The following is a 144179-nucleotide window of genomic DNA, read 5'->3' as shown; positions in this document are numbered from 1 at the left end:
TGATCAACGAGCGTTAAAAAGTTTACTAAGTCATCGTAATGCCTTGGTAAACTGCGAGAATTAAAATGAATAATAGACTTATGGGTATCAGCTGAATTAAGGAGGAGGCTTTTAAAGTGGTCTAGTGAGAAGTGCATGATGATTATCAATATGTGGTGCTCCTTTTACGTGAAGACTGAAAGATCATCAACTCCAGAGATACGGTAGACGTCGCTATCCTTGGTCTCCCTTGCCTTGATACGGCCATTGTCTACCCACACAAACTCCCAGTTTTTTTCTTTTTTCAGAGCCAGTGCTTTGCCAAGAAGACGTTTGTTCTCTGGGGTTAGGTGATCGTTCACGTAGATGGGCTTGTCATTGTCAGCATGGACCTTAAATCCGATGGAGCTCATGGAGATGCGTGCTTTTCTTGCTTTGGAAATAAATTCTGCCTTCTTGACGCGGGAAAAAAATCGTGCTATGATGTTGGTGTTGGTTTTCGCAGGAACTCGATGCGCAACTTCAATGTCAGTGCTAGAAACTGAACAACCTATTTTCGAGCCAATTTCTTCCAGAATTGCGACGCAGCTCTCACCCTGAGTCGAAGGAACTCCCTTAACCTCAACGTTATTTATCCTGGAATATTGCTCCTGTTCAGACAATCGCTGTGATAACTGCTTATTGCAACGAGCAAGTTCCTTATTCTCTTTTGTCAAGTCAGCTTGTTTGATTTTCATTGCCTCGTAGAGTTCATTGAACATAGCAAGGCTGTCTCGCAATTCGGACACTTCTTTTTTCAGCTCTTCGACATCTTTTGCCAATTCTGCATTGGTGGGCATTGTGACAGAGAAAGGACTGGTATGGGCAGCAGTGGTTGCGGCAAAAAAAAGTACACGTGGAAATCAATGAAACTAACTAACCTGCGTGAGGAGTACAGAATGGTCAGGGCTTGTTCACTGCCGCAACCCCGGCTGCCAAATGGTCGATCTTGTGCGGTGTCGATCCTTATGTAGTAGTCGTTCTGGGGGGCGGGAGGGCACGTTGAACGTCGGTGGCGCTGTCGGCTGATTTGGTTATCGGTGAAAGATGTCTTTTCTTGATGCTGTGTCACTGTGATCGTCACACGTGAGTGCTGCAGTGGACGGCTTCTTGAAAGGTGAAACGGACCTGCGTGAGGAGTACAGAATGGTCAGGGCTTGTTCACTGCCGCAACCCCGGCTGCCAAATGGTCGATCTTGTGCGGTGTCGATCCTTATGTAGTAGTCGTTCTGGGGGGCGGGAGGGCACGTTGAACGTCGGTGGCGCTGTCGGCTGATTTGGTTATCGGTGAAAGATGTCTTTTCTTGATGCTGTGTCACTGTGATCGTCACACGTGAGTGCTGCAGTGGACGGCTTCTTGAAAGGTGAAACGGACCTGCGTGAGGAGTACAGAATGGTCAGGGCTTGTTCACTGCCGCAACCCCGGCTGCCAAAATCGAGGAGTCGGAGCGAGGCAGAGAGGGATTCGGAGGCGGCAGAGGAGAAGAGACAGGGACGGAGGGCATTGGAGCGTCGTACGTTGGCGAGCGCCCGTAGTCGTAAGGACCGGAGCCGCGCGTGCGGCACCAGCGGGCCACATGACCAGCGAGACCACAGGCGTAGCATATCGGCCGGTTATCTGGGGTGCGCCACGGATTGATAGGGCGGGGACCGGTGCGAGTCAAAGGATGGTGAGTGCGTGGCAGCGCAGGGGCGAGCTGCTGCTGAGGGTACACGTTGACAGGTGGCGCATAAGTGGGAACAACCGGCTGAGGTCGTGGCCGGATGAGTGCTTCCGCATATGTCAGCGGTGCAGTGACCAGAGGGGCTGGATTAGTGGGCGGCAGGACCTCAGCTACCTGCTCCTGGATGACACGCTGAATTGAAGGCGACAGCGATGGCGAAGGGGCGGGTTGAGAGGTAACCAGCGATAATTGACGAGCCACCTCCTCTCGCACAAACTGCTTGATGTGCTCAAGAAGTGTCGGCTGATCGTGGGCAGGACTGCCTGCTTCCAAGCTCGAAATGGTGGCGTCCGAGCAAGTGGTACGGCGGGTGACATGTCGCTGTTTGCGGAGCTCGTCGTAGCTCTGGCACAAAGACACGACGTCGGAGATGGTTTGGGGGTCTTTAGACACCAACATTTGAAACGCATAGTCCTCAATCCCTTTCAGAATGTGTCGGATTTTGTCAGCCTCGCTCATAGATGGATTGAGCCGCTTACACATATCAACGACGTCCTCGATATAACTTGTGAAGTTCTCGCCGTTCTGTTGGGCACGACTGCGCAACCGTTGTTCAGCACGAAGTTTTCGGACAGCGGGGCGGCCGAAAACGTAAGTCAGGCTGCTTTTTAGAGCCGCCCAGGTAGTAAAATCCGCCTCGTGGTTGCGGAACCATAAGTTGGCGACGTCGGTCAGGTAGAAGATGACGTTCGTGAGCTTAACGACGTCATCCCATTTGTTGTATGCGCTCACGCGTTCGTAGGAGGCGAGCCAATCTTCTACGTCAGTGTCGTCAGGGCCGCTGAAGATCGCCGGGTCGCGCTGACGGACGGCACCAGAACAGAGGAGAGGCTGGGCAGGTTGGACCGAGGTGTCGGACGTCGTGGTAGAGCCTTGTAGCCTGGGCATCGTGGCGTAGATCCACGGGGAGAACCAGCAGCACCTCCACCAAGTGTAATGTGGAAACTCGCACAGTTAGCGTGGACGGGCACAGTCCTTGTCCCAGCGGTGCCGCTCAGCAGGCCAGCGTTCGCAAGCGCAAAAACCCGAACTTCGTCGTCTTCGCCTATCTTCTTCCTCCCCTTCGTTGGCGCTACCTGCTGGGGCATCGAACTCCAACTCTCTTTCTTACACGATATATTTTAAACTCCTTAAATTTTAACTCATCTTTGTGCTTCAGCCAGTCCTCAAACAAAATATTTCTTTGTTTTATCTTACCATACAGCGCGGAGCACATCCATGGCTTTCGAGCCCTTGTATGTTTTTTCCAAAAATACACTGGGAATGCCTTTGAGCAATGCTTTGCATTGGTGATACCTCTCATTTTTTAATTGTACAAATCAAGGGTTGATGTATCTGCATGCGTCCTTTTCTTTTTGCTGAGATATTTTTTTCTGTTTGCTTTGAGTAGCTTTAAAATTCTTTATCCTGGTGAATTCTGCCACATCCTTCAGACGTGTTTTTCACACCGAATGTGCATCTTCCGTTCGTCGCCTAGCTCCGGCTATCAATCCAACATTTGGGTGCATGTGTTTACATATTCATTGAAATAAAGTAAATAAATAAATAAATGAATTAATCTCGAGCACAATGCCTTTCTGAGTATCTTGTAAAAGCACTGAGATGTGCTCAACCTTCAATGTGAACATGCATGGTACAAGACATCTCATTTTTCAAAACATTTCAGTTTTTGTGCAGGTCGCGTACACACCACAGTACACAAACGCGAAACTTTGTTTTCTGATATATGCAGGTATTTTGACCAATATTATTTGTTTTTCATTTGAATCCTAGAAAACCACAAGCGCTTTCCATCTAGCTTCCGCCTGTGAAGATATGACTGCTCCCAAATGCTTTCACGGCATCATGAACAGTGCATATTATGGCTGGTTAATTCACAAATTTAGTTTTCTAACAACTCGAAGAGAATAGGCAGTGCTGTGAAGAGCAATCTATTTTTAATATTCTTGCTGGTAATGGAGTAGAGTGCACGTTTTCAAAAAAAAAAACAGTCCCTGTTGTTTCGTCCCTCAAGCCCTCTTTATAGTAACATGGGTTGTAGGGCAAAGTGCATCACTAAAGAAGGAGGAACAACATAGCGCCCAAACATAGCGCCCAATAATGCATCGTCATGTTTTACTCTGAGGCAGCAGTATCTTTTGAGAAAATTGGGATGACACCTTGGTGATCTAAAATTCGGTTGCATGCCAAGATGCTTAATGTCCAGTCGCCCCAGTCATGTTTGCTTGACGGATTTTAGATTTTTCAAAGATTGCAGCCTTAAGCTGCTCAGATGACGTAATCTGTGTGCTTTCACCCAATTCAAGAACACTTGCGCGGCCCGACCTCATGGCTTCCAATTTCTGTCTGTAAACTGATAAACTTCGACCTTCTGAGACAATAGCCGCTTATTATTTGTTCTCTTGATGCAAAAAAAAAAACTCCTAGCAAGGAGCAACGGCAAAAAATACATCGGCAAAGAAAAACAAACTTTTACAAACCGCCTCCGCACTTTTAAACGTGATATGAATCGGTTACGTATTTAGCCTATACGAACCGGGATATATGCGCTTTCAGTATTCACAAGCGCGGCGACTTAGGCACTTGTGAAACGCAGAAAATCATGGCGAAGTGAGCCTTGGTGAACGATGAAGCTGTGAAAAAGGAGCCATTTTCTGCACAGTGCCATTTCTGGTACTGCGCAGCACAATAGAAAGAGGACTTTGGATACTCTTTGACAGTTATTTGCCTCAATAACTGGTGTAACTTCGTTCATTAAAAGTGTAAGAGGGTTCGGTTTAGGCGTTCTTACGGGAATAGTATTGTACAACCGCCTAAACCTGCAGCGCATTGCAAGTTTGATACGTTCTTCAGAGAATGAAGAATAGATTTGAACTTTATTGTTTGCTCCGAAGCTCCGCATCTATTTTCTTTTTCACTTGGATGATCGCAATCTACGAGAGAAAAACACTGCTTCCCAGTTTTCACGGAAGGACATGATGAAACTCTTAAGAGCTTGAAAGTTATGCGTTGCCGTCAAGTGTTTTCGTGTCCAAGACGCCCCTCACAGAGGAAGAAAATGCAATAGTATGAATGCCATGAACTGCTCGACGTTTCTTTGTAAACTAAGCTGCACACTTTTTTCGATTAGCACGAAAGGCTACTGTGCTCCAAATGTGATGACGATGCGTGAACCTTGGTCAGGGCTCATCAACAAATTTGCAAAAATTGCATAGTCACCTGCTGCGAATTGAGAAATATCGCCGTTCCATGGGCACGCACAAAGTACCGGACCTACTGCTTTGTCACTGAATGTCGAAAAGCTGCCAAGAAGGCGGAAAATTTACAGAGAACAAAGCTTGCAAGCACGCAAAGCCTGGATACGCAGCAGCCAAGAAGACTTTTTGAAGCGGGTCACAGGAGAAACAAGTGCCGGTTTTCGTCTGAATGCCGTTTTCGTGAGCCAAATAGATGTAGTAGTGCGCACAGAGCCAGTTTGGTGAGTGGTGTTGGTTTATTTCGTTTCTTCAGAAGGTCCGTCTCACCTTTCCTCGCGCACTGTCTCATTTTGACCCCCCGGTGGGTGCAAAAAGCAACATCTTGAAATTCATGTTACGATAAACACAGTTCGGTTCCCATTAGATATTGTTTTCATGTCCAATGAGTGCGATGACAGGTCCTTAACAAATGGGTCTCTTTTATTTGTTTAATCATATTCATGGAACTAAAACACGGCAATGCTTTAGAAAGTTGTGTTGCGTTTCGCCCCCCTGTAAATGTCCACCCGTCGGCCGACGCTGGAGAAATTTAGTCAGCATGCTTCTTGATTTTCGAATCGGATTGAAGCCACGCTTTTCCAAGTGCTGGGAAGTTGTTCAGGCAGTTTTTACTTTGTGCACGTTGTTTTTACTTTGTGCATGAATGGTTTCGCTCGAGCCACGCATCAACAAATTGGAGAGAGCATTTCAGGCCCGCCCTAAAGGGGCACTCAGGAGAATTTGAAGTTGGCTTGAAGTTGGCTTGAAATTTGAAATTCCACTCCTCACCACAAAATGATCAGATAGGCTGAAAACAAGGCAGAAAAGAGCAAGAAGCTAAATGCAGGTATCGCCGACACAAGCCAATCTCGCAAATAAAGCAAGCCCGATGAAGAAACAGTCAAAAATCGCACGGATTTCTCGTATCACTCCTGGCGCAGTGGTGCTGCGGTTAAGCAATGTGCCACTGCCCTGCGAAGATTCACCAGGGTGGAAATTTGGGCAAGTCGGTATTGATCCATAACATAAGAGTAGCGCAAAACCAGGACGACGGACACAAGGGGAGAGAACACACACCAACAACACAGGCGTAGCGCCTGTATTGTTGGTGTGTGTTCTCTCCCCTTGTGTCCGTCGTCCCGGTTTTGCGCTACTCTTATGTTATGCCCTGCGATGGCAGGTGCTGTGAGCGGTGGAGCTTGTGCGACCAAGGTTGTTCCTGCCGAGCAATTTCTCTCGACCGATCTACACTTTAACTTATTTAACTGCCATCGGCCACGTTGCACAGTTTGGTCACAATCCCTTGGGCAGATTGTGTTAACTCTACAAGGCTAAGTGACCAAGATGGTCCACGTAGCTTTCTTCTCCGGAAATGTCTCGCTCACAACGCCGACGATGCCGTATTTTCTGCAGATCGTGAGCTCTCCCGCTATCGTGTTAATATGGTTTACTGGAATAAATGAGAGTTTTCAGCCAATAATTGAAAAATCAGAGACAGGTCATGGAATGATTAACACTATGATGACGTCATGCCTGACGCGTAAGCGAGCGTGTTTATGTTCTAAGAGCATTTTAAACGCGCGCTGCTGAACAGGGTCGTATGAAAATAAATAGCATCAGTAGAGTATTATTGATTGACTCGATTAGTGCCTACGCAAGTATACTCTGTATTCTCTGCATCACTGGTTTGGTTAGCGCCTCCGGTTGGAATTCAGTTTCGTGAATCAGCTTTTACTCGAGCACAGAGAACAGAGGGCAATATTTTGTTTGGTGTGTGTTCCTACCCTGATGCGTTTGCACGTTCGTCGGGATGCGGGGAAAACAGTTACACTGCGAAACCGTGCAAACTACGCTAACGGAATGAATGAATGAATGAATGAATGAATGAATGAATGAATGAATGAATGAATGAATGAATGAATGAATGAATGAATGAATGAATGAATGAATGAATGAATGAATGAAAAACTTTATTATACAAGGGTTCTTTCTCGCAGCGTAGGTGGAGCCCTCAGTCCAGGGCCCCAGTGGCCTTTGCAGTCTTGCGAGCCCTGTCGATTAGCTTGAGCTGCTCTTCAGGCTTCGAGCTGGACAGCGCAGCCTCCCACTGCTCCGGCGTTGGTGTGTTGTTTATCGGCACTGCCTGCATTTTCTGACAGGCCCATGTAACGTGGTAAAGCGTAGGGTGTTCACCGCATAGCGGGCATTTGTTGTCATATGTGGAGAAAACAATGTAGAGTAATTGTTTAAATGATATTCACAAGAATCATGATCTAGCTGTAAAGATATTCGAGGTGTTTTAGCGAAGGTGAGCCAGAAGCTTTTAAAGTAGCCTCTATGGGGTATCAAGGCGACTTCTGCAGCACAGTAACACCTGCATTGGCGGACATCCTAGAACAGGTCAATAAAACTACCTATTAAGTCGGTTAGCTAATTTCTGAAAATTACCTTTAGAGAGACCTGGTTGCAATTAGACATTTGTAGTATGTCGTTAGTAATACCCGTATTGGTTTTTTGAATTTAGAATACGCGATCGAGCTCAGCGTGGTAACCCAACGAATCGTGACCATATCGCTCGACCACATTGCAGAGCGAGCGATGCAGGCCGGCCGTAATCACGTTTGGCGCACCGATCCCACTCTACGTACTTTACAGGAGAATCACGGCTTTGGTGCGGCACGGCAGCCTTTCTGGGAGTAAAACCGAGGATGCGACGCCACATCTTCTGGCTACACGTGTCTTTAAGCTCGCACTGCCGATCAGAATGTCAACGTCAAGCATCAAACTGAAGTGTTACCAGCTGCGCACTCTTCAAGCCGTTATAAAAGGAGCGTCGCCGTCCCCTGCTAGCCCGTTGCAGAACGATCCAGGCAGGTCGCAATCACATTCGATGAACTGGTACTCTTTATGATAGAAAATACGGGCTATTGTACTCTCCCTAGCAGCAGTTCACTCCGTCCTAATTGCCTAAGGAGTGGAACGCCTCCTTCGGCAAGCAGTAAAACTGCGAGCGCACTCCCTCTAGGTCCTGAATAGATCCAGGCCTTGTACATCACGATACGTGCAGTGTACACATTGGAGATTGTTGGATTGCATTCATACAGCGTATATGATTTGATTTGATTTCAAGGGATTTTACGTCCAAAATCGACTCAGGGTATGAGGAACGCCGTAGTGGAGGGCTCCAAATAATTTCGACCACCTGCGGTTCCTTAACGGGCACTAACATCGCACAGTACACGAGCCCTTGGAATTTCGCTTTGAAACACCTGTTTCAAAACAGCGCCCTTGCAAGAAAAAGCGATTCGCATAAAGGAGCGATGTTTCTGCTCAAGAAAAAATTGCCGTATATGCTGCTTCTTAATACGGAATTTGTTCGCAGCTGATCAGCTGTTTCAAATTATAGATAGATTGAGGTAAAGATTCAGAGCCAGACATGTACAATTACTGACTTGCTATTTTTCAGCAACAATCGCTACGGACCAAAACTTACAATACCCACGAAGAGTACACGCAATAGGCCCGGAGTCATTTAACTCGCTCTGCAAATTCTGCGGGGAGAAGGCGTACCTGTACCATATGATATAGGCCTGCCAACGAAATCAGGCGGTCATTGTCAATAAACAGCGAACGCAGGAGGCGTGGGAGGCAGCTCGGACGAAACGAGTCAAAAAGAACTCATCGAAAGAGCGCGGACAGCAGCCTACGCCAGTGGGGTTGCGGACTGAGAGCTCCACCCGCCGCTACAACCTCCTAAACGCTTTCATTAAAATACAACCACTACCTCTAATAGTTCTTGAATGTCATGAAGGAAGCTTTGTGCTTGGAGGAATAGATGGATATATGCTCGACTTGCTGCACCAATGGGTGGTTCTCAATCACAAGGTCTATGCAATTATTTCGCCAGGTTGTCACAGCTGTAGGAACAGGATGTTCTCCCGTATGTGGTAAGAAAATTCTTGTTTGTCTTTATATCCACATTAGTCCCCACCCACCCTGCCGCCCTTAAAGAGCTGTGTCGGCAAGCTCTTCGAGCATGTCATTCTCAATCGCCTGCAACCGTTTCTAGAAACAACAGGCTTTCTCTCCAACGTTCAATTCGGCTTCCACCCAAACATCTCGGTGAAAGACGTACTTCTTGCCCTTAGAGTCCCTCTTTTGCGCCAAGCGCCGTACAGCGAGTACGCGAGTCATACTGGTCCTGAATATTCATAAGGCGTTCGACACAATAAGCCATGACCATATCCTCACGACATTAGCCACCACGAGATGCGGCAACCGCATATGGCAATATATTCGGGCCTTCCTTCAGGGACGCACAGCAGAACTCCACCTAGCGGATATTGCCTCCCAGCCTTTCCGCCTGCCTAACCGGGGTACCCCACAAGGTGCGGTTCTGTCACCTTTAATTTTAACATTTGCCCTAGCGCCATTGGCAAAGGCCCTTGCTGCTATCCCATAGCTCCATACAGCCATATACGCAGATGATATTGTCATGTGTGTTATTTTCCACTTAACGTCATCTTCAACGAGCGGGGAGCCGATCGCCGGCAAAGAGGAAGAGGCTCGGTGGGAAATCGCTCGTGAGCCCGGCCGCGACCGCTTGGACTGTACCTGGCGCCTGCTCTTCTGTGGTCTCCAGTGTCCCCACGACCCGCGTCGTTTGAACGACCCGTCCCAATATAACCCTCTGGACAACGGGAGGATCCCTTGGAACAGCCCAAGATATCCTGCAATCTGCCATAGACATCACCACCACTCATTTAGCAAACACAGGTCTCCGTTGGTCTCCAAAGAAATCGGAACTCCTGCAGATGAAGCCCCTCCCCAGTGACCCCCAGATTGAACTGCACATGTACGGGAATCCAGTGCCCATTGTGCCTCGGGTGAAGATTCTCGGCCTTCTCATTAACAACACACTCTATGCAACCGCCACCCTTAAGCTCTTGCAAAGACAGAGCAAACAGGTCGCTGCACTTATCAGGCGGGTGGCAGCACGCAATCATGGGCTGTCTGAACGCGAGACCCTCATATGACGAATGCACTAATCATTAGCGGCATTACATACCACCTCCCATACCACATACTCACTCAGCGGCAAGTACAACAGGCAGACATCCTAATACGCACGGCTGTCACCTCAGCCCTATGTCTTCCACGGACGGTTAGCACGAAATGTTTCCTGTCCACTGGTACCCACAATACAGTGATCGAATTAATAGATGCTCAACGCACCAACCAATTAGTCCGCCTGAGTCGCACAGGAACAGGACAACGCCTACTGCGACAGTTACGTCTCAATCCACCCATTCCCACCCCAACAAGTCTTAACCTTACATGATTTCTCGCGCACTCAAGATCACATATATCAGAGGCCCCTACCGCGCAATATGAGCGCTAGTCTCCATCAGGGTAGGTGGCAGGCACGAGCTAGCTATTACACGAAAACATACAGCAACCGCTCCAATATCCTTTATGTTGACGCGGCAGAAAATTCGAAACAAGGATATTTCACGGCAGTCGCAGCCTATGAAGACGGCAAAGTGGGGGCCGCCGCCACTATACGGACCAATTCGCCTGCAGAAGCGGAAGGAGCCGCCATCGCACTTGCTCTGGCCCACTCCGCCATTGACCAAACGTAACCGAAATTTGCACACATTCCCAGGCCGCGTACCGCCACTACCTAAAGTGCGTGGCGACGCCGGCAACACATCGTATTCTTGCCACAGTCACCTCTCTCGACCGAACGGTTAATCTGTCATGGGTTCCTGGGCATGCCCCGATCCCCGGTAATGAGCGCGTTCAATGCGCTGGCCCGAGAACTCTCCTCCCGGACCCCGGATGATCAGGCACCCAACCCTCTGAAAGAGGCCCCATCAGTCCTCGCTACATATCATCAAATCACAACATTCTACAAACACAGCCGCATGACACTACCGCCACCCCACAGTACCTTGTCGCCCTCATCAAGCGCCACATGGCGACAATTACAGACAGGCTGTTTTATTCCCCGCACCGTCTCTCATGCTTTCACCCCCCCTTTCCTCCTGATTGTACCACCTGTGGCTTGCCCAGATCCACACTTTTCCACTACCTTTGGGAATGTCCTTCCCCAAAGGCAGTCCCCCCATCCCGACGCGGTGGCTCAGTGGCCGGAAGCTCGAATGCCACTGAGCCACCGCGTCGGGATGGGGGGTACTGCCTTTGGGGAAGGAGCGTGACGGACGCAGGATCATGAGCTCCGGCGGAGCGGCGATGGCGGCACTTGCTGGCCGCGGAAACAGGTTAGCTGCCGACACAGATCAGGAATACGAAATTGTTTTGCCTACCTTGCCTACAGGACGTGTTGTTCTTAACACGGTGTTTCTTCACGGAGACGTGAGAGCGAGGCCCTACAGGGTGGAAGATTTTCGGGATGCCCTGGCCAACGCTGGTGCGCTCCCCGACGTCGTGGCATTGGGTGCGTATCAGATTAACCACGTGTGGGCGGTGACGATGAGCACCTCAGAAGCTGCGAAGAAACTTGCTGCCTGCAAACAGCTACAAGTGAAAGGGCGCCGGTGCATTAGTTTCGACCCTGAAGATCAGCAGGTAAAGCTGCGCCTGCATTGGATGCTGCACGGTGTGGCGGACGACGACATCCGGACGGCTTTCGCGGCGTTCGGCAACGTGACGGAGGTGACGCAGGAGCGTTGGCGTGTCCAATTGGCTTGAAGGAGAAAGGCTCGACGATCAGGACCGTGCTACTGAAGTTGGAGCCCGTAATTAAGGTGGATGATTTGCCACACCAGGTCCGAGTAGCCGGTGAGCTGGCCCTCGTTGTTGTCCCTGGGCGACCGATGCAGTGCCTGCGTTGCCACGGCACGGGTCACGTTCGCCGCGACTGCAAGGTGCCCAGGTGTTCCCTGTGCAGGCGCTACGGACACGTGGACGCGGACTGCGTCCGTACCTACGCGTCAGCTACCGGACTCGGAAAGGCAAACGACACTGCGGAACTCATGGACATCGCCGAGGCGGAGGACGCAGACACTGGTACGGACGAGGCGGGCAAGTCGGCTTCCACGCTTGCGACGTCTGGGACTCCCAGTGACGACACCAAAGCGGCCGACGAACCAGAGAGCCAACAGCCGACGGGAGGCTCCCTCGGCGTCTCTAACGAGACGTCAGAGAACGGGGCGTGCCCATCAGAGCCCGTAGTCGTCGAGGGAAAGGACCTGAACGAGGACCACCACGAGAATACCGGCGCCCGCACAACAAGCGTCACGCCCCCCGTTTTCACCCCGGCGAAGCGTCCCTATGACCAGGCCAGCCCCGAAGGGGACAAAGGGGTAGCACCCGGCGTCGAGGAGCCCCTGCAAAGAAGACTCAAGCCCGGCGTTCGTCGTGACGGCCACGCCCAAACCATGCTGCTGACAAACGGTACTCCTCCGCAGGCAAGGTACTACTCGAGAAGACTAATGTTCTTGCGCCGGATGATACCGGCGGCAACAGTGGCATCTAGCTGCGCGCTAGACGTGGAAGGTAAGCACCATACTGTTGGTTCCTTCCTCTTGCGTAAAAATGGCTCCCGCCTCCGCCTTTAGAGTCGCTACATTGAATGTGAGGGGCCTGGCGGCAAGGAAAAAACAAGGTCAGGTGTAGCGACTTATTACGGAGCGCGAGATAGATGCATTGGCCGTGCAGGAGACGAAAGTGGACGGCAACGAAGGAACCGACAGCATGGTGCGACGTTTCACGACTAGATTTTATGCTGCCGTCAGTCAAGCCGTGGGAACATCGGCTGGCTGCGTGCTTTTTGTAAAGAAGATGCCGGGGCTAGAGGTGCAGGCTTATTTTTCGTGTGTGTATGGCCGGCGTCTTGTGGTTGATTTTTGTCTGAACGGCACTGAGTGGCGCATTCTTACCGTGTACGCGCCGAATGTGGTTGAGGAAAGGGTTGCCTTTTTCCAAAGCCTCCAAAAGCGCCTTTGCACGGAGAGGCGGCTCATTGCATTAGGCGACTTCAATTGTGTTCTCAATGCGCGCGATAGGTCAAGCATCCGGGGTTTCGAGACAGGAGCATTGTAGTGTTGATGCGAATGATCGAGAACGGAAACCTTGAGGATGTGGCTGAACGTATTGAGGGAGCGGACAGTGCAGTTCACTCATTTCCAGGGCTCAAGCCATGCACGGCTGGGCCGCATTTACGCATCAGCCGACCTTGCCCCTGATTGCAACCATTATGAAGTTGTGGGAGTCTCCTTCTCAGACCACTGTTTAGTTGAGTGCTGGCTGGGAAGTGTGAACCGACGCAAGGCATTTTCGTGGGAAATGTGGAAGCTAAACAACACGCTTCTTCACGACGAAATCTACTGCAGAGCAGTAAAGGATGAAATAGGGAAAATAAACCCGCGCAAGACCCTGAAGATTTGACAACAGTGGGAGCTAAGTAAATAATCTTTCAAAATCAAAGCAATAGAAAGGGCGACATGTATCCGTTATAAGGAAAAACAAGACGTAGCTGAGCTCAGGGCACTGCTTCAAACGCTGATGAAGCAGGAATGCAAAGAGCCAGGGAAATGGATAGAAGATGTCAGGAAAACAAAACAAAAGATAGAGCTTATGGAAGAACGGCGTTATCGCGGAGCACTAGTGAGGGCAAGGGCGGAAGACACAGCTGCTGGCGAAGCGCCATCGAAACGTGCTCTTGGTTTAGAAAAAGCGCGCGCTGAAAGAAATCACATCGATAAAATAGGATGGGGGGTATCTTATCGGCAGACACTGACCACATCAAAGAAGCCTTTAATGAATACTACCAGAGGCTTTTTTCATCGACTCCTGTAGACGCAGTAGCCTTCACGCATCAGTTTCTTGGTGCAATGGCACGGCTTGACGAAGAAAGCAAAAAGAAAATGGAACTAGCAATAACTCACAGCGAGGTAGAGCACGCGATAGATCAGTTAAACCTAGGAAAATCATCAGGACCAGATGGATTCAGTGCGGCATTTTATAAAGAATTTAAGCACGAAATTGCCCCAGTGCTGTGTAGAATTTTCAATGAAGCCTATGAAATAAACGTTTTGCCTCCGTCTTTTGGGATCTCCCATACAGTGCTCATACCTAAAACGGATGATATAGAGAAATTACAATTGGTTACAGCGTATCGACCCATAGCACTCACTAATGTGGACTACAAAATTTTTATGAAGCTATTGGCGCGAAGACTGCAGACAGTGATATCGGATATTGTTGGACCTCACCAGACATGTGGAATCAAAGGGCGCTCAATTTTTTCCAACATTCACAGAGCGCGCAGTGTGCTTGAAAAATGTGACGACATCAATGCGCGAGTAGTGATGCTTCAGATTGATCTCGAAAAGGCATTTGATTGTGTTTCCCATGAAATTTTGTTTACCGTTCTAGACCATGTGAACGTCGGTTCAGTTATCCGTAAGGGTGTAGCCCTGGCGGATCGAAACTGCACGACAAGACTGATTGTTAACAAGAGTATGGGGGCCCCCATTAGCATGCAGCGTTCCGTGCGTCAGGGATGCCCCTTCAGCCCTCTCTTTTTTTGTATTTACTTCAAAACGCTGTGCATGAAAATCATAGAAAACAATAGTATTAATGGCTTTAGGTTACAAGCAGCGGAAGTTAAGCTGCTGGCCTATGCAGATGACGTTGCAGTATTTACGGTTGATCAGGGGAGGAGAATAAGTGAAGCTGTCGGGTGTGTACGCGCGTTCAGCGAACTCACAGGTAGCGGGGTTAACTGGTCCAAGTGCCTTGGGCTCTGGCATGGATGGTGGCCATCCCACCCGGACCATTTCGCCAACGTACCGTGAGCGACGACCCCGGGCAAGTATTTGGGCGTTCCGCTCGATGCTTATCGCGATAGCGAGGAGTATTGGAAATAGCAACCTAAAGACTCACGTGACCGAGCTGGGAAATGGAAAGGCACCAGCCTTTCAATTTTCGCCAGAGCTACAGTCTGCAATCTCTTTTTATTAGCAAACTCTGGTATGTGATGCAGGTTTTGCATTGCTCGCGTGTGAACGTTCAGAAGCTACACAGAATTTTTGGAGTTTTCATATGGGCGTCCGAGTGGGAACGTTGTAGCAGAACGAACCTGTTCCGGCGGGTAAAAGACGGGGGGCTAGGGCTAGGGCACCTCTTTTTAAGGCAGCTGGTGAACCGTTTTTTGTTTTTTCGCGCCACTCAGACCCGTTCTTGCGCACCGTGTGCCAAGTGAAGCTGCGGCGATTGCTGCCGGAGTTTGTGGTATCCACAGAAGAGCTCTCTGGTGGAACTTTTGGTTACTACAAAGAGATTGTAGCAAGCCTTTGGTTTCTTTCGGCACGTTTTTCAACCGATTATTTGTGGAAAAGTAAAAGGAAAAAGTTGTACAATGATCTTTGTGATATTGTATAAAGATGATCGGCAGGATAACGACGCAGGCTTTTGTTGTAAGCCGCGTCGTCTACGCAGCGCCCTACACACAGGCCTAACGCCTACGCCGACGCTCGGCCGTGAGTGAGTCGCCCACCGTTGTCAAGATGGCTGCCCAAAAAGTACAACGCGGCTACGACCCGGACGCCATGGCCTGGTCCGAGGTTCCTTCAGCTCCAACGCCTGAGAGTCCGGATTCTGCGCCCATCGAGAACCCGAGGCTCTTCAAACTAGTGGAACGCCGCTCCCGCAAGCGGAACGCCGCCTCCAAGAAAGCGGACGCCACGTCGGCAGGCCGCTCAACACGGCACAACGCTGCTGCGCGCGCTGCAGCGCTTCATGGAGGGGCCCAGTATAAGACCGGACCCTCTCGGAAACCAAAGCCACTTCCGCGTCTTCATCCAGAGGACATCGTCATCATTCTGAAGCCCCGGGTGACCGTCGCTCTTAGCGATGTATACCAACATGGCGAGCTGGGAGCAGCGTTCGCGGCCTACCTGGGCGCCAAGGCCGCAGCATCCCTCAGCCTGCTCCCCACATGGGAGCAAAACCTGATCGTCGCAGGAACGAGAGAGCCGCACGTCGAGGACAAGCTTTTGCGGGATTTTCAACTAACATCACCGAAGGGCCAGCTTTCCATGTACGGCCAGTTGAAACTCACTGGAGACGTGTGCCGCGGGGTCATCACCGTGGCCAAGCACGAGACCAGTGAGTTGCTCCAAAAAAAGATCCAGTGGCGTGCTGGATAGCTTGTCGATATCCGCAAGCTTGGCAAATCCGACGTCGCGTCGCTCACCTTCGTGGGAAAAGTGGTGCCGAGATATGTGCATTATAACTCCGAGGTGGCCTCTGTGCGTGCGTACAAGAAAACCATTCCGGCCTGCGTGCGGTACGGCACTGTGGGCCACCGAGCAGACACCTGCCCCTGCCAGGTTGAAAAGTGCGGCCTGTGTGGCCAAACGGCGCTGACCGTCGACGGAGTCAAGGCGCCACATAAATATACTCTGACCTGTGCAGTCTGTGGGCAAGCCCACGCTACCAACTCCCGCGACTGCACGGGAAAGTTCAGGCAGCTCAAGGTGCATGGCCCAAAAGGCTAAACGCCCAGAGGTGCCAAAAAACCAGCGACCTGGCAAGCAGCCAAGTCATTCCAAATCAAGTCCTGGTGGCGGAACGCCGCGTGGTGCTCACGGCACCGACCAGAAGACATCGTCACCTTCTTCACCGTCGGTGAAGCCAGCGCCCGGGAAGAAGACGGCGCCTCCACCGCCCAGCGGCAGAGACATTGGCCACTTCCCGGCCCTCAAGACAATTGGCGCTGCCGACGCCCGGGCATCAGCGCCTCAGCACGACAAACAGGCGAGCAGCTGGGCTGAGATGGCCTCCTCTTCCTCCCATCCCTCACTCTCCCCCGTAACCGTCTCGGCACTCGACGCGGGATACAAAAAAAACAGATAGACGTGCTCCGGGCACAGAATAAGCTTTTGCTCAACAAAATTCAAAATTTACAGTCAAAATTGGCGCCCGCCGCACCGAGCCCGCAGAACTACGACGCAATAGAGAGCGACGCGGAGATCTCGCCTGCCCTGGTGACAGCCATCTCTGCGATGGAGGAGCGCTTAACCTCTAAATTGCGATATCTGATCGAGACCGCCATGGACCAGATCTTGACAAAGGTCAAATCTGCCGTCCTCGCGGTGGTATCAAAACACACCTCGGACAACCCCCGCCTCCTCCGTCAGACGGGGCCCATTAGGGACGTACACTGCTCTTCAAACTTCAACCGTCTGAATATTGATTCTGATAATGAGGACAGCTGCCCCGCTCCTTCCGTCATCACCCCCTTGATGGCGCAAATTGCTGGCAGCCAATCCCTCCTCCTCCCCCCAAGAATTTTAAATCATGGCGAGACACCTTAATCAAATGCGTTCCGCCATCTCCAATTCGGCCATGTCAACTTCAAAACCACAGTGGAACTGTAGAGGCTTTAAGGACCGCACTAAGCGGGCCAATTTCCGCCTCTACCTTGAAACTTTCGAGTCCTTACCAGCCGTGGTTGCCCTCCAAGAGCCAGGCCAGGGCGACACAATTTCAAATTACACGACGTTCCAACAGGATCCCGTGTCTTGTCTTCTCGTTCACAAAGACTACACAGCCAACCTAGTGGATCTCGACCTCCAACTAGAGTAATGGTGACCCTCCTACCAGTCCGCCGCAGGGACCCACCGTTGCGTATACTCAACGTGTACTGCTTTCCCAAACTAAAGCGAGTGACTTTTGCGGACCTCTTTAGCCGCGCGCTAAGAGTAGCGGGCCGCGATCCCCTGCTGATTGTTGGCGACTTTAACGCTCCCAGTCAGCTGTGGGGTTATGGCAAGGAGGAGTCGCGCGGGCGCAAGCTGGCGGAGCTTGCGTCCACGTTGGGCCTCACCCTCCACACAGACCCTGTCCACCCAACCCGGCTAGGAAATTCCGTGACACGGGATACGTGTCCGGACTTAACCTTCACTCGCAACATACGACACGCAGACTGGCTCAACACCGAGGAGACCCTCGGTAGCGACCACTGCATCCTTAACACTGCAATAAGCACACGCCCCCTCAAGCGTCCCAGAACACAAGCCCGTATCCCAGATTGGACGAAATTCAGGCAAAATTTTCACTCACTTGATCACACACCCATTTCCGAGCAAGGCTACCCAGCATGGTCCCAACAGCTTCTGAAACACCTTTTCTCTCATGAAACTCAGATCCAGCTCTCAGAGGCGGTCACGGACGTGGATAACCACCTTCTACACCTCTGGGAAGCCCGTCGCAGCCTCGTCCGCCGTTGGCGACGCCAAAAACATAACAGAAAGCTTAACGCTCGAATTGCCGAGCTTACCCAGAAAGCGGCAGAGTACGCGGCTGAACTCGCCGACTCCAACTGGGTGGATAAATGTAACACGGCCGCGCGACAAATGTCCAGCCGCAACACCTGGCGTCTCTTTAGAGGCCTACTCGACCCAACCCAAACACGAACCGAAACACAAAAACATTTGCAGCGAGCCATTCACGCTTTCCCTGGCAACACAACTCAACTGGCACAGAAACTTGTGGGACCAGTATCTGTGTACAGCCCAAGACCCCCGTGGATCTGCGTACTCTTATGCAGGCAAGGACAACACGGAGCTGGATCAACCTTTCCAGCTCCATGATCTGCGGGCGGCTCTTGCCAAAATGAAACGGGGCACTGCGCCAGGAAGGGATAAGGTCACCGTCAAGCTTTTGACGAACCTGCCCGACTTGGCATACCAGTCCCTCCTCGACAATAGCAATGCAATTTGCCGCAGGGACACCCCCCTGCCAATTGACTGGAAAACGGCTCTGGTCAAATTTATTCCTAAAGCAGGCGAACCAAATGACACAGATAACCTTCGCCCCATCTCTCTCACCTCTTGTGTGGGCAAACTAATGGAGACGATGGTGCGGGATAGGTTGTCTGCATATCTTGAACACAAGCATGTTTTTGCGAGCACCATGTTCGGATTCCGCCCACACAGATCCGCACAGGATGTCCTCCTGCAACTTAATCGAGAAATCCTTGACCCCCTCGAATGCCCCCATAATGACCGGGTAGTACTCGCCTTGGATCTTAAAGGAGCATTTGACAATGTAACACACGAAATCATACTCACTAACCTAAGCCAGACCGACTGTGGTTTCAACACATTCCGATACATAAGCCAATTTTTAATGGATGAGCTATACAACATCCGAATACAAGATACAGAGCACGGTCCCTACCTACACGGCACGCGGGGAACCCCCCAAGGGGCGGTAATTCCCCCGCTGCTCTTCAATCTGGCTATGATGCACCTGCCCGCACAGCTGGAGGGTGTTGCCGGCGTGCAGCACGCCCTGTACGCCGATGACATCACCCTGTGGGCCACGCAGGGTAGCACAGGGGACATTGAAACCAGCCTGCAAACAGCAGCGACGATAGTAGACCGTTACGCCCGTCGCTGCAATCTTCAATGTTCCCCTCAAAAGCCTGAATTTGTGCACCTCCGCCCCTCGCAGAAGTGCACAACTAAAATCTCTCTTTCTCTTGAGAGTGGTCTCATACGCGAAAGTGACAAGATACGGGTACTAGGGCTCTACATCCACAAACACAGGCGGCCAGACACTACATTGGCCAAACTCCGTAAGGTAGGGGACCAGGTGGGCAGCATTTTCCGCCGGGTCTCCAACAAACGCGGGGGGTTACGAAGTAAGGCTGCCTTGCGGCTGGCAAACGCCTTTGCAACCAGTCGAATTCCCTATTCGACTCCTTATCTCCACCTACGGAAACAAGAGGAGGATGCGCTTGAGGTCATCCTTCGCAAAATTATTAAGCGTGCCCTTGACCTCCCCGTCACTACTTCAAACAGCCGGCTTATGGCTCTAAGGGTGGTGAATACTTTCCGGGAGCTCCGGGAGGCACACCTTACAAACCAGTACACGCGCTTGTCGCTAATGGAGTCGGATCGCCGCCTTCTTGCTCGACTCCATCTCCAACAAACCCCTCCAATGGAAGACAGGTTTTGCATCCCAGAACTGTGGAGACGTGCGCTCCACGTGCGGCCTCTTCCAGCAAACATGTCACACGAAGAGCATAATGGTCGGCGCCTTGGACGAGCGGAAGCGCTAGCCCGACATTATGGCAACAAAACAGGTGTATACTACGTGGGCGCATCCGGCCCTCACCATGGGGGATGGTACACGGCCGCGGTAGTTCACAACAGCAACACAGCTAACGGCCTCACCTTCCGAGCCAGCAGTGTAACACAAGCAGAAGAGGTCGCGATTGCTCTGGCGGCCTCGCAATCCGATTCAAAATACATAATCACCGAGGCGCGAGGGGCCTGTCGGAACGTCGAACAAGGCTGCACTCCCTTCCTAGCCTATCGAATCTACCAAAACTGCATACGGGATACGGACCCCGCACACCGTTACCTTATATGGGCCCCTGCTTATCAGGGGTTCGCAGGAAACGAGGCAGCAGATGCAGCCGCCCACGCGCTCTCACACCGGGCTGTTTTCTCCTCCCCATCCGATCAGGAACCCGATTTTAATCCGGCCTATACATTCAAAGATATTACAACATATTATCAAAATTGTCATCGCTTTACCCTAGCCTATGTAAAGGCCTGAAGAAGGCGGATGAGCAGCTCCTTCTCCGCCTTCTCAGCAATACATTGCTGTGCCCGGCAGCGCTAAAACGTTTTGACCCCTCCTTTAGCGGCAGCTGCCCACACTGTAGTGCAGTGTCTTCTGACACCTATCATATGGTGTGGGCCTGCCCCTCCAACCCCGGTATTGACCCTATCCCCAACCCAACCTGGGAGGACTGGGAGGTGACCCTGCTCGGCTGCCACGACTTACAGGCCCAACAAGCCTTAGTTGGGCGCGCCCGGGCGGCGGTAACCGCCAATGGGGTCCCATACTAGGGACCTCCACCTAGTGTTTGTAAGGATCGGTCCCTTACGGGCTGATGCAAACATACCTCCTGTTCATTCTTAATAAATGTTTTCATCACCACCACCCCAGACCTCCGCCTCAAGAAGCGTGATATCAAAAACCTCGATATCATAATCAGAACAACCTACAAGAAGGCCCTGGGCCTCCCTCTTGCGACACCGATGGACCGGCTCTTGGGACTGGTTGTGCACCACACGATAGATGAGCTGAGAGAGGCACACCTTATGGCGCAGGTGGTACGCCTCTCCACAACTCGTACTGGCCGACAAGCCCTGGTTGATTTAAACATCAATTGCCCCCGATAGCTAGACACCAAAACCGACATCCCAGCCTCTTGGAGAGGACAACTCAAGGCAGCTCCACTATCCTTGAATATGCACCCCGATTTTCGCCAGTTGAAACGACAAGCAAGAGTCGAAGCCATGAAAAGACACTACGGCGGGTGCGAGGGCGGGTTCTATGTCGATGCTGCGGATCCCGAGCAAGGCATGACGGCCGTCGCGGTAGTGCACCAAAATAAAACCGTGGACGGACTATTAGTGGCTAGCCAGGACATCCAGGCTGCGGATGAAGTGGCGATTGCTCTAGCTGCAGCACGCACTAGCTCAGCATACATTCTCACAGATTCGCAGACAGCGTATCGTAATTACCTCAGGAGCAGGGTCGCACCGCTCGCATCTGAAATCCTGAAAGATAGCTACATCCGTGGCTACCAGCTCGCACAAAAACACTTAATATGGGTACCAGGTCATCAGGGCATCCAAGGGAACGAGAGCGCACATGCCTCAGCCCGAGCATTTCTCCCCTCGGCACCCAGTACGGTTGCCGTGGAAGCTCCTACCCCACTACTAACGTACTATGACATACTTCAGCACTTAAGATTATCCCGTCGGGGGTACCCTCCGCCGGCTAAGACACTAGATAAAGGGGAGGAACATCACCTCCAAAAGCTACAGACCAACACTTACAGCAACCCACGAAGACTACACGCCATGGACTTGGAGTCATTTGAATCACAATGAAAATTCTGCGGGGGGAAGGCGGGTCTGTGCCATATGGTATGGCCTGCAAACGAAATCAGGCCATCACTGTTAATAACCAGTCAGCGCAGGAGGGGTGGGAGGCAGCTCTGACCAGGTCGGACGAAACGAGTCAAAAACAACCCATCGAAATAGCCCGGACAGCAGCCTACGCCAATGGGTTCCGGACTGAGAGCTCCAACCGCCGCTACTACCTCGTAAACCATTTCATTAAAATAAATTCACCACTACTACGTTACTTCCTAATGCGAAATTTGAGCACAGCACATCAGTTGTTTCAGCTTTCCGATAGGCTGAGGCAAAGAATTCCAGCAAGACGTGTGTACAATTACTGAAAACTTGTTATTTTTCGCCGCGGCGGCTCAGTGATTACGGCGCTCGGCTGCTGACCCGAAAGCCGCGGGTTCGATCCCGGCCGCGGCGGCTGAATTTCGATGAAGGCGAAATTCTAGAGGCTCATGTGCTCTGCGATGTCAGTGCACGTTAAAGAAACCCAGGTTGTCGAAATTTCCGGAGCCCTTCACTACGGTGTCCCTCATAGCCTGAGTTGCTTCGGGACTTTAAACAGCAATAAACCAAACCAACCAATCTTTCCTCAAGAAACACTCCGCTAACAGTTCTTGATTGTAATGGCGGAAGCTTCGTGGTCGGAGAAATAGACGAAAAAAATTCAGGGGGCACTTCGGCTATCTAAAGTGCCTAGGGGCGAAAGCGTTTTCCGCACCACCTTGACTGCCTCTGTGGCACTGGTGACGCAACCACTAGATGACGTCGCACATAATAATTGACAAATGACTGATTAATGGCGAATGACTGATTAATGACTAAATACTAATTAACTGCTAATTAATGACGCTGAAGCGTCGTCTTCAGGAGTGGAACGCGACAGTGGGCTGTAGCACTGCGAGCGAGTCCACGGAACGCCTCCACCCGTTCGGCACAATGGCTTGCCCTTTGAACACAACGCTTTTTGAGGAAAGGAAATGGCGCAGTAATTGTCATCTCAGTGGACACCTGAACCGCACCGTACAGGAAGGGACTGGATTGCAAAACATTTATTGCGTGGAGAGCAGGTTGCAGAGACACGTACTAGATGGCCGTTAGCCGATGGCTAGCAGCGACCTCGTTGGCCCGGTCGATTGCCCGTATTTTCAAGGTGAAAGCCTTTAATGGCTCATACTGCCTTGACCAAGACGTGTTAGCAAATTTGTCCGTGTTTCAGATTGGTTGAAATGGTCGTGACGTGACTGCGCGCGAATTTTGACGGGTGTCCACCGAAATATGTTAGACAGTTACTGGCAATTCCCTTTCCTCAAATACAATGTCCGACTGATGTCCACTGAGATATGTGAGACAGTTACTGCGTAATTTCCTTTCCTCAAATACAATTTCCATTTTCTTCATTACGGCCCCTCTTTCTTCTTTCACTCCACTTCCTCCCTTCCTGTACGGTGCGGTTCGGGTGTCCACCGAGATGATAGAGAATTACAGCGCCATTTCCTTTCCTGAAAAAGCGTTGCCTAAAAAGAGAAACGCATCGCGCCGAACCGGTGGTGGCGTTTCGTGGACTCCCTGGCAGCGCCGCAACACGCTGTCGCGTTCCACTCCTAAAGGCAAACGTTAAGTGTCATTAATAGGCAGCTAATTACTGCACCATGTGAAGTGAACAATCGAGTAGCAGAATGCAGCACTCAGGCTTTCGCCTTTCACGACTTTACCCTCTAAAGTTCCTCGTAATTTTTTGAGTGTTGGGGTTCGAGCTGACCAGCACGGCCTCCCACCGCTCGGGAGAAGGGAGCTGTATCAACTCCGCCGGAGGCGGATCATTTGCGCAGTCCTATATAATGGGGTCGTATGTAGCCCTTTCACCACATTTATGGAACTTTAGGTCGTTGTGGCCAGGGTACATGAGGGCAAGCACTGCCGGATTCAGAAGGGAGCGTGTTTGCAGACGGCGCCAGGTAACTTCCTGCGCTTTTGTTAACGATTTGTGGGGAGAGGTATATGCGCCCCTCTCCTGCCTAAAGTGGTGGGTGATGTCATGAAATGAGATTAACCCGTCCCTTGTAAAATTCGGGTCGGAGGGCGCGCTCACTGCCCGGTCGACGAAACCTCGGGCTTGCGCGTGAGCCGCCTTGTTCCCCGGATTAGACGAGTTGGCCGGGACCCAGATGAATTCAACTTCTCTAATCTGAAGCGGGTGTTTTGAAGGATCTGGAGCGAGGTAGATGTGATACGCCCCTCGTGAAATTGCGAATGGGTGTTTTGGAGCCGCTGAATATTAGGAAGTGGGACTGAAAGAAAGAGAAAAGGGGGCCGTAAGGAAGAAAATGAATATTGTATTTGAAGAAAGTAAATTACACAGAAACTGTATCACATATCTAGGTGGACACCCGCCAGAAGCGTGATACCTCTGATGAGAAGCTGCTGATGATGATGAAGAATCAATATTTATTGGGCAAGAAATAAATCGGTGCAGTACGCAGGCACCAGACGGGGTGGTTCCCTAATTACGGGAACCATATGTTCCTAGCAGCTCCTGGCCCCTGTCCGTTAGTGCAAGCTGAATCGGTAAACAACATTCTGTCGATAAAGATGAGGCATTAAAGGATTTCTACTTAAAATATGCTCGACTTGCTGCACCAATGCCTCCTTCTCAAAAAGGAGGTCTATGCAAGTATTTCGCGAGGTTGACACAGCCGTTGACACAGCCGAGGTTGACACGAGCGAGGGGAACGGGTTGCTGTTTCGCATGAGGGGTAACAAAAGAGCCGCCGCGGTGGCTCAGTGGCTATGGTGCTCGGCTGCTGGCCCCAAAGACGCGGGTTCGATCCCGGCCGCGGCGGCTGAATTTCTTTGGAGGAGAAATTCGAGGCCCGTGTACTGTGCGATGTCAGTGCACGTTAAAGAACCCCAGGTGGTCGAAATTTCCGGAGCCCTCCACTACGGTGTCTCTCATAGCCTTAGTCGCTTTGGGACGTTAAACCCCATAAACCAACCAAACCAACCAACCAAATTGCTGTCTGTTTGTCTTCATATCTACTTTGAAGTACCCAACCACCCTGCCACCCTGGCAGGTGGCTGTTAATGGTAGATCGCGAGAGTTGCCTCAAAGTTGTCAGTGCTAACGCAGACAGCCCACATCTCTTTCTCATAACCCTACATACCTATAAGCGCGATCAGCCGTCCACTGACCCAGCCGCTGCGGTCTTCAATGTTCCCCTCATGGTCAATGGTCCCCTCGTGGGCCGCATGGTCCGACAGGTTTCCAACAAACGCGGGGGGTTACGAAGTAAGGGGTCCTTGCGTCTGGCAAACGCCTTTGTAACTAGTCGAATTCTCTATTCGACTCCTTATCTCCACCTACGGAAACAAGAGGAGGATGCGCTCGAGGTCACCCTTCGCAAAATTATTAAGCGTGCCCTTGACCTCCCCATCACTACTTCAAACAGCCGGCTTATGGCTCTTGGGGTGGTAAATGCTTTCCGGCAGCTCCGGGAGTACACGCGCCTGTCGCTAACGGAGTCGGATCGCCGCCTTCTTGCTCGAGTCCATATCCAACACACCCCTCCAATGGAAGACACGTTTCGCATTCCAGTGCTGTAGAGACGTACCCTCCACGTGCGGCCTCTTCCAGCAAACATGTTACGCGAAGACCATAATGGTCGGCGCCTGGCACGAGCAGAAGCGCTAGCCCGACATAATGCAACAAAACAGGTGCATACTACGTGGACGCCTCCGGTCCTCACCCACGGGGGATGGTACACGGACGCGGTGGTTAACGACACCCACATAGTTAACGGCCTCAACTTCAGAGCCCACAGTGCAACACAAGCAGAAGAGGTCGCGATTGCTCTCGCGGCCTCGCATTGCGATTCAAAATACATAATCACCGACTCGCGAGGGGCCTGTCGGAACGTCGAACTAGGCAGCACTCCCTTCCTAGCTTATCGAATATACCAAAATTGCATACGGGATACGGACCCCGCACACCGTTACCTTATATGGGCCCCTGCTCATCACGGGTTTGCACGAAACGAGGCAGCAGACTCAGCCGCCCGCGCGCTCTCTCACCAGGCCGTTTTCTCCTCCCCACGCGATCAGGAACACGATTTTAATCCGGTGTATACATTCAAAGAAATTACAACCTACTATCAGAACAGTCATCGCCTTTACCCTAGCCCATGTAAAGGCCTCAGGAAGGCGGATGAGCGGCTCCTTCTCCGCCTACTCACCAATGCATTGCTGTGCCCGGCAGCACTAAAACATTTTCACCCCTCTAGCGGAAGCTGCCTGCACTGTAGTGCGGTGTCCTCTGATACCTATCACATGGTGTGGGCCTGCCCATCCAACCCCGCTATTCCCTCCATCCCCAACGCAACCAGAGAGGACTGGGAGGCGACCTTGCTCGCCTGCCACGACTTACAATCCAAACAAGCCTTAGTCGGGCGCGCCCGGGCGGCGGCCACCGCCACTGGGGTGCCATACTAGGGACCTCCACCTAGTGCTTGTAAAGATCGGTCCCTTACGGGCTGACCCAAACATACCTCCTGTACCTTCTAAATAAATGTTTTCACCACCGCCATCAGCCTGGCATGCACCCTGACATGGCGGAAGTAGTATAGCAGTAATGAACTATTGGATGTCAAAGGTTCCACTCCCCGTAGCCATTCGGGAACAGCAAATCTCATGATTAAGCTGATTTTGCAGTTTATTTAATTTGTTCGTGATCTAGGTACCAAGGAATCTGGAGATGTAGCCTCATCGTCAGTGTTTGATAGGAAAGTGAAGATCCAACGAACTACCCAGAACGACAGTGGCTGCTCCCGATTGAATTCTGAGCCAGTTTTGCTAGACTCAGCGATCATTCGGAAATGGTATTGACGTTAACGTTAAAATTCTAATTTTTCGGGTTTCCCACAACATTTAGGACGAGACAGCCCAGCGCTAACATTCAGCCAGGCTTTATTGCGTATTCGGAGAATATGTCTCAATCTGCGTAACAAAATAAGAACGTGCAAAATGAAATGAAACTCACTCATGCCGTTTACACATTAACTCGACGTTACCCCCAGACGGCCTACATACGCATTCATCTCCTGCTCGCTAAATGCTTAAAAGAAACTGAGTTTTAAACTTGCCTAAATCAATTCCCTTCTTTGATATCACCTGCGCTGCGAGGGTTTCACTGGACGGTCTTGCCCTTATCACGTGGCCAACTATTCGCTAGCGAAATCGGCCTCAGGGCCAATTTTGTCAACATGGCACGAGTTTGGCTACACGCATAGCTCGTTGTATTGAGTGTATTGGCGTTCCTTGCTTCTGCCGAAATTCGCACTGTTTGTGGGGGGGGGGGGGGGGGGATCACGTCTTTTGCACTGATTACTTATTTTGAACAGTCTGTAAGGACACCTGCAACTATTACACCGAATTCGTGGTGAGGGACCGGCTGTCGATACTCGAAAAATCACGCTAGCAGACGAACGTCTTTACGGCTGTCAGCGCGGCGGCGTCGAGAGCTGCTCCGTCATCAGTCGGTGTGCGGCAGCTAGTGGAGGAGGATGGCTCCCAAGCGGTGCAGCCGCAACAAACGCAGGCAGTCATTGGCAGTCGAAGTAGCACTACGAAGGCTTTCGCTTAGCGCACTTTAGGCTGCCAAAGTGCCGCCATAGTTTTTTTTTTATGTGCCGTGTTTGTTGCCGCTAACTTCTCGCTACCAGTGAACACCTCGAGTGGACGGCATGCAGCAGAATAATTCGGCATGGAATGTCTGCAACGCGATCACACAAAGATAAAGAGGCTTCCGAAGAGATTCGGCCTTGTCCGTGGATAAAATGTTAAGAGTGCATTTGCTCGAGCTAGACCGACAAAACCTGCGCGTGATCTCATCGTGTCGGTTGCCCCTCTCGGTGTCGTGAGTTTATCTTCCCTAGCGCTAAAGTGGAAATGGTGACCTTTCAGAGAAAGTTGAGAAAGCAGAGTTGGCGGAGCTCAAACAGCCTAGATCATGTGCGTGGGCGCTGTTGTGCTGGCGGCAACATTCTGCTGGCCTCTCTGGAACCCAGTGCCGCGCGCCCGCCGTCGCGCAAAGCAAGCCCAGACTCTCATCTGACAAGTCGCGGCTTGCAGCGTGAATCATCCCGCCTCGTAGGCGCGGGATGAATATTCGTGAGGCGGCGTGCTAGAACATCCCAGGCATGTCGCGACTTTTTTAGAGCGCCTTTTAGAGCACCTGTAGAAAGTTCAAATCTTGGTATTTGAAACTGGGAATTTAATTTGAAAATAAATACGCTCCTCTTAAGAATTATTTGTTTTTATTTCTTTTTACTCCATAAATATGCAGATAACTGGGAAAGAAATCTGTGGCAGAATTCATATAATTTTAATTGGTTGCCATTCGAAAACAAGCTTCGAAGAAATTTCGTAATCATAGATTTACTGTGAACTAAGAGATTACTAGTAAAGGACCGGCCCCCGCAGTGCAGTGGATTAATTTTATGGGCACACCAGGGAGCACGAATGAGCCCGTGAACGGCTTTTGTTGGAAAATGAGGTATTCGACTAAAATGACTTGCAGAAGTTGTCAACTGCGACTAGGGAAGGCATCATAGATTATCTCAATAGAGCCGTAGCCTAGTTTCGGCATCTTTTAATCCGTGCAAACTCAGACAAATATATGTTACGCTCACACTTGTGGCGTAAGGTTACAAATGTTGTGAAGCCTGCTAATATGTTAAGGGAGAAAATGTTAACCGTTTCTTTAAAACTTTGAAAGCTTCCGTATGGTAATTACCACATTTCAATGTATTAACTCCGGCGTACAGGTACATTTTGTCAAAACAGGTCACCAATGCGCCAGGACAGTTAATTATTTCAAGGACCTAATGCACAGAGACACTGAGTGTCTCACTTGAAACAAACGTCACGAGGAAGACATTCAGCAGTTGTCTTTAAACAGACATAACACAGATCGAAAACTAGAGAGCTTTATTTTCTTGAACAGCTCCTCAGTTTTATTCGGGGACAGGGCAAAAAAATTTTTAATATTGAATAAACTCGATGGCCCACCAGAAGGTTTCTTCCCTTAACTTCTAGCCGTACGATAAAACAGCTTTCCGGGCAAACGCTATGAAATCCATGATATCATCGATAGGAAAGGATGTTAGGTTCGCGTCTCTAAAACAACGCTGAAAGAGAAAAGTACGGCACCCGTTAACAGTCGCGTGAACTGTACATTCGGGATTATGAAAGCTTGCGAGTTATGAAGGAACCCTATTCCATGACCTAATCTTTGTGCAATATTTTTTGGGACATATAGGCATAGGAATATTGCAAGATGAAACATTTAAGGACAGATAAAGGCATTTACCTACCTGTTGCATTTAAAAGCAGTCACAGCACATAGAAAATTTCGCTTTCTCCAGAGCTGTTGCTGTTACTTTACGCATGAAAATAAGATACAGTTATTGAATATAATAAGAATTCAGGCAGCGGTTTTTAAACTTCGATTTGTTGGAAGTGCCTCTCGCGTTAGTGTGTCGTTTATGACATCGCCATAGCTGGTGTCGCTGTACTACTGGTGCGGGACTTGAAATTTATCACGGTTATAGACAGCAAATGTACTGAACATGTACAGGTATTCCAGAAACGGCGAAACTAAAACTTTTTTTTCACAATCGAGGTTTGTACTCCATGGTGTCCCAGTGCTGGTCTGGGTGATGCATTCAAATTTTCTTCAGCAATTCGTCCTTCCTTCCCAAGGTGTTTCATTTTAGGTGCATTATCTTGTAATACAAAAATTTGCGCATGATTTATGCTCATAGAGTTCATGTAAACGCTGATGTTCAAAGAGAAAACATCCACCCAGATTAATATACGCTAAATGAGTCTTTTGAGAGACCCTAAGGAGAAATACTTGAAAACTGCAGCTGTTTTATAGTCCTCATTATCATGATCTCACTTTTAAATGAGTGGGAAAACATCCTAGGGGCATTTGATCGGTTGTTAATATCGAAGCACGGGTCTTGACATCATTACTGCCCATGAAATGTACCTTGCCCGCATCAATTTTGACGATATTTGCAGTTTGCTTCAAAGACGCACTCTGAAAGCAATATCACTCGCAATTTTTGTCAGTTCGGCGTGAAATACCGCAAGAGCTCACTGACATTTCTCCTTACCGAAAATTTTGAGGTTCCGGCAGCGAGTTCTTTGCGCAGTCCAAGTTCAGTGTATAACGGGCCATTCTGTTTGAAAAGGAGGGTGAAACTGCATTTGGACAAATGTTTGCTGGCGTGTTGCCACAGGCACCAATAATTAAACCACCGTGGGAGTACGAGAACGCGACATTAGGTAGTGAACGTCTTTGTAAACGACCTTGGATTCAAATTTGTGCAAAAGTTGAAAAGAGCTGTAGTTGTAAAGCTTGAATACTTATTCGCCGACTAAGTAGTGTGCTTCTCAGAACTGAACACCTGTACAAATTTATTCAACTTCAGGGAACATGTTTACCGTTGCTTCAAGCGCCGTTGGCTGCAGCTCCTGGAACTTAGAGACATGGGGATTGCTTCGGCCGTATCGCTTCTTAATCTGCATGTCTGGCAGCATGTAGTGTTTTCTTTTTACTCTCTCATCTGCACGAAGCAGAAAGAGTCTTGTCATTGATGTATTGCCAGTTGCCTAGCGCTTTTCTTAATATTAAGCCGAAAGCCTTTATTGCCTCATCGTTGTCGACAGAAGGTTGTCAGCAGAGGTGTCGCGCTTATTTAGGCAGAGCAGAAAAAAAAATCTTTGTGCACGATGGGATTCGAACCACCATCTTTTCGTTCCTCAGCCGAGCATGCTAATGGCTATCCAACTTCCTGATTTTTTTTCTTTATTGCCTGTCTTTGGCTCATGACATTGCACAACAAAAATACACATAACGCTATATACATACGACACTGTCCTGGTCAGCCAGCACGAGACTGGCTTCGTCAGCTTAAAATTCCCGTAACATACACAACGGCTCTAGTCTTAAGAGCCACTCGGGAGGCTCCGCAGCTGCTTTTTGGATTGCAAGAAACCAGTCCATGCTTTCCCGAAAATAAATTCGGGCCGGTCGTGCGTCTTTGTCACAATGGTAGCCTGCCATTCTGGAGCGCCATATACAGTGGAGGCCCAAGAGCATTATGAGATCAAAAGGTGCCCCATCCTCATTATCAGTGCTTAAATAGCGAATTCCGTGCGCGTCAAGTGGTAGCTCTTTCTTTATGGTCCTTTGTAACACGTCCCAAAAATAAACCCCTTCCCAGCAATGCAAAAAAACATGGTCTATTGTTTCAGGCTATGAAACTTCCTGCCAACGCATATGTAGTTCTAATTGTCTAGGACGCTGCAGCGTGTTTGCAGAAAGGCGCCGAATCAGACGGATGCCTCCCAAACGCCCTCCAGTGTCTCCAGCATTTAAGAATCACTAACAATTGTGTACTTAATTAACATCTTAACCACACATCAGTGACACAAGCAACAACACGGCGCTAAAGGCTTTCGCCTCACTGCGCTTTAGGTCAACAAAGTGCCCGCTGAATATTTTTGCCTTGAGTATGTACTGCTTCCTTTCATTGCGAGGGTACTGAAACTGCTATGAGGTCTAAAAGTTTTTAGGAGTTTAAAATAATACTTTCTAGTATCTAAAAGGATGTGTCAAAGTGAAAGGCTTTATCGGATGAAAGGTTATCGGACTTTTGGAAGTAATATCTGCTCAGTGCACGGCAGCGTTCGCATAAGGATTGGCAACAATCATGTTATATTGCAGCAATTTTAAACTCGCCAGCGCCGCGATGAGGCTGTTTCTTACGGCCTTGCCAGGCCGTGCACGAGCGGATGAATTTGAGGACGAAGCTGTACATGCCGCCCCAGTAGTACCTGAGTCGAATGCGAGTGTACCTCTTGAATACTCTGGCGTGACCGCATTTTGGTTCAGCGTGGCAACGGGTACAGATTTGGGGCGTAGATGGCGTGGAATGACGAGAAGCCATTTACGTCCATCGGGGCTATAGTTACGCCGATACAGCAGGATACGGATGGCAAAGTGGGAAGCTTGGCGACGAAGGCCGCGGGATGCCGGAACCGTTGATGGAGCGGGTAGGAAGTTCAGAAATTAGGCAATCTATTACTCTTTGCGCTGCTCTGAAGGCATGTCGCGGACGGTGAGCAAAGGTACAGTGGCTTCGAGGGCGAAAAGCCTGGCTAGTCGCGGTTGATGGCGGGTAGCGGGACAAGGCATGGACGCCCTGATGCTTGTAGCCTGACTATTTGACAACTTGTATGGTATATTCTTGCAGACGGAGAGTGCATCGAGGCAGTCTGCCAGAGGAATCTTTTAACGAAGAAAGCCGTCAAAGGGCATAGTGATGCATGACCACGTCAAAAGTATGGCCACATATGCTCCGTTTCATACATAGCAGTCAACGCAGCGAAGGCTGCGGTGCCTGTTCGCGCTCCTCATCCGCCTCGTAATGTAGTGCGTCGAAAGTGAAAAGAGTAATGAACTTAAAATTAAAGTAAACGATGGTCGATATTGCAAAATAATAATAAAAGTGATTTATTTTGCAAAAAGATTGCTTTTCTTTTATGTTCTTCAAAACAGAGTGACTTAGTTTTCAGCTTTTTTTCCGGCTCCTCCTGTATCACGTTTTCGCAGCTGGGCCGGCCGGTGATGCCGTCTGCTTTCGTCTTTGGGCTTCTGAGTCTGCAAAAATGGCGCCGCTATCTCCTACTCGCTTGCTTTCTTCGCCCACTGCGGCTTCAAAAACATCTCCTGCTCGCTTATTCTCTACGCTCAAGTCGCCGAAAATTTCGAAAGACTGCAAGCAGGTGATTGTCAACGTTTACTCTAGAGTAAGGAAGCACTTCCCGGAGAAGACTGTGCGTGAAGATCTCGAAACTGTGGACGAGATGACCGGGATGAGCCCTCGGATAGTTGCGAGGTTCAAGAAAGGAAGTCTCTCTACCGGAATAAGATCACCGCAAAAACGACCTAGCAAGGTGACAATATCTAGCTCTCGCAGTGTTAAATATGACAGCTTTACACTCAACACCATCCGACTAAAGTTACATCGTATGTATGCCTGCCTTTTCCCTTCGAAACAAGTAAACAGCGCTGTGTTTTTCAAAGTAGGCATTTGAGTTTCACAGTTTCGAGTTTCTACCTAATAAATCTTTTAAGACAAAAAAATAAAAACCAGCCAAGCCAGGAGTCCAACCTTCGCCCCTTATAAAATGAGCAGACAGGCGCGCGCTTCGTACCACGCAGCCACGACGCGCGGCGGACAGATAAATTTGGCTTGTTTTTTGCAGCGGACAACTTTCGTACCTTTGGCAGCGTTGACGGCAATGTATGAAACGGAGTATAGGTAAGGGAAAAAATCGCAGTTGACCGAAGTGATCGCCAAGAACTCTTTTTCCGTGAAGGATTAGATGGACTCGGCTTTCTTACCGGTAAGGCTAGCTTAAGCAATGAATTCTTGGAATCCAGATTTGCGCTGAGCGAGCGCAGCGCTTAGGCCAGTTTCACTGGTGTCCTTGTGTACTTTGGTTGGGATTTGCCGGTCGAAGTGGAGCAAGATGGGTGCTGCCGTAAGGAGACTGCGAAAAGTGTTGTAGGCATCGTCGCTTGCCGGTGACCAACTCGAGAGATCCACGTTGCTGCCGAGAAGCTGAGCTAAAGGAACAACTCTCGCAGCAAAGTTCCGAATAAAACGCCCACGATAGGAAAGGAGGCCGAGGAAGCCGTGCAGTTCCTGAATGAAAGCAGGTTTGGGAAAGGAAGTTACAAGACGAAGTTTTGCTGTTTCGTGACAGACACCCTTCTTTGGCACAACGTGGCCTAAAATGGTCAAATTGCGAGCAGCAAAGCGACACTTTTTTAAATTGAGCTGCAGGCCGGCGTCCATAACGCAGGTCAATACATGCTTGAGTCGGGACAAACGAGTCTCGAAGTTGGGTGAAAGACCACGACTTTGTCCAGATACCACAGGAACGATCCCCACTTCAGGCCGCTCAAAATAGTGCCCATCATGCGCTCGAAAGTACCGGAGCATTCCACAGGCCGAAAGTCATCATTTTAAATACACACAGGCCGTCAGGAGACACATATATGGTTTTACAGCTATTTGCATTTGCCTTGGGGACCTCTCAGTACCCGGGGCGTACACTTATGAAAGTGTTCCGCTCCCTGTACGCAGTCGAGAGTTTCATCAACACGCGGGAGAGGGTAAACGTCTTTCTGCGTTATCTCATCCAAGGCCGAAACGAATAGAGCCACCTTTATTCTTTACGAGTACCACGGCGGAGGCTCATGGACTGTGAGATGCCTGAATTACGCCGCTCTAAAGCATGGTGCCAACCTGTTCTTGAATAAATAGAAAAGAGGTGAGTGGCAGAGACACGGTATGGGCACTGACGCAAACGGGCATGGCCACTGGTGTCGATTTGGCGGGCGAGAGTCGGCGTGCGGCTCGGAGCGGGTTGGTTTCAATTGCAGTAGGAACGAAATTGACGAAGCATCGCTAGATTTTAAGTGCGTTTAGGGCAGGACGAGTCGCGTCTATGGAGCGAAGAAAAACTTCTGTAGGCGAAGTTTCCAGCGCGGGAACCAGCGGACTGATGGCGCCTATGGCGAGAGTCAACTAATAGTCAGCCTCATCAAGATAGAGAATGAAATGAATGGGCTGGATAGTTCTGAGACAGAGGCAGCAACACACAGTAGAAAAATACGCAGTCGTATTAGTCATGAACAATGCGGTAAGGCCAAAATACTGGATGAGTAGGGCGTAAGGTGGGGCAGGGACTTGGGGCGGAGAAATATGAGCGAAATTGTAAGAAGTACGTTGCCGTCGCGAACAAAGTCACAAGTGATGGGCAGAAGAATAGCAGAGCACGCCGGTAGGTGAATGTCTTCGGCAACGATGGCTTCGTGTGAAGCAGCAGAAGGGGCATCGGCCGACGAAGAATCGCTGAGTGGAAAAAACTCCAGTTCCGCAGAAACACAATCGTTGACGGCGTTATGGCACTACAGGAAGTCCCCCACCAAGGCTATGTCATGAGAGGAGATATGGAAAATGACAAATCGAATTTCCTACAGAACTTCGTGAATAATACCTCAGGCAGTGCAAGCCGCTAACGCATCAATAGGCTGCGCGCTTGCCGTGCGCAGCGAGAATCCACAAAGTAGTGTCACTTTTCTCAAGTAACGAAAAACGTTGTGGCCAGCGCAGAGACTGCAGCACCGATAACAAAACAACTTCGACAAAGACGTCGATCAAGTAGTCGGCAGAGAAATTAGGCCTTTGAAATTTCGGTGGCGGCGCAGTTCTCCCCTCAGGAACTGCGGCATCAAGTTTTCCTCTTGCGAAAGAATGGGGCGCCGGCGCATGGGAGAAAGGGGCGCTGACGCGGGGAAGGTGAGCGCTGGTTCGAAAAAGCGGAGCGATCAGGTGAACGAGGGCGACTCTGCAGCCGCTCGGCTGTCACTGAAGATTTAGTTTGAAGAGACGAGTAGCCGGGAACTCGGGGAGGCAGCAGGGATAACGGCACACGACGATGCAAAACTTGTGCCGCGGGACCAGGCAATCCGCAAGAATAATAAACGAGGCGATTGTCACCTGCACGCCAGGGACTTCCAACTGGTGAAAGCACTCGAAAAAAAGGCCTCGTCACTTCAGGGACGAAAGTCACAGGCGCTTGAGGCGTAGCGTAGCACTAGCTGTAGCTAGGTGACCGCGGCAGTGCAACGGCATCAGCGTAGGTCAATGGGGCAGCGATATTGGCGGGCTGAGTTGGTGGTGCAGCCGACTGGACAGGTGGAACGGTTTCAGCCACACGTTCGGTGATGGCATGGCCTGGAGTGGGGTGGCAGAAGGTAGAGTTGAGTACGAAATTTCTTACGTATGAAGTCTTTGAGCTGTTGCGATAGTGTCGAGCGGGCAGGTGCAGCTGACAGGCTGGCAAGCGCCACGATCGGCTCGGCGGGCTGGCTAGTGAACAGACCCTGCTTTCGCAGCCCGTCGTATCTCTGGCAGAGACTGACAACAGAAACGTGCGGAGAACTCGAGACAGCAGCATCTGAAATGCGTCATTCACGATTCTTTTCCCAATATTGCTTTAAATCTGTCAGCCTCGGACATCTGGGCGTTAACGCGCGAGCACAGGTTGGCCACATCTTGAATGTCGCTCGTAAGGGTCCCGCCTCACTGCTGCGAACATTCGCGCAAGCGTTGCACGGCACTCACCTTTCGGACAGCAGGACGAGCGAACACTTCGGAGAGGTTTTTTTTTTGAAGGTGGCCCACACAGAGAGGTCTGCTTATTGTTGCGGTACCACAGAATCGCAACGCTTGTCAAATAGGAGATGACATTGTTCAATTTCTTAGAGTCGTCCGACTTGTTATACGTACTCACACGTTGGTAGGTTGTGAGCCAGTCTTCGGCATCGTGCTCGTCATTCCCGCTGAAGAGAGCGGGATCCCGCTGGCAGAGCGAACCGGAATATAGGTCTTCCGGCTCCACTCGCACAGCTTTATGTTTGCCGTCTGGGGGCGTACCGGGCATCAGTAACGCGCAGCTGCGAAATTCCTGGGTGGATGGGGACGGCAAGATGAGCCTGCGCCAAATCTAGCAGTGATATATTTGGTTACGCTGAAGACCACGGAAACAGTGGTGAAGCAGCGGCGGTCCGCCGTCAGTCAGGCTGAGCAGGGTCTTGCTGGGAGCGATGGTAATGAGGCAGGGATAATGCCCATCTTCGTTACATATAATCCAGATTTTGCGGGGAAGAATCGTTTTCGAGATGTCACAGCCTCCAGATATTTTTGCTTTCATCTTTTCAGTGTACACATAATTAATCGCCGTCATTAGCCTTGTATATTGCTAACACTGCGAAAGAATCCAAAAATGTTTGCTCAGTCATAAGGATTTGAACATTACGTCCAGCGCTCTCAAATTCGGTCGAGAATAGCCCCACCTAATAGCGACAATGTATTTTTCTGATATTTTTTTCAGAATTACCATTCTTTTTCTAATTTGAGATATGGGTGAAGGTAATCGTATTTGCCTGTTTTGCTTAAGGGGTGTAGCAGGCACTTTCGTTTTCTTGTGAGTATTGCTCAGTAAATATCTTCAACGCGAATGAAAGCACTCAGCAATGAAAGTACGTACCAGGTTTTCCATGTGCCCTTGGATGCAGAAATGTAACTGAAATGCAAAAACGTCCGTTAAAGTCACGCAGAATCGAGGAAATTGGCCGGTAAATAGTGACGAATAATTCATTTTATTATACCAAAAGAAGCTTCAACTTCGTTGAGAAATATAGTCCGGCGCATCTCTTGATGCCGCGTAGCATATTATGTGGTCGATTCGGCCTCTACATTTTGTGTGAATGGGTAGCCGACATTCGATCAAGATTGCTTCACCACAAAGCGTGTAGTTTCTCACCGTGGATATCGAACTATAGTGTGAGTTTATCAATGAAACGCTTAAGTTTCAGCCTGTCGCGAGAAGCGAAGTCACTGTGTGGACACTTTTCTCAGCCGAGAATAGTAGTGCCTTCCTTCTGGTCAGTTCTGGCTTTTTCTTCAACACACCGGCTCGGCACTCTCTAGAAGTGGAAGTCCCTTTTTCACTCGAACATCATTTTTGATGGCCGTGCAGTGCACGTTGGTGCACATGTAATTATTATCACATAATGTGGTTTAAATGTATTGCTACATTCCACCGAAAAATTAGACTTTGCGAACTCCGATGGCCTGTACGTAAAAATGAAAAGGATCATGCCATTTCCTTTCATACTTCTCTGTCTCTCTCACGACCGAGCCCGGTGATGAAATTATGGTCACAGTCATCAGTGGCCGCCGCCTACACTCGTCTCAAACGTTTAGCAAAGCGGTGCGAAATATACGTATAGCACCTGATTTTCGTGTCTTCAGTGTTTCCATATCTATCCTTTCCGTATGAGCCTCCAATAAAATATCAACTGCGTATTTTATTATGAATGTTTGGTAATAGTGCCAAATAATCAGGCACAACAAAAACGTCCAGCATTATGCGCAACGTTCATCACGTTACTCCAAGCCAAAGACGGGTGTTGTGCCTAACTATAGTTTATCAAAATGCGTCTCATGCCCATTGGGGTCTTCAGTTTCGACAGGCACTTTTTCGGTAAGATGAGCACGCATTTTATATGAGCGTCTCAGCGAATTAGGTACGTACGAAGCCCTCAGCTTTTAGAGCAAGCGTCATTGCCCTTTGAGAGATGGGCTTAGACTTCGTGCAGTTATGTTTGAAATCACACGGAGGGCAGCTTTTTAACATCCATAATCGACTCAGGCTATGAGGAACGCTGTTGTGAAGGGCTCCTGAAATTTCGAGTAACTGCGGAACGTGCACGGACATCACACGGTACATCGCCTTCTGGAATTTCGCCTCCATCGGAATTTCACAGCCAAGGACGGCATAAAACCCGAGTTTTTCGTGTCTCTTTCGTAAAGTGTTTCGCAGTCAACGGGCGATTGCATGACGTGTTTCTTCTTCGTTGTGTTCTGCAGGATATGCACCATTTATGCGCGAGTTCATTCCTCTACTACCGTCATTTAAGGCACTTAGGGGTGTCGAAATGGTTGTCTCTATGCCACTAGTTGCGCATATTTAGATGGAGGCCACTGTCAGCCCGTTATTGTCGGGCAGCATGGTGAAAAGCATATCAAATAATAATCATTATCTCTGCATTTTTCACATAGTTTGCATGTCCTGCAGAAGTTCGTTAGTAACATGCTCATATGTAAAGCGTCTTTCACCCTTTTTCAATTTAGGCAGCGCACTTGTTTCATATGGTCCTATTCCAACTAACCCAGTCTAAGGAACTGAACTTCATTTCGAATTTGGGCTTAGCTGTTGTGAATTCTGTCTTTGTCACTCTAAGTAGCGCACGGCTTTGATATGATCATGATCAAGCTCAGCTTTCAGTCCTTTGTGACATGTACCGCTTTTACTCGCGCTTTCAATGCATGTTGAGCTATTCCGATGTTTTTGTACACTGCCTGCTTGGTGTTGTGTGCTTTCCGAAAAGGAACTCACACTAGTCCGGCATCCGTGCCCTTTTGTCAGGTTCTCAGACAAGAGTTCTCGTTTGTACCTTGTCTGTCTGAGGGAAGCTATCATACATTCATTAGGGATAATCTGGATCTGAGCTAGTTGGTTCATAATGCATTTAAAACAGCCCCGACGACGGATACACATAGCAAGCACACGTGACACGAGGCTGACTAACAACTCATCTTTACTGAGACGCACACCACATAAAGTAGGCGAAAAGGGTGAAGAAAAAGGGGGAAGTAAGGGAAATAAAATCGCTGTGCAGTCTCGATGAAACAGGAGTGGTCAACGGCACCGGATAAAAGCAAAGTAACTAAGAAAAATATGTGTGCATGGTCAAAAGCTTAAATTCCAACCAAGGCTAGACGTCGCGCAAAATGCAGCCCTGGTTCAACAAGTTGCCAAAACGGCGAGGCCTGGGGCTTCAAACCGTGTGGTCGGTGAGGGTTTGGACGGTATCGCTCGACAGCGGAGCAGCTCGTCTCATAGTTTGCGCTTCTCTTCTACTGTGAAGGAGTTGAAGCAAAATGAACTGAGGTAGCGCCAATCGGACAGAGGGAAGATTTGTCGCCCTTGACGAAGGGATGTAGGAAAGAAAAGCATTCGATGCCATCCGCAAGAACCTCATTCCTGCTGCTGTGAGGCAAACTAAGCCGACTAAGAGGGATATAGCAAACTGCTCGAACAGAGCCAAGTCAACAATCTGGCCCCTCATCAAAAACGTGGTGCGCAGTCTGTGTTTGTTGCAGCAAAAACGCACAACAGTTCGGTCTCTTTCCGTGCTGTGTGTATCTAAAAGGAGCATTAGGCAAGAGTACGTCTCAATCTTTCTGGCCAAACAGCAGTCGCAAGCGCACTCGCGGAACCCGTTCAAGATCCGCAACTCCGTACCTGCTACAACTCTTCATCAGAAGCATGGTGTACATGTCGTATCCGGTTTCCCAACCGACATCCAGGACATGTTCTACTTCATCGCCCACGCCAGCTTTTACCGGAAGTTTGTGCGCCTGTGAAAGAGCAAGGTGTGATCCCGTTCCAAAACACTTTCGGGATGACGTTGTACATATTCCTTGAATGGCACAGCACCTACTTGAGGGGCACGGTTGTGTGCTTCGAAGATGGTTGCTTCATTCAATAAAGCGGGATTTGCATCGGGTTAAGGGTGGCCCTGAACCTGTGTTACTTGTTTTTGGCTGTGTTCGGGAGGAAGCTGCCGGTCACACTCTGCGACAGGGGAGTGCTCACCTTCTTAAGATATGTGGATGACTTTCTCTTTTTGTGCCACGAGAAAATCACACACGAGTCGAATGACTGCAGAGACATTCTGGAGGCCTTCCGAGCCAGTTCTCTCAACCTTGCTGCCATAACAGAGCTCCCTCAGGAAAGCAGTGTCTGTCTCTTTGTTCTAGTGTGGATGTTTACCGCCAATCACGTCTGCTGGAGTTACGAAGCTCATGCAAGGAATTATTTCTTATCGTAAGACTGCAGGCACTCAGAAATCGTTAAGAGAGCGGTAGCAACTGCTATCCTGTCCTCGGCTCTTCTGGCTTCATGTGAACACCAAATGGGTCAAAGCTTCGCCACTCAGATCACCAGGCTTCAAGAAGCCGGCCTCCCTGCATCCCTCATCTCTACTACCCGCAAGCATTGCTCCAGAGGTACAAAACTAGTTCAAACGGGCTTAGCAACAGTACTTCCACGAGCGTGAGCTCGCGCAAGAGTGTTTTGGTGATTCCCTACACACACGAGTTCTCCCACAAACTCAAGAAAGTAGCCGCAAGAAGTGGAGTGTCTGCTGTTTTTCAGCGCCTAGAAAAGCTGTTTAAATGCGCGCGAATGTGAACAACTCCAGAAAAACGCCCAAGTGTCGCACGCGAGACCAGAAGCTGTAGATGTCAAGTGAGGTTGGTATTGTGTACAAATTCCCCGTGTCGTGTGGAAAAGTGTACATTGGACAAACGGTTTGGTGCTTCAACGAACGCGCAATAGGGCACGCAAGATTTGATAAGAACGCCACGGGGGGACATTTTGTCCACCACTGCAAGCATAACAAGCCCATCTGATTTGCCAGACTGCTGCGTGAGTCTCTCTTCGCGGCCAAAAAGAGCAACCAGTTAACGCACGATGTACTGAAAGCTGTTGCGATCAATGACAACAGGGAATCCTGCGTCAGTACCGCATCCTTAGCCATTACTGAAAAAGACAAAAGCTAGCTTCGAGAGTTTTATATATTTTAGTGCTCCACTTTATGAGAGAAGATATGTATTGTTGCCTCCCCCCCCTTTAGCTGTTTTTATGTTCTTATTTCTTCGCCGGTGTTTAGCCGCACCTCTTCTTACTTTGGTTGTATTCTTTTGTATAACTTCTATCATTTATTCCTGGTTGCCAGTCTACACCTCTCGAGTTGCACACGTTTTCCCTCTTGTTACTTCGCATATTTGCTTCGCCTCTTTTTTGTATTGGCTACGGGTTTCCACAGATTTGTTTTTCTTTTGTTCATTTCTTGTTTTTCACCTTGTTGCCGCCTTACACCTCCCGCTTTTTACATGTGTTTTTCCTAGTTACTTCTTTTTTGCCCGATGACGTGATCACTTCTGTTTCATTGCGACTGCTTAGTGTTTTTAACTTTTCGCGTACCTATTCTCGTCCGCGAAAAAATAAAGAGCAATTGTTAGTGAGCCTGGTGTCACGTCTTTTTGCCGTGTGTGTCCCTCTTTGGCTACTGTTTTAAGCTTATTAGGAATACGTCCTACGCAAGATAGTCCCCTACCTCTGAACATTTCCGCTTATTGATCGACCTGTGCCATCGCTAATTTCAGGCTGTTCCCTTGACCGTTCTATTGGTCTTCTCGGTCGTAATGTTGCGGCTCGTCATTTTATTGCGTTAGCAATACTACTGTAGGTTCCGCCTCGTCGCGTAACCGGGCCGGTAGGGAAGGATGACCTTGAACAGCGTTGCTAAAGCCGCGCTCCGCCAGATAGCAGCGACGCTGAGAAGTTTGCTCTGTTTACGACAGATGGCGCCACTAGGAGGTCGGCTACTTCTGGACTTCGAAGCCGGCGTTAGCTGCATTGGCACGCAGTGTATCGATGGCATTCCAATGACATCGGTTAAGCAATTAGGCTAATTTATAGTGAGACCACATAAATAAATAACACCGAGTAGATAATGGTCGAATTGGGGAATCGAACCAGTGTCTCCGGAGTGGGAGACGAGCACGCTAACCTCTCCGCCATGCCAGCTCGACAGTTCGGAATGAACAAAGGCGCGTCTAGTGAATATGGTGTCTTCGTTCACACCCATCCTCCTCACTTCCGATTAAGGCGAGGTTCAGGTGTCCACCGAGGTATCCACGGATCCTCACGGATCCTCTCACCCCCACAAGAATGGGTAACAGCGTGGGCGCTGACACGTCCCCAGACCTCACCCTGGTGAATAATGCGGGTACAGCTAATTGGTCCAACTCCTTGCTAAACCTAAGCAGTGACCATTACTTACTTGTCACGGAAACTGATGATGGCCTTGCCAAGCGTAAAACGCGCTCCCCGCATATTATCGAATGGGAAGCTTTCCGCGACGCTCGTAACCCGGACGGGAGAAAGGCAGAAATCACAAACATAGAACAATGGGCGGAGGAACTCCGCAGGGATGCTAAAAATGCGACTAAAACGCTCGACGACAACGCGGAACTTGAAGTACTAGACAGCCGCCTTCTTCATATGTGGGACGCCAAAGCTAGTATGGAAAAGCGATTAAAGAGACAAAAGTGGAATCGAAATCTCAGAAGACGCCTAGCGCGCCACAACAAAGAGATTGAGGCATATGCACTTAGACTCTGCGCTCAGAACTGGGAAACAATGTGCGACCAACTTGAGGGCAATATCGGCCTCACCAAAACATGGAACCTCCTTCGGCACCTCCTCGATCCAGAAGGTAGTAAATTAACACAGAGACAAAATTTACAGAAATTAGGTTATAAATTTGAAGGTTCGGAGCAGGAACTCCCCGATGCAATTCGTTCTCAATATATAGGCTCCGCCACCAAAACTTCCTTACCGCGCTCTGAGGGTAAATCCAACAGCGAACTAGACGCCCCTATTCACGAATTCGAGTTTCGAGCAGAAATACTAAAACTGAAAACCAAATCAGCCCCCGGACCCGATGGTGTAACCAACAAAATGCTTAGAAACCTAGATGACAAATCTATAACGGCGCTGACCAATTTCATGCAAGAATGCTGGGAGAAGGGTGAGATTCCCAAACATTGGAAAACCGCTAAGGTAATTTTCATACCTTAGCCAGGGAAACCGCTCAATCTAGAAAATCTAAGGCCTATATCCCTCACATCTTGCGTTGGAAAAGTGATGGAACATGTCATACAAACGCGACTAAACAATTTCATGGACGACAACGACTTATACCCCCATTCGATGATAGGTTTTAGATCGCATTTGTCCACGCAAGATGTCCTGATACAGCTAAAACAAGACATATTAGACACTAAGTCACTGGATGCGAAAGTAATAGTGGGACTTGATCTCACTAAAGCTTTCGATAATGTAAAACACGAGGCGCTACTAGAAAACCTGGCTCTTTTAAACATCGGGGAGCGCACATAAAACTACATTGCCAATTTCATTTCGGGCAGGATAGCGCGCATCCACATTGGTGAAAGTCAGTCTCAAGACATACACTTGGGCAGCATAGGCACCACTCAGGGTTCGGTACTTTCCCCTCTTCTCTTCAACGTGGACATGATACGGCTCCTGAAGAGACTGGAGGGGATAGATGGCTTGAATTTCTGCATGTATGCGGACGACATCACCATGTGGATGACCCGTGGACACGAAGCGCACATCGAAAGTACGCTACAGAAGGCCATAAATGAGGTCGAAAACTGTGTCAGCCGTAGGGGCTTGCAATGCTCGCCTCAGAAGTCTGAACTTCTTTTTTATCGACCTCTGCATCAAAGACAAACTAGAACCATCCCTAACATCAAATTACAAACTCAACGGGCGGAGACTCCTCATGTTGAAAAAATCAGAATTTTAGGAATAATTATACAAAGCAACGGGTATAACGGTGATGCAATAACTAAGATGGAAAACTGCGCGCAACAAACTATGCGGCTCATACAGCGGATTGCCAACAGAAGACACGGCATGAAAGAGCAGAATCTCGTACGGCTGGTACAGGCGTTCGTAGTAAGCCGTATCTCGTATGCTGCACCCTTCCTTGATCTTAAAGTTTCAGAAAAGGAAAAGATAAATGGAATTATCAGGCGATGCACGAAACAAGCTCTAGGATTGCCCATCCGTACATCCACTCACCGCCTCCTACAGCTAGGAATGCATAATACCCTGGAAGAAATTACGGAAGCAGTAAGAACGTCCCAAATCGAACGCTTAGCCGGGACCGCAACCGGCAGGGCCATTCTATAAAAACTCAATCTGAGCCGAGATAACAAAACAACCGCCAAAGCTGACATGCTCGGAAAAATTCCAGACAATGTAGCTGTACCCCCATTACCCAGGAATATGCATCCTATTCATCACTCTGTGCGCCGGGCCAAGCGGGCAGAGGCGCTAGGGAAACGCTTCCGCTCCTACAAAGACGAGGACGTGGTCTACGTGGATGCCGCTGAGTATGGTAAGAACACGATGACCGTCGCGGTCGTCAATAATAAACAGCTCCTCAAAATAAGTGCCTCCATACTCTGGGGTAACCCAGACACTGCAGAGGAAGCTGCCATAGCACTGGCCTGTGTAGGCACAAAAGCGAGATACATCATCAGTGACTCCAAAGTTGCCATACTAAATTTCAGCAGGGGCCGGGTCTCCCCTCTAACGAATACAATTCTAAGCCGTCATGTAATAGACCGGAAAATTACACTAAAGGCTGACCTGAAGACTTGTGCCATAAACTACATATTTTTTCTTTCTATTACTGTCTCATTGCTCGGGTCTTTTAGCAGTGATAACTCCAGATGGAGGTATTGTATATCTCTTCTAACACCTGGACATCTGTATTAAACTACTTGGTTCTTCGCAGACAGCCCGATATTCCATTAGATCTTTGGAATGAATTTTTCCTCCCACTAACCTGGTTTTCAGGCTTGTAATTAGGCAGGCTTAATGTCATTATCTTGTCTCGACATTAATAGGATATTCAATAGCTTCCATATCCAGCTGATTTCCAATCCTAACCTCTAATTACCCTATAACCACTTAGTTAATAGTCACGAAGAATTGGTATCTGTTTGCGATGCGCCCTTTATGGTGATGGTTTTATCAGCTTTTTGACTGATGATCATAGATGCAATATTATCGCTGTAGATATTTTATAGCACTTTTTTTCATGCCTTTTCTACTCGTTGCGCAGTATTCATATACCCGCTGATATTTCGAAACGAAGAAATGCTTTCTTAGAATTTCTGAAGAGTACATACCGCTGCTCGTTGCACTCTGCACATTTTTATCCACGTGATTTTTAGTGCCAATGTGGTTGATTAATGAGAAGATATTCTCAAAGACAGCCTTGCCTCTCGCTGACTGGAGTACAAGGTTTATCTAATAATAATAATATTATAATACTAAATATAGTACAAGCAATAGAAAATAAGCTATTCCATCTATAACTACCTCCCCTAGCGGGCCTGATTTTAGACCAGTGCGGGTGTGAAGCAGACGTTATGCTTTTTGAAAATTTTTAGGATGTGCCTTCTACTGAAATATTAAGATGATTGTCGTTTTCCGAGCAGCCGGTATGGGCAAGGTCCTGGCGAAATGGGATTATTTTTTGGCAAGTTTTCTCAGCACATTTTTCTATAGTCCTTCAACACAACCCCAGCTCGTTTGTCTTTCTGTGCTGCTTTTGGCTTTTGCATTCTTCTAAGAGTACCATCACTTTCTCTTCCCTGACGCCCGAAGCATCAATCTGAAAACCGCAATATCGCTCACGCCATTGTGTTTATTTGGGATGTAATAAGATACACATATTTTTTTCTCTGCTAATTCACGTGCCTTACATAAGTTAACATTTGCATTGTTCTCTATGCTTCTGATTTCAAGCTTCTATGCTTTGCCAACATGGAGTTATGTCTTTGCCGCTTTGAGGCTATATCCATTATCCTTTCTTAAGTGGAGGTGATTTACGGTCATCTGATTGATTATTTGACAGCTATACAAGTTTTACCTAAATGTTTGGGCGCAATTGATTCATGAGGCATCTTTTAATTACATAAGTTCTCTCCTGAGGAAGCTTGTCAGTACCTTGGTTCAGATCCGGCACCTAATTTATAGCTCACTCCGGGAATATACAATTGACGCCGTCATTCTCGGCTTGTTTGTCGAAGCTGTCTTGCTTAATTAAAAAGAAATAGGTGGCTACGTGCTGCCTATGGACCTCGTGTATTCTTGTCTCAGCGCTATGTGACCAGCAAGGTTAGTTTAATTCGAATGTGTTCAACGTTTTTATCTTGTCTTGAGGCTCATCAGCTTTTTCACTCGGTTCCTAATTTCTGTGTAGGCTACTCGGCTATCGTGAAAGTAAACTGAGATTACACGCTGCACGGAATAAAGGCGTGCCATTAAGCCAGAGGATATCACCATCATCAGGTGACACTGTCGTAGCAATTACAGATTTAATTATTGGTGCTAAGGTGTCCCGTATTTGTAGCTAAATTTTATTATCAGTAAGCGCACAGTGCCCAGTATCTGCAGAGAAGCGCAGTGAATCACCGAAACGTATCATATTTGCCCTTGAATCTTCATGAGGCCCCCTTCCACGCACGACCAAAGGAAGGCAGGATTGTTATTAATGGTGACGTAGTAGGTGTATTCTAGCGTCTGTCTAAGACGTAGGCATACCGTGTTTCTTTTAGGCCTTTCACGTGCACGGCGCAAACACTGCAGCAAACGTTATGCAAAGAGAGATAGATGTACGTACCATTAGGCCTGCGATAACAGATGACCCGTTATGAGGAGGAATAGAGTCTCTGCATTCGTTGACGGCTCTGCAGTAAAAGGTAGTGACCTGTGAAAAAATGCATCCGTGAGTGTGAAAATATATCTGACTGAGAGAAAACCTTCAGCGCTTAATGAAGAGTGCTCCAAGTAGGTTATAGTAGAAGGCAGTCTTTCCATGGCCAACAGTGTGTCATCACAGTTTGCGAGGACCTATAGGGAGAAATCAGCTAGAGATTAAACTTTCTGGGCTGGTGCCGTCTTTGGCAAAAGAAACAGGGAATTTGAGTTTGTTTCTTACGATTGCGTTGGAGCACCTGTATCCACATTTATGTTCTGAATCTCTGTACCGTATACAAAACTCTTGTACTCACCTTTCGCGAGCATTGGCCATAAGGGGTGCCACAACGGCTCCTCTATTCGGCTGTGAAGGCAACAATGATGTCTGCCCTTTGCGCGCTTTGGTATGTTGTGTGCACGGCGAGCGTCCACCCAACATTCTTGGTGGCGAGGTGTTAAGGCAGAAGCCTACGGCGCCCGTAGGCTAATTCCCCCCCTACCGTGTCCGTCTGAAGTCGGGAGGGGTTAGGAATGGCGACAGCGGGTCGCGCGCTTCGGACGCTGTCCAAGGCTGCGGGAAAGACCACGACCGCCTTGTCGGGGACCAAGGGGTCGGCGACCGTCTCCCATTGAAGAGTGATGACCTGTCAAGTGGGGGGACAGTAAGGTCGGCGACTTTTGAAACCCCCGAAGCAGTGGACTTAGTGGCGCCTCTAGAGTCGGGCTCTGGCGAGCACTGGGCTCCACCTACTTGTACCTACAACGCCATTGCGGCGGGATTGGTTGAAATTGGGCGAGAGCGGATTCAATAAAGCTCCGCCCAATTATCGAAGGGTTAAAACCCGCTGCGAACAAAGAGCAGGGACTAGCGCGCCGAGTCTCAGTCTCGGCCACTTTTCTGCAGCCCTTTTTTTAACAGCCTTTTTTAAACTGTCTTTTTCTCCAAGTTCTTGTATTCGGTGCCGTCTTCAATAAATCAGCTTTGTCTCAAGAAGTTTGGAGTTGCTGCCCCAACCCGCAACGTGCCGCCGGACGAGCGTACGAAGACGTGAAGTGCTTACGATCAGACCAACCGGCTATTCCGACTGTTTTTTTTAACTGTCCCTTCGTAAAAAACTCGCGCGAATGCTAACTTTTCACAAGATTTACTACCACAATCATCAGCTCAAACGGGATCTTCTATCTGAACCATCCTTCATATCACCTCGCACGGATCATCGCCACAAGGTACGCTTTCTATACTGCCGAAGCAATGCATACTTTAACTCGTTTATACCCAAGACGGCGAGCGATTGGAACCACCTGCCCACCTTGGTTGCCGATATTTCTGACACCTGTTTATTTAAAAATGCAGCGGAAAACTATGTGTTTGATTAGGCTGTTCTGTTACCTAATCTGATTTGTATTTTGTTCAAGCTTATATTTTTTTCTCTCTTTGCTGTATTACATTACATTTTGCATTTACTTTTTGTTTTCATTTCGCTACATTGTCTTTACTTTTTTATCCACTCCCTTCTGTAACGCCCCACTGGGGCCCTGAAGGTGTTGTAATAAATAAATAAATAAACAAATGCAGTTTTCGTGAGCGGCAATGATGGAGTTCGTGCACACAGCGCCAGCTTGGTGAGCAGTGTTGACTTATTTTATTTCTTCTGAAGGGCCATCCCAACTTTCGCCACGCACAGCTTCACTTTGACCTCCAGATGGGTGGAAAATGCGACATTTTGTAATTCATGTTCGCATAAACATAGTTCGGATCCTTATCAGATATTGTTCTCATGTTCAATGAGCGCGATGACAGGTCTGTAACAAATGGGTCTCGTTTATTTGTTTACTGATATTCATGAAAATTAAAACACGGCAATGCTTTAGAAAGTTGTGTTGCATTTCGCCCCCCCTGTAAATGTCCACCCGTAGGCCGACGCTACAGAAATTTAATTAGTCAGCGTGCTTCTTCATTTTCTATTTGGATTGAAGCCACGCTTGTCCAAGTGCTGAGAGGTTGTTCAGGCAGTTTTTACTTTGTACACGTCCCTTAACATGGATGGCTTCTCACGAGCCACGTGTGAAAAAATTGGAGGGAGCATATCAGGCCCGCCCTAAAGAGACACTCAGCCTAAATTGAAGTTGGCTGGTATCGTGAAAATTCCACTCCTAACCAGAAAATGAACACACTTGGTCAAAACAAGGCAGAAAACAGCAAGAACCTAAATGCAGGTATCGCGGACACAAGCCAATCTCGCAAATAATACAAGCCCGATGAAGAAATAGTCAAAAATCGCACGGAGTTCTCGTATAACTCCTGGTGCAGTGGTGCAGCGGTTAAGCGATGCGCCACTGCCCTGCGATGACATATGCTGTGAGCGGATGAGCTCGTGCGACCAAGGTAGCTCCTGTTGAGTAATTTCCCCCATCCAATGAACACTTTAACTTAATTAAATTAATTGCCACCTCCCACGGTGACCAGTTTGGTCACAGTCCCTTGGGGAGACTGTGTTGACCCCACAAGGTTGTGTGACCAAGATGGCCTTGTGTTGACTCCACAAGGTTATGTGACCAAGATGGCCTTGTGTTCACTCCACAAGGTTATGTGACCAAGATGGTCTTGTGTTGAGTCCACAAGGTTATGTGACCAAGATGGCCTTGTGTTGAGTCCACAAGGTTATGCGACTAAGATGGCCTTGTGTGGAGTCCACAAGGTTATGTGACAAGATGGCCTTGTGTTGAGTCCACAAGGTTATGTGACCAAGATGGCCTTGTGTTGAGTCCACAAGGTTATGTGACCAAGATGGCCTTGTGTTGAGTCCACAAGGTTATGTGACCAAGATGGCCTTGTGTTGAGTCCACAAGGTTATGTGACCAAGATGGTCTTGTGTTGAGTCCACAAGGTTATGTGACCAGATAGCCTTGTGTTGAGTCCACAAGGTTATGTGACAATATGGCCTTGTGTTGAGTCTGTTGAAGATTGGCGGGGTCGCAGCGGAGCACCAGATCAAGATGACCAGCATGGCAGGCTACTAGTTCCGAAGAGCCCGTGCCGTGCGTGCGCTCCGAGCACGCGCTGTCCATCTTTATTTTCCTCTATCGCGGGCTGGTAACGCTCATCTCAGCGCCTGCGCTTTATAGCGTCGCCGGGCGGTAGAGGGCCCCCCGCCTAGACAGATCGGCGAAATGTACGCCCCGGCGGGGCAGAGATGGAGTAGCCACGGCGGCAAGCAGGTCTGCAGGTGGGCCGGCAACATCTTAGGGAAGCTCCTGGGGACGTGTCTCGAGGTACGCGGTTTGAGTCGATCGAGAGAGACGACCTCTTCACGACCATCGAGCAGGATTGTCGCAGCTTTGTCGTCCTGTTGAGGACACGGTACGGGCCGTCGTATGAGGGGGTAAGAGGCGCCTTTACAGCGTCTCGCCGGAGAAAAACATGCGTCGAGGAAGCAAGGTCTGGGTGCATGAAGATGATGAGCCTATGAGCGAGGCGGCACCGGACGCAGATGCTGGTGACAGTCCTGTAGGCGTTGAAGGTATTACAGAGGTTGGGACGAGGGAGCCGAAGGTACGAACAAGTCTCCGGAAAGCCGCATAGAGGTACCGAAGACGAGTTCGGCCGCGGAACAGCCAAGGTCACGACGCAGGACGGCACGTAGGCCTAGGAGCACCATAGGGAGGTGGTCTACCCAGTGCTCGCGATCGAGGCGCGCAGTGAGGGCAGCCTTGAGCTGGCGATGGAGCCGCTCGACCATGCCGTTGGCACAGGGATGGTATGATGTGGTGCGGCAGTGTTTAGTGCCGAGTAGCCGGGTGAGCCAAGTGAAAAGGGCGCATTCGAACTGGCGGCCGCGATCCGTGGTAACAATGCAGGGGCAGCCGAAGCGGGAAACCTACGTCGAAACGAAGGCTCTGGCAGTTGTTTCCGCAGTAATGTCCGGAATTGGCACGGCTTCGGGCCAACGGGTGAAGCGGCCGACGATCGTCAGAATATACTTGTAGCCCTGAGAGGGGGAAGTGGTCCAACCAGGTCAATATGAATATGGTCAAAGCGCGATCCAGGCGGCAGGAAAGACTGAGGGGGAGTCTTGATATGGCGTGTCACTTTGGCGGACTGGCAAGCAAGGCACGAGTGGGCCCACTTGCGAACGTCGGTGTTAATGTTCGGTGAGACACCGCCGCTGGGTAACGAGGGAGTGCGTGGCACGAATGCTAGGATGGCAGATGTCGTGAAGGGAATGGAAAATGGCACTACGAAAGGCCTCCGGGATGAACGGTCGCGGTAGAGCCGATGATATGTCGCACTAGAGCGATCCGGGCACAAACGGATGAGGCACGAGCTGCAGACGGAGGGCTCGGGGGTGGTCACGCAGGGCTTGCAGCTCAGGGTCTTCAAGCTGAGCCCGGGCCAGGGAGGGCCAGTCCACAGCAGGTGAAGACACGCCGATGGTGGCAATGCGTGAAAGTGCATCAGCTGCCTCGTTGTCGGTGCCTTTGACATGTCGAATATCGGTTGTGAACTCCGACATGTAGGCCAGCTGACGAACTTCACGGGCGACGTACTTCGAAGAGTTCGTACGGAACACATACACCAGAGGCTTATGGTCCGTGAGAACGTAAAAAGGCTGGCCCTCCCAGAAGTGGCGATAATGCTCGATGGTGGAGTAGATGGCAAGCAGCTCACGGCCAAATACGCTGTAGCGAGTCTCAGCAGGCTGGAGCTTCCGAGAGAAGAAACCCAGTGGGTGCCACTCGGAGTCAATCTTCTGCTGGAGAACCGCACCAATGGCCACGGTGGAAGCATCCACTATCATGCGAGTGGGCGCGGAAGTCCTAGGGTGGATGAGGACGACTGAATCGGCGAGGGCTTCCTTCGCAGCCGTCAAAGCGGCCTCAGCTTCGGGAGACCAAGAAATCGCGGAGGATGAGGACTTGGTAGTGCGGAGAAGGTCAGTCAGGGGGTGAAGAAGCTCGGCGCAGTGTGGGATAAAGCGCCGTGAAAAATTCACTAGGCCCAGGAACTCACGGAGCTTGCGTAGGTTACTGGGTGCTGGGACGTCCTTAACAGCCTGGACGTGAGAAGGCAATGGACGAATTCCCAGCGCCGAGATGTGATGGCCCAAGAACTCGAGCTCAGAAGAGCCGAAAAGACATTTCTGGGCATTGACGACCAAGCCATAATCTTGGAGGCGTTGAAAGAGTTAGCGGAGGTGGCGTTCGTGGTCCTGTGGAGTACAACTCGCGACGAGGATGTCGTCGATGTAGGCAAATACCGCTGGGAGTCCACGCGTCTCTGCATCAATGAATCTTTGGAAAGTTTGAGCTGCGTTGCGTAGCCCAAAAGGCATGCGCACGTGCTCAAACACTCCGAAGGGTGTAGTGATGGCCGTCTTCGGAATATCAGCCGGCTCAAAAGGGATTTGGTGGTATGCCTTGACAAGGTCCACTTTATTAAAGATCTTGCAGCCGTCTAGATGTCCAGTGAAGTCCTGGATGTGTGGAAGGGGATAGCTGTCATGGACTGTGTGAGCGTTGAGTGCCCGGTAGTCGCTGCACGGACGCCAGTCACCAGAGTCTTTCTTGGGCACCAGATGGAGTGGTGATGCCCAAGTGTTGGATGAAGGGCGAATAATACGCAACTGGAGCATGTGGTCGAATACCCGTTTTGCAATAGACAGACGCTCACCAAAGAGTCGGCGCGGTCGAGCTGCGACAGGTGGACCACGCGTGACAATGTGGTGGGTTATACCGTGCTTGGGTGGCTGATGGAGATTACAAGGCCTCGTGACCTCGGGAAAGTCTGTGAGGACTTGGGCGTACGGGCATGACGGAAGCAGAGTTCGGATGCCAGTGGAAGCGACAGCCGATATAACGCCAGTGATGGAAAGGCGCGTCTTGCTGTCGAGGAGACGATGGTGACGCATGCTGACGTCCAGATCAAAATGCGCCAGGAAGTCGGAACCGAGGATGGGTTGATGTACATTGGCGACAATGAAAAACCATCGAAACGTGCGCCGAAGGCCGCTGTCCAGAGTGAGGGATAGGAGACGATACGTTGCGATAGAGGTTGAGTTGGCCGCACGGAGAATAGGTCCATGTGACTTGGAAGCATGGTCTGCCTTGGAGGACGGCAGTACGCTGACTTCCGCACCAGTGTCGACGAGGAAACGCAGGCCAGAAATGCGATCCATGACGAAGAAAAGGCAGCCAGGTTGAAAGGCGAGGTCACACGCCACCGTCAGCGATCTCGCCGGGCGTTTTCCGACCATTTGCATGGGGGAGTGCAGTGACGAGCGTGGTGCTGGAAAGTTCGGTGATACCAGCAGAGACACGGACTCCGAGGACTGGACGATTGCGGACTACTCGGCGAAGACGAACGGCGGCGAGGTGTTGAGGATAAACCGTGCGGGGCATGAGAGGACATCCGAAGGGCATCGATAGAAGCGGCCAGCTGATCGATCCGGGCCTCTAACCATGAAATGACGGAGGTCTTTGGTAGAGAAGAGAGGGTGGCGACGGAAGGAGAAATCGCGCCGTGGACTCGATCAGCGAGCTGGGCGAGGCCGCCAAGGGTCAAGTTGCTCGCAGCAGCCAAGACGAGGCGGGTGGACTGCGGCAAGCGTTGCAGGAAGAGCTGCCTCAACAGTGCGCCGTTCGAGTCTGCGTTGCTTTCACCCAGGAGCTGCCGCATGGTATTGAGTAGCTGGGAGGGGCGGCGGTTTCCAAGCTCTTCGTAGGTGAGCAGCTGCTGGAGGCGCACACTCTCGGACGCGGTGGTGCGGTCCAGAAGGCCCTGCTTTAGATGCTGGTACGGGGTATCGCCCAAGGGTCCAGCGATGATCTCCGCTACCTCATGAGCTACCTCAGGAGGCAGGTTGGAAAGTAAATGACGAAACCGAGATGCCTCTGAGGTGACGTGGTGCAGATGGAAGATGGCTTCCACTTGGGCGAACCAGATCTGCAGACACATGGGCCAGAATGATGGTAGGCGGAGCTGGAGAGCTGCGACGTCCCGTGGGCGCAAGGTAGCGTCAGGCGGAAGGTCGCCTGAGGGCGGTAGGCTGCTGGGGTCGGTCATGTCTTAGGCCGGAGTCGTCACTGTTGAAGATTTGCGGGGTCGCAGCGGAGCACCAGAGTAAGATGACCAGCGTGGCAGGTTTCTAGTTCCGAACAGCCCGTGCCATGCGTGCGCTTTGAGCACGCGCTGTCCATCTTTATTTTCCTCTATCGCGGGCTGGTAACGCTGATCTCAGCGCCTGCGCTTTATAGCCTCGCCGGGTGCTAGAAGTCCACAAGGTTATGTGGCCAAGATGGCCTTGTGTTGAGTCCATAACGTTATGCGACCAAGATGGCCTTGTGTTGACTCCGCAATGTTATGTGGCCAAGATGGCCCACCTAGCTTGGTTCTCCGGAGATTTCTCGGTCACAACACCGACGACGGCGAATTTTCTGCAGAACTTGAGCTCTCCCGCTATCGCGTTAATACGTTTTAGTGGAATGAAAGAGAGTTTTCAGCTAATGATTGAAAAATCACAGCTTGACGGTTCGTGGAATTATTAGCACAATGGTGACATCATGCCCGATACGTCAGCGATCGTGCTAATGTTCTAGGGGTATTTTAAACGCCCGTTGCTATACAGGGTAGTATAGAAAATAGCTTCAGCAGAGTATTACTGATTGAGTCGATTAGTGCTTAAGGAAGTATACTCCGTATACTCTGCATCATTGCTTCGGTTAGCGCCTCCGGTTGGAGTTGTGTTGCCCGAATCAGCTTTCACTCGAGCACGGAGAACAAAGGGCAATATTTTATTTGCTGTGTGTTCCTCCCCTGATGCGTTCGCACGTTCGCAGGGATACGGGCAAGACGGTGACAGTGCGAAACGGTGCAAACTACGCTAACGTAGAAAAAGATGTACAGGAATTGCTTACATTCTCTAGAATCATGATCTGCAAAGATATTCGACGTGTTTTAGCGATGGGGAAACAGAAGCTTTAAAAATAGCCTTTATGGGATATCAAGGCGGTTTCTGCAGCATACCTGCCTTGCTGGATATCACAAAACAGGTAAATAAAACTACCTATTAAGTCGGTTAGCTTACTTCTAGTAAACTTTAAAATTTTTACTTTAGACACCCGGTTGCAATTAGAGGTTTGTAGTATGTCGTTAGTAATACCCGTATTGTTTTTTTAGAATTTAGAATACGTGATCGACCTCAGCGTGGTGACCCAACAAATCTTGGCCATATCTCTCTGCCACATAGCAGAGCGAGCGACCCAGGCAGGCAGTAATCAGGTTCGGTGCATCAATCCTACTGTACGTTTTCTGCGGCACGGCAGCCGTTTTGGAAGTAAAACCGACGAAGCAACGCCACATATTTTGGCTACACGTGTCCTTAAGCTCGTGTTACCGATCAGAACGTCAATGACAAGCATCAAACTGAAGTGTCACCAGCTGCACACGCTTCAAGCCGTTATAAAAGCAGCGTCGCCGTCCCGTTCTAGCCTGTTGGAGAGCGATTCAGGCAACCCGCCATCATTTTCTAAGAACTGGTACTGTCTGTGTTAGACTATACCGGCTATTGTGCTCTCTCTAGCAGGAGTTTACTCGGTACAAATTGTCTAAGGAGTGAAACGCTCCTTCGGCAAGCAATAAAACTGCGAGTGCACTCCCTCTAGGTCCTCAGTGGATCCAGACATTGTACATGAACGATACGTGCATTGTACACATCGGAGATCGTTGCATTGCATTCATACAGCATATATCATTTGACTTCTTTCAAGGGATTTTAGGTCCCAAATCGACTCAGGATATGAGGGACGCCGTAGTGGAGGGCTCCCAATAATTTCGACCACCTGGGGTTCCTTAACGATCGCTGACATCGCTCAGTACACGAACCTTTTGCATTTGGCTTTCATCGAAATGCGACCGCCGAGCGGTTCTGAACAGTGTACCATTCAGCGAAGGCATGCATTTCCGCAGAATGTGTATAAGAAGATTGGAGTATTGGGGTTTAACGTCCCAAAGTGACTAAGGCTATGAGAGACGCCGTAGTGAAGGGCTCCGGAAATTTCGACCACCTGGGGTTCTTTAACGTGCCCTGAAATCGCACAGTACACGGGCCTCTAGAATTTCTCCTCCAAAGAATTCTAGCCGCCGCGGCCGGGATCGAACCCGCGTCTTTTGGGTCAGCAGCCGAGCACCATAGCCACTGAGCCACCGCGGCGGCTTGTATAAGAAGAGACTGTCATGATGACTGTCGTAATTTATCTGAAACATAAGTATATTGCTATGTAAAAACATGCTCTGCCCTCCGGAACCGCCCTTAACATTTTGGAGCACCTGTTTCAAAACAGCCACCTTTCAAGGAAAAGCGGTTCGCATAAACGAGCGTTCTTCTCATAAAGAAAAACAGTACTGTAAGAACCCGTAAACCTTCTCGACCCACCGCGATATATTAGTCTTAGTAGGTCGTATTGCAGCGCTACTGCGATGTTAGTGCTAGACGAGTGCTCAAATGAAGCTAAATATAATTTAAATGTAAAAAATTACACATAAACGACACCAGTTATCTCGTTCGCGTAGTGCGAGTCAATGTACCGTGCACAGCGAAATTGCTTTCGAGTAAAGATTTTCCCTGGCGTGCAGATGGTGCCTTTGCTGCTTCATCGTTCACTGAGCCGCGCAAACTCTAACCGGGCAGCGATCTACGAATCTGAAGAACAGAAGTTCGCGAAGTGTGCGCACTAAACTGCCGCTGAACTCAAATTGAAAGCATACAGGGTGTTTTACGTAACTTCAACCAAGGATTTAAAAAAAAAGTGGCGCCCAGAGGTTGTTGAAACGAAATGCGTCACGCAAAATTTTTAATATTCATTTTAGGGTTGCGTGAGTTTCATTGAGCTCTAGAGGGGGTTAAGAAACAACCGATCCAGTTTTTTTGTAGCAGCATATCTTCTACGTGGTCCTTTTTTTTTTCCAGCATTTAAACAAAGCCCGCGAATTATGAAAAAAAAACACGAGATTGGGATTCTGCGCTACCATATTGTAGCGCTGCCAAGCGCGTCCTGAGTGAACGAAGTGTGCGCGCTCACCGTCTTGAAGGGTGCGGCCGACGCCGCTCTCAGCGTAATCTTCAAAGTGCGTCAGCACATTCGTCCCGAACATGGAAAGCGCGCGCGGGGATCTGCGATAAGTGATAAGCAGGCCACCGGCAGCCAATTCAGACGGAGCTTCTATTGAACCATCGCAGAGGCAAAACAAAAGGAAGGGAAAGAAGTGGGGTCGCGTATTTCAGTGTAGCCTTCGTTTCTTAATTTTTATCATTTTGCAGCCCATCGAACTGAGCGGCGGCCGCTCACTTGGCCATGGTCAGTGGGCGTGTTTGGTTCGTTCAAAACACGGTTGGGAGCGCTGGAATATGGCAGCGCATCAGCGCAGTCACGTGGTTTTTTCATATTTCGCAGGATTTCTTTAAACGCCGGAAAAACGGACCTCGTAGGAGAACGATGCTGAAAAAAACTGGATCGGTTCTTTCTCAACCCCCTCTACAACTAAAGGGAAGGCCATAAGGATGGTTCTAAAGTGAACCGTAGAAAATTTGCATATTTAATCTTAGCTAATGAACTACTTAATTGAAATTTAAAAATACTCTGAGCAGCGCCACATGACGAGAAATAATATGTCGTTGTTTTCGCCCAGCTCCAGTGAGCCACTTTTTTAATTTTTGGTTCATGTTAGGTGAAACGCCCTATATATAAGTATTTAATAGCTATAACACTCGTCCCAAGGTCAGTCGAGAGGTAGCGCGCCCGTCTCGTCGGGGCACCGAAAAGGAAAATCGGCTATAAGCAATTACGTCATAAAATTTAAGACATCAGACTTCTTTGCGTGTGAATAGGTATTAAGGCTGCTTTCAGTAAATTCATTGCTTTTCAATGCTATCTTAAGACACATTCTACCCATATCCACCGCACATTCCAAGCACAAATATCAACTGGTATGCTCACGAGTAACGTACAGACGTAATAAGAGAAAAAGATGCATGGGTTCAAGAATAGAATCTGCAAAAGGAGTAGTGTTATATACAACAATTTCGTATCGCTAGAAACAAACTGGTGGATATGGTAAGGAAGAGAAGAAAATTGATTTACTTATAGAACAGGCTCAAAGATAACCTAAAAAAAATCTGGGATGTCGTTAACAACGTTGAGGGAAACCTTCTTCAACACCATGTTCTTTTCCCAAGCAAACGTTACAGAAAACTGAATTGCATATTTCTTAAATATAGGCTTAAAATTGACCAATCAGGTGCCTTTAGGACTGCGATGTCGTTGCCCCAACAGTAGATCACTGTTTCTGTTTAGGCGAGGTAAATCACTCTGAAATTATCGTTGCAATATCCAGCATAAACGGTGACAAAGCCCCTTGCTATGACGGCATCACTTTTCGAGCTCTGATAGAAAACTTCTGATAGAAAACTTCGACGTTCTTGTCCCTTACACACTTGAACTTTTCAACTATGCTATGAAAGAAGACGCATACCGAGAGGCATTAAGAAGATTCAAAAGTGTATCCGGTCTGCAAAGGAGGAGATAATATTGACATCGGCAATTATAGTCAAATATCGGTTTTGAGCCTTATCAACACAGTTTCTTTAAAGAATAATCTGTTCACATGCAAAAATACTTGCATCACAATAATTTAATTCGCCGTCTCAGTACAGCTTCAAGGCTAATTTGTGAGCATCTTCAGTAGTCATGCAACTACTCCAAAGGATCCAACCTTCATTATGCAACAAAGAAATATCAATAATTTTGTTTCCATACCTGAAGAAAGCATTGTATGCAGCAATGCATCCAATATTATTTGTTTTAAATTAGCGGAATATGGTGTCAGAGCAAGTAGATTAGAGTTCTTTTATAGTTACTTATCAAGCCGAGACAATGTCTCTCTAAAAGCGTTTTCTTCCTGACTATTGGATACCTCAGCATGAGTAACCCAAGGGTCTGTCTAAGGCTCTATTTTACTTTGCCTTTATGTTAATGATCTTTCCTTCCTCTTACATGCACTAGAGGCGGTAATGTACGCTGATGTCATGGCACTCGTTTTTCGTAGAAACACCGTGGAACAGATCATTCAGAGCATAAATAATCAGTGCCTACGCTAATCATCTGTGCTCAAAAGTAAGAAGCTGACATTAAATTCCTTTCAAACTACAATATATAATTTTTGACTGCCTCATAAGTGTCGTAAATCTGTATTATTAAAATGTACTTTGACAAAGTTGAATTAAGGCAGATGCAATCGATCAGGTATCAGAAGTAATGATTGATTGCAAAATGGACTGGAAATTACCAGCATGTGCTCGAAACTTTGCCTAGCCTGCTTTGCGTTGTTGAGGTGTAGAATAATCTTTGATCTCTACATTCTGAAAACAACATATTACTCGCTTTTCACTGTCATTTAACATATTGTTACAGACACAGAACCTTTACTCCAGGTCGGCTCAAGCCAGACGTACCAGGCGTACCAAGCCAGCTCCCAACAGCGTTCTTCGTCTTCCCACTCAGTAAAAATGGCACACAGACAGCGTGCAACCGACCCAACTTCAACCTCTTTTTCACTTGTACTGCTTCGTCTTCGCTCGTCCGTGGCATTTGCCCCCTCCACGGCCGAATCCCGCCGGGTGAGTCATGTTGTGTCCCAAGAGTGGCATGGCTTCAGACGAGCGACTATGAGAGTCAAGTTATCGCGGAATGGCGACAGGTTGCGGTGAAGAGCGCAGTCTGATGTGATGTCACTAGGGAGATTTCGAATAGGGGGCCCCAAGCTTTGGGGGCCCCCTAAGACGTTTAGGGCGTTGAGGTGCGCATGGGCAGAACGCCAGGCCCGCCTTCCGTCATGGGTTAACGTCAGCGGCGAACGATATTTTGCCGAAATAGCGTGCGCCCCAACGCCGCTCTACGTTCAGGCAACATGGCGGCGCCTGTTGAAGCCGCGCCTCTTGCTTCACCACCGATTCGTCGTTGTCGCTACGCTGTGCCCTACGTTCACCGCAAAATAGAGGCGCACGAAGCTTTCGCTTTGTCTGAATATTCCTGAACCACAAGATTTTACTCATAAAACACCCCCGGTTCTCAGATGACTTCCGTCTCCACAGAGCTACTAGGATTAGCGAGTACGCATCGTTCCACGTCAGGAAGCGCGCGAGGTTTGAAACAGGCGTGCATCCCAAAGCTGCTCTGCGTTCAGGCAACATGGCGGCGCCCGTAAAAGCGGGGGCTCTCGCTTCACCACCCGTTCGTTGTCGCCGCTAGTATGTTTATTACGTTCACTGCAAGCGAAAGGCGCGCGACTCTTTAGCTTTGTCTGAACATGCCCGCGTGACAAAATTTTAGCGATAAAATGCGCCAAATTTTCAGATTGCTTGCGTGTTTACAGAGCTGGTAGGCTTAGCGAGTACGCACTGTTTTGTCGCCACCGAGACGACTTGACGTACGTACGAATGGGGTTTCCCGCCTCAGCAAAAACACACATTTTTTAATCTTAAATCGTGCTTCTGCAATAATAACAGTTTGTGATGGAGAAATAAACGCATGTTTTAAAATCTTTTTTTAAGAGTACCTTTTTGGTTTGTCGTAGTGGCGCTGCAATCGATAAACGCAAGCCTGGCCCCGCTCCATAGTGGGACCCCTATTCTAAAACTTACCAAGCCCTCTTATGTAGCGCTGGGGCCCGCTATTTTGTTGTAAAACTCTCTACTAATTCTGGCCCCAACACGTAAGGGCCATCGTAGTAGGCCAGTACCTTTTGGTGCGAGCCGCGGCGCCTGACTGGGCGCCAAAGCCAGATTATATCGGTTATAATGCTTTATAGTGATTATATGCTTTTTTAATGTAGAAATATTTTTCAAGGTAAGAGAATTACAGGTAAAACCTTACCGCTCGGAGCTTTTCGGATGGTACCAACTTTGCAATAGCAAGGATCTCTGCATGGCAGCTCCTCATTCCTCGTCCAAATGCATCTTTTATTTTGAAAAGAAGAGGCCCAATTTCTAGAAAGGAAATAAAAGTTACTGGTGCTAATCCGAATGCTAAAGCTAGTGAGGAGTGCTAACTGGATCCCGAAATATTGAAGCAGCGCTGAGATAATTTATGATGGCTGCTGTGACGGTGTTTGTGAGTTCAAAATGGGCATCAGAGTAGGGAAGGCGCAATAGCAGTACCGCTCTTAGTGCACCCATTAAACAAGTTGGAAGGGCGTCCAAGAACAATGAGAGAAGGTTGGTGCTTATCGATGGGCTCCACAATGTGGAATTCTTGTTTAATATGCCATGACTGCGCCCAGTACTCGTGCGCTGTTCGCGCTTTGCCTTCATCTAAAGGCTGAAATATGACGGATAATATGAAAAGGATGTGTGTTTTTCTTCGGTAAGAATGTTTGTTGGGTCTATTCGTATGCCGCTTCATCTTTTGCATCCTGAACACAACCGAAATTTTTGGTAAGAAAAAGTATGTGAAAACGGGTATTATGGCTTTTAAATTGCACTGCCCACTGGTTTCCACATACATGGGCGTGCTTCACATTGCTATCAATTTGGTGAGTAGTTTTGGAGAGAATGCTTGTTTTGTGATTAGGCATTTAAACGAAATGAATGAGCACACCCGTTTTCTGTATTTGACACTCCTGCCAATAACGTTGACCTTAGGTGCCAGGATGGGACAATAGTTGAAGACTGCCTACACCGGCGAGAGAGAGCGGGTTTTCGGTTGTTTTCTGAAGATTCACTTCCGCGTGTGCGGCGGGGACCGCGCACCCAATTCGATAACGGCAAAGATAGCCCAAGATGTGTATCATTCGCTGACTACACTTTTTACTGCCGTTATTGCGGGCGAGGGCGCTCCCGATGGGATGACGACAAAGGCAGCACCGCGGGGAGCGGGTGCTTGCTTGATGATGGCGATGAACACATTTATTTGGGTCAATAAAACGTTTGACCCCTCCGTGAGGGGCCATCTTCTTGGGAACCTGTAGAAGCTGCCATCAGCTCTGCCCGGTTTACCAGATTGCGCTCGTCATCCAGGTTGGTGGACGTACAGGCGCGGCCAAAAGTAAACGGAGCACGCAACTGTCTTCGAGTATTTTTCACGCGTCAACTAATTGAAATTTTGAGCAGTGGTACGCGCATGCTGGTAGCGGAGGTTGGTGGACTTTCTTGAAGACAAACAACGCTTCTTTGTTACCAATGGAGAAAGCGTGATTGCACTTCGAACGCAATAGCGCGCTCCGTTTACTTATTGCCGCGCCTGTACGTCACCTACATGACATCGAGGATGACTAGCAATAGCACCTAACGTTGAAAGGCACGCCTTTTAACGTCCTCATTTCTGTGCCTGTGGAGAAGAAGAAATACAGTTGCACTGTCCAGTTCGCTTAAGTTTTATCGAGTTATTCCCAGTTATACCACATTGAAAGTCAGTATAATAAGTCTGCTACCAACGAGTCACTCTTTAGTTTTAATGTGGCATCATGTTATAGAATTGATAATTGAATATGCACAATGCAAAGGGTTATGGCCTTATACAAAGCAAAATATAAACTGCAATGGAGATACATGTTGTAATCTTTAAGCAATCCGCTGCTACTATACGGGCAGTGTTTTAAATTAACGGTTCAAAATCGTTAAAAAAAAGAAACGCACAAAGAAAACTTTCGAGCAATCTGGCGATGGTAGCCGCAAAATAAGAAACTTTGCCGCGAATCTTTGTAGCGTTTATTTGTAGTGTTTCTTTGTTCATGCTTCAAGGCTGCCGACACGCCGTTTTATCGCTTCGCTGTCGGCCATGCTTTAAAAAGAGCACGGACGACAGCGGCGAGGATTCTGTTCGACGACCGTCGAGCACGCTTGTTGCTACGCCGCCGCCGAATGATTCAGTTATTTGCGGGCGCAAATCAGCCCGAATAAAGACTTTTGTTTCGAAGACATTCTCGCTGTGTTCCTGTTCGCCGGACTGGAGTCACCACTACGTGACAATATTGAATGCAGTATTACAATATGAAGAAAAAGTGGGCTAAAGTCTAGACGCCTTTAAAAAAGCAGGACTCTCCTAGGCAAAAGGAATATACTTATAGATGTTCAGACTAGGTGCAGTAGTCCGAAATTTTTTTCAATTGGAAGATCAAATGAGTTAAGGGTAATTTGTTAACGTTTACGATATTCGCCACAGGCGCTTCTAAATGAACAGTTCTCGATCGAAGGCATTGAAAAAGGCTAGGTGGTGTGCTTTGAAGAAGGGGCGTTACATGAAAACGCAAGTGAGCCGGCGTCCGAAGTCTGGTGTCAAAGGATGAAGTCCACCTACCTCTTGAGCGTTCATTCTAATCGGGCTGACTCTGTGCCGCAAGCGAGGAATGCTTCAAATCTCGCGTACTATTCGGGCAAAGTGATCGCTTGCTGGTCCTCCAAGCCGCAAGATGTGAATGTGAATGAAGAGAAGACACGGCTGCATCTGTTTGATGCAAGGCCATTTCCACAGACAGCGTTTGCTCATACTAAAGGTTTTATTTACTTTAAGGCTGTTGTGTTCCTCCTACATTTTAAATGAAGAGATTTTCCAGTAGAAACAGTTCGCGCCATCACAACCTATATTCGGCGTAAGCGACATGGTCTTCAAGTGAAAATTACTGGAGGCAAAAAGGCGTCTTGAGAAGAGTTGCCTACGTGTACGTTTCCTTCCCCGCGGCGAGAATACACTTTATAACACCCCCAAATGCGAATAGGATGCTACCCGTCGCGGTGGATCAGTGATTAGGGGCTAGGCTACCGAGCCGGAGTACCCGTGTTCGAACCGGACCGCGGCGGCAGCATTTCGATGGAGGCGAAACGCTAAAGGTTGCCTTGTGCTGTGCGATGTCAGTACACGTTAAAGATCCCCAGGTGGTCAAAGTTATTCCGGAGATCTCCAGTACGGCACCTCTTCCTTCCTTTCTTCTGTCAGTCCCTCCTTCCCGGCAGTTCAGGTGTCCACCGATATATGTGAGACCGAGGGCCTCTTCGATTTACCGCGCTCGGGCAGCTCGATGGCTGCCAGAAAGTTCGCCTCTGACAGGAAAGCGCATCATGGTCACATGGGCTGACGACCACCGGAACCAGGCAGGCGGACATCACGGCGGCAAGCATGTTGCGAATCACGGTGGGCATATGCTCTCCGCAGATTCGCGTTCTCCTGCGTCTAATTGCTACGCACGCGTACGGCAGAATTGGGGTGTTTGAGATCGAAAACAACGATCTGAAGTTACTGAGGGCTGCCGCAGACTGCAGAACAAACAGATGATCGTGCTCGCACCCGTATACATGGGCGACGACAAAACGACCGTGTGCCTTCGGTGCAGAATGTTCTGTGTAAGCTTCGAGAAATCCTCAAATGCAAGCGATGAGCAATCACAATCTAACGTGTTTCAGTCGACACCACATAGCGCGGAAAAACTGCCCGTCCATTGCTCATCAAACAACACGTCGTACTCTCGGATTATCGTGTGTTTATTTTCCACGCAGTAAGTATGACTTGTATGACCGTAGACGATTGGCCCTGCTTGGTTATTGACTCTATGCGATCATAATATGAAGCATTTGTGCTTGCGAGGTGGTGAAAGGATCGAAATACAATCGCGCACACGCTGCGAAACACATAAATAAACAGCGAGACCTACCGCAAAAGGTGCCATTGCAGGTGATACAGACGATAGGCACCGAGTACTAGTCGAAAAAAGCGCCTGCATCGCGCAAAACATCGCATGAAGAACCACGGTCCTTCTAGTCCATATAAAAATGGCCGCGCAAGCTTCCTGCTACCATACCACCACTTCGTCGTCTGCTAGTTGCCCTAGCGCTGCCAGCACAAAATCGTTCTGACGAGTCTGGCTACCCGCTGGAAGCCCGAAATCGCCCAGCCAGAGAAAAATGACGTTTTCTGGGCAGCCACCCGAAGTGCGCGGAGCAGCCAGTGAAAATCGAGCGCCTGGCGCCGCGCTCTGGCAGCCCGCAGGCAGCTCGCAGGCATCCAGAGGCGGATGATCGAAGAGGCCGAGATACTGAACCATTTCATCCCCCCCCCCTATAAATAAACAAAAAATTATGAATAGTCATAATGACATAAATTACGCATTCTTGCATGGTCGGTACTGAGAGCTTAATCAGCCTCGCCGTCTACTTTGGAGTGCTTTCTGCCTCGATCCTTGGTTTGAACTAAAAAGTGACAATGTTTAAGCTTGCTGAGAGAACGAAAACTCTACGCTAGCCTGCGCAAACCTACTGGCCTGTTTATGTACGTGAAAGTTTAACCTTCTTTCACGCTACTGTCCTTCCAATGGCCAACCACAAGAATGTCCTAATACATATAATTGTAAAAGTAAGGGCGCCAAAAACCACACACACACACAAGACAAGAGAACGGGACGGAGCGCCACTCACAACTAGTTTATTTTGCAGAACCCAGATACATATATGCACTTAGCCAGCGCCTGCGCAAGGAGCACAAAATACGTATCAATGAGATAACGAACGCTCTAAAAACGTCTTTTCCGCCTGATACAGAGCAACACATGTGTTCACTGACACACGAACTTCCTTTCTTATTGATATAGAACGCTTGAATCAGTTCTCTGGCTTTGATATTGCTGCTTCTGGCAAGAATCCGCACTGATGAGAAGCATGGCTGACAAGAGCGTGAAGGGCATGATCTGATATGTTTCGGCAAATTTGGGCCCTCTTTATTTTGTTCTACGTTTCGTTCATGTTCCCTAATTCGCTCATTGACGCAGCGCCCTGTTTGTCCTATATAGGAACAACCGCACGACAGGGGTATTTCGTAAACAACCCCTTCGGCACATTTCATGAAAGGTCGCCCATGCTTAGTACCACAGCCTCTTTCTTGTTCTTTTTCTTTTCTTTTCTCGATAAGAGGGCAAATGCTTCCGAGCTTGAGGGGGGCTGAAAAGACGAGCGGGACACTATGCCTGCTCGCAACCTTCTCCAGGTTGTGGGCCAACTCTTGCACGTACGGCACCGCCACTGGTCTCACCTCTTCACGAGGGACCTCTGCCATAGCTCTCACTGCCCTCATCTTCAACTTCTGTAAGAGGCTTTCGGCGACCCCTGTCACGAGCGAACCAGGGTATCCGGCTGAATCCAGCCTAGCCAATTGGTTGTCAAAACTCGGCCGCATCTTGTAAACGCATGACTTCCTAAGCGCGGACTCAAGGCAAAGTGAAGCAATAACTCTTTTTACTAATTTGGAGTGCGAAGAGTCGTATGGCAGAAGCCCTTTTTTTACTCGCGGAGCGTAAGCCCAACACACATGATCCATACAGAACTCAATTTTGATATCTAAAAACTGTAAAAGATTGTCTACCGGCAGTTCATACGTAAAATCTAAGCCATGTCGTCTGAACAAAGATAAAATAGTATGTGTAGCTTCAGCAAAGTTTAAGCTTGCGTCCTTGGTTAAAACAATCAAAAAGTCGTCCACGTATCTAAAAGGTTTAAAAACAATGTTAGCTGGTAAAACCTGATGAAGGACTTGGTCCATTTGTGAAAGAAAAATGTTACATAAAACCGGAGCGACGCACGAACCAATACAAATGCCCTCTTTCTGCAGAAAAAACCGCTGGTCAAATGTTATAAAAGTGGACTCCAGGTAAAACTTTAAAATGGTTAAAAAATCATAAACAGAAATACCGGCAGAGTTCTGAAATGAAATGGGATCATTTCTTTCAATCATTTAGCAGGCGCTGGCTAAGTGTATATATGTATCTGGGTTCTGCAAAATAAACAAGTTGTGAGTGGCGCTCTGTTCCGTTCTCTTGTCTTGTGTGTGTGTGCGGTTTTTGGCGCCTTTACTTTTACTGTGAATTACCAACTAGCCCAGCAAGAAGTTCTCTTAATACATATAAATAATCCTTGCGCAGAGCTATTCTCTATGTGGCTTTGACTCAACGAGGACGCTCGTACATAGAGCTGTGCTACGAAGTAAGTGGCAACTTTCACCAACAGAGACAAGCGATACTGATGCAGGAGGGCTTCCTCATTGTGCAATATGGGAAAATCGCTGCCATATTACAAGATAGTAGTACTTGCTCCGCTACGGAAGAATGTACGGCTGCCTGACTCTGCCTGCTTCTTGATAAAGTCGCCTTTAGGTGCAGGCGCACCAGTAAATCCGCATCAAACGCTGTAATTGAGGAGCGTAGTACTAGGCTAGCCCAGGTTGGCTGGGAGGGTGAAGAAGGAATGCGGAAATTAGCACGAAAGCGATGCGTCGATGGTGTTATTTGAGGCATGACAATACCACTGTCAATTTTTGCACACTAGCTACCGCTTCGACATTGCAAGAAAAATGAGAAGCCGCCTGTCGACACCACCCTAGGATGGGTATTACTACAGGAACGCGAAGAAAGGAACGATAACAATATAATTCAGCATAATAGCTTAAAAGCAGCTAGGGTAGCGGACAGGGCGAAAAAGTAATTTGAAAAGTAGGGTAAAAGTGGTGAGTCGATACTGCTTTTGGTGAGTTTGAGTGATATGAACAATTGCAAAACTGGTTTATGGTTTACTTGGGTTTAGCGTCCCAAAGCGACTCAGGTTGTGAAAGACACCGTAATGGAGGGCCCCGGTAATTCCGACCACCTGGAGTTCTTAAGCGTGTACTGACATCGCACAGTATATGGACCTCTAGAATTTCGCCTCCATCGAAATTTGACTGCCGCGCCCGGGATCGAATACGCGTCTTTCGGATTAGTAGGCGAGCGCCATAACCACTTTTGCAAACCACTTTTGCACTTTTGCCTTTTTTTTTCCAAAACCATTGTCGACATTAGTGCAGTAGCCGTTCCTACGACACTGCAAGAAAAGTAAGCAGTCGTAGCTCAAGGCCACCCTACGATGGACTCAATGTTCGCACACGAAAAGAAAAGAACAGGCAACGATGATAATGAACCGCGGAGCACAACGCCAGCAAACATTGACGGGCAGGGCGACAATAGAATGGGGAGGATAGGACAAACGAGATGAGGCGATACTTTTATTGTTGCGTTTCCACATTATGAAGCATGACAAAGCCGTCTTCAATTTTAATGTAAAAGCTCTCTGGCGACCCTTCAAACAGTGAGCATTCGTTGTGGACACCACATTACCAAGACTTTTACTTCGGGCACGCATATGCTCACCCACTTTTAGCTCCGACCAGCAGAAACCAACGCTAGTTCTTGTTAGCGGGCAGGGCGACAAATGAATTAAGGAGGGTAAGACAAAGGGGTAGAGGCGAAACTTATAGTGGCGCTTTTCTGCATTATGAAGAATGGCGAAATGGTTTTCAACTTTACCTCAACAGCTGTATCTGCTACACTACGAAGGTGTGCGTAGTTGGCCCTCAGCACTGCCTTACAGCTGCTTTTGAGGTATGCACGCGAATGAAACAGCGGAGCATACCGGCAGCTAAAATAGCGGGCGGGTCGATGAAAGTGATGAGGCCCGAAAGCTCTATTTCATACCCTACAAAGGAACGTGTTGTTGGCTATCTACAATACCTTGCAATTGGAGGGGGGATCAAGCTTAGCATAGGCGAGGTGAAAACATCTCCAAAGCTGTGGTAATGGAGCAGTATGTGGTGGTGCGCATTTCGCTTACGCTGCCTTGGTTGTCTTTCGTTGTGCTATGCTCTCAACAGCGATCATTGACTGTCATCTGCACGGAGCCTGTGTTTGAACGTTTGGTGTAATTTTCGGTCTCTAGCTTGAAACGAGCTCCAGTCGCCAGCCTAGGTACAGCATCGAGAGACCCTTCGGAGCATTTTCCGGCATTTTCGGATGGCGCGTCCACAAAATAACACCGAAAATTAGGTTTAGGTTTTTTGGGGTTTAACGTCCAGAAGCAACTCAGGCTATGAGGGACGCCGTAGTGAAGGGCTCCGGAAATTTCGACCACCTGGGGTTCTCTAACGTGCACTGACATCGCACAGTACACGGGTGTCTAGAATTTCGCCTTCATCGAAATTCGGCCGCCGCAGCCGGGTTGATCCCGGCCGCGGCGGCCGACACAATAGGCTGGCTCGCAAGAATCAAGACAGACTGGCAAAATATAACCCGAAAGGTCGCCCTCACTACGAACCCACCCGAGGTGGACAAACATCTCTTACACCTCTGGGACGCCAGACGGGGCCTACTAAAAAGGCGGAAAAGGCAAAAGCATAATAGGCGGCCCAAGCGTAAGATCGCTGAGGTCACCAGACAAACCGAAGAATATGCGACGGAGCTCTCGAGGCGTGACTGGAAACAAAAATGCAACGAACTGCAGGGGACTCTAGGTTGGACCAACACAGGGGCTTGCTAAGGGCTCTCATAGACTCAACCACGACAAATCTCGTAAGTAAATCCCGAAGCTCGTAAGACGACCCAAAGTATCGCGCACCAGTTCCAAGGAACTGACGAGGAAATGCTACAGAACATCAAGCAGCGTTACATCGGCAATGCAACGTACGCCGACCGCAGCTTGGCATACACGGGCGAAGCGAATCCCGCTCTGGACGAACCTCTTATCATAGAAGAAGTCAGACACGCTGTGATGTCCGCCACAAAGAACACAACACCAGGGAAGGATGGCGTCACCAATGCCATGATAAGGAATCTCGATGACAATTCAATCAAAAGATTCACGCAATTCGTCAATAAACACTGGGGACAGGGAACCCTCCCGGACGACTGGCGACATGCGGAAATAGTAATGATTCCGAAGTCCGGAAAGACTCCGAACCTGGAAAATCTTAGACCCATTTCTTTAACATCATGCTTGGGAAAAGTGTACGAGAGAGTTGTGTCTCACAGGTTGCAGAGCCACCTTGAGGACAACAAACTCATGCCGCACACTATGTTTGGATTTTGAAAATACCTATCAACACAAGATGTTTTCCTGCATATCAAGGAGGAGGTGCTTACTACCGTCCCAAAATATGGACAAAACATCTTGCACACTCTCGATCTTAAAACGGCCTTCAACAACGTCAGTCACAGGGCTGTGCTGGAGGGGCTCAGAAAACTGGGTTGCGGGCAGAGAATATTCAACTATGTGAAAGCCTTTCTGACTAACTGAACCGCTACCATTGGAACCGCTACCATTGGAATCAGGCATCAGGACTGGCACCCTCAACACCCCCAAAAAGGAACACCGCAAGGCTCTATGCTATCACCTATGCTTTTTAATATTGCTATGATTGGTTTAGCAAGGGCGCTCGAAGAAATTGAAGGAACCAGGCATGCCATCTACGCAGATGATATCACAATCTGGGTGACAAGAGGATCCTTAGGAGAAAAACAAGACACTTTTCAGCGTGCAGCAGACACGGTCAACGCATACGCCCGACACTGTGGACTTGCATGCTCTCCTGAAAAATCCGAGGTTCTCAGAGTCTACAGAAAAGGGTATGATCTGCAAAACTCCATAGATATCTACATAGGGGAAACGAAGGTTCTGGAAGTATCGAAAGTTAGGATCCTCGGCATGTGGATCCAAAGCAACCGTCGTATTGATCACACGATCATACAGCTAGCAAATACCACATCACAGATCACCAGGATGATTGCAAGAATTTCTAACAGAAGAAGAGGTAGGAAGGAGGAACACACATGTAGGCTAGTAAAGGCCCTCGTGGTCATTAGGATCTTATACGGCGTCTCCTACCAAATACCGCTCGAGCAAGAAAAGGAGCAGTTAGAGGCAATTCTTAGAAAAGCATACAAATGCGCTCTCGGACTGCCGGTCAACTCTTCGACGGAGAAATTCCTTAAACTGGGCATAAACAACACAGTACAAGAACATATCGAGGCCCACGTTCTCGCGTAGAAAACAAGACTGATGCTGTCCGAAACAGGCAGAAACACGCTGCGGTTGCTGGGCATGAGGGACGCTTTGAAAGAAATCAATAGCACAGCGAGCGTTCTAAATGAAATTAGGAGAATCATTGATATCAGTCCGATTCCAAAAACTATGCATCAGGATATACATAAGGCGAGAAGAAAGGCAAGATCCGAATTCCACGAAAGAAGTTTCGCGGAGCAAAAGACGTAATATACGTTGACGCAAGCACATACAGACACCGATACGGCTCGGTAGCCAGCGTGCTGGATCATCAGCTCAGGGACGCGGCAACATCGTCGTGACAATGTCGGCTGATGTACCACTGTTTGTGCAGGTTGTTAGCGGATTCATTTCCATCGTCTTGGGAAATGCATCGTACGCTGACACGGGCTTCGATAGTCGCCTGGTATCTACTGATGCTTTTCGCCCATCCGGTGCGGGAGGCGTATTCTTTACGAACTCCGATATGCTGGGGTGGCTTCACGTGGATTCTACCATCTGTGCACCTTCATCGATCACAGTGACGTCATCCCACTCTCAAGCTTAGCTGTTGCCTATGAAAGGAACGTCTGGGAATTCCTTCGGTAGTGGACGCGGCAGCATCGTCGTGAAAATGTCGGCTGATGTACCACTGTTTGTGCAGGTTGGTGAACGAAAATATGCCTTCCGTAGCAATTACCTTTTTCTGATCGTGTTGCCGTGTCCACGAACATTGATAGTTTGCTTGAATGATTGTATGTCAATGGTAGGCCTGTTGCTGAAGCTATCAGGTGCTGTAGAGGAAAATCCTGGTCCTCAGACGGCGGAAATTATTAAGCAAGTGATGGAAACTCAAACTGAAATCGTCAACAAATTGAAGGAAATTCAGGAAAATCAAACGCCTTCAGAGGCACGCATTCTTGACGTGCAATCCAGGCTGTCTACTATTGAACAAAAGCTAATAAACTTCGATGAGGCTAGAGACAGGTTTTCTAAACTAGAGACATTTGCTAAAGATCTGGCATAGAAATGACAACTGTTTCCCGAAAACTTGATGAATTAGAGAATCGCCCGCGACGCAATAATCTAATCATAAGAGGTGTGAAAGAAGAGGAGTGAGAGAGCGCAGAGGTCCTATTGAAAAAAGTGAATGAGGATATTTTTGAAGCGAAACTTAAACAAAGGTTGGCTCTATTGAACGCATTCACCGGCTTGGAAAGATGAAAGAAGGTAGTGACCGTCCGATCATTGTTAAATTTACACACTTTAGGGACAAGATGAGAATCTTCAGTAATTGTTTCAACCTGAAGGGCACTGCGTATAGTGTGAGTGAGGATTTTTCTAAGGGAATTTTTGAAATAAGGAAAAATCTCTGGAACTCATGTGCGAATGAACTAAAGAACGGTGCGAAAGCAAAGTTAATTTTTGATAAGTTAACAGTTAATAATACCCTCTACGCTTGGGACGACGAAGCCAAGCAGCGGTTTAAATGCCGGGATAATTCTAGCAATGAGTGACTGAACGATCATAAACCTGATTGCTTCAAGATTATAAATGTGAACGCCAGAAGCATGATTAACAAAGTAGATGCGATAGAAAGTATATGTCTTGAACATGATCCTGATATTATAATAATCACTGAGACTTGGCTACACAAAGGTATCGGAGACTGTGAAGTTACACCCCCCGGCTACTACGTTACGGAAAATGCTTTCGTTCGGACGACCTGTGTTTGGTTGTGCTGCCGTGCCCTGGCCTGCTCTGTACGCTTGCATATGATTTAGCCTGTCTTGCTATGTAAGTGTTGCTGCTGTCTGGTGACGTTGAGACGAACCCCGGACCCGATAATGACCAACTCGTACGCCAACTGCAACAGATTTCAGAAGATATCAGGGAAATTAAGGATGGGCGCTTAGCTTCCATCGACGCGAAGTTGGAACGACTAGCTGCTCTGGACAGCAAATTATCAGAGTGTGTTAACGAAGTTACTAACCTGCAGAAGGTAGTCACTTTCCTCGAATCAAGACTGGAGGACCTAGAAAATCGTTCTAGACGCTCGAATTTGATAGTATAGGGTGTCCAAGAAAACCCTGAAGAAAAAAATCTCTGCCTCTCCCGTAAACGAGAGTACAGTAAGCATGAAATGTTTACGGGCCTAATGTCATCTCGGTGGACACCCGAACCGCACCGTACAGGAATGGAGGAACGCCACCACCCGTTCAGCGCGATGCCTTGCCATTTGAACGCAAGGTTTTTTGAGGAAAGGAAATGGCGCAGTAATTCTCTGCCATCTCGGTGGACACCCGAACCGCACCGTAATGGAAGGGAGGAACGCCACCACCCGTTCGGCGCGATGCCTTGCCCTTTGAACGCAGCGCTTCTCCCCCGGGCCCCTGTGCGCCTGCGCGGCTTTGCTTCGATGCGCGAAGCCCCTAAGAGATCACGTATGTCAACGAAGTGTAACGTGGCATTTATGTGCTTTTTGCACGCGTTATTAGAAATCGGAAATTATAATTCCGTGCATTATCAAACGCACAGCGCGACTGATATCTTGATAAACATTGAGAAGGCACTGGCAGCAGTTATTTTTTGTGACTCGTTTGGAGACCAACCGTTGCTTGCATGCCGGTCGCGTAGGAGGGCTTAGAGAGTCTCGTTAAATCTCGTTAAGTCTCGTACGGTGCCCGGATGTTCTCGTTTCAGAGCCCGGATGACTGGAATTCAGTGCCCGGATGACTCGATTTCAGTGCCCGGATGACTCGATTTCAGTGCCCGGATGACTCGATTTCAGTGCCCGGATGACTCGATTTCAGTGCCCGGATGACTCGATTTCAGTGCCCGGATGAGTGGATTTCAGTGCCCGGATGAGTGGATTTCAATGCCCGGATGAGTGGATCTCGGTCTCGGCGTGACGTCACCACACTGCCGACAACGGGGGCTAAAAGCATTTCATGCTTAATACCGAATCACTCGATAAGCTAATGAATGAAAAAATTGTGAAGAAAATTCTTAAAATTGATCCAGTTGCCATTGAAAGGGTACACAGGTTAGGTCGGCCAGTGAAAGATAAAACCAGGCCGATAATACTTAAACTACTGGACTACCGCGACAAAGTAAATGTGTTAAGAAGTTGTCGTAAGTTGAAGGGTTCAAATTACTCGATAGGCGAGGACTTCTCGGTACGTGTGAGGGAAATAAGAAAAAAGTTGTGGAACTGGGCAAGAGAGAATAAGGAAGAGGGAGACAAGGTGTGATTAAAGTAGTACTAACTACGCCTAAATGGGCAATTATATCGCTGGGATAACACGAAAGGTTGTCCAGTACACATGGAACTTGTAACTGACAATACTGACAGCCTAAAAAACATGCTAGACGACCAAGGCCAACTTGAAACTGACATCATTGAAAGCCAAAAAACATGCAAGAGAAACAAGGCGAGGGACCCGCATTACGCCCTCGACGGCCGCAACATCCTAGCAGATAAGTTTTGCAAACGTTAATGCCCGGAGCATCCTGAACAAATCTGATTCACTCGAAGCGTTACTTCTTGGTATCGAGCCAGACTTCGTGGCTATAACAGAAACTTGGTTAACGGCTGATATCCTGGACACCGAGATTACACCTCCGAATTACGTAATTATTCGCAAGGACAGGCCAACACGTGGCGGAGGAGTGGCTATTCTAATAAAAAAGCACATTCCCTTCTCTATTCTGCCAGAAGTTCAGGATGCAGAGTGAAGCTTGGCTCGCACTTTATGACAGTGGGGTGTGCTTATCGTAGCCCTTCATTTGACCATTCCGCTATGACTTCATTGTATAACTATATGCAGCGTCACACGCTAGGTTCAAGACTTATCTTACTAGGAGACTTTAATCTTCCAGATATAGAATGGCAAACTTTGCAGTTTAATTCCCCTAGCTCTGAAGTCGTTTTAGATATCATGCTCCAGTTCAATCTTTACCAAATAGTAAGAGAACCTACACGTGTACAGGGAACAACGTCTAATATACTTGACCTTATATTTTTAAGTGATCACTTTTCAGTACACACAGCAGAACTCGAAATCATTGATGGCATATCCGACCACAAGCTAGTTCTAAGCGCTATCCCTACATGTGACAAAGATGCTACTCCAAGTTCGAAAATTACATACCTCGACTACAATAATGCTGAATATTCTGACATAATCGATCACCTCATTGATGAATTCTCGGCATTTGAAGAAATGTATGAGAAGCCCTCCACACATATTGAATCTTTATGGTCCATGTTCAAAGATACCGTATTCTTCTGCATCCGTAACTACGTACCAACTAAAAAAAAAGAACTAGGAAACATAACCCTTGGATAACACGCGATGTGATTCATGCCAAACGCAAAGTAAAACGGCTGAGAAAATCTTTGATGACAAAAAGCAAACCTCGAAACAATGGTCGCCTTGCCGAGGCTATTACTGACTTAAAATGAAAGATTAAGTCAGCAAAAACCACTTATTTCTCGAAAACACTGCCCAATTTTCTAAAAAGCTCTCCCTTAAAATTTTGGAATTTTCTAAAGCCTAATAAAGGAAGTAAGAACCCTAATTCCCAAGAACAAGATATATATTATGCTAATTCTATGAATAATTACTTCAAATCCGTTTTTACTGTTGATGATGGTGTTATCCCCCTTTAAGTACTGTATATAGAACACCTTTGACACCGACAAGTATAAGCGAAAGAGGTGTGTTGAATCTTTTACTTAACTTAGACACAAAAAAAAGCACCTGGCCCTGACAACATACCTAACATATTCCTCAAACGATATGCCGAATGGATCGCTAAGTACTTATACTTACTATTTAACAAATCATTATCGACTTGCACTCTACCGAAAAAAATGGAAAATCGCCAAGGTTATCCCTGTTCACAAATCTGGAAACAAGAACGAACCCTCTAACTTCAGACCCATATCGTTAACCTGCACAATATGTAAACTTCTTGAGCACATCATTGCTAAGCATATAACCACATTCCTTGAACAAGAACGCATTCTATCCCCCTTCCAGCATGGTTTTAGAAGTGGCTTATCAACAGTGACTCAGCTCCTGGAACTAGTACATGATCTGTCTTTGAGCATGGACAACCAAGAACAGGTAGATATGATTTTTTTCGACTTTTATAAAGCATTCGACCGCGTTTCACACAAAAAAATAATCAAAAAATTGGAATGCACACTTGGTAACAGCCCCATTGTTAACTGGATTGGGGACTACCTCTCTGGTCGCTCCCAATACGTTGTGATTAACCACCAGCCTTCCTCATTAGAACGTGTAACATCAGGAGTACCTCAGGGTTGCGTCTTAGCTCCAGTGTTATTCTTAATCTTTATCAACGATCTGCCCTCATATGTCAATGTTAATATTAAACTCTTTGCAGATGACTGTATAATTTACCGCGAAATTAACACACCAGATGACTACATGGCACTAAACCTCGCTGCAGAAGCCGTATCTAGGTGGTGTAAAGGCTGGCAGGTGGCCCTTAACATTAATTAGTCCGCTCTCCTCACAATAACGAGAAAAAACATCAGTCGTCCTACACTTACGTTGTCAACAAGTCCCCCCTCACTCGAGTTACCAGCTATAAATACCTCGGTATAATAATATCCCACGACCTCAGATGGGATTCACATATCACCTATGTCACATCAGCTGCCGTTAAAAGACTCCTGTTCCTCAAAAGGCATCTTAAACAAGCTCCTCCTCCAACAAAACTAATTGCATACAACGCTTTCGTACGATCGGTACTCGAATATGCGAACGTTGCATGGTTTCCGCATACTAAATATCTCATAGGAAAATTAGAAGCTATCCAAAGAAAGGCAGTAAGATTTGTGTTTAATAACTACAGGCCTACTGACTCACCCACCGAACTACTCAAGACAGCCGGCATTCTCACTCTGGAAAATAGAGCTAAACTTGCACGACTAAAAATACTTTACCAGTTACTCCATAATCAGCTTAACCTTGATAAAACTAGGTACCTTATGGCCCCAGAGACAAGACCTACACGTCACAGACATTCAGAAACATTAAAAGAGCACACATGTCGTACTGACTGCCTGAAATACACCTTTTTTCCACTTACAATAAGAGAATGGAACACCCTTGACCACTCCATTACCCGCAGCACATCACTAGATATCTTCACTCAGTCAGTAGAAAATTATCTTCACTCGTAAACACACTTGAATTCTGACCCTTTGTTGACAACTTCCTTTTTTTGCCTTGCTATTTTTCTTACCAGTGCTTGTTCGTTTCTGTCATAAATATCCCATGTGTTGATTATGTTATCTTGTCTTGAACTAACTGTACAATCCGACGATCCTATTGCTGTACCCGTGGCTTTTATGTATTGAACCTTAATTAAGTGCGACACTGTAGTCGTTTATATTGCCCTTCAATCCTTCTTGTTCACTCTTTGTGTCCATTATTCATGACGTTGTTGTAGTTTATACTTTGATGTGCCTTGTTCCAGCGCCCTTCCTGTTAAAATCCCCAGTGGATTGACAGTACCTTTAAATAAAAAAATAAATAAATACTCCATAGTAAGAAAAGACCGTGAAAGGAGAGGTGGTAGCGTTGCGATAATGATAAAGAGCAACATAGCCTTTTCTGTCATGGAAGGGTTTGGAGATTTAGAAACTGCATGGGTCAAAATCAGGCTGAATTCTCGCAGTGTCTTAGTGGGGGCTTTCTACCGAGCTCCAAACTCAACTACTGATGTGCTTGTTGCCTTGAAAATACTATTGGACTCCAAAATTCACTATGGTGACAATATCTTGTTACTTGGTGATTTCAATGTGCCTAAAAATTGATTGGTTGTCTCTTTCTCCTGGCAATGTTGATGTAGCTACCAGTGAACAGCTAGTTGAACTCGCATATTCCTACGATTTGAACCAGATTGCTGACCAGAGCACAAGTACTGGATCTTGTCTTCTTGTCATCCGGTTTACAAGAGTTTTTGCAGAGTTGTGATGCGGAAGAAGGTTTGTCTCACCATAAGATGGTGGTTGTGTCCCTCAATATGATTCCTGATATCCCATAAACCTTGTAGAAGAGTTGTTTTGAATTTTGCTGCTGCTGACGATGTCGGAGTATTAGACTACCTCGAAAACTCGTTTAAGGAATTCATGAGCTTCGATGAAGACGGAGCTGGAACCGATGAGTTGTGGGAGTTCTTTGCAAACTTGATAGCGTATAGAATCAATATGCTTATTCCTAAAACCATGAAAACACTAAGAACAAGGAATCCTTGGATTAATAGTGAGATCATTCACAAAAAAAGACAGATAAAACGTAAGCGTAAAAGATGCTCAGACCACCTAAGTCCTGTACTGAAAAACTCCATACATCTAATGAGCCAAGAATTAAAACGCCTCCTCAAACAAAGTAAAGACAAATTCTACAGTCAGACTCTTACTAGGTTTCTAACCGAGGCACCTAGCAAGTTTTGGAGGTATGTAAATCGCTCAGGTAAAAATAAGCAGGCAAATGATGAAGGGAGCGTAGAGTTAGCTGAGAGATTTAATTCATTTTTTACATCTGTTTTCACACGTGATGATGGCGAATCGCCGTGTGTTCAGCCTGCGGATAGTCCTCCGAATCGGATGTAGAGATCAGTGAGGAAGGGATCCTGAATTTGCTCTTGAATATAGACAACAAAAAGAGTCCAGGCCCAGATGGAATCCCGAATGAATTTTTATATAGATATGCAGAGTGGACCTCCAAATTTCTTGCTAAAATTTTTCAGTCGTCTGTCGACAGTGGTTGTGTTCCCATTGCTTGGAAAAATGCGAAAATAGTGCCTGTGCTTAAAAGTGGTCCTACTTCGAACGTTGAGAATTACAGACATATTTCCCTCATTTGTGCTTGCTCTAAGATACTTGAACATATCATCTACAAACATTTATTAACTTACCTTGACTGTAATAATTTGTTATTTGCTAATCAGCATGGCTTTCGCAAGGGACTTTCCACAAACACACAACTCACTGAAACTGTACACGACCTCTGCTTGTCAATTAATTCCCGCATGCAAACAGACATAGTATTTTTAGATTTCGCAAAAGCGTTTGATAAAGTCGCACCCTAAACTGTTACTTAAAATCAGATGTATATTTAAAAATGAAACGATAACTAAGTGGTTTATGTCCTATCTTTCCTGTCGAGCACAGTATGTTCAAGTTCATGCTCATAAATCCAGCATTAGTCCAGTAGACTCCGGCGTTCCGCAGGGCAGCGTCCTGGGCCCGCTCCGGTTTTTGATTTTCATCAATGACTTGCCTAACGAACTCAGTGTACCGGTCCGATTGTATGCAGACGACTGCATCATTTATAGACAAATTGGTACTCTGGAAGATCATGTTGAACTAAATCTAAATTTGCAAAAAATCAACGAATGGTGCAAAAGGTGGCAGATGGTATTACATACAAATAAAACAGTTTTTATGACCAATACAAGAAAGAATACTATCTCAGATTATAGTTATAGTATCAATGATAGAATAATAACCAGGGTCAATAAATACAAATATCTTGGATTAACACTTACTTCTGACTTACGTTGGAATTCACACATAGATAACACATGTTCCAAGGCCTCAAAACCACTATGGAGCCTCAGACGAAATATGCATAGTGCAACCCCTTCAATCAAATGTCTGGTTTTTAAGAGCTTGATAAGGCCCATTCTCGAATATGGAAAAATTGTTTGGGACCCCCACACTGCATTCAACTGCTCTAAGCTGGAAAGAATTCATCGTCTCGGTGCTAGGTTTATATTTAATAGGTACCGACATTCTGATTCCCCAACATCTTTCTGTAAACGTGCTGATTTGGAAGCGCTCGATTTTAGAACCAAATGTGACAGGCTCAAGTTTCTTTTTCAGATTATTAACCGCAGCTTGAAAATAAACCATTCAAAGTACTTTGAAATTAAAACGGAAGACATATCACGCCATCGTCACAGCTTGTACATAACAATGCCCACAGTCCGGAATGATTGCTTTAAATTTAGTTTTTACCCAAGAACCCTTATGGAATGGAATATGCTACCCAACTCTGTTGTCACCTCACAATCACTTAAGAAATTTTTAGATAAGCTGCATGATAATTTATTGTCTACATGAATTATACGCCAGTGTTTTATTTTTTGTATAAGTGATGAACGCTTTATGTACCGAATTTTTGTGCCCGTTTCAATGTTTGTGTTTTTGCTATTTTTTATACCTCATTATCCACTCCTGTTATAGCCCGTGATCTGGGCCGACAGTATAAATAAATGAAATGAAAAGAATGAAACTGCGCTCCTATAAAAATCAACAATATCCTCGAGGTTGAGGAAGCAGCAGTTGCACTCGCCATCACCCAGCAGAGTGACGAGCCCCGTGCACACATCATTATAGACTCGCAAGAGGCGTGCAGGAGATACAGCAGTAGACGGATACCCACTGCAGCCAATCACATACTCGAGGCGAGGACAATCACCTTTACGAGATGCTCCATCACGTGGACACCAGGCCATGGGGCTCTTAAAGGGAACCAATGTGCGGACGCCAACGCCCGAGCATATGCCAACCGGGAGGCGCGCACCGAAAGGGAACTGGATGCAGTCACTAGACGGTATGGAGCCATCTTAGAACACCAACGAGCCCTCCGGAGGACCTACCCTCCTCCACACCAAGACCTTAGTAGAGAGCAGTCGGTTGCCTGGAGACAACTGCAGACTAATATATACCCCAGTCTGAGTTTACTCAAAAAAATCTATCCTTCCGCATATGACAACAAATGCCCGCTATGCGGTGATCACCCAACGCTTTACCACGTTACATGGACCTGTCAAAAATGCAGGCAGCTCCGATAAATAACACACCAACACCGGAGCACTGGGAGGCTGTGCTGTCCAGCTCGAAGCCAGAAGAGCAGCTCAAGCTGATCGACAGGGCTCGCAAGACTGCAAAGGCCGCTGGGGCCCTGGACTGAGGGCTCCACCTACGCTGCGAGAAAGAACCCTTGTATAATAAAGTTTTTCATTCATTCATTCATTCATTCATTCATTCATTCATTCATTCATTCATTCATTCATTCATTCATTCATTCATTCATTCATTCATTCATTCATTCATTCATTCATTCATTCATTCATTCATTCATTCATTCATTCATTCAGACGCCAAACTCCTGCTATGGCCTGTGTATTTTGAGGCACGGCTGGGGGAAGTGGTGCAGGCTTGTGCGTTTCCGTAGGGTAGAGAGCTGGCCCAGTTGGTGCACACTACTAAAGAAAAAACCGGCGGTAGAGGACGCAGGCACAGAGAGGGACACAGGACGACGCTGGTTTGTTGGAACGACGCGTGTGTGTTTGTTTTTTGTCGAATTGTTTTGCTAGTACTTCCTGAGGTTTTCTGAAAAGAGCAGGGAGAACAGTATTGGTCGCAAGTGATATTTTGCCGCAAAAAGGGTGGATTGCTCGGGACAGAATAGAGCATTGACGCCTCCTCGGCACTCTTTGCCTAAAAATCATAAAGACATGTCTTTATGATTTCCTTTTTTTTTGCTAATTTAACAACTGAATTAGCGTAACTATCTGATGCTTTAATTAAAGATGGATTTATTTACTGTGATTGTAGCTTCTTTTATCTCAATCAGCCATTTTGGTATTTCAAATTTGGCGCCGTGGTTGCTTTCCCGTACACTTACGATATCCCCTTCGAGCCTATACAAACGTCCAATGGTTGTTTGCTGATAATAAACTAATTATTCTATGTCAATGAACACTTTTGTTGGAATAATTATCACTCATCGAATGTATTTGAATTAATTTCAAACTAATTTCACTTCTTTGCCTATATTTGAGTAATTTTACCGTCCATGAATGTTTTCCCGTTCGCTCACTATATCGACGACCGCGCTATTTCAGCGTTTTTAGACATTTTTGGCTCTAATTAAACAACTAATCACCCTGTCTACATACATGCACAGCATCCTCACATGGTCGTAATTCGACAACAACCGCTCGTTTTATGCTATCTCTTTTGAGAACGTCGCAACTGCTGCGGACACGTTTTCATGGCACGATCCCGCCGACAGTCTACAAATGCTTTCTCATTAATAAACGGCCGGTGGTGATGGGAATTGGGTGACCTGCACAGAAAAGCACGTGTCGCCTTTCGTTCAATGTGGAAAGGAGGTAATTTACAGAGTTAAATCGCAATACGGTAATGCAGACATTGGTAAATCTGACCTGTGCGTGATCGTGTGGCTGTTTGAGCACGCGAATTCACGAGGCCGTAACTCTATTGACTGTCTTGCAGTAAACTGTGAAAAATGCAAATTCCCATCACATTTTTTGAGCGTCACAACCCTGTTCCATTATCAGCGCCACGTGATTTGGCAGATGATGGAAACATTTTTCATTACGAAAAAACGCTAACATGTGTATCAGTCAGCCTTCGGTGGCCCTGTGAGACACAATTCTGCAACTTCGATAACAAGCGTGCGTCTACTCCAGATTTGTAACCTTGTGTACTTATCCACTTTTTTTTTCAAGTGAGGTAAGGGGCAGACGATGAAGCACTAGGGTAGCGGCGACCGGGAAAGAGCGTCCGTGTCATTATGCTTGAGGCCAGAGCGGTAAATGACATGAATGTCATACTCCTGCAATCGCAGAGCCCAGCGAGCTAGGTGGCCTGACTGGTCTTTGAGAGAGGTGAGCCAGCACAGGGCAAGGTGGTCTGTCACTATACAGAACGGGCAACCGTACACATACGGACGATATTTTCCAATGGCCTAAATAATGGCCAAACATTCTCGTTCTGTAACAGAATAGTTGGCCCCCGCTTTCTTCAACGTCTGACTGGCGAAGGCAACCACATGCTCACGGAAGCCAGGTTTGCGGTGGGTGAGAATGGCACCCAATCCAACACCGCTGGCGTCAGTGTGGATCTCAGTAGGCGCATTCGGGTCAAATTGGCGCAGGAACAGGAGGCGAAACCAAAAGGCGGCGCAAGGTGTCGAAGGCATTATCGCAAGCAGGCGTCCAAGCGGAGGGGTTGGAGATGCCTGCGAGTAGCTGGGTCAGAAGGGCGATGATGGGGGTGAAATTAAAGATGAAGCGTGGAAGGTACGAGCAGAGGCCAACGAAACTACAGAGCTGCTTCAGTGAGGTTTGCTTCGGAAATTCGGCAACTGCACGATGTCTGGAAGAGTACCGTTTTTAGAGACCACGTGTCCTAAACTGGTGAGTTGTCGGGCAGCAAAGCGGCACTTTTTCAGACAAGTGAAGATGCGCTACAGTCGGAGGAGGTGAGAAGGAAAGCCCGCAGTAAAGAACAACGATGCCATCGAGATAGCGAAGGCAACTCTCCCACTATGTCCACTATGAATAGTGTCCATACGGGGTTCGAAAGTTGCCGGCGCGTTGAATAGACCAAACGGCATTACGCTGAACTCTTATAAGCCGTCAGGTGTTATGAGGGCAGTTTTTGAGCGATCAGCGTCAGCCATCGGCATATGCAGTAGCCTGACCTCAAATACAGTCAGGAGAAATACTCAGCTCCCTGCAGGCAGTCCAGGGCGGCATTGATGCGTGGCAGAGGATAGACGTCCTTGCACGTGTTGTTGTTGAACCGGCGATACGCAACACAGAACCTGATGGAATCATCCTCCTAATTGCAAACAGAACCGGAGACGCCCAGGGACTATGGAAGGGCTGTATGACAACCCGACGGAGCATGTAGTCCCCGTTAGCATAAATGACGCGGCGCTGAGAAGCCGAGACGCGATAGGGGCGCTATTATAGGCATGCGGCCCAAGGCAGTCTGAGGAAGATCGAAGGAAAAACTGAAGCGCTGGAGGAGGGCGAGTAGTTGATCACGTAGCGCGGGTGGAAGGTCAGCGCCAATGGCAAAGACGTCGGAGGGTGGCGGATCGGTCTCAACCTCACAAGAGCTGAGCCCATTTACATCAAAGGAAGCGGTAGTATCAAGATTAGGGTAGGGAAGGCTGGAATCAAGTTCTTGGATACGCCCGAGGCATTCACCTCGGAGCACTTCTGACGGGCACAAAATGAGTTCGAAACGTAAAGTGCACTTTGTCCATGGTGGGTGGCGAGAACAGCAAAGGAAAACAGGAGGCAGGGATCGCGGGAAGCGGCTGCGGAAGGCGTGAAGAAAACAGTTGAATGAGTGGCGCCTGCACAGGAGAGAGAGGGGTATGAGTGCAGCAGAAAATGTAGGAACGTCGGTATCAGTCATGACTAGGGGTTTCACAGACTGGGTAGGTAGGTGGAAAAAGGGGGTTCACAGAGCGCAGAAAAGGCAATTTCTGCTTGGGTGCAGTCAATAACGGCAAGATGAGTCGAAAGGAAGTCACATCCCTGGATTATCTCGTGTGAGCAGTGCGGCAGCAAAATAAACCCAACGGTGTACAAAACATGTTGAATTAGGACACGGGCCGTACATATGGCGGAGGGATGGATGCGCTGTGATGACGCGGTGCGAAGCAAAAGTCAGAAAGCGGTGCAGTCACTTTGCAGAGTCGACGGCAGAGAGCTTCACTTATGACGGCTACTGCAGCGCCCGTGTCGACGAGGGCGATAACCTCGACGCCGTCCACGAACACTACGATTACATTAGCGGGATGACATGGGCGACGTGAGGAGTTCGAAACAAGCGCAGTTCTTGCCCCCGGAACTGGGACTGTGTGTTTTTCTCAAGGGCGGAGCTAGAATCTCGCAGCATCGGAGGAGAGAACGGCGTCGACGGAAAGGCGATTGGCGAGTGGCGTAAATTTGGCCATCAGGGGAAACAAAGGGCGGACCGGGCGGCCTTCTTGGCGAGGATGGTTCGTCATCGTACGGGTAGGAGCGCAGATCAGATCGAGAGGGCGGAAGACACTGGCAGCAAAAGCGCCCGACATGGCCGGGCAGTTCACAGGCGTAGCAGATTGGTCGGTTGTCCGCAGTACGCCAAGAGCTCGTAGGATGTGGGTGGACTCTTGTGAACGGAGCATGAGACGGGGGCTCAGACTGTGGCCGAGGATGGAATGAAGGGGTGGCCTGGTTGGAATCGGGGGCCGGCGGAAGTCGTTGCCTGGTGACCGCTTGGGCGTATGTCAGGGGTGCTGTCACAGGCGAGAGCAGAGTCCTGGACGGTAGCAGATCAGCGACTTGGCCCTGCATGATACATCTTACGGTAGGAGTCAAAGACGCGGCCGAGACAGGAACGTTGTGGGCGGGTCTTGTAAATCTGAAATGAGGGACAGCAGGCGAGCGACCTCTTCGCGAACGAAGGCTTTGATTTGGTGGACCTGAGGGGAGTCCTCAGGAGTAACACCGCCCAAGGGCAGTGTGGAGAGGGCCTTGTCGCCGACACCGGTGAGCCGCGTAGAAGTGCGCTGCTTGCGGAGCTCGTCGTAGCTCTAGCAGAGCTTAATGACCTCACTGATGGTGGTAGGATTCTTCGCAAGGAGCATGTGAAATGCGTCGTCACCAAGCCTTTGAGGATGCGATGAATCTTGTCCGCATCTGGCATGGCGGCGTTGACACGTTTACAGAGGTCAACGATGTGCTCAATGTAACTCATGAAGGTGTCTTCGGTGTGTTGAGCACGATCACATAAACGCTGTTCGGCACGGAACTTGCGCACCGCGGGGCGGCCGAACACTTCCGCAGAACTCTTCTTAAATATGGGCCAAGTGGATAGGTCCGCCTCATGGTTGCGAAACCAGAGGTTCGCCTCTTCCGTAAGATAAACGATGACGTTACTGAGCTTGACGGAGTCATCCCACTTGTTGTAGCTGCTCATTCGTTCTTACGATGACAGCCATTCGTCAACATCTTGGTCGGCGGTGCCACCGAAGAGGGAAGGGTCACGCTGCCGGATGCCGCCAGAACAAAGGGCCGCGGTTGAACTGGCCGCCGGTGTTGGGGCAGTCTCGTCTCGCATGATTGACACAAGCAGCAGCGTACGGCTCCGGAGTTCCAGGTTGGCAGGGGATGTTCTCCGCACCTCCACCAAATGTAGGGGTGAGTTTATTGGGCAACCTTGGAGAGACCGAGCCACTGGGTATGATCTGGCAGCGTAGACAGGCGTAACCAGCAGCACGAGAGCGGGGAATCTTCGTCGTCGTCAGGCGCAGCGTAGTGTCGGCACATGACGGTAGCGGAACCCGTCACATTTGGCACACTACACAAGCTTCTTGCATGCGTTTCATCTTGTCTCCACGGTGTCGTGATAAGCGCAGTTCCCCGATGTTGTGTGTATTTATTCATTCGCCATTCAGCAAACCTCTATTTGGGAGTCAGCGCTTCTCTTGTTTTCGTTCTACTGCCCCGTCCAGTTTGCGCTGTTTTTCATGATGATTGCCACCAACCTCCCGAAGCTTGGCTTTGCTAAAATTAAATTCTTGTTCAGGTGGCGTCCCCAGCAGTGCTGCGCTGTGGCTGTCTCAATTGTCTGAGCATTTCAGCTTCGTAATTTCGTAATGACAGCAAGAGCTGTGATCGTTTAATATCTACTTTTGAACGATGGAGCTGTTCGTCAGACGCGGTTTCAGGATTACTGTTCGAATGCATGAAGAGCGCAAAGCTTTACGGCTGTGTTATAGCTTTTTTTCTTATCCACCAAGGCAAGGTACTTTCCCCGTAAGTAGAGCTGGAAGCTGTGAGTAGAACGAGTGAAAACACAGCATTCAAAGTTGTAACCTGTGAAGCCAAAGAAGGATCGATAAGCACGCATTACCTCGGGAGATGGTCTTTCAAGATAGTCATTGAAGCAGCGAGGGACGTCCGGATTGAACCCTATCCGCGCACAGTTAATGTGAGTCGCGCGCTCGGCGGATTGTCGGGGGGTGTCAGAGTTGTAGCCTTTTCGAGCCGCGCTGTCGCACGGGTTCCCAGGACGCTTGTGGCGGACCGCCCGCTGTGAGCACGCCCGAACATTCGCGCTGAGCTCAAAGGCCATTAATAAGTTGCTTGCTAATTTGCTTGCGGCCTGCAGAGCTCAGACGCCACGCTCGTATTATGACCTAGGTATATCCTGGAATTAGTGCATTCGTTACTAGTGGAATTAGTGCATGCGTGTCAGTTTATTCTTTTGTCGCTGTGGTTGTGGCTCGCAATGGATCAATTTCTCAGCAAAGAAGCAGGGCTGGCAGTGATTGGTCACAACCGAAATTATGGCACGAGAAAGACAGAGTGCGCCAGACGCAGGAAAGCTAGGGGACGTTGGTTGGCGGTGGCCGATCAAAGCTGTCGGGTCAGACGGGGGTGAGGCAGAGGGGAGGATCTCTCGAAGCAAACTCGGGTTTATAGTGTAGCGGAAAGCAGAGACCTTGCTTGGTGCGGGCGGTGGGCGATTCCACTAGCCTCCGACAGCTGGCTGGTGAGTGTTAATGTTTTCGTCCGCTGGTCGCATCTGGCAACCGTATGCGAATATCTTTATAAGCGTGTGTAGTTTAAAGGAAGTGCCGTACTCTCTGCTCATCGGAACGAGTCATCGATTCAATGGGGATATCAGCAATCTTGAAAAACAACATCGTTGCTTTGTCTTGAACTTAACTTTTGGGGAACAAGCAAGGAGGGGGGTGGGGTTGTGGAATGAAGCCAGAATGCGCTGGAGGTGCTGCCTGTAAACGTGATGTCCAATAAGTGCCGCCATCTTGTGCGCACATAGTTCCGAAATTAACATTAACACCGTTTTCGATACGTATTACCGTATTGCTAACTTTAATAATTTTGGCAGGTTTCATAATAGTACATTTATATTTTCCGTGCTTCGAACTTCAATCATATTAGCAGGTTTCATAATTGTACATTTATAACATCTCTTTGCTCTCTTGCCGCGATATTGCATTATGGAGAATTATACAGCCCAAGAGGTGGAGCAAATTTAAACGACAATGAAGTCATCGTATGATTCCTCCTGCATGCCTCTCGTCATCTCTTACCTATTTGGACTTCGAAACTACTGAAACAGACTACAATGGCATAAAACGAGAAATTCAATAAGCCACTGTGTACTCAACACAGCAGAATTCTACGTGGTTATAACTGTTATTCGCTCAAGGCTCATTCAAAATCACAGTACAAGAAGTCGGAGAATGGTAATCACTCATGGAATGGTTCAAATAGGATACAGAAAGGGTATACGCAGGGGTTCAGTGATTGCGGTGACTGCATTAATTCTGAGTTTAGACTGAAGCGTCCTGATGTTACGTCGACTAACGTATTGGCATGCTTCAGAAGCTGGCGTTTACGTCGGATCAAGCAGCGCTCGAAACGTATTATGAAGGAAAACCAAAACCAGGGTTTTCCGAAAAACACTTCGAGGTGTTTTGTGGTGTGCGCGTACCATTTGACGACAACGAAGGTTACACAAGGCGTGAGCTTCGGGTTGCATGAACGGTGTGGTCACGTGATCAACGAAGGATCACGAATACAAAGCCGAGGTATGCTTGCTCTCATCCTTGGCGACCGCTTTGAACAATGATCCTGCTCCCAATGCGATCAGTAGTTACACTTCCCCAAGGAAGTGATAAAATCTGCTATCGCTTTAAAAAAAGACATATTTGCTCAACTAAAACGGTCGAATATGCACAAGCTATGCACCCTCAATGCATCATTTCTCGTACTGTTGCATGCCCGCTCGCGCTCCCGCACCATTCTGGGCAGAACGCAGTATTCATGGCTCCCGCGTTCTGTGGTTCATTCTATACGCGTACGGTATAATCTGGCGGAGAAGCTGGATACTGCGTTCCAGCTTACGGCGTTCAGTTCCTATGATTACCCCGAAATCCCGAAGCAATTTCGAAGTATATTGCTGTAAACGGACTATTACTTTTGTAAATTTGGAGTTTGCCCTGTCTTCGAGCACAGCAAAGAAATATTCCTGCTAAGAGCCTAGTGGTCGCGAATATCAGCGATCGCGCAAAGATATGAGTCTCCATGCATGTTCCGCCACAAGCTGCAGGTGTGACTTTGATAATCTGCTGGCCTCTCTGAATCTGTCTCACGTCACATACTTTTACGTGCTCAGATCTTTCACATTTTCTGCCGCGCCGCAGTGGCATGGTTTTGTTGGACGGAAAGCTGGGCGAGTTGGTTTTCAATTGTAGTAGCCATACTGGCACAGCGCGAAAGACAGACACAAGGGGAGGCGGGACAACATGGCGCTGACTAACAACTTGAATGTTTATTGAGAAAGGACAGCCTTTACAGACCAGAAATGGCACAAACGAAAAGTGTACACTCACGGAAAAAAAGCAAATCACATATCTGCTCTAGATTAGACCTTGGCCCAACCTCCTCAAGGAACAAAAACAAATTACCTTTGTTAGAAGAGCACTCAAAAATTCATTCTCGTGTCGGTAACACCGTCTACAAAAACGCAGTTTCATTTTTCTGAAGGTTAATCGAAGATTTTTCCACGAACGTTTCCCTTCTTCTCGAATATAGAAGGATTCATCCACTTCGCGTGATAGTTGATTTCGATTGCCGTATAATAAGCGCGTGCCATTAAGGTCTGGAAGGCAACCACTTCAACCTTGACAGCGCAGAACAGATTGCAACTGGGCGGTTTGCCCAATGAATCACGCTGTTCAATCAAACTTGTATTCACACAACGCCTCGTCTGCCCAATAAACGTCTTACCGCAGGGCAGGGGAATACAATACACTACGTCCGCCCTAAATGGCCAAAATTCCACATCATGGTTAACACTGCACCCCTTTCTGGTATGGCTTTCCGTATTGGTCAGTACCCGATTACTGACCGCCGGACAGATCTTCTTTAACCACTTTGCTGTTTTGGAAACAACGTTGAGATCATATTTTTCCCCCGATTTTTTTCGATCCGTGGGAAACACCGTGAACGTACGTGATAGCCACAGTGTTTCTACGCGATTAAACACGGTTGTCTGAAGGAGCCTCTTTTTCCATCTCCTTTACCAGCCTTTCACAAATCTGCACCAGGGTCACTTCCGGATAACCGGCTTCCTTCAGACGCTCGACCTGCAGCTTCAAAGAGGCCTCCATCCTGTGCGGGCACGATTTTGGCAGGGCCGCCTTGAGACAAGTGGCAGCCACCCCCTGCTTGGCGGTTCCTGCGTGCCCGGAGTCATACCTTAGTAGTGGTTTGGCCAACCGGGGGGAGTACTCCCAGCAAGCAGGCCCGTCTGAAAACACAATCTTTGTGTCCAAAAATTGAATGCTTCATTCTTTACGTGGCTCAACCGTGAATTTCAAGCCATACGCAGAATCCCGAAACGTCCTGACGAATTGTTGAATCTCTGTATCACTCGAGTCCTGGTTATGCGTGAAGACGATATAATCATCCGCATATCTCAATGCCTTCAAGAGCCCATCTTCTAACTTTGCCTCTAGTTCCTTATCCACCCTACCAAGATAAATTTTACTCAGCACCGGGGCCACTCAGGATCGGGCGTTAAATACGGCATCACCATCGACAATGACGGGAGGGGTTTCATCCAGAAGTGTGGCATTTCCGCTCAAGACTTCCTAGAAGTCCTCTCGTTTTACCTGTGCTTTTCCTTCATTGGATGGAAACACAAATTGTACGTTCAGCGGTCGGGGGTATGCATTGGATCCCGAGTGGCCCCTGTCCTGGGTGACATTTATCTTGGTAGGGTGGATAGGGAACTAGAGGCAAAGAAGACAGGGTCTTGAAGGTAATAATATATGTGGATCTCCTTCACGCGCAACCAGTGCCCCTGTGATACAGAGATCGAACAAGAAGTCAGGACGTTTTAGGATTCTGCGTACGGCTTGAAATTCACGGTTGAGCCACCTAAAGAATGAAGCATTCAATTTTTGGACATAAAGATTGTGTTTTCAGACGGGCCTGCTTGCTGGGAGTACTCACCCCGGTTTGCCAAACCAATACTAAGCTAGGACTCCGGGCACTCAGGAACCGTCAGGCAGGGGGTGGCTGCCACTTGTCTCAAGGCGGCCCTGGCAAAATCGTGCCCGCACAGGATGGAGGCCTCTTTGAAGCTGCAGGTCGAGCGTCTAAAGGAAGCTGGCTATCCGGAAGTGACCCTGGTGCAGATTTGTGAAAGACTGGTAAAGGAGATGGAAAGAGGGGCTCCTTCAGACAAGCGTGATTAATCGCGTAGAAACACTGTGGCCATCACGTACGTTCACGGTGTTTCCCACGGATCGAAAAAAATCGGGGAAAAATATGATCTCAACGCTGTTTACAAAACAGAAAAGTGGTTAAAGAAGATCTGTCCGGCGGTCAGTAATCGGGTACTGAGCAATATGGAAAGCCATACCAGAAAGGGTGCAGTGTTAACCATGATGTGGAATTTTCGCCATGTAGAGCGGGCGTAGTGTATTGTATTCCCCTGTCCTGCGGTAAGACGTTTATTGGGCAGACGAAGCGTTGTGTGAATACACGCTTGATTGAACACCGTGATTCATTGGGCAAACCGCCCAGTTGCTATCTTGTTCTGCGCTTTCAGGGTTGAAGTGGTTGGCTTCCAGACCTTAAAGGCACGCGCCTATTATACGACAATCGAAATGAACTATCACGCGAAGTGGTTGAAGCCTTCTATATTTGAGAAGGGGACAAGTGCGTGGCAAAACCTTGGATTAATCTTCAGAAAAATGAAATTCCGTTATTGGAGACGGTGTTTCCGACACGAGAATGAATTTTTGAGGGTGCTTCTAACAAACGTCACCTGGTTATGTTCCTTGAGGAGGTTGGGGCAAGTTCTAATCTCGAGAAGATATGTGGGTTTGGCTTTTTTTCCGTGAGTGTACACTTTTTGTTTGTGCCATTTCTGATCTATAAACGTAGTCCTTTGTGAATAAAAAATCCAGTTCTTAGTCAGCGCCGTGTTATCCGGCCTTCTCTTGTGTCTGCCTTTCGCGCTGTGCTGGTGTGGCTAGTACATTAGCATGGTTCGTATATTGATGCATTTTTCAGTCTAAAAATGTTATTGTGTATCGCGAAAACTTCGCCCATAAATATCAAAAATTATTAAAAAGAAAACACGCAACTGATAGCCCGAGCTGAGTCGTCGGAGTTTTTTAACCATAGCAGATGTTAAATTGAATGCAGGACACCAAAACAATAAAACCACGCTCAGTTGTGAAATCTCTCCCGCGGATGTCTCTATATTTCCGCCACATCTTCAAGACACAGATGAATGCAGAAAGAAAAGCATTCGTGTTTTTTCGACTGTGTAGGGTGATGGAGAATTTGTCCTCCAAATTGCCCTCATAAAAAGAGGGACCTGTGAAAATATGTGTAAAAGAGCAGGCCTTACTTGGAATTTTGGAATTGCAGGCAAAACTGTTGCCTCAGATGAGTGCTAAGTACGACACAAGAAGCCATGTTTGTAGAAGCGAAGCGTATTGCTCACGGCGGCGTGTTGTCATTATCCTGTAGTTTAATAGTTGGAATGCCGTCTAACCTGAGGGAAAGCCAGTCGCAAATGCACCATTTACACTGCAGAAAGAGAGGATAAAGTTGGTAAAGAACTGTTTATGTTCATATAGCGCAGCGACTCAGAAATAATTACCGTTGACTTCTACCTTAATAGCGCGGCATGTCTAAAAAAATTATAAGTATTTAAAGCTTTAAAGCGATTGGGTAACTTTTGATTGTGCGGTGCCAAGATATTTCTGCTGCTTGTCAGAAAAAGAAAAGTGACATTTGCGACAGACGGTACGCTGAATTGAACGAAGTCTGCGGGAGGTACACGTTTAACGGAGTGCTGCGCATAACTATACCTGACGATTTTAGCCGCGCACCTTCAGCCTGATACATCCACATCATCTCAGCCCCATAGATTAATCGGCACTGAACACCATAGGTTTTTCACCTCAGGATCAGTTCTTTGTTTCAACCTCCGGATAGTAAACTTATCGGCACGAGCACATATCCTTCTGTCTGGCTATATCGAATTCCTGCACATGAACTGTCTCACGAACTCAATGCAAGCGCTGCGATCAAAGATCGGTGCAGAGAGCTTCGCAGCAAAAATTCTGCGCCGCACTGCTCGAGGGCAATTTTTTAAAGATTTTGGCACTGTATGACATATAGGGTTAAACCTCCGAAGGCTAACCCTGGGCTATGCTTGAGCCCAGCTTCTTCCCCTCGAGAGCTTTAGGCCGCACCAGCGTAACACAACACATGGGTGCGGCGTAAGATCAATCGCGAAATCTCGAACTGAGCGCATTAACACTACAGCTGCTAAGCCGCCTCGTTGAAGCAGCAGATTTTGTTTAGAGAGGAAGCCCTAAGTTACTGCAAGTTAAAGAGCTGAAGCTATTTATAGCGGGGTCTATCTCACAAAGGTGCAAATATGTTCAGCCAGTTCGCCAGATCTCTCGTGATTAGCAGAGCTGCCCACCTAAAACGCAACCAGCCGTAACTTATGACGGAGCAAAAGATTTTCCTCAGCTGCGAAAAATGAGATCATTCGTTACGACGGCACTGCAGATTTATAAGAAAACATACCACGTGGTTGCTGAAAAAGTAAAGCAAACTTTTGCCGGAAAAAGTGAACAAAACGTCTAGCGGACCACCTTTTCCTTTTAGCACTTTCTGAGGCCAGTTAGCAATTCATGCTGCTTTTTTTTCGCACGATCACCACTCCTTCCTTGCTTGAGCACATGTTCCCCGTTAGGGCTGCTTTCTGCTGATCCGTCAGCTGTGCGCCCACACTATCGGCTTCTTTATTTAAGTCTGCGAATTAGGTCATTTTGCGAGGAATGAAGCGGCAGGAACCGCCATTTACTTATCGTCAGTCGCTTGTCAGGTCACGTAAATGAGTCGTGAAGGCGTAAATACAAGCCCCGTCATTATGCCAGAAATTGCTTCCAATGATAATTCCTCGCACTAAAGAAAGGACAGGTTAGCATTGCTCATGTGGTGTGATTTAAGGTATTGAGATTTTATTTGCTCTCTTGAGCTTATTACGCGCTAAACTGGAGCACGCTCACAAATCATAGAGTTGGTCCTCGTACAGACGTCACGAGAACTGCCCTGCATTTACTGGCGCCATTACCACTGCTGCGTGAAGTACCTTGCGTACTATTAATAATACCACCACTACATTGAAATAACACCTTTGTCAGATCTAATGATCCCACTTTCTTCTAAACAGAAAAAGTGCGCTTAGGATGATGCTTAGCACCGCTTTTAAGCGATTAATTTCTATTTACTATAGACAAGTGCTTTCCAGCGTCCCTTTTAAACGTCAGCGTAGTGAACATTTTGCATAGAAAGACGGCTACCTCGTGGCAATGGACATGGCAGAAACCTGGGATAGACTTGTTAACGTGAGCAGTGTACTTGGTATTTTTGCCTGCAACGTTAAGAGCAACATGTTCACGCACGACCGTCCAACGGATTGCTGCATCCAGTTCCTTGAGATGCGCCTTGTGTTTGAACATACGAGCGTGTGCTGGCAGCCGTCATCATGGCGAAGGTCTTTCCCATGTCTCTCAATTAACCCTGTCCTTTGCCAGCTGCGGCCACTGTATCCAAGCAAACTTTTTCGCCCACCTAATTTTCGGCTGTCCTCTACTAAGCTTCTCTTCTCTGTCACCCTTAAGGACAAAAAGTTATCCTGTCTCCGGATTACATGACCTGCCCAAGCCCAATTTTGCCTCCTAATTTCGCACAGGATGTCATTAGCTTATGTTTGATTCCTGACCCAGTGTCTCCTAATGTTACACCTGTAATTGTTTTCCAGATCTCGCTGTGCTGCCCTTAATTCAAGGTCAATCCTTTTTGTTAACCTTCAAGTTTCCACTAGTTAGGTAAGCATTGTTAAGGCAAGACACAGCTGTTATATAATTTTAAATTCTTTCTTTTAACCACGTTAAACGTACTCAGTCAAACTATGGTAAACACCTGCCACATTTTTGCAGGTGGGCATCATCGCCGTGTACCTGAAAGCGAGATTGAGGTGTCCACTGAACCAGGCAGCTAGTTATGCGCTTTCCTTTTCTAGAAATGAATGGAGTCTTCAACGTTGTCAACGCAAGCGCGAATTAACCCAACGAACGCTGGCGGCTTATTGCTCGAATGCCGCGTTTCTGCAAAACTGTCAACGCAAACGCAAGCAGCGCACGTATCTCAGTGTCTACCGCCACGTAGCTGGATGCGAGATTGAGGTGTCCACTGACCTAGAAAGCGAGTTATGCGCTTTTTCTTTCCTTCTGTCACTGTAGCGCGCAAATGGAAGTTAGTGAAGATGACTACATGCAATCTAAACGCGAGTGTGTGGCAGTTTAACACGAGGTGTTATCGGTTGCGGCGATAGCGTAGACCTCTCGTGCAGTCGCCAGCGAAGCTGACCTGCTTGCGCCGCGATGGGTTCGACACCAAATCGCGGCATTATTTGCTTCAGTTTTGCAGGTATCTGGGAGGCTTGAGACAAATTTAGGGTTTTTCAGGATCGCAAGGGTAGTAGGGCTTTGGAACTAAAACACCTGCGAGACAAAACATATAGAGTTGCGAAACGTAAACAGAAACCTTTCCATGGCCTGTGTTCACGCAGCGTGTGCATCGTCAGCCACCGCTTAGGAGCATCAAAGTGGGCTTTGCGCTTTTTCGTTTGCAAACCGCACTCTGGTGGGACAGGAACGGAACTGTACCGAAACAGACAAAAAATGCTTGGCATGTATTTGCACTAAAAAAAGTTTTGCTTGTACATAGATGAGATTAAGTTGAGTATTCATTGTGATCATGAGGCTCTGTCGCGGCTGTCAAATATGCAGAACCCCGCCGGCTGTCCAGCCCGCTGGACGCTCACTGTCCAGGACCTAATTGCATTGTCGGATACAAGAAACCAGCCTTCAACACAGCCGCTGATGCTTTGTCCTGAGCCCCCCTACCTGGCTATAGCGAGCCGACACCCCATGTCTTGGCTGTGGTAGTGCCTGTAGATTCCTGGGGCATACTGGTCTCTTATCAACAGCTGGATGGCGCTCAGCTCAGCAACAACTACTGCAACCAGATACGCCAAAGTCTGTACGACGCCAACACTGACATGATCCCAGCGTCTACAGGAAACTACGAATGCAACATGGAAGCAGAGGATTGCTTGTTCATCTGGTGTATATCTGCTACCAACGCGAATTGTGGCGAGCAATCATTCCGTGCAATCATTAATAAGGGCTCGCAAGACTTTTTATTTCGCTGTATATTGTATGGGCAATACATGCTCCTAAGCTACTGCTGGTAGGACAGGACAAATGCAGTTAATCAGCCTGCTGACGAGGCTCTGGTCACAATGGGCACCACAGCCGCGGGTACACATTGTATGTAGACAGTGCATATACAACTACGTACAACAATCCTCACCATTCAGAAATCCACATGACACTTTATTAAACTACCTGTTGGGCGAGCTGGTAGTTCATCTTGGTTTAGATGGGTTTATAGAGCAAACAAAGACAAGGACAAGAGAGGAGACACACGCGCACAGGCGCTATCAACTGGCTTTATTGGCCGAAGGCCACACCTTATATAGGCCGAACGTTCTGAAGAGAACTGATGGCAATGCAAAATCAACAAAAACAAGGCTTGTAAAAGAGCCAGCAAAACAGAACGCATGCGCGTGTTGGAATGTGTATCGCACCAAAAGACGCCTTTGTTCATCTTCCCAGCGAATCAACAAGTAGCCGCAATAAAAAAGTCTAAATTTGGACGGTTTTACAATTTTTGCACCTTAAATTTATATTCTGTGGAGAAGACAGTTGCTGGGACTGTTACTCACGAGCAAAAAAAGGTGTTTTAACCAAATGAGTCGGCGCACTCCAAGACCATCAAACTAGGTATAGCGTGCTATATTTCGAATCTTCTCTTCAAAAATTGTTCACACATTAGATGTTCCAGAGTTTTAATTATGAAATCAGCTGTCTTCTGGCTCCAGAGTTCCCCTGGTCGGTTCTGAGAACCGTGTGGGAGGCTGTCCTTCAGAACTTCAAAAGTGGAATAGAGTGAAAACAGGTGATGGTCACCGAAAGGCCCCTCGGCCCGGGGTTGTGCTCTAGATCCAGAAATTCTCGCAGAAGCTCTAAAAAGTCCCTAGCAGGCAGGGTGTACCTGTTTTGTTCTCGGCTCCCGACAAGTTGGGAAATATGCGCCCACGCATTTGTGATGGAAAGAAAGGTTAGTGCCTGAAAAAGCATCCCAAGCTGTTCGTAAACTGTTCCACTGGTGTGGCTAATTCCATTCGCATGTCTTGTGTAAAGGTTTGTGCCGGCAAACTGGATGTTGTGTCAATGGCCAACTGCGGCAACCAACCCTAAAATTAGAAAATAAAGAAGATAAATAGAAGCATCTTGCTGCACACGTATGTGGATGTAAAGCATGTGTGGTCCGGTTTCAAGCGCCAAAGGTCTTTGGCAAGAGTAAATACAGGACGGGACGGGTTAGCCTAGAAGTCCACCACATTAAACTTGGCATGTGGTCCGCATCTATCTTTTCCTTACCAATATCCCTCAAGAGAAAAGTATACACCAGCTCTATCTTACCGGCACCCACCTATGGGGCAGAAACATGGAGGCCAACAAAGAGGGTTCAGCTTAAGGACAAAGCAGCGAGCTATGGAAAGAAAAATGATAGGTGTAACGTTAAGAGACCGGAAGGGGGCGGAGTTGGAGAGGGAACAAACGCGGGTTAATGATATCCCACTTGAAATCAAGAGGAAGAAATGGGGTTGGGCAGGGCATGTAATGTCAAGGCAAGATAACCGCTGGTCCTTAAGGGTAACGGAGTGGATACCATGAGAAGCAAAAGCGTAGCAGGGGGCGGCAGAAAGTTAGATGTACAGAGGAGATTAAGAAATTTGCGGCAATACGATGGCCGCAACTGGCGAAGGACAGGGTTAATTGAAGAGAAATGGCAGAGGTCTTTGCCCTGCAGTGGGTGTAGTCAGGCTGATGGTGATGATGATGATCTCTGTTCGCGGCTGAGATCAACTTTTTTAATGCAGCTACCTGTTCACCGCTGGGAACAGAAACAAAAGTGTGTTTTCGTGTGAGATACATGCCTACCTTCCCATACGCTCTGCTTTGCTGGCTCTTTTACACCGTTTGTTTTTCGTTATTTTTGCATTTTCATCACTTCCTACCGAACCCTTAGCCTACATAAGGTGTGGCCTTCTGCCAATAAAGCCAGTTGATAGCGTCTGTGTGTGTGCCGCCTCTCTTGTCCTTGTCTTTGCGCTATAAACATCTCTACACCAACATGACACTCTGTAAGCAAATTAAGAAATCACAACAGAGTAACATTGCAGCTACATATCTGGGTTAGGCATCATCGGTATATTATTCGAAGTAAACAATACAATGTATTGTTCGCGTGAAAGTTCACCGATTTCCAAAAGTTTTAGCAATCTCGAGGATGTCTGGATAATTATTACATAATTTCTCGATTAGGGGATCAACTGTGTGTTTAACAAAGGTTGTCTGTGGATCGCCTACAAGAATGAACGTGCTCTGGAAATTGCATTGCAAATCGCATGGAAATAATGATTAGAAAATCGCCAGCAGTTCTTGATACTTAAGAAAGTACGTATATAGATAGTTTGTATCTTATGTGATCTCATAAACATTACAGTGTCGAGATATTCTTTTATTTTATTCTTCTAATAGACCTTCGCTGTAGTGCCGAGAGTCTATCGTTATTAGTCTTAATTCCGGTTCCCCATGCTAAAAACTCTAATTAAAGTCGAAGCATAAAAGTGAGCCTGACAGGGACAAGATTGCGTGGCTCAATGTTCCAATACACCCCACTGCTTTCATTACTACACTGTGGTTAGAGAACCACGAAGACACACTATCTATGTGGTACTAGTTCGTGAACGAGATCACTAAATGCCTTGGAGATTACACATCTAAGAAACACAAGGTGGAACAGGCCCGTTCACAGCGAGCGGAGCTGCCTTGAGAAACGTGCACCACTTACATCGAGCAAGTTCTGAGGCTGTGCCACATTATGAACAGGCGCACCTCCGAGGAAGAGAAGGTTGGCGATCTTTTAAAGGGGACTGCTAAAGAGGTTTAGAGGTTTAAAGTTACAGCGGTCGTCCGCGTTGGCTATACTGTTTATGAGGACCTTTCCTCACTGGTCCGCAGAGTAGTAAGTGCGGAGCTGAGTAAGCACTTGCAAGGCGTTGGTGCGCCACCTTTCTGCTAGGAATTTTCTGTCAAGCCACCGCATGCTGAAACCCCAGCTTCGTGGTCTTCTCAGCCAGAACATCCGCGCACTTCTTACAGTCATGATCGCGCACCTGAGCCTCTGAACAACCGGTTTTCTCCCCACATGGCCATGCAACATCAAGCTCCTATCGTCTATCGACCACCCTCCGCTCGCTCCGGCACCTGCCTCCATCGTGACTCGCCGATATCTTACAATTTAGGGCTTCGCAGACACATCGCCCGGTTTTGTAAGCGTATGCGGGCCACTCGCTCTTGGAACCATTCTTCTTCGGGTTCCCGGGACAACGGTGCATGGAATCAATCTCGTTCGCAACTGCCTCGCCCTGACGCCTTTCGGAAAGACTATCCCGCTTCTGACCGTAGCTTCACACTACTACCCCGCACTGAGGCCAGTCCCCGTCACTGCGCCCTCGCGCGCCTACCCCACCTCCGGGAAACTAGTAGGAGCAGCCGATGGAGGAAAGTACGCGGAACAGTTATCTTCGAAAATTCCTCTCCTTGCTGTGATGTTGAAGAACAATGTTCCTGTTAGTCTAAATGGTGTGAATACTTTCGCTTTAGTGGACACCTCTGCTGCATGGCCGATGGAGGTAATACAGCAGAACAGTCATCTTCGAAAATTCCTCTGCTTGCTGTGATGTTCAAGAACAAAGTGCATGTTAGTGTAAAGGGTGGAAATAATTGCGCTTTAGTGGACACCTCTGCCGCAATCTCCGTAATAAGTCTTTGTTTCAAAATTTGCCTTGGTACAAGGTAACGCTTGCTTGAGGCCGAAGTGCCAGCTTTCGTGGTGTTGGAGTAGAGCAGCGAGGCTTTCTGGCTGCTACGGCCATTGAACTGAAATGGCGAATGTTTCCAAGACATCAGAAGGACTGCACGACCGTGTGATTGTTGAGCAGTTTCTCCAGTGCTGCCACTGGAAGCTCGCTGTCTTCTTGAAGGAATAGCAATGCAAGACACTCAATGGGTTGGCCGACACAACTGACTGCTTCCTGGAGCGCTGAACGTCTCTAATCTGGGAAAAGTTCTTGATGTAGCGAAATATCCTAGCAAAAACCATGTCGACCCGCCGAAGAAGGCAGGATTTAGGGGCGCTTTAAGCAATCTTCTGGCGCATCGGGCTTCCTATTGTAGCACTTTCACTAAAGAGGCGCCCAGGTGCAATTTTTGTTGCACGCTCGGGCGCAGGATCGAGACCTGCCCGAGCCGGCTCCCGGGGAAAGATCAATGTGCGGCCTATACTATGTAACCTGTGCTCACCCACCTGGCCTGCGAGCCGGCACTCAACTGCCAAAACATGTAAAACAAAAAATGGCTGAGGCTTAACTAAGGTTAAGCCTAGTCAGATGCGAAGCATATTGATGGCTAGGCTTCGTAATACATGGCTTTCCTTGGTTGAATACTTCGTCATTTTAATACAACCACTAAAAGTGTAGCAAGGATTTCCGTGGCAGCTATATACGGGATCATCGGTGAATTCAATGCAGAGTGTACAACCGCTGCCCCAGCACCGGCTACAACAGCATTCTTGGCACCCATGGAAAGTACCTTGGAAAGCTGAGGCAAGCTCAGCTTTATACCGCTGCTGTATAGTCACGTGGTCAGCTGCAGCGCCTGTGATGTGGAGCCTCCACCGCCGCGGCCGACCGCGCGAGCCGGCAGCCCCTCTCTCCTCTGCTGTGACGTCATGTTGTCACGTGGTCAGCCGCCGCGCCTCTGATGTGGAGCCTCCACCGCCGCGGCCGAGCGCGCGAGCCGGCAGTCCATCTCTCCTCTGCTGTGACGTCATGTTGTCACGTGGTGTCACGTGGTCACGCTAAAGGTCAATGGTAGCTCCACCGCCGCGCTCGACGGGCTGTAGTGTAGCTCTAGTTATATGCTTCGCATAAAAAGCCCCGCCTCCAGTGGACAGAACAGAAGAAGCTGAATACGCTTCAAGCTGCAAGGGGAAGTATTCCAGTTGCGGAAGGATTAACTGCAGGAAAACACGTCTGCGTTCTTCGAGACACGGGGAGTAACGCTGTAGTTATCCGCCGGAGTCTAGTTCTGAAGAACTCCCTGACAGCGTACAGGGACGCTATATTTCTTGGATGGCGCCGTCAGCCAATTAGTTGTGGCAAGAGTACAAGTGCATATGCCACACGTCTCTGGCGAGTTACTGCGGCAACTCGCAATGAGGAATTAGCATCGACAATGGCGTATTGCCTGAGAGCGAGTACGCAAATTACACCTAAAAATGACAGAGCCTACCTTCAAATGATGCCACATTTCAAAGGCTCTGCGCTATACGCAGGCGTGATGAAAGGAAAGCTCTGCGCACAAAAAGCCTCGATGACCTACGTGCATGCCGACGGGCACAACGTTACATTCGACGTTCCATGGATGAACTCAGTCGGCAAAAGTGGCGTGTCTTTTGTTCTACGCTGGGTGTGCGCCAACCAGTAACCAATATTTGGCGGATAGTAAGAGGTATGCGCACACCACATCAACAACTCCACCCCTTCGCTGCGCTCTCCCTTCAAGAACAAACATCTATAAAAGAAGTCTCAGAAGAATACTGCAGGCTACTGTCGGCAGGGTCGGGGCATTCGACACTCTCCGCAGATGGTCAAACAGGCATCCCAAAGGCGGCAGTGCCAGCGTTAGACCTGCCTTTCACAATGAAAAGCAATATCCACAGCTATCGCGGAGACAAATAGACCCACGTCTCCGGGTCATGATGAGGTGACCTAGGACGCCATAAAAAAAGCTACCCCACACCTCCCGTCTTCGACTCCTGGAGTATTACAATTCTTCCTGGATGACTGGTCATGTCCCCACGGAATGGAAGCTGACGAAAATTGTGCCCGTTTTGAAACCCTGTAAGCAGCCAACAAGCTACGCATCATTCCGGCCCATTGCCCTACATAGCTGCGCAGGTAAGCTCATGGAGCGCATGATCTGCAAACGCATAACTTGGTTCCTAGAAAGCCGAAATGAGTTTCCCCAAGAAATGAACGGGTTCCGGCAAAACAGGTCTGCGACTGACAATATCATCGCCCTCGTCTCATCACTTGAGGGGTACCTTCATTCTGGGTACATTCCGACAGCCGTTTACATGGACATCAAGGCCGCCTTTGACTCTGTCTTTCACCATGCAATTCTCGCAGCCTTTGCCAGTCTTGGCCTTGGAAGAAAGCTATACAAATTGATTGGGCGTTATTTTAAAGAAAGGCAAATTTTTATGACCACCCCAAATGGTCCAACACGCTTTCGCTTTCACGCAGTGGAGAGGGGCGTACCACAGGGAGCGGTGCTCAGCCCTCTCCTGTTCAATATTGTCCTTATACACATAAAAAGAAACCTTCCGCGAGGGCTCCGCATAACAATTTATGCTGATGATATCTCCATCTGTACCGCATCACGTTCGCGCTATATTACCCAGCAACGTCTTGAGAGAGCGCTATTGCACATTTCGATGTACCTGGCTTCCAGAGGTCTTCGTCTCTCGCCAGAAAAGAGTGTTGCAATGGCGTTTACTAGAAAAACGATGACCCGATATCCGCTGCTCCTAGGCGGACGGTCGCTACCATATGTACAAGCTCAGTGATTTCTGGGTGTTGTAATCGACTATAATCTGTCATCGACACCTCAGATCAAAAAACTCCGCGAGAGGATCACTGCAGCTTCTCAAGTGTTCAGGTTTATGGCGGGAACAAGGTGAGATAGCAACTGCCGATCATTGCTTCTGTTTGAAAAAGCCTACGTTGAAGGAACCTTGCGCTATTGTCTACCAGTGCTTCAAAGATTATCTACATCAGGCAATAAGACTCTCGTAGCCGCACGGAATAACTGCCTGTGAATATGCCTTGGCCTCCCAAAGAGTTCCTCTGCATCAGGAACAGTAGCGGAGGCAGGATGTCTCCCACTAGAGGTGATTGCCACCCAGGAAACTATGCGTACCCATCTCCGCCATGTCTTCCTAGGGAAGAAGCACTTCCTGCACCGTGTCCACCAAACTCACAGCAACTCTAGCTTTGGCCAGGCAGTGCAGCTCCTGCCCCTCCCTACTATTAATCAGCCACAGAAACTACTACCTCTGGACTTTGCTCCATGGACACTCTCTCCTCTAAAGGTGAAGAAGTTCGTTCCAGGTGTGAATCCAAAGAGCCGCAGCCACAGGCAGCGCTTCTGCAAGCTACTCTCGCCTACTTAACGGAAGAATATAGGCAGCACACCCATATCTTCACCGATGGTTCAACTACTAAAGAAACCTCACTTCTTGTGGCCTTTATGTGCCCTCAACAGGTCATGCCCTTTCTTACCGGCTGCAGCGGAGGACATACTCTACGACAGCTGAGCTTCACGGCATTAAGGAAGCTGTTTCTTACATCCTGCGCCGAACCGCCGGCCGTTGGGTTATCTTCACCGATTCAAAAGCATATCTGCAGATCCTGGCCAACCTGCTAAAGAAAACGAATCACCAGCCAGTTCCCCTGGACATCGGATATCTACATCATTTAGCTATTGCCGCAGGCCACTGCCCAACATTTCAGTGGGTACCTGCTCACTGTGGCATTCAGGCTAATGAAAAAGCAGATGAAGCGGCCCTTAGGGGCCATCAACAACGGAGATACATTTGAACTTTTTCACGAAATGTGATGCGTCCCAAATGGCTAAATGTTTTGCTTCCGAAGAAACGTATCGGCTTTGGAGTTTGCCGACACATCAGTACCAATTTCTTCACTCAATGGACCAACATCTTAGATCAAGACTCTCACCCAGAATTCCTCGACATCTGGAAGCACTTTATCATCGACTTCGTCTGAATGCTGCATATACAAACGGCTTGCGATACCGTTTTGGACAAGTGGACAGTCCGCATTGTGAGAACTGTGCCTCGATAGAAACTGTGGAACATATCATGCTTGAGTGCCCTGCGTATGCTAACGAGCGTGCGTACTATGAACATTGCATGCAGAAGCTCTGTCCAGTGCCCCTCACAATGGAGAACGTTTTAGGTCCCTTAGCCTGCCTTAGGGAACAGATCCTTGCAATGAACTTTATATTTACATATTTAAAAGACATTGGACATCTCGATAAGCTTTAAATTCACTTGCACGTTACCTTCATGCATTCTTCATGCAGTGAACTTCGTCAGCCCATTTGTCGGACTATGCACTCCATCATTCCACAGGTTACATCAATACTCGCCATTGCATCTTTAGTACCCATTTCATGGCCGCATTTTATATTCGTTTTTTTTTAACCTCTTCCACACTGCTCTGCTTCTGTCTTTATCTCCCAAATCGCCCTCCCCACCCAGAGTAGCATGCCAGCGATTTTTAAACGCCGGCTAAATTCCCTGTATTTCATTAAAGAGTCTCTCTCTCTCTGGCGAGGTGACAGCACTTGGCATGAAACGCCTCTTGTACGATATCGTGCTCGGAAACATCACAGGTGTCAGGAAATCACATGATCTGGACGACACTGTATGAACGCGCGCGTAAGCGATCATGACAGTCCCCACCTTGAAAATCGCAGCTCTGTGTTACCGCCGTGGCCAAGACACAAGAGGGAAAGTTATTCTTGTTGCACGTTCCACCCATCCAGAGCTGTGACATAGAAAATAGCAGCTAGCTGAGGAGCAGCCGAAGAATGCGATGCTCAATCAGCTCTTCCGTACGGCCAATGAGGAGTTCATATCTCGCAAGGGTCACAAATATTTATTCTCTGAACAAGGGAATATTCTTTACCAACATTACTCCATATCCAATGGCGGGGATTTCAAACAGGTGGTTGTGCCCCAAGCATTCAGGCCGCAAATCCTACAGATTGCCATGAAAGTATTACGGCTGTGCACAAAGGATTACGACGCACGACCGATCGCATACAAAATGATTTTTATTGCCGTTACCTGCACGGAGATGCCACCCAGTTCGCTAAGTCTTGTGATAAATGCCAAAGAAAACACCCAAGGGCAAGGCTGACGTTGACGCTCGGCAACATGCCACTGATCAGAACTCCTTTCGAACGGGTTGCCGTGTACCTCATCGGGCTTCTCTCACCCATGTCCGACAAAGGCAACCTACACGTCCTCACCCTGTAGGACTTCACGACACGTTATCCTGACGCCGTCGCACTTCCTGCCGTTGACGTTGTGCATGCTGCGGAAGCGCTCGTCGAAATTTTTTCCCGCGTCGGTATCCCAAAGGAAACTCTGTCTGACCAGAGGGCCGCGTTTACCTCCGACCTCATGCAGGAAGTCAGCCGTCTTCTCTATAAACAGCTCCTCAAGACGTCACCTTAACAAGCGAGGGCAAATGGACCGATGGAGAAATTCAATGCAACTCTCAAAACAATGCTCAAGAGAATGTGCCAGAAAAAGAACAGGTTTTGGGACAGGTGTCTGGCACCGTTGCTATTCGCATACCATGAAGTTCCACAGGCCGGTAATGAGTTTTCCCCGTTCCAGTTTACCTATGGCCATCATGTGCGAGGCCCACTGAGAGTAGTCAATGAGCTCTGGACAAATCAGTGCATCGATGGGGAAAGTGGCTCAACGTGCACCTATCTTATCGACCTCAGAAACCGCCTGGAAGACACGTGCAAACTTGATGACGAGCAACTTGACAAAGCCCGCCAGAAAGAGAAAATATGCTATGATAAGAGGAGTCACGATTGTCTTGTGGAGCTAAGGCGCAGAAGGAAAACTTTTTGCAAATATGCTTAAGTACGAAGAGCACAAGCGTGTGCTGACGCAGCAAGTACCGGCCGCAGCCGAGGCCGATCACCTCCCATCGAATCTTGATAGTGAGTGCCTAGTAAAACTGCCTTTTGTGAGCCTGCGTCGCACGCACTGCTGTGCGGATGTCAAGTTGGCTTCAATTCTTTCAGACTCAGATTGAATAAGTAAGAAGCTTGTTCGAGGAATTGGAGATTTTTTTCAGATTTACACGGAAAAAGATTTGGCAGTTGCTTAGGTGTGGTTAAGCTTGGATATAGTAGCGAAAAGGTTCCGTTACGCTTGGTTCAACGTCGTGGCTGTCGAAGTTCGCGCACAATCAACTGGGAGCACCACGATAGCGGTGGAGGCGTTCGGCCGTCCACACACTGCGTGTACAGAGGCGGAGGAGGGGTCGCACGTTTAGTAAATACGGTGCTATTTTAGAAGGTCGCTTTAGAAACATGTACTATGGTGTCCATTCCTTTCGGGTGTACACCAAGATATGAGAGACAGGCATTTCCTTCCCTTAAAACCAATTTTCATTTTACTTCATATTCCTTAAGGCCCTTACGGCGCGGTTCGGGTATCCACCGAGATATGATAGAGACAGGCGTCGTTTCCTTTCCTTAAAACCAATTTCCTTTTCATTTTCGTTCCCTTACAGCGCGATTCGGGCGTCCACTGAGATATGAGATTGTCCTGGCGCACTCTTTGCCTTTTATTTTTTATTTGTGATATTTGGTTCCATTCATTTTTTTATTTTCGTTTCTGTGCTTAGTTTTATTATTTTTTTAATACGGAGTCGGCAGCCACCTGCGCTGCGCGTGACTTCACTCGGTTTCGCGAATGCTCAGAATAAGGCTTTGCACCATACCCGGCAGTAGCGAAGCTCGGCTCCGATCCTCGTAGTGAAGCTCTTCGCTTCAAAACCACATTGTCAGAGTGTGCGCTCAGCCTGACATCGAATGAGCCGATACATCTTCCGCAATATCCCATTCCGTTTGCTTTGCGGGAAATTGTCGAAAAGGAAGTTGGGAAATGCTAAGGATGGTGACCATTGAAAAAGCCAAACCCCGGTATCACGCTCCCATAGTGGTCCTAAAGAAACCAGACGACAGAATTCTACTCTGCAATGACTTTCGAGAAAAAAACAAGGCCGCGTAATTTCGGAAAGTGTGGCAATCCCTCCAATTGATTAAGTTCTCGCATTATATGGCAAGAAATTGTGCTGATCCAATCCTGACTTTACTAAAGGTGAACGGCAAGTCCCAATGGCCCAGGAAATCCATGAGAAAACGGCATTTTCCAGCATGTCGGGGCTATACCACTTTTTTGCGTATGCCTTTCGGCATCAAGACTGCAGATTTGCACGGCTCTAGGGAGCGCTGCTTGGCGATGTAAAACGCGTCAACACTACTTTGATGATGTCATCATCACACTGACACGTGGAAGAAACATTTGACAACTCTCAGAAAGGTGTTCGCGAAGATAGAAAGGGCGAAGTTTAATATAAAGTCGAGAAGTACGAAATAGGAGAGCGCACCATCTCTTTTTTAGGCAACCGTGTCGGGAACGGTTCAGTGGAACCTCTTTTGAACACCCTAGAAAAAATTTTGGGCGCCAACCGACCAACAGAAAAAAAAGCTCTGCAATCTTTCCTGGGATATTAACGGAAGTTTATTCCGCACTACGCTGAGATTACGAAACTGTCGACTGATTTCACCACGAAGAAAGGTCAACATATGTGATCACGTGGGGACCTGCCCAAAAAAATGTATTCACCATCCTCAAGAAGCAACTGAATGATACGCCACTCCTAGAAGCAGCGGACCTATCGAAGATCTTCGTTCTTGGTACATATGCCTTTAGAACAAATCTTGGCGCAGTGCTCTTGCAGACTGGTAGCGACATCATCCTGCATCCCTTTGCCTACGCTAGTCGGAATCTGCTGCCCAAGAAACAGAGTATTCCACCATTGAACGTGCGTGTTTAGCGGTAGCGTGGGCGGTGTACAAGGATCATATTTATTTGCATGTCAAACCATTTTTCATTCAGTGCGACCACCAGCCACATCAATACGTGCAATCCGCTAGAAATATAGGAAAACACGGTATTGCGTTACAGTTTATTTTTGCAAGATTAGGTTTACAGCATCGACTATATAAAATAAACCGATACTCTGGGTTCTTATTATATTAACCACTTTTGCCCCACTTCATAGATTCTGGTGACTGAAGGGTTTAGCTGTCATGCTAAATCGATGACATTGACGGTTTCTTATCCCCTCCTTTCTCGTGCTGCCAACTTTATTATTCAGTGGGTGTACTCGTGCTTGTTTGTACGCATGTACACGTGACAACTTCATCGCGTGGGGCTCTCCCGTTCCATCCATCCACATCCCCCGTGGTGCCAGAACAGTTCCAAAACACTCTCTTGAAACACGGGGGTGGTTGTGATGATGTGGATTGTGCCACAGTGCAGTTTCCGGCGGACAAGAAAAAAGTGTTGCCGTGTTCGGGGTGAGCGGAGGGACGTGAGGGATCGAACGTCAGAACTCCCGTCAAGGCAGTCGTGGACAGTGTGTGGCTGGTTAACGGGACGTCCGTTTTGGAGCTCGGCATTCTCCAAGGCCAGCTGGCCAGCACCGGCAGGACACCGAGGTCCGGGGTCTGGCTGCCCGCGCAACAACACGCTACCCTGCTGCTGGCTCACGGCTGCTTTTACGTGGCCAGGCGGTCTCCCGACACTTTCCTGCCTCCTGATGCCGACCACCTGGTAGCCAGGCGGTGTATCCCGCTCCTGCCTGCTCGTACCGGCCTCCTGGTAGCCAGGACGTCACCGCCAGCCGATTGCATGAGGATACCTTCCACGGTGACCAAGCCTTACCCGTCCCGTCGTGTGCTACGTTGCCGGCAACAACCACCACCAGCAGTCGTGCACCTGCAGCACGCAGAGGCAAGACGACGGAGCAGCGCGCACCGGAACCCCCAGTAGGACGTTGGCGTTCCTCCTGCATAACAGCACTAGGTTGTTTGAGGGCCCGTAGTGTACATGTGATAGCGCGCATGATATGTCGTGTCTTTTTCTCGTCGCTCAAGGGAAAGAAAGTATCATGATGCTGAGTGATGGCTGTTTACTGCTTGGTGCTCCTGAACGGACCTGGGCCCATTAAAGACATCACAGAGTCATATCGGAATTACTCACAGCACTCCTATTGCAAGAGAACTGTGTGACTGCTTGGAAACAAATTCCTCGCCCAGCTTTTGCGCGATGACTTCACAATGCATCGAAGCTGCAAATAGATTTGCGATGTGATAATCAGCATATGGATAACCACGCCAGAAAAAGACAAAAAAATTATAAATATTTCATGGATGTTAGCGGCCCAGAGTGTTCGAGAAGGTAAACCGAAAATATTTTTCAGAATAATTTGTACACGATGCTTACAAACGTCCGCTACATTAATTGCAAAATGTCGAATCAAATTTATTAAATTGGTCTCACTGAATGACCGATTTCTTATACTAATACGCTGTGTCACACCTAAATAAACATACTAAAAGTCACACAATATATATATAGTGTTTAGTAGAAGGGAACCTATTTTTAACTTTAATATCATATTTGCGAATCTGTAAATTATGAGCTGGTTTTTTTTATTTTTATTTCACAAAGTTAGGGCATAGGTAGTACTAGCACCTCCCCATAGACGTCAACACAACAACTTTTAGCAAAGTGATTTCTCTTTGGAAGGTAATATTCCATTCAAAGCTGGCTTGCACCGCTTTGCAAAATGCGCTGAACGGAGAGCGGACTGCGTCCACCTCTGTTTTGAAAAAAGAGTAACGAGTTTATCTATGGCACTTTGCATGCGTGTAGCATAGGGGACGGAGCTCTTACTTGAAAACCATACAAAAACATTCCTCTGACAGTCCAAGACTTTTTAAAGCACAGACTATCTATTTGGACAAAATCCATTGGAGGCAGGAATTCAGTATTTTCTGGAACGCCTCCAACCTGGCAATCAAGAGAGAAACGGTGTGAAACTGCTACACATGATATGAATGGCCTGCTGCAGTGGAAGAATTATAAGGGAGTCATTACTCACTGACATTCAGTCGAGTGCAGCCATACGGTTACAAAAGAAAGCTTGTAGCCGTTGTCCTTTGTAGCGGTATGGCTGCGCTTGGATGGATGTCTATGAGTAATCAATCCCTTATTACAAATGTACTCCACCTTGGAGGATTCCCCTAGACATTTCACCACCACAGTTCCGGCTACGACTTATTGATCAATTCGCTCTCGCCCTACAATAAACTTGCCGTCCCGGTTGGCTCAGTTGGTAGAGCGACTGCTCCGGTGAAGCGGTGGTCTCTGGTTTGGACCCCGGACCAGGACGAATTTTTCATTAACTGCGAAGTTTCCGAGAAAGCTGTATAGCTTTCTCTCGGCTGGATGTCAATGAGTAATGACTCCCTTATTAAAAATTCCAGGACCGTGGCCTGAGCAGCAGAACGCGATAGGAGGGTGTCACCGCGTAGAGAAGTACTTAAATTTTGCGGAATTATTCTGGAGCGCAATATTTTCACGAAAGACGTTAGCAGCAAAAATGTTGAGCACCAAAATTGAGGGGTATTTGCGGGTTGCGTGAATGGAGCTTCATGTGATCCACGCCGCACGAAATAGTGGGATTCATGTTAGCGTTTTAACGACGTCGAGTTCATTTAAGTGCTGTGTCCAGCGCACATTCTACTAGCCATTTAGCCTAACTTGTTTGGAGGCACTGCTGTCCGTTGTCCTGACTTTGCACAGCTGCACAAAAAACGTATCGTTGCAGGCACTGAGGGCTTCCATACCTGAAAAAGATGCAAATTTATTCACCAAGTTGGGCACAAGATTGCGAATAGCGGAGTTCCAAATTTTAAAGCGTAACCAAGCGAAATTTATGTTGCAGGAAATGCTTGGGCTCACACATGACGATCAGCTCAATCTCTAGTTCTGCTGTACAGCTTTAAAGGAAACGCGCCACGTGGTCGCGTAAGTAGGAAAAGCAGACTTTTGCCTCAAAGTTTGAAAACCAGGAAGTGTCGGACCGAATTTACGCTTTGGCACTTTTTGGAGTCATTTAGCTCCTAACGCTGTTTTTTTGTTTTTGCGTTCAGAGCCATTTATCCAGAGAGGCTCCCTTCCGTCCATCCGCCAGCTAGACATACACGGCATTTTCGTGAAAAGAGGGACATTTAGATGAAAAGAGGACAATATCTGGACGAATTCTTCAGCCCAGCCAGGCATTGCCATAATTTGAAGTACTTATTTTCTTTAGAGGCATGGGCGGCTGCTCACACTAAAGAAATGATAGGTGTGCCTCCGACCTGTGATTTATTTTACGTTACTGCGACTGTTTTCTTTCTTCTTTATTCTCTAATTTGCTCGAACTAGGAGCAGGTGCATCTGGCACAGAATTTCCCTTGTTCGTGCACACTACTCTCCAATAACTGGTGCTGTTAATTACGTGTGTAATACTACTACAATAAGCAAAAATGCTGCTTTTTATTCCCCTAATGCAACGAACTATTGGTTTCAAGGTCCTTCCGCAGTTAATATAGCGCAAAAACGTTCCTCAGATAACAGGCTTCCAGCAGACTGAAACTAATCCTTACAACATTTACCTCCCTGGGAGCGGCACGGTTGCCCTGAGCCTCCTTTGTCTCTAATAGCGACCGCTACGTCCTTCTAGCCCTCTCTCCGGCGTGGCTGGACAGGGTGCAAACGAGAAAAACTAGAGACACTACCAAGAGAATGGTACGAAAGACCCACTGATGGACACACTGCGCCTCGTCTGTGCTTATGTGTGCCTTTCGTTCCCTTCTCTTAGCGGAGTTTTACTCCTTCGCATCGAATGAACCAACTATCCCGCCAGAGCGTCCTACTTCAGTATATTTCTACTCCCCTTGGCTCTTCTCTCCTTCTCAAGGACAATGAACATGCGACGCTCTTCTTTGTGAACCTGAATGCCTTGTAAACAAGCCAGTCCCAAGTAATGCGCCTTTTTTATGTTTATGTGTGCCTTTCTTCACGTTCTCTCTACGCACTTTTACTCGTTCGCTTCTGCCACCACTCCCTTCCCTACACATTTTTACGTATTAATGTTCGCAGGCATTTTATTGAGAATTCACTATGTCTTGAGCAGTGATGTTAGCTGAATCCAGGTCCTTCAACAGTTTTAGTGGGCTCAAGTAAGTGCTCTAAATCAGGTAACAGATGTACTGTCGCGATCATGTTATTGCGGGACGTAGGAAAGCGTGGCAAAACTGCGTTCTGCGCCACCTAACGGCCCACCCTCGCTATTTCGCCCTTTGCAGGCATCTCTGTACCGTCACTCCTACTTTACGCGCGCCGTAAGTAGCAGGGAACCGGCAAGGTAGATGTACTATGGTAGCGTAGGCTGCATAGAAGCCCATACGTTCAAAACATGGCGGCTCATGGTGCGCAGCCAGCGCCGTCTTCGAAATGCGTGGACAACTAAAAAGTGACGTCATAATTAAAACAAAAACGCAACGTTGAAGTCACGTGTTTTAGTGACGTCATATTCGTGACGTCAGCGTCACGTGCTGCTTGGCGGGAAAAATAAACTGCTGAACGCCGCGACGCTTCAGCGCGACACCCGACACGAGAACGAACAAAGAAGACACGACGAGTGCCGACCACCAACGCTATTTTTAGGTAGTCAGTTCTCGTTGTGCCTTTTTCCTTCGTCCTCGCCTCAGGTGTCGCGCTGAATGTCGCAGGTGTAGCGCTGAAGCGATGAAACGTGACGCCGCCAGACAGGTTATCGCTCGCACATCGTGCAACCGCACACCTCTTTTTGCGTACGGGGGCCCTATGGCTACAGACGATGCCCTTTTGGGGCAAAGACGACAGAACCGCACCCAACCGAACGAAACTACACAGAAGCGCTGGCAAAAGGGAAAAGCGGAAACTGTACACGAACGATGCACACCAAGAACTCGAGCAACAAGCAACGAGGAAAAAGTAGGGCTAGCAGAATCGAGTTTCAAAGAAAAGCAAGCAGAATGGTCAAAAGATATGACAAGGGTATGACATCAGAACCAAGGTAGATGTCAGAGCACCGTCAACCTTGGCATCGTCCCGCAGCCATTGCCGCTGCTCTGAGCGAACGCTGTCATAAAATTTTTACAAAGCAAGCGCTATACTTTCTAACAAAATGCACGCAACTAAACATTTTAAAAAGGAATCACTGCAATTGTTTTTGAATGCTTTTGAAACACAAAATATGTCCTAATTATTTTCCTCGTCTAGTCGTGTTTGTCCACTCATTTCATTTTGGCGCTTTAGTTCCACCCCTAATTAGATGTCGCTAGCACTTGGTTCTGGACCGCATTCGAGCCCCCCTTCGCGACCTATTTCAATTGACCTTGGAACCGGTGCCAGGCGCCGCATTGATATCTGGCAAGCATCTGCCTAGGCCACTGATGGGTGAAACGGATCGTGTGCTGCCTTTCGCGGCTCAGCGACTCATGGTAAAGAAGAGGCAGCGTTCACTTATGTTTTCTGTTTATCCTCGGCCTCCTCGCAGGCGTGGCCACCAATTTTCAATGCTCAAGCGCTGAACGTGGGCCACAAGCCTCCGAATGCCGGCTTGAGCAACTGCTTATGGTTGCGAAGAACGTTGGTATATACAAAGCCTTCCGCGAAAAATGCGGTTGCGTGAAGCACAAAAAGTATAACAATGTTTGGCAACAATTCCCTGAGGCGTGTCGCGCGTGTCCAGTACCCTGCGTAGCTAACGCCTCGTGAACTTTGCGTCGACGGTGCTTACTGGTTGTAGTTGATCTGCGGGGGGGGATGGAAGCTTCAGAAATCGCCGTTTTGGGGAAGTGCCGCTGATAGTGCGAACGCAGTAAAACTAAGAACACGTCACCACAGGCCTCTACTCCTTTCCGCAACTTGCTGCTTCGCGAAAAACGGCAACTATCTGTTTCGCCCAACTCAGCGGCCGGGGCCGACGTTAGCCGGATATTGAAGCTGCTCCTGGCCCCGCTTCCGATCTACGTCCGCCGTGCGAAACCTAGGAGTGAAGCTACAGAGATCCTTTGAAGAAAGAACAAACGGGAGTGCGCCGTTAGGTGGCGTGGAACGCAGTTTTGCCACGCTTTCCCACATCCCGCAATATCGTGATCGCGACAGTACAAAACTAAGTGCAATTGTGGTTGCGTCATCTGTGAAGCTACTTTTGTACGTTCTCCGATTTTACCCCAAGGCAATGACGCTTCTTCTGTACTAAAAATGTTCTGCTAACAACCAACAGATTCGAGTCTCATGGCTGAAGGCATGGCGGATATTGCCATTTAGCAGTCAGTTCCCTGGCGTTGTGATGATTAGATTTGGGTTTCGCTGCACTGCAATCTTCATCTGCATCCAAATAATCTCACTCATTTTTGAGGGTAAGGTGGCGAAGTTACCTCTTGAACTAATGTAACATCAGAGCTGCTCCCAAACAAACAAAGATCACAAGAATGCTTTCCTAAAAATGTTCTTACTATACATGGTGTATCAGGGTGTGTGAATAATAACTCTGGCACATTGCCTACTGTTTGCGAGTCTTGCATCTGTATCAACTCAGAGCGTGCACAATAAGTGCACCCATTATGAACGCTGGCACAGGCTCGTTAAAGGAAGCGCTGGCCAATCTCGCCTTGTTTTGCTAACAGGTCACGACGCTAACGACAAGCCAAGAACTCAACTTCCCATATCTCAAAGACTTAAGTTTAAAAATTAACGCGGGTGTCCATGGAGCGCTTTGCTCCATTCGGACAAAATTCTGGGGGAGAGGAGGCACCACAGTCTTTTGCACAGTCATTGTATCGTGAAGATTTATGTGATCATGCTTTCGTGGAGATGGTTTACTACCGCGGGAAGGACCGCTCAAACTCATTTGTAAGCGCTACTAAATATCCCATTGCTTCTTACCCAGGGTATCCACATTCCGCGTCACCTAATCGCTACCTGAGTTTGATCACCTTGTCGTCGTGAATAAAAGCGCTCACAGTATTGGTAAATCATTTCCACATTTATTGTCTCTCATGTGTACTGATTCCGCCGACAGTATTGTCATTATTCAGACTTGGCGGAATAAAGATCTTCCCCCTCCACCTGCTTTTGCTGCCGTGGGCTAGGCAGGAATTGTACTACTTGTGGCGGCCTGACACTTCCCATGCTGTCATATATGCGGTTACCAGTTCTGACTTCGCCATAAACAGTATCCGCTTGGTATTTCTTCACTTAAATAATCAATATAATGTAATCAGTGTTATATCTTCCCGTCAGGGCTACACTTAACGTGGTTCATACTGTTGAAGATATCAGGACGAGCTCTTGATCGCGGTCTGGCTCGATCGTGGCACAGCATTTAGTGTAAAGAAATAAACATTGCATTAATATTTAACTAACGCAGTTTTCTCCAGTGAAACCCGTCTGAATTTCGTCCTTAACTTAAATTTTCGGACCTCTAATCTTGGCAAAAAAGACTTGTTGGAAAAAAGACGTTTGTGGAGTTTTCATAGAATCATTCGCCAACGGCAAGCGCGAGAGCGCGTCAGCGTTTTCAACATCGCTGCCCTTACAATACACCGATTTGTAATCGTACGCCACTAGCAGCAAAGCCCAGTGTCGCACGCGTGCCGCTGACATTATTGGAATGGGCTTGCCGTACGGCAGAAGGCTAGCTAATGGCTGGTGATCTGAATAAATGATGAAACTACGCTCAAAGAGGCACTTGTGAAACTTCTGCAGCCCAAATACCACGGCGGGAGCCTCTTTTTTAAGGTGAGCATAACCTTGCTCTGCTTTGCTCAGCGCCCTCGACGCATATGCAATTGGCTTTTTCTCTCTGCCAATATTATGAAACAGAATGGCGCTAACGCCTTACGTGGTTGCATCGCACACAAGCCCTATCTCCTTGGTGTGATCGCCGGATGTCGAAGCCTTATCTTTCGTTGGCCACATTCCCCTCTCCTGAAACGCTTGCTCTGCCTCGCGTGACCGCATAAAGCCTTTTCCTTGGTGTACAACGTCGTACAATGACCTCAGCCTTGCGGCCATGTAGGGAACAAACTTTAAATAAAAGTTAATAAAGCCCAGGTAGGCTCGCAAATGTGCCTCATTCTTTGGTGCCCGCCCCTTCCTTTATCGTCTTCACTTTTTCATCCGACGGGCGTATGCCCTTTTTGTCAGCAATGTGCCCCGAGTACGAGACCGATGTTTGAAATAGCTTGTACGTTTCTTTCTTCAATCGTATGCCTCTGTCCTGAAACCATCCCAGCACACTTTTCACTTTATCAAAACACTCGTCAAATGTAGCCCCTGCAATCAGCCTGTCGTCCAGACAGCACGCTACACGATCAAGTTCCTTCAACACGTCATCCATGACAGCCTGAAAGATTGAAGGCGCTCTTAACACCATAGGGTAAACGCGTGTACTTGAAAAATGCCAGGTGTGTGTTGACCACGACTAGCGACTGCGCCTGCGGATGGACCTCCAGCTGCTAATATGCAGTAGACAAATCAAGCACCAGAAAATATTTACACCTTGCTATTTTTACAAGCAGATCCTTCATAACGGGAAGGGGGTAGTTATACGTTCTTAGGCATGGATTTAGCGTCACTTCGAAGCCCGCACACACCCTGATCTGGTTGATCGGTTTAGGCACGACCGCTAGGGGCGCCGCACACTAACTCTGCTTAACAGGTACTAATACTCCTGCCTCCACGAGATTCTGCAATTCTGAAGACACTGCATCCCTAATCGCAAGTGGCACCGATCGCGCTTTAGAAAAGACAGATGCACTATCCTCTTTCAGCCCCAATTTAATCGCGCTGTTCTTGATCAGGCCCAGAGCAGGCTCAAAAACCTTGGCGTACTTTTCAAGCAACGCCGACACTTTGTCGTAGCAAAACCTCATGCACACTAGACCAGTCTAACGTAACTGGCGCCAGTCTGCCACATGCCAACCGCACAGTGTTGGTATTCTCGTTCGTCTTCATGACAATTAACGGAAGCTGCTTGTGCTGACCATTGTGCTCTACCGAAACGGTTAGCGTCCCGGTCACTGGCAGCTGAGTGCCTCCAGTTTTCAGCTTTAGACTGCACGGCTCTTCGGTTAGGGTGAGGGAGTATTTCTTGCACATTGCTTCTGGTACAACAGATACAGCGAACATGAGAACATTTTTCTGCTCAATCTTCAGAAACATGTCGCAACGTCCGATGCGCCTTTCAGATGAGTAAATATTGTGCAGCACCAGTTCACACGTATCGCTATCGTCAGCTATGGCGTTCGCAGAGTCACTACTTCTGTTTCTGCTTATATTCGCTAAGTGTCCAACACGGTTACACAACCGACAACGATACTTCCGAAATTTTCAGATAGATGCTTCATGCTCTAAGCCGCATCGGAAACAGTAAATCGATTTCGTCGCCCTTGCCCCAGCGGGCACCGCATGAGTTCCTTCTTTACTACGCGGTGGGCGTTTCACTCCGTCTCGCTTTCGGTGAAGAGCGCTGACTATCCCTTGCCCCACGTTGAGTTGAAAATCCTGACTTCCTTTGCGGGCCAATTCGATACTCCTAGCGATATCAAAGGCAGGGCTAAACGTCAGCTTGCTATCCTTCAGCAATCCGCCTATTTCGCGACGCGACTGCGCATGTGCCCATCCCCTGGCGGCGGTGTCGCGAAACATAATGGAAGTGTAAACAAACTGGCTTCCTACGCGGCGGGGTGCTTTGCTGCAGCCTTCGGGCGCTCAGCACGACGCATTTAGCGATGCCTACGACATGTGTTGCATATGGCTGCAATGCCCAATATATAAAGGGAAGCAAAGACGAATTTTTTCGCTGTCCGAAACCTTCCCGGAACCGCCTTCGACGCGAAGCGTGGATAAAAGCAGTTCGCCGGCTCGACGATCGTAGCCGCCCTTGCACCGTCTAGCACGCCGAGACTGTGCGGGAATCACTTTGTGACAGGTACGGACGAGGTACCGCGGTTAAATGCGTGTGCAGTCTATCACGAAATCTTTTATTCGTGGGCAGGAAGGCCTCGGCACCGCGGCACCCGGACTTCTGGTCGCTGATCTCAAGATCGCTTTTTCGATGCACACCACGACAGCCGCATTTCAGTGGAGGTGAAATACAAAAGCACTAGTGTGCTGTGTATGTCAATGCACGTGAAATAAGTCCAGGTCGCATATATTAATACGGAGCCCACCACTGAAGCGTTCCACACAGCCCATGTGTGGAACGCTCATCGCAGGCAACTGTTTTTCAAGAAAGAAGCAAAGGTGCACTGCGGCGGTAGCCTCACACGCCTCGAGTTCGTCACCAAAAATGGCTTTAGGTTTGTATCCCGGTTGGGCAAAAAGTGAATCGGATATATTTAAGTTATCTCGAAAAGGTTTGGAGCACGCACATCCGTACGAATCCCTACGGACGGGCGGATGGTGGAACGGAAGAAAACATAGAGGACACTCCAGGCAAAAATGTGGCCATTTCATCTCTTCCTGCATTAAAACACTGCAAACTGGAATCGCACACCAGCAAGCACATACTAGTTTTCACATTCAATATCGGGACTGTATGCAGATCGGCCTCCATGCAACTAAGCTGCGGCACGTTTTGATAAAGCTAAACAGCACTACCACCAATGAATGGGAAATGATTGGGGATATTTCATTGAACATTACGTTCCGAATGTAGCCTTCATCTTTTGGTGCGGCGGCCCTTGCTTAGCTGGCGATCGTATCGCATGCCGGATGATCGCAGATACTGAAGAGTTTGCTCTTCGGTGGGCACAGGAGCCTGCCTTGGATTTCGGACCCAGCCATCAGTCAGCCGTAGAAATTCTCCAGCTACCAGGTGCTGCCCAGGACACGCCATCGTCGACAGATTCCAACAAAACATGCTCCGCAGCGGCACTCAGTACGGCCGGGTTGGGCGCGCAGTACCCTTCCAGTGAGCTTCCAGCGTTGTACGCGAGGTGGCAGCACAGGAAAATGAAAAAGGCGGATTCTGCTTCAGCAATTCCGTGCCCGTTTCTGCGTTTCGCGGCGCCGCCGTCCCCGTCGCCCTTGTCCGTTGTAACCAGCAGTGGACACCATGTAAGCTGCGAAAGCAATGGAGCGGGAGCTTGGAAAGGAGGAGGTAAAAGTGCAACCTCCTCCCCTCCTTATCAACCGGCGCTCCAGTGGGGGCCGCAGCTGTGCATAGCAACCGTGGCGTCACACAGTAGCGGTAGAATGAACGCGCGCGCGTCGGTGGTGACAGCTACACCGCCGCTCCTTCATCAGACGTCTCGTTGCACTCGAGTGAGTCAGACGCATGGTTCGAAGAGGCCAAATGATTCCGCACCAAGCGGTTCGAGGTGGTGGTGGTGGTAAAAAACTTCTTTAATACTCAGAGAGAGTTTAGCGATCAGAGGACCCCACTACATGGTCGGTATCCTTAGTCCGGGTCACCGGACGACGATATCCAGTCTCGCGCCCGCTTTACTAGAGCCCTTTGGGACTCCAGTGTGGAGCAGTTGAGGAGGGCAGTCTCGCGTGCCTTTCGGGTGGGTGGGGAAGGGGGAAGGTGACGATTCTGATTACATGCCCGCACCATGTGAAAGATATCGCACATCTCTCCACAGTGCCGGCAGCGCCCATGTGTGTTCGGATCAAAGTGCTTGGCTATTGCAGGTCCGAGAAGAGTTCTTGTCTGCAGGCGCCACAGAGTTCGCTCCTCCGCCTTACTCAACCGCTTGGCAGGTGCCGGGTAGAGGCGGTGGCTGTCGCCGTAAGGAATTAAGATTTCGCGGAGCCGTACAAGTTATTTATGAGCGTCTGAGCGAGGAGAGCTAGAATGAGGAGCCCAGTGTGTGAGCGCTCGGGCGGCTGCATCATCATCATCATCATCATTTATTTACCCTTAAGGGCCCTTGGCTTAGGGCATTACATAAGGGGGGGGGAAAGGTCGTTTCATAATCAGTGGTCAGTGAAATCAACAAGAAATACAAAGTACAGGGTACATGGTCAACATTAGCAGTATCAAAATATTAACATGAGAAAGACACAGCAGCTCAAGAACAACTTGAGATAAGAAAAAAAACAAAAAACAAAAAAAACACATACACACACTCAAAAAATAAAATAACTCAGCCCTTGAAATGTGATGATAATAACTGCCTGAATTTAATGGGTTCTGTTTCAATAACTATGAAATCGGGTAAGTCATTCCACAGTGTAATGGAGCTAGGTAAAAAAGATTTATTAAATGAGTTTGTGGAGCCGTGAATGCGCTGCAGACTTAAAGAGTTAAAAAGTCGTCGTGAGGTGCGAAGCGGCGGGTGCAATACAGAGTTTCTTAGCTGTGGGAAGGTGTAGTACAGTTTGTGAAACAAACACAGCTGTGAAATGTTACGCCGGAGTGCCAGGGGTTGCAGATCAAGGGATGCCTTGATGAGAGTTACATTGTGTTGTCTGCCGTACTGCGATGTGATAAAACGGGCCGCGCGATTTTGGATGGCTTCAAGCTGATCGATTAGATATTTTTGATGGGCATTCCAGATCGCCGAGGCATATTCGAGTTTGGAACGGATGAATGTTACGTAGGCGAGTTGTCGGACAGAATGGGGTGAAAAAGCAAGGGATCGTCTGATAAACCCAAGCATTTTGGAAGCGTCTGTACAAATTTTTGCAATGTGCTCACACCAGGTTAGTTTGTTGTTTATGATGATCCCAAGATACCGGTATGATTCTGTTTCGGAGAGTGGTGTGGAACTTAATGAATACTGATAGCTGAGGTTATTTCGCTTTCTCGATACATGCATGAATTTGCATTTCGAAATGTTCAGTTGCATGAGCCATAATGTACACCAGGTTTCTATGAGGTTTAAGTCGCGTTGAAGCAGAGTCTGATCATCGGGAGTAGATATGCGGCGGTAGAGGACACAATCGTCTGCGAAGAGGCGGATACGAGATGATACGGCATTGGGAAGATCATTTATAAATATGAGAAAAAGGAGTGGTCCTAGCACCGATCCCTGAGGGACACCAGAGAGGACTGTGGTATTTGACGATCTATGGTTGCCTATTACTGTATATTGTGAGCGGTCGCGGAGAAAGCAGTCGATCCATGACAGGATTAAAGGATCGATGTGGAGGCAGGAGAGTTTTGTCATTAAACGCCGGTGTGGAACGCGATCGAAGGCTTTGGAGAAATCCAGGTAAATGACGTCGGTTTGAAAAGAAGAATCTAAGTTTAAGTGAAGGTCTGTAGTGAATTCGAAGAGCTGGGACTCGCAAGAATGGCCTGACCTAAAACCGTGCTGTTTTTCATAAAAGAAAGCATTATTGTCGAGGTGTGATGCGATCTGCGAATATAATATGTGCTCCAGTAGCTTGCATGGAATGGATGTTAATGAAATTGGGCGGTAATTAGAAGGGTCGGATCGGTTGCCTGCCTTAAATACTGGAGTTACTTTACTAGTTTTCCAGTCATTTGGTATTTCACCATTTGAAACCGACTGCTGAAAAATAATTTGCAAAATACGGCTAGAAATGCTCACAGTTCCCTTTAATATTTTTGCAGTTATGTTGTCTGGCCCAGGGGCGCTTGACACTTTAAGGTTGTCGATGAGTTTAGCGATGCCCTCATGGGTTATAAAAGCTGGTGGCATTTGGGAAAAACTAGTGGAAGGTATTGAGGGAATATGGAGAGCAGGTTCATGCGTGAATACGGAGGAAAAATATGAATTCATGACATCTGCGCGCTCATTCTCAGGGACATGTAAGCCGTCTTGGTTAATCAACGAAATGTTTTGAGTACGGTTTTTGCAAGGAGTGACCAGATTCCAGAATTTTTTCGGGTTGACGCGCAATGTGTTTCCAAGATCTTCGTGAAAAAATTTCTTTTTAGAACGCCGTAGTAAGGTAATGTATTCATGTAGGCACCTGCCATATATTTCCCATTTTTCAACTGAATTCGTACGCTTGGCCGTACGATAGAGGCGCTTCTTTTTGTTTGCTAACTGTCGTAAGGCATTGCTATACCAGGGCTTGTTACAGTCACCGCGTATGCAGATAAGAGGGACATGTGTTTCGACAAGGGATAAGATTTTGTTCTTGTAGAGCAACCAGTTTTGTTCTACTGATTTAGAGGGTGCGGCTTGGTGGAAAAGGTGGAAAAAAGTTTCTAACTCGAAGTTAATAGCGCGAAAATCTGCTTTACTGTAGTCGCGAATGTACTTTAAGGAGCGCTGCTTGGTGTGGATGGGAACGGCAAAATTGAATACAAGCACCTCGTGATCGCTTAGACCGGTGATGCTTGTTAATGACTCAATTAACTCAGGTTTAGAAGCGAGAACAAGATCGAGAATGTTGTCACCACGAGTAGGCACTTTAACTGTCTGGGTAAAGTTAAACGTGAGCACTAAGTCAATAAAATTGTTCGACGGACCGGAGGGTGCTGACAAGGTTTCCCAGTCAATATCGGGAAAGTTAAAGTCTCCACAAAGTAGGAAGTTGGCATGAACAAAGCGGGAGTGCAGATCGAGTAGGACGGAGTGAAGGTCGGTAAGAAAGGAGGAGTCGCAATTAGGGGCCCGATAACATGCAACAATAATATTTGTACAGGTAGGTAGGGATAGTTTAACGCAAAGTATCTCGTGGGAGGAACTAACATGGACGGGAGATGTATGCAATTCAGATTTCGTGAGAACAAGGACACCACCACCCCTTCTTCCCTCTCTGTCGCGCCTGTAAGCAATAAAAGATTTCGTTTCGGAAAGAAGCTCTGTGTCCTCGATATCTGAAGTCAGCCAAGATTCGGTAAAAATAGCAATATCCGCAGTGCTATCTTCAAGAAGGGATCCTACTGCTTCTTTCTTTGGGAGGTAACTGCGGATATTTGTCAATAATAGGGTCATTTTCTTAGAAGCCCGTGCATCTCTGTTTGCTAATGACGATTGATGAGGACTGGCACGTAGACGGTGGAAAGGAGGTGGTGATGATGGCTACGGCGACGACAGCTGTGTTACAGAATCGGTTGTGTCATTGTACACGTACTGCTTGCTACCAATAACAAGCTTGTTGAAACGGATCTTGAACGAAGCGTTAGTTTGCTGAGCATACTCAAAAAGTTTTTTCCGGGCCAACCTAACACGGACTGAATAATCTTCGCGAACATTAAACTCCGAGTTTTTAAGCTGAGATGTAGCTGAAAGAATTATTGATTTGGTTTTGAAACGCGCAAATTTTACAATAATGGGGCGATTCTTTGCTTCCATGTAACGTCCCATTCGGTGCGCACGCTCAATGTCAGCAGGATCAATTGACACACCCAGTTTCTCGCTGCAGAAGGAAACGACATGCTCTTCAGATCGCGCCCACGTTTCATCTTTTACATCCGAAATTCCAAAAAAGATAAGGTTCGACCTTCGAAGGCGGTTCTCCGCGTCATCACATTTTTCGGCGAGCTGTTTGATTTCAAACGAAAGTTTAGTACTGTTCTGGCTTGTGTTATTGTGTGGGCAGGGGCTACTCGAGTGATCGTTCTTAACATTTCTTTCCAAATCATCGACACGCAGAGACAGATGATTCACAGATTCTAGTATGTTAGACTGGGCACCGCGAATAGCTGACAACTCAGCAATTATTGTGGCGTGAGTTTGTTCGAGGCGAGCGAATGCTTCAGAAATAGACTCTAATGATACAGAGGGCCCAGGATTAAGTTCAATATCACCTGACTGGACGAGCATCAAAAAGACAAGGAATGCATTAAAGTAGTGGAAACATGAAAGGCGCAGCATCCGGCGAACACAATCAAGCATTTCGGGGGGGCACGACACCGCGAGTAAGAACGGGTCATTTGAACGGAAGGATGCCGAGGACGGCAGGTAACTAACCTGCGTAAGAAGGGGCGAAATCATGACCGAGTTCCGAGCGGTGAAGTGCCCCAAGTGGCTCCAGAGCAGATGCGTCTTTTCTAGTCGATGCGTATCTCCCGCGCTGATAGTTCCACCAGGTTGCCAGGCGTTATACTTGACAGGGGGCGGGAACGGCGGTGCAAGGCAGGTTTCAAGTTCTTCGTGGTCGGTGGCGGAAGGGTACCAAGGTAAGTCGATGAAGTCGAAGAATCCGGGGGGTTTGTTGAAGCAGGGAGGCGGTGCGGTGATGCAAAGTAGAATAAAAGCCTGCGTAAGAAGGGGCGAAGTCATGACCGAGTTCCGAGCGGTGAAGTGCCCCAAGTGGCTCCAGAGCAGATGCGTCTTTTCTAGTCGATGCGTATCTCCCGCGCTGATAGTTCCACCAGGTTGCCAGGCGTTATACTTGACAGGGGGCGGGAACGGCGGTGCAAGGCAGGTTTCAAGTTCTTCGTGGTCGGTGGCGGAAGGGTACCAAGGTAAGTCGATGAAGTCGAAGAATCCGGGGGGTTTGTTGAAGCAGGGAGGCGGTGCGGTGATGCAAAGTAGAATAAAAGCCTGCGTAAGAAGGGGCGAAATCATGACCGAGTTCCGAGCGGTGAAGTGCCCCAAGTGGCTCCAGAGCAGATGCGTCTTTTCTAGTCGATGCGTATCTCCCGCGCTGATAGTTCCACCAGGTTGCCAGGCGTTATACTTGACAGGGGGCGGGAACGGCGGTGCAAGGCAGGTTTCAAGTTCTTCGTGGTCGGTGGCGGAAGGGTACCAAGGTAAGTCGATGAAGTCGAAGAATCCGGGGGGTTTGTTGAAGCAGGGAGGCGGTGCGGTGATGCAAAGTAGAATAAAAGCCTGCGTAAGAAGGGGCGAAATCATGACCGAGTTCCGAGCGGTGAAGTGCCCCCAGCGGCCTCATTGCCTCGTAGACCGCGGTGGGCAGGAACCCAGATTACCTTTGTGCGAGTTGGATTGGCGGGAGCCCGTCTTAGAATTTGGGAGGCAAGACGTGATATTTCCCCTGCAAATAGTGTTCACAGGCCCGCCGGGAGTCTGTGATAACCGTTCTCGATTTTGGATCGGCGGCAGCGAGAGCTATTGCAACTTCCTCCGCTCGTGGTGAGTTTGCGGCCCGAAAGGACAGCCCATCGACATTCAATCCTCGGTGCACTACGACAGCCGCGTAGAATCCCGCGGGCGAGGGCCCTGTGATGTCCACGTAGTCGGCGTCCTCTTTAGAGAGGCAGTGGGTTGACCACAAGGCTTTCGCCAAGAACACTTTAGAATCTCCAAAGTGTCTTCTGTATTTTTTTTCTTGAGGAAAGAGCGCAGTATTTTTCTCACACATCTCGATGGACACCTGAACCAGAGGAAAGGCACATAACTGCCCTCTTCGAAAAGTGGACCCCTGGAAGAGGCGGTAGTGACAGATGTGCGCTGCATGCTTCGGCACTGACAACTTTGTTCTAGAAACGCTGCCACCTGCCAGGGTGGCAAGGTGGGTGGGGACTTTAATGTAGATATGAAGACAAGCGGGAATTCCTTACCACTTATGGGAGAACATCCCGTTTTTCTCGCTCGTAACGGCTCCCACAGCTGTGACAACTTCGAGAAATACTTGCGCAGACCTCGTCTTTGAGAACCAGGCATTGGTGCAGCAAGTCGAGCATACATCCATCTATTTCTCCGTCCACAAAGCTCCCTTAATGACAATCAGGAACTGTTTGTGGAGTGTTTCATGAAGATGAAATTTGGATGTGAAAAATAAGAACTGGTGTCTGATTGTACATACATGTCTTGCTCGAATTTGCCTCAATCAATCGAAAAGCTGAAACAGCTGATGAGCTGTGCTCAAATTTCTCATTAGGAAGTAACGTAACGTCTGCAATTTTCCTCATGTCGCCTCATTTTACCTCTTGTTATTTTTCATCCCGCTGCTTTAGAATGCCTGAGAACGCAGGTACCTTTTTTATAATATAACAACATGTATTCCGATTTGCCAGTGCTTTCCGCATAGATGTCCACATCTATTTTAAAAATTTGAAACTGACAGTCGGAGCGGATCGGTTTCAGCTTTCCGAACAATAGAGCATGTGCAAATAAATGGAGTACACTAAACCAGTAAAAAACATTTCTGGAGAAGGGGAATGATTCTTGCGGATATCTTTACACCTCAACCCGAAATTTATGAAAAAGGTGCACGCAGCATCTTTCCGACTGTGAGCAATATAAATGATTTGTTCTGAAAATTGTCCTGTTTGCGAAAAGAGGGAGATGTAAAACTTGAAAAAGGAATTGTCTTACTTGGAATTCGGGTATTGCAAGCAAAACTGCTGCTCCAGATGAGTGTTGTGTAAAATAGAAGAAACTATGTTTGTAGACGCGAACAATGATTGTCCCGGAGATGTCTTCTCATTATCCGCTTGTTGATTCGTTGAAATTTCATCTACCCTGCGGCAAAAGAAGTGAAAAATTTGTCATCAACATCGAAGAAAGGGGGAAAAAAAAATTCGGTATAGGTAGCGCCACCAAACCTTTTCATTAGGAAAGCTGTTTGGAATCGTGTTTTTCCTGAACAGGGTTGCCTACTTTGCAAATTGAAGTATCAACAGCCGTAATAAAAAGAGCTAAAGTAGCAGTTGTCAATGAAAGATATTATTCTATTCTTCATGCCCGCAAACGGGTAACACTAAAAGTTTCTTTGCGCCTGTACAAACAAAACACGTTTCAGCATAGCCTCCTCCCGAAATCATCATCATCATGCGCCTGACTCCGCCCACTGCAGGGCAAAGGCTTCTCCTATGTCGCTTCAAAACAGTGTCCTTTGCCACTTGCGGCCACCCTATCCCCGCAAACTTCTTGATCTCATCCGCCCAGCTAATTTCATGCTGCCCACAGCTACGCTGCCCTCTCTTGGAATCCATTCCGTTACCCTAAGTACCAGCGCTAATCTTGCCTTCGGATTACATTCCCTGGCTAAACCCATTTCCTCCTCTTGATAAAGCCATTGAAAGAGACTCTCTCTTTTAAACTCTTTAGAGGAAAAAGGAATGTGAAAAGAACAAAAACTCTGAGAAGCACTCAGGAAATTCTAGATTTAAATGAGATCTCAGTAAAGCTGTGTTATGTCTTCGATATTAAAGATCGCTTCTTTAGGAGCATCCTAAAGAAGAATTTTTTAATATATTTTTTAATCATAGTTGTCTGAATTCAAAATTAAATTTTGTGCATTTTCGCGACTTTCCGTCTCTTCTCGTCACTTTTTGCACACCAATAGCTGCCCACAGCGCAGTCGGCCCCACCAACTCCGCCCTACCACTCGCTACCAACGCACTCAGGAATTCCCCACAGGGCGAAGCTTCGTGATGTTCCTGAGTGGCGCAATTGATTGGCCGCGGCCATGTTACTGTGTGACGTCTGTAACAATCTAACACAAATCACTCCTCCGGCATACATCGTAGCGCGGAACAAAGGAGGGAGCGAGTTTTAAAAAGTAGCCGGAAAGGATAACTAACTTTTGAGCAGAATTGTGGGTACTCTGCAGGATGCCAGTAGTCGCCACCGCTTGAACGCATTGCACAGATACAAAAAATGTTCTTAACGAAGTGAAACTCTAGTGCATGAACATAACTGCACCTAAGCTATTCACAAATATCAGCAGAAGTATATTGTAGAACCAATAAATCAGATGAGTATTAAGCATGAAATGCTTTTAGCGCCCGTTGTCGGCAGTGTGGTGACGTCACGCCGAGACCGAGAACCATCATCCGGGCACTGAAATCCACTCATCCGGGCACTGAATTCCACTCATCCGTGCACTGAATTCCACTCATCCGCTTTCGCTTTCGCGTGCTCCACAAGGATGGCGCTGCGCTCCCTTACTCACGCATGTAAAAGACCGGCCGCAGGGCCTTCATGCCCTTTCCCCCTCTGGCAGGCAGATGTATACAAGCTCGCGTAGTATTCGAACGCGCTGCATATACATTCTTGCCAGGCCCGCGTCTCGTCGTGTCCCCGTACGCTTCTGCATCGTCCTGGATTTCAATGCCGCCACCGTCACAGCTGCTTATCGCGCCGAACGGGTGGTGGCGTTCCTCCCTTCCTGTACGGTGTGGCTCGGGTGTCCACCGAGATGACAGAGAATTACTGCGTAATTTCCTTTCCTCGAAAAGCGTCGCGTTCAAAGGGCAAGGCATCGCGCCGAACGGGTGGTGGCGTTCCTCCCTTTCTGTACGGTGTGGTTCGGGTGTCCGCCGAGATAACAGAGAATTACTGCGTAATTTCCTTTCCTCCAAAAGCGTCGCGTTCAAAGGGTAAGGCATCGCGCCGAACGGGTGGTGGCGTTCCGTGGACTGCCTGGTAGCGCTACAACACACAGTCGCGTTCCTTTCCTAAAGGCGAAGCTTAAGCGTCATTAATTAGCAGGTAATTAGTATTTAGTCATTAATCAGTAATTAGTCACTAATTACTAATTTGTCATTACTTCGTCATCAATTATGTGTGACGTAATCCAGTGTTGACGTCACAAGTGTCACATAGGCAAAGTGGTACAAATAACCGAGGAATGAAAACAACGATTACAACGATGAAAGGCAAACAGAAACCGAATACAGCTGACGAGGCAGGGCGGAAGAGATTCCCCAGGCACACACAGGAAACGATTGCGTCCATATGGACCAGTGCACAGTATGTGTGGTGTGGTGTGTTGAACACTAGACCCATTTCAAGATTTTCATTAGTACCATCTACAACCAATGTGTTATGCCCGTAAACATTTCATGCTTACTCTACTCTCGGTTACGGGAGAGGCAGAGATTTTTTATGCGAAGCATACTACTTTAGCTACCACTTCAGCCCTTCACCGTGGTTATGCGCCTCCAAATCACGTGATACATGACGTCACACCACGTGACACGGTGCCGTCACACCACGTGACACGGCGCCGTCACGACAGTAGAGAAATGGGGGCCCACCTCGCGCCGTCGCTGTGGTTGTGCACCTCCAAATCACGTGATACATGACGTCACACCACGTGAGACGATGACGTCACGACAGTGGAGAAACGGGGGCCCACCTCGCGCCGTCGCTGTGTTTGTGCGCCTCCAAATCACGTGACACGATGATGCCACACCACGTGACACGATGACATCACGGCAGTGGAGAAACGGGGGCCCACCTCGCGCCGTCGCTGTGGTTGTGCGCCTCCAAATCACGTGATACATGACGTCACACCACGTGACACGATGACGTCACGACAGTGGAGAAACGGGGGCCCACCTCTCGCCGTCGCTGTGGTTGTGCGCCTCCAAATCACGTGATACATGACGTCACACCACGTGACACGATGGCGTCACGACAGTGGAGAAACGGGGACCCACCTCGCGCCGTCGCTGTGGTTGTGCGCCTCCAAATCACGTGACACGATGATGCCACACCACGTGACACGATGACGTCACGGCAGTGGAGAAACGGGGGCCCACCTCGCGCCGTCGCTGTGGTTGTGCGCCTCCAAATCACGTGATACATGACGTCACACCACGTGACACGATGACGTCACGACAGTGGAGAAACGGGGGCCCACCTCGCGCCGTCGCTGTGGTTGTGCGCCTCCAAATTACGCGACACGATGATGCTTCGCATTCTCCAGGCTTAACCAAGTTAAGCCTCCGCCATTTTATGCAAAGCATATTACTAGAGGTACACTACAGCCCTTCGCCGTGGTTACGCGCCGTGCACACCACGTGGTACGTTGACGTCACACCACGTGACATACCACGTGACACATGACGTGACGACAGAGGAAGACGGGGTCCACCTCGCGCCGTCGCTGTGGTTGCACGCCGTGTAGACCACGTGGTACAGTGACGTCACACCACGTGACATACCACGTGACACATGACGTCACGACAGATCGCCGTCACGCGCTGGGAGAGGGAGAACGCTGCCATCGCAAAGACGCCGGAATGTCCTCGAGCGGCATTCCCGCGCATTTCGAACGCGCGTTCACACTCGGTGTAGGTGAAACGCTCGCTCCACTGGGCAGGCAGACGTGGCTTCCGTGGCAATCCAGGCGCTCACCCAACGCGCGTCTCGGGGTTAGTCGGCGTTCCGCTGTAGCTATGCCGTTGTCTTCCCCCACGACGAAGGCTTCTAGTGGTTGTATTAAAATGACCAAGTATTGAACCAAGGAAAGCCATGTATTACCAAGTCTAGCCACCAATATGCTTCGCATCTGACTAGGCTTAACCTTAGCTAAGCCTCAGCCATTTTTTTAGCTTGTTCCTTTTCTGATCCGCCAATATTAAATCTTTTAGAAGGCATTTGCAGGTATACACAGCGAAAAATTTAGTCTTGCTTTTGAAATCATTATTATTAGAGAGAATAAGAATTACAAATCGAAGTTATTTCCAAAGAGGCAATTTAGGCCTAGTAAATTGCAAACATAATAGACCCTTTAGAAAATTCAGCGCCATCTGGTGTGTGGTGCGCGAAACGCGGTGCCTCCGGCATTACTTGGGCATACGCCTGCAGGACTGCGCTCGGGTACGGATTGAAAAGTACGGCGCACAGCGACGCCACAAGCGCAATTTTCTTTTTCTGTGTCCTAACTATCTCTCTTGACATTGGCTTTCTGCTCCAAGCTATAGCTGCGATGCCGGCATGCTGCTGTGTGCCTGTCTGCAGCCAGCGTGGCGTAAGAGACGCGCACGGAAGCAAGCTGTGTATCCAGAGCACGGAGCGCATGAAGTAGCTGCATGCTTCTTTCTTCTTGTCCGTGATCTGTTCGCTTTCACGTCAAAATAAATGATATAAGTATTGCATGAGCAGCGAAAAGCTCCTTCTACTTTGTAGCCCTTCCGCTGTTAGTGAGCACAAAATTAAAGGTTCCACCTTCAGTGCACTCGAGGACATGCATTCCGGTGCTGGCGACTGTTTGGCGCTTCACAAAATCAAAACGTAGCTCAAACGATTTGCTAGCATACCCGTCTCAACCATTAATAGTGAATTTCGTGTGCGCGAAAAAGAGCACGACGATGCGGCGCGGCGAATAGCGCCGTCCTTCTCTGCGTTGCGAACCTGCAGCAAACGACGGCGACATAGGCGGAGTACAGCAGCAGCAACTGTGTGTTTTCGTTGGGTCAGTGCCTGCGCACTGTGGCTTAGCACGCACTCCGGTAATCTGTCACCTTGATCTGAGGTGAGCAAACTATGCATGTGAACAGCTACAACGCGACTGACAAATGGCAGGTCTTGAGCTGTTTCCCGGCAGCAACTGCACACCGTGTTGTCAGGCACGACGCTACCCATTTTAATGGCTTCATCAGGGATCCTAACCCTCCAGATGAATCTAACCCACGGGCCTTTAGATATTCAATTTAAACTATATAGGCCCGTGGGCTGTACGACGTCAGTAGCACGTGTAAGCACCTCAGGTAGTCGAAATTTCCTGAACCCTCCACTAAGACGTGCGTCATAGCCTGAGTTGTTTTGGGACGTTAAACCACCCTTAGCCTAAGCCACTACATTACATGATAAGTACACTAAAATATACAATTACTGCATTAAAATAATGTTAGCACTTCATTCACCTTCGTCGTCGTCGCCTCTCTGGCTGCGGCTTCATTCTCTTTCACAAGTAAACTCATCGTCATCCTATGAGGCTGTTAGCTTGGAACACCTCTCTGGCAGAGGGTTAGAATTAACGTCTTCCGTGAAGTCTTCCCTTACAATATATTCACTTCTGCTTAATAAGGGTATACTAGTCGTGCTTACCAGAGGAGACAAATTAATGTTGCCAACAGCAAAACTAATGACTGACCCAGTTATCAGCGGTAAGGAAAAGGAGCCCATGCGAAGTTATCAAGAGGTCTGGGACACTTGAAGGTCACATGACAGAACTTGAACGGGAGATGTGTTGGCGCACAGGAAATGCATTCAAAACGTGACGCCAGAAAACAGGAAGTGCTCCAACACACGTGATACATGGCTTACGTACCCTACCGAGAGACGAATATTTATCTTGCAGGGTTAGGCGTTTTTTTTTTTGCGCCAGGGCTAGGGGGCCCAAAAGGTCGCACAAGTGGCGGTATGGCCGCGTTCGAATCTGGTTCCGAAGCAGAACCGCATTGCTAGTCGTGACGTGAGTCGAGCTTTGGTCAGGAGTCGAACTGTCAACATGCAAATACATGGACATCCAGAGAGCCAGTCCGCCTTGCCAGTCGGGGTCCTTTTCGCTGGCATGTTCGGGTCTGAAGGTGCCCAAGGCGCCCTTGCCGGTATAATGCTGACACGTTCTCCAGACGTACTGTAAATAAGTGGTGATAATTTTCCAGCTAAATGTTACCATAAGCAAGAAAGACGATTGAAAAGGGAGAGTTTTCACTGTTTCCCAAACGTGATTTCGAGGAGTAGATTGTTCCACGGCAGCTTGAAGTGTGCTTTACACGAACTGCCCATTTGTTGGAATTGAAGAAGACGAAGCATAGCCTGCACCGGACGTATTTCCCGTGCGCTCCATCAATTTTGACCATTGGCCAGCGACTGTCTGGAAAACCGTCACCGCAGCTTTGCTGCGTTCGGTGGTTAGCCGCCATCTGATCGCAGGCTCGCTCTACCCGTAGTCGGTGACCTTTTCCGAGGTCTGGGGTGGCTCCGCCGCTATGCAGCTGCAGCGAGCTAGGGGTATGATGGAACGCTTTCGTCGTCTAGGCTCTTCGTTTCCTACCAAACGTGCTGCCGAAATGACATGTCGGTCTGAAACATCCTTCCATGGAACCGCTCATATGAAAGGCCGCCTTTCGTCTCAAATGGGCGTATCGCGGCTATACCAGGTGCTGGTTAAGCCGCCCGAATGCTTCGATGTGTCATCTTTGTCACATGGTATCCTTCAACCGATCTTCGACAAGTGCCTTGGAGCACATGGATTTCAAGGCATCACAATTCACCACCCCACCATCCCCGTGACCGTTTTGGGTGTGCTAGTTATCCGAGGTCAACCGCCTCCGCGAACTGAAGAACTTGCCTGCCTCCGCTTTGACCAACGTGACTTTTCAAGCTTACCTGGCATCTGATTTTGACGTTCGGCTCTATGTCGCGTCGGGTGTCTACGAAAGCGTCGCACCCAAGGAACTTGTTTTTTCTTTGGATTGTTCCACACATAAGCTGCTGGAAATTCTCTACATGGGCACAGGACGTAGCGTCTTGTCACTCTACAGGGAGCTTTGTCTGCTCAGACTCGCATCTCATTTTATGGGGAAACCTTGCAACACCGCCTCTACAAACCTGTAGTCGTTTACTGTTATAGTTGATTCCGGCCAGGACATATGAGAGCGTCTTGCCGGTATCCCGCGCACATATGTGAAGGCGCTTCTAATTCCGAGCAGCATCGCTGCGGTCATTGTCGCAAGGATGACCGCGGTATTACTTCCAAAAACTGCCCAGCGAAGCGCCGGGCCATAGAGAAACGGCGTTAACTTTCCAAGGATGCTAGCACGGAGGCAATGAAGGAGTCGTCACATGGTCTCCTGCCTACATCGAACCCATTGGCACTACTGGCGCTTACCGAAGATGACACCACCGCTCAACGTGATGCTGATGAATGTCCTAACACCACACAATTACCGCCACACAAATGTAAAGCCAAGCTTTGAAGTGGAGCAAAGCACTTTCTGCTTGACCAAGTCAAAAATCGGCTCTTGAAACCAACTTTCACATGAAATTGCTGAATTGAATGAACGGCTTGCAGATTAGCAGGGGCGGTACAACGTCTCTCCCAAAAACCATTTTTATTTGCCCAATCGTCCATTCACCATACCACTGGCCCTCTGCTGTGACGCAGCCAAATGTGCACACATCGCTTGCCCTTGTGCAACACCAAGCCTGCTCAGTTAACTTCTGTAGAGCTGCTCCACTGCATGGCCCGACAACTGCAACAACTGAAAAAGGTGTTGATAGCTAACCTTCGTTCGGTTTCCTAAGTATGGATTCAACATTGAACACCCACCTATATGCGTTTCAATGGAACTGCCGGGGTTTCCTGAACAAGGCAGGTGAGACCCTTCCTGCTTGGGCATGGCTTCTACGGGAGACTAATGCTCTGCCTCCGCTTTATGGCCTTACTGCCTACTCCTGCCCAACTTTCAGAGACAGCCTTTCCAGTGCAGCCTCCCAAATGCCTTGAAAGGCTGCCGTGTACGTAGGCGCTTGTTACCCTCCGACTGAAATTCCACTGGCGTCATAGGGCACAATTGGCAAAAAGTAGGGGTGTGCGAATATTCGAAATTTTCGAATATATTTCGAATATTATATTTTTTGTATTCGCATTAGATTCTAAATGCAAGTATTCGTGTTCTTTCGAATATTCGACCCGGCGCGAATATTCGTATGTAGCCGAATATTCATTGTGAGCACCGGCGTTCATTTCGGTCCGCAAGCCCTATCGACAGAGACATAACAACACGGCGGCGCCCAGAGCAATGCGCATGGATGAAGGAAAATTTTTCCTTCGAATTTTTTCTTCGAGGAAGGAAAATTTTTCCTTCCTCCAAGGGCCAAGCCGTAGCTGACTGCGCTGGTGAGCTTTTCTGTGGCTATACCTGCGAAGCTGCTATGGTCAGAGCTGTGCACGAAGTACCTCGCAATACGTGCCAGGTCAGTGCCAAGTGAGAGGGCATTTTCTGTGGCTGGAGAAGTCGTTTCAGCTAGAAAGGAACTACTTCTGCCTGACCATGTGGAGCAGCTGGTTTTCTTTCACGACAACCTTTTATGTTCATCCCAGCAACGCCCTTTTGTGCTGATGGAAAGCTAGCCTTAATGAATGCTGTGTACTAGCCGTCCTCTCGGATATTTCCACTCTTCTAAGAATAATGTTCGACACTTTGATACTTTTTGTGCAGCCACACACACCTTTTGTGTTCATTTAATCATCGTTATAGTTGATCTGTAATGTTCTTGGGTGGTCAAATAAATGTTTTGTAGTGGTTAAATGCGGCTCTCCTTGATTATTCGATATTCGATTCGATATTCGGAATCAAGTATTCGTATTCGATTCGTATTCGAAAATTTTGATATTCGCACACCCCTAGCAAAAAGTTGTCGCTATGCTAGTTTGCCGTCCCCGCAGTGACGTGATTCTTACCTCGTTCTACATACGTCCCTACAGTGGAAGAGCGCCTCGTCTACAGCAGGGATGGATAGCTCACCTTCACGGCGCATACCCGAGACGTCCTATCTTGGTTGACGGTGATTTTAATGCCGCACATCAGGCTTGGGATTATCCCGGCTCAAGTGTGTGGGAAAACTAGTGCTGGAGCATTTTACTGATGCAGAGTTTGTGCTTCTGAATACCCAGGAACCGCAACCAGGTGGGATCATCTCCAGTCTCATCCTTCTTCTCCAGACCTTAGGAGGTGGTATGGTTCACGCCCTGTATCCTGGGACCGAGAAATAGACTGTTGGGGCAGCGGTTAGCTTATCGGTTTGGATCCTGATTCCCAGCGTCGCTGTAAGCCCTTTTGCCTTGTCGCAGAGTGAGATTTGTTCAAGGCGGCCCTCAACGGCTGCCTTCTCTCAGCTACATCTGATGTGCAGAAAGCTTTGTGTGCAGCGATTAAAACTGCCTGTCATTAAAGCTGCGTAGATGAAAGCCGACCGCCTCCGGGTCTGCACCTTCTTCGGCTCTGGTGAGCCCGTCGTCAGGCGGAAGTGGCGGTCCCTCGAGACCCATCTTCGTCGCAACCCCGAGACACGTTACGCCGGCTAACAGCTGCGGCACGGCGACATGAGAAGCACCTTTCTCGAGAGCGATGGCACGATTGGTACGCGTCTCTTGGCTCGTCGTCACACCGATATGGCAAACCATTTTGCCTCATGGAAATTGAAAAGCGCTGAAAAGACCCCGCATGTTCAGCATATCTTGCTTCGTGACAGACGTCAAGTCAGTTCGCTTCAGAGGTCGTCAGGGCATTATTTTCATCTTTAGATCAACCACCTCCGATGTTCACTTACCAGAAGACACTTCCTTCAGAAGCGGGCTCACCTCCAAGCAGGAGGACCTTTAATGTATGCAGTAGCAGTTCACCAAGCCTGAGCTTCTTCCAGCCGCAGATCAAACGAAACTGCGCAAAGCTCCTGGGCCGGATGGGTTTACATATGAGGTTTTGAAAAATATCGAAGGCCCGGCATTGGAGTGTTTGCTTGAAGCCCTAAACACAATTTGGACGTCCGGAGACGACCCAACATCATGGAAGCATACCGAGGTGCCAAGCAAGCGATGAATTTTAGCAGGTTAAGCAACCTTCGCCCGATACCGCTTACGTCCACACTATGTAAGCTACTGGAACGGATGATAGCTACGCGGCTCTTATGGTTGCTGGAACGGTATCACTAGCTCCACCTAGCTCAGATTGGCTTTCGCCCACACTTGGGCACTGAGGACGGATTGGCCCACCTTTCAAGCATGGTGCTGCTCGAAGGCAGATCTCGCAAAATACGAACACTTCCAACCATGGACGTTCACAAGGCGTATGACAACGTCCGTCATTCAGTGACCTTAGCCATTCCACGTTGGCTTCATCTCCCTACCCGAGTACAACACTTTGTGGCTTCGTTCTGGGAAGACCGTTCCATCGCCGTACGCATCGGAGGGGAATGTGTTGGCCATTTCATCACAAAAAGAGGTGTACCTCAAGGATCCGTGCTGGCCCCAGTATTATTTATCTTCGCTCTGTTTCCTTTGGCATGGCACTGGCTACTATTCCGGATATTTTTTATTTGAACTATGCGGACGATGTAACCGTTTGGTGAGTATACACGGACATTTCCCGCGCAGAAATAGGCCTTCGTGATAGCAGAGCTCGTTGCCATTCGTGACGGCTTGTCCGCTTGAAAGGACCTCCTCTCTACTCCACCAAACTGTCTTCTCCTGTATACCAACCCACCCCAAGCAATAGGGGCTCTACGGTACGTAGCCTGTCCCCTGCTCGTTGTTGTCGATGTGTGCACCACTGTGAAATCGTATCCATGCCTAGCCTGAGTTTTAGGGGCTCGACGCAATTCGCACCATCTTAGAAAATCGGACAGTGCGTCCTATCCACTGCAAGTGCCTTATCCTCTTCCTCTACTGAAACTATCCGCCGGAGTCGCCGTCCTGCCTAACAAGAAATTTTTCTAGCGATCCATGCGTCCTTAAATACTATCGCGTGCATCCAATCTTCGAGGCGATTTAACTCGCCATGAGGAGGTGGTGCTGAGGAGAATCTGGATGGATGCCTCGCGGACTCCTGTGGTGAGGGCCTGCTGGACATCGCAGGCCACGCTTCTGAACTTCCCAGTCTGCCCCGTTTCTGCTATAGCCGCAACGTTAGATCGCTTTCTTCTAACTTGCCCCGGACTACGGGGGGGCACACAAGCGACACCTCGGCATTCAGGGATCTCACCCCAAGCGACCACCAGACACTCGAATGTGGACCCATGGGCCCCTATGCCAGGTCTTGCTGGCATTTGTAGCCGCCACCGGCTTTCACATTTAGACATAACTCTCTTATGCGCAGAGCATATTTGAGCAATTAAAAAAGTATACTTTGGACGAAATAATTTCGTACTTACAAGAGTACAGTTTAAATACATTGCCAAGATGTAAATGCAATCTCTGGACATGCGATTTCGAGCTCTAGATTGTTCTACGGCAGCTAGAAGTCAGCTGCAACTATGTTTAAAAGGACTCCCATTTGTTACAACTGAAGGATACCTCGGACGAATGAATTTGATTTAAGAAAGTACACTTTTAATATATTAACAATGGGCAACACCCCTTGCATATATATTCACGTGTTTGATACGTGCTCGAAGTATGCATTAAGTAAGGTAGTTTTGGGAAATGTTAAAAATATATATCGAATACCAAGAATGAAATATCAGGAAGGTATTTCCTGCATAATTTTAGAGCATTTCTGAGAACAAAAATGTTTAAAATAAAATATAAACATCCCGCCGTATATTGCAAACGTTTTAGTTTTAGGCAACGGATATGACTGGTGCGTAAAATTGGGAATGAAAATTAATTACTCTAAGTCGACGTTTGCAGATATCACAAAAAAACCAAGCTTTCGTTTCATTACAAAATTGGTGAAAACTCCTTGTCCATCGTACATAGCTTTAGGCGTTTAGGAGAAATTATCACATGATGATCTGTGCTGGCGCCTCCATGTAGAGGAGGTTTGCTTTAAAACCTATCGCAAACTATGGTATTTGAGAAAAAAATTACAGCATGCATCAAAACGTTTGCAGCTAATTGCATACAAGACATTTATCCGACCGGTTTCGAGGTACGCCTCCTCTATTTGGAGTCTCCACCCAGTGCACTTGCGAGATAAACTGGAAAATTCAGACAACCGCATTGCGTTTTGTATGTTCGCGTTATCGGAAGACCGATCCTGTCACAGACATGCTGAACTGTTGCGACCTAGAACTGCTCTAAACACGACGTGAAAAACAACAGTTGAAACTGTTTTTCCAAATCACCAGGTATCAACTAAAAATAAACAAAGAAACATATACTCACCCCCCTCTAAAACACAGTGCGCGTTTAAACCACATTGCCGCAATACGGCTGTACAGAACTCACCCTGCTGGTTTTCAAAAGTCTTTTTGTTCCCTTCAGGTATTAGTATGTGGAATGGTCTTGCGGAATGCAACGTCATAGCTCAGAATGTCAAAGAGTTTGAGCGCCTTTTGCAATTATATTACAGGCAACGGGGGAATTGACAATTGTTCATGCTGCTGTTATTATTTCCCTCAACACTGTCAGTGTTTTGCGCCTACTTTGTTGGTGTTGCTTTTTCTCTTTTTCTCATTGCTGGTCCTACATTAGCGCTTTGACAATATTTGTCTCTTGTTGGTGCCTGAGGTTTTCGTTCCTCGTACATTAAAGGAAAAACCTCTCCTGTAATGGCCCTCAAGTGAGGGCTACAGGTTTTTTAAATAAAATAAAATAAATAACACTTTTCACCAGCCTTATCATCGATCATTCTCAAAAGGCGCCAACAAGAGAATGCTGCAGGAACAGAAGTAAGCTCTTGAATCATTGAAATGTGTGTTAATGTCATTATAAAAGTAGAGCGCCGCGTCTGGCATCACACTCAATATCAGGTGCGACGCACAAGAATTCGCATGAGCTAAAATCTCGATGTTAAACGAATACGGCGGTGCTGGACAGTGGTACATTTACTGGCTAGTAAAAAGAACAGAGTGCATTGTGTTTTTGGCCGAATTTAATGATCTGTGTTAAGGCATTTCGGTGCACTCTAAAGACGCAACCTCAGTTGAGTCATGTCGTCTGCTTTCAGGCTCATATTGAGCCCTATGACAAATCTACTCCAGCGTCCTTGCCTTCTTTGCTCCTCATGAAGAATGACCGCCTCCAAGCTTGCACTCTGCACTCTTCTAAGCACAGTATTTGAAAATTCTGCAGTATTTCAACTGACGACTCTTCTGGAAGGTGCTGCGGCAGTAAGTTACATAAGCGCGCTTACGAAAGAGCAAAATTGAATTGAGAGAACACCTTCATTTTGGAAAGTTGAAATGCAGTTTACATACATAATGGCGAATTAAACAGCAGAACAATGTCTTGTAAATGTTTTCCATTAAAATCTGACTGAACGCTACTGCGCCTACACAAAGGAATGCCAGATTTATTAGTAACTTCACAGAAATGATGTAGATCTCAATGGTGGCAAGCCAGGGTAGTTCTGCTTGTCAGAAGAAATTTACTACAGGAGACACTTTGCCTCCCCCTTAAATGTATGACGTTATAGTACTAATGGATATTTTACTGCCCATATATGCGTAATTGGTCATTATGTATTTGATATTTCTACTAGATTCATGGGAATCGTGATGCCGCTCTTGACGCATTGGTGCCGCGGATGAGCGATGCGCCGGCGCCATGATATGGCAGGTGCTAACACAGGTCACTTTTCCGAGAAACCTATAACAAAGAAAAATTAGTTGAACTGCCACCTGCCACGGTGGGTAGTTAGCTCACTATGCGGTGGCAGGTTGCGGCGATTAGTAGGTAGTGTGAATTAAGTGGTCCATCTGCCCCCGGGTTGCGGCTCTCAGGACTTTCGTGAATTTTTCGTTCACGCCCTATGACGCCGATGCCGGCTTTTCTGCGAAATGGGGGTATTAACGTTATCGCTTTAAAAATTAACTGCGGATTTACTTCTTTAAACTCAAGGTAGGCGAGCTAGCACAATATATATGGACCCTTGCATAAGGAACTTATAAGGGGTTTACCGACAATGTAAGCGGCAGCTAACCCGACGCGGTTTGTGAATTTCCAAATGTTGGCAGCTGCCGATAAACGAGTTTTCCTCCATCGCCACAGCACTTCCAGGCACAAGGAAATGTAATGGATTTTTCGGTAGGAGTCAACCATGGGCTAGCGCGCGGGAATGAAAGGGCGATTTACTTCTTTCAAATTTTTAGAACCTTCTTCCTTCGATGTCGCCCTGTGTTCGTCTTCCCTTCCTACTTACATTTCTCTCTCCTATCAAAGGAGAGAGATTTCTGTCTTTCCCGTTTCCCACGTGCAAATCGCTGCAGGGGGAGGTTTCAGCAGTACAGAAAACGGCTTTTTTTGCTACTGACCAATCTTGTGCAAGAGGCACTTGAAGTACGATATCTGGCAGGGGACAGCGGAGGCTTCAACAGTGAAAAAGAGAACATTTCTCTATCGCAGCGTCTAGTGCTAGCAGATTATAAAAAAGCAAATGGTACATTAGTCAGTACACTGTAATTAACGAATATGCGGGAGGTATGGCTTTAACGGAGTGGTGTGCTCGACAACTTTACTTCTTTCAGGCACCAACCTCCAACTACATCTAGCCAGATCCACCTGAGCTGCTCAATCCATTGATTATGCGCCGTTAAACGCCGCAGATGTTTCACAGTACCCAGGCCTAATGTTTCCACCTCTAGAAGTTAATCTTAAGAGCATGAGCGCGTATTCCCATGTCCAATTTTTCGACCTCTTTCACATACACACCCAGCCAATTCAGTGCTCCTGCTGCAGACGAAGATCGATGCAAACAGCTGGAGAGAAAATCTTACGGAGGAAACTTTGGGGGCAGATTTGGGCTCAAGTTTTTGGCAGGGTATGGCACCGTATTATTGCGGGATTGAACATTAGAAAGCTCGACGTAACTTATGAGTTACTCCGTAATGAATTGCTTTAGGCGCCTAAAGATTCACAACTTCCTCCGACATCACAGCGCGTCGTCGTCGCTTGGATTTCTGCTCGATCAAAATGAAGTTGCCTGCACTGCATATCTATCCTAGGACCTCGGGCTTTTGAGCCGAAAGTGACAGGGTCCTGCAAACCGCGTAGGGGTAACGCTGAAATTTTCCGCTACAGTCACTCCAGTTGGTACAGCTCAGCAGAGGGACTGAAGATGCCCTGAGTTTGCACAACAGCTTAAAAAGAAAATTCGCCGTTGCAGGCACTAAGAGCATGCATACCTCTGAAAGAAGCAAGTCTCTTCACCCAGTTGGACACAGGGCTTGTAAATAACAGAGGTGCCAATCTTCTCGATTAACCAAGTCTAAGTAACGTGGCAGAAAATTATTGTGCTGACCTACAACGATCGGTTCATTCTCTAGTGCAGCTCTCGAACAATGTAGGGATACGCACCACGTGGTCGCTCAAATAAGAAAGCAAACTTTTTCTCGGAAGTTTGAGCAAAACAACATTAAGCGGACCGCTTTTACTCTCTCGGACTCTTTGGAGTCATTAATCTTCCTGCGCTGTTTTTTGTGTTCACGAAACCTTTTTTACTTGAGCGCATATCATTGCAAGGCTGCCGCCTCCTGAGTAGCCAGGTGGACACACACTTTATCTTTTTTATTCAAGTGTGAAAACACCGACACTTTGCGCGAAGTTCAGGTGCAGATATGGAATTTTTGTTAACATCAGGGGCATATTAGATGGCGCAAATGTACATAATATGTGGAATAAAAACACCATCACTGCACCGAAACTCCTGAGCCCATCGCCTCCTGCTCACAATAAAGAAATGACATATTGGCGTGTCTTACATGCGATCAATTAATTTTTTTGGTTTTATTCGCTCTTCTGTGTTCTTTAATAGGCGCGAAATAAGAGCAGGTGCAACGATCATCGTGTTTTCGCTTTTTCCCCACGTGTCTCTCCAATCTGTCATGCTACTGCTACTTGTGTTTGTAGCACTACAATGAGTACCGATAATTCTGCCTGTATTACCACTACAGTAGGGAAACATTGCCTTCACGATCCTTCTAGAGTTCCCGCACCAAATAAATGTGGCTCAAATAAAAGACTTGCAGTGAAAGAGCGGGTATTCCTTTCACATTTACTCTCATTAAGAACAGCAGGGGCGCCTTAGAGCATTCTTCGCCTCTGAAAGCGACTGATACGTCCTTCCACCCCTGTCTGCCGCGCGGCTACAAAGGGTGGAAAGACAGCACCAAGCAACTCTAGGCTGCTCCACTCTTGCATGTCGCTGTAGCTCTTAACGGCCACATCACATCTCCGTGTCGTTTCTTCACATCACTACTTCAAAATGCTACCAATATCGCCCATCGTTGTCTAGTGTTACCCCGTGATTGGCAGCGCCATTTTTACGGGCTACCTAAAATGGCCCATTCTTCGCCACTATTCCCTTGATATTGCCACGTATCATTGTAGCGTCCGTTCGTTCGCGCAAGGCCGCAGAAATGCGTGTTATCATTTTTGTTCGAGACGCGAGAAGCGACCGGTCTAATCTCGATTGTTCACAGAAATGAACAGCTGCATCTACGTGTTTACAGATTACTCTAGTTGATCTCGACCTGTTATCTCGAAGTTTCCTTGGCGGCTTTAAATTGAACGATGCCGCGTGCATCGGGCGTTCGTAGATCGACGACCGACGAGCACGTTTGTTGCTTACGCCGACTCCGAGTGATTCAGTTCGTTTGAGGGCGCAAGTCAGCCCAAATAAAGAGCTTCGTCTCCAAGACTGGTTGGTGTCTTCCTGACCGCTGGACTGCCGTCAATACAACGTGACATCTGGTGGAGGTGCTGGGTAGCCTTTCATGTTCCGGACACCCCCTACAAGTCGTGACGCCAGCCCTCTGAGTCATCAACCGCAGGGCCTGAGTCCAGTCCACCGCGCAAGCCGACGCCTGCAATGGGACGCACCAGAGTTCGGGATTCTGCCGGATCGTACCCGGAAGCGGAAGCCAGCAGCAACGTCTACCATGAGCTTGCCCCAGACAATGACTCCAATCATTCTTCAGCAGCCCCGGGTGCCACCAACCTTCGACGCTTCGCCTAGCGCCGACCCCGAAGAATGGCTGGAACAGTTCGACCGTGTGGCTGTCTTGAACAACTGGGACGATGCCATGAAAATTAGGTACGTCTTCTTCGCCTTGGAGGGACCAGCAAGAATCTGGTTTGAGAATGAGGAAGCTAGTCTTACGGATTGGGAAACCTTCAAGGAGCAGCTTCTCAAGACCTTCACAAACGTCGTGAGAAAGGAGAGAGCCCAGTAGCTGCTACAGTCTCGCATACAACACCCAAACGAGACCGTTGCAGTATACACTGAGGAGATGAAGCGTCTCTTCCGGCGTGCTGACTCGAGCATGAAGGAAGAAGAAAAGGTCAAGCTGCTTATGCGAGGAGTTAAAGAGAAACTCTTTGCGGGCCTCGTACGGAACCCACCGAAAACCGTCGCGGAATTCGTAGAAGAGGCAGCCACTGTGGAAAAAACTCTTGATGCCCGAGCCCGCCAGTATGACCGTGAGCAGCGCATTATCTCAGCAAACTGCCTGGACACCGCTAACAACGATAACTTGCGGAGGTTATCCGTCAAGTTGTGCGAGAGGAGCTGTGCCGAATGCTGCCAACGGGAACGCAGCCGCAGCTTACATCGATCACAGACGCAATCCGGGATGAAGTTCAACAGGCCTTGGGTGTGACGCCGACCACCACGCAGCCTATGGAGCCCCCAGCCATGACATACGCCGCAGCTGTGCGCCGTCCTGCACCTCGACGACGGGACTCAAGCCCCTATCGCCCTCAGCCAGCTGCGTTGGACCGCCGCCCTCTCGCCCCAATCCGACCGTCCTACGAGCGTCGCACACAGCCGAGGAAATGCGACGAGTGGAGAACTCCTGACCAGCGCCGCCCACTATGCTTCCACTGCGCCGAAGCCGGACACGACCTCCGGCACTGCCCATACAGAAGACTGGGCACCCGAGGGTTCTC

At 48.2% G+C, this 144179-nt stretch overlaps 1 long non-coding RNA gene and 2 pseudogenes across 1 annotated transcript; 2 read left to right on the top strand and 1 right to left on the bottom strand.

The window, feature by feature from the left end:
- Nucleotides 1-11212: 11212 nt before the first annotated feature.
- On the top strand, nt 11213-12479 carry LOC149369828 (uncharacterized; annotated as a pseudogene).
- Nucleotides 12480-47037: 34558 nt separating this feature from the next.
- LOC149369826 (uncharacterized) lies at nt 47038-126295 on the bottom strand. The gene is made up of 3 exons (XR_016290142.1): nt 126200-126295; nt 61030-61142; nt 47038-47113 (listed from the first exon to the last, which is right to left on the bottom strand). It is a non-coding gene; the product is annotated as an uncharacterized LOC149369826 (long non-coding RNA).
- Nucleotides 71302-72493, top strand: LOC149369827 (uncharacterized; annotated as a pseudogene).
- Nucleotides 126296-144179: the final 17884 nt, after the last annotated feature.

The sequence above is a fragment of the Amblyomma mixtum genome, chromosome 1 (assembly GCF_055824585.1).
Source record: "Amblyomma mixtum isolate Tamu chromosome 1, ASM5582458v1, whole genome shotgun sequence".
NCBI classification, from domain to species: domain Eukaryota; kingdom Metazoa; phylum Arthropoda; class Arachnida; order Ixodida; family Ixodidae; genus Amblyomma; species Amblyomma mixtum.
This window is presented reverse-complemented; position numbering and strand designations above follow the sequence as displayed.